General features: G+C 46.3%; 2 protein-coding genes across 12 annotated transcripts in view; both read right to left on the minus strand.

The window, feature by feature from the left end:
* Positions 1-1130, minus strand: part of NKRF (NFKB repressing factor) — a 13649-nt gene extending 12519 nt beyond the window's left edge. For both annotated transcript variants that reach the window (XM_036839921.1, XM_036839923.1), the window contains exon 1: positions 469-1130. In XM_036839921.1, coding sequence (XP_036695816.1) covers positions 469-734 — 266 coding nt within the window. In that variant the 5' untranslated portion in view covers positions 735-1130. The remainder of the gene's footprint in view (positions 1-468) is intronic.
* Positions 1131-8330: 7200 nt separating this feature from the next.
* Positions 8331-75810, minus strand: SEPTIN6 (septin 6). Of its 10 annotated transcripts, none has more exons than XM_036840006.1 (11): positions 69658-69803; positions 61683-61797; positions 54259-54454; positions 36998-37184; positions 34348-34509; positions 27382-27478; positions 24323-24491; positions 21330-21462; positions 18295-18485; positions 16060-16104; positions 9352-11394 (listed from the first exon to the last, which is right to left on the minus strand). In XM_036840006.1, exons 1-10 carry the CDS (start codon positions 69715-69717, stop codon positions 16101-16103), a joined length of 1314 nt encoding a protein of 437 aa, XP_036695901.1. In that variant the 5' UTR covers positions 69718-69803; the 3' UTR covers positions 9352-11394; positions 16060-16100. The 10 variants fall into 10 exon arrangements, with proteins under 10 accessions (XP_036695902.1, XP_036695899.1, XP_036695901.1 ...); XM_036840005.1 differs by lacking the exon at positions 9352-11394 and adding an exon at positions 11425-12641; XM_036840008.1 differs by lacking the exons at positions 9352-11394; positions 69658-69803 and adding exons at positions 11930-12641; positions 75530-75806.
* Positions 75811-132666: the final 56856 nt, after the last annotated feature.

Raw genomic sequence — 132666 nt, forward strand, 5'->3', positions numbered from 1 at the left:
AAGGGAGGCCAGTCAGGAGGAGACTAGAATTAGAACCAAAGAGTCACCCTCCCCTCCCCCCACAGACCCTCGAAGCCCCGACTGTCGAATATTCTCTGCGGATACCGCATCCCTGGAAGGTCCTACGCAGGTCCGAGGTTCTATTCGTCATTTCCCACGCCCTCCAAAAACACCATCACAATGACCACCTCTCAACAATCCTCTCCCAGGCGCTTCTTTATCTCCATCCCTGGTCCTGGAGGGGCCGCTCCCGCGATCCCCGCACCCTTCTAGCTGTTATGTCATCCCCTGCCACCTAGCTCGGCCAACCCCCCCAGGCCAACAGTGAGCCCTCTGGAGTCCTCCAGCACCTCCAAATCTCCAGTCTCTAAGCCCTCATCCATACCCGCCCCCCCGTCCCTATCCCGACCCTCATCGCCGATTCCCCCCCGACCCGGGTCCCTAACCCGACCCTCACACCTTCCTCACCTGCAGCCCAGGAAAACGTGGTTGGTCCAGGCAGCGGAGAGCGCGAGGAGCTGGTCTAGGGCAGCCCCGGGATAGCTGTGCAGGTGCCGACAGATGAAGCTGCGCCGCAGAGCCCACTGCCAGTCACTTTCGTGGCTATAGCGCCACTGCTCCAGCACTGGCTCGGGCGGGGGCGGCGGGAGGGGCGGCAGCGGCGGCGGCGGGAGGGGGGGCAGCGGCGGCGGCGACAGGAAGTCGCCCCCCAACAGCAGACGTCCGCCAGCCATCTTCTCCGCCCCCAAGCAGGGACCCCAGGGATGAAGCAAACTCGCTACCAGGAGCGAGCGGGAACGAGGGTCGGTGGGAGGGGCCAGGTGAGGAGGGGCGCGCCGAGGCGCGAAGACCAACTCTCAGGGGACTGGAGTGTGTGCGTGACGGGCGACCGCTGAAAAGGCGAGCACGAGCTCGCGTCCCGGCAACCCGGGAGCACGCCCGCTGCACTCCTCCAACTCGTGGAGGAGCGGGAGGAGGGCACCCGCCGCAGTCACACGCGCGCCGGAGAGGCCGAGCCAGGCCCCGCGCTCCGCACCTCCGGCTACCCGCAGACTCACGCACTGCACTGGGAAGGAAAAAAAAAAAAAGACACCAGCACGCTTTCCTCCCCTTCCTCTAGTCTACCTACCCGCGTGCAGCCCCGAGGTTGTGAGGCCAGTGCGCTTGCGCCGCGGCTGTTCCCTAACTTCGAAATCCCGTCACTGAGTCTCGCGCGACGTAAGTTTTTTTCCCTTTTCTGACGACTACGGGCCTTTGACGCACTATGGTAACAAGCGGGGGGCGGGGCTCCGGGAAGGGGATTTTTGGAAGGTTCTCTGAGGCTTGGGAACCTTGTTCTGTTAAGTCCCTGGAAGGCTCCCACAGGTGATTCTTGGCAGCAGTAGCTCGCCTGACGCTTTTCCCTGGGTTTCTGACAGTGGGACCGTGTACTTTGGGAGGGACTTGGGTTTGAAATGTATTTTACCCTTTTTATTTTTTTAAATGTCAGCTCTCCGAGGCGCCTTTTCTTCAGAGGATTAGCTTTGTATTTTACTGTGAAGTAGTACTAAAAACGAAACACTTAGAAAATCATCCACAGCGCCACTTCCCTAGTCAACCACTTTTATCATCCATACTGCATCCCAATTGCTGACAAGCATCGTGTTTACACAGTAGTGATCACGATTTCAAATAATTCTGTATTAACTGTATCAATTTAAAACGTGCAGAATATTACAAAATGCAAAAGGGGCCCCCAAAAGAGGGTTAAAAGCTGCACAGCAGCAAATGGCTCAATCACTCTGTAGGCAAACGTTATTACTAGACCCGTGGTTCTGCTCCAGCTCGATCCCTCAATCCCTGTCTGCCAATCTGTGCTATGAAAGTAGTTAATGAGTGTCTGTCAGCGGGAATTTGCACAGCACCTACTGTGTGCTCAGTATAGTCAATACAAAGGAAAAAGAAACTGGGTTTTCTCTGTTGTCCTGGAACTGATTACAGTGTTAGTGGGGAGAAATAGTCCTGCACAGAACTCAGTGTCCCACGGCAGCAGGACCGTTGGATAAGGTAGCTTTGACCCGCTGTCCCCTTTTGTTTAATGATGTATTTCTCATTATGTGACACATTTATGTGTAGGGGTGTGTTGGACTGAGAGGAGCAAATTACAGCATTGTTCACACTGTTTCATAATGATCTATTTCTATGCCTGTCTCTCCCATTACGCAGGGAGTGCTGTCTTTGACTCTGATAGGCATTCATGTTTATTGAAATAACGACAGTCTTTGAACCATCAAATCAAAGAACATGATACCAGAAAGGAAGCTTAGAGACCATAAACTCAAATCATCATTGCATGAGTGAGAAAAATAAGGCCAGAGAGGTGTAGTGATAGCTGAAGACTGTAGAGACCATTCCCGGCAAAGCTGAGATCAGAATCTAGGTCACCTGATTCATCATCCAGTGCTCCCCCAGTCATTTGCCATTGCATTGCTCTGTTTTTCTTTCTTCGCAGTGTGTACCACCTTTTGAACTCTAAAAAAATTTGACTCCTCTCCACCCCCCGTGACAGCCCCATGAGAACAAGGAACGCATCTGTCTTGCTTTTAGCACCTACACCTGGCTCCTGTAGGAACTCCACAGGTATTTGTTGAATTAAATGAATGATTGAATGAATGAAGGCTCTTTCTGTTGTCCCAAACTTGTGAAATTCATTTTCTTGGGGCCTACATTTTAAGCTGATTTGTAATTTTACAGTTAGATTAATTTCAGCCTAAAAGATGCCAACTTTCATCAAAATCAACATTGCAATCAATACACAGCTTTCGGGACTTCCCTGGTGGCGCAGTGGTTAAGAATCCGCCTGCCAATGCAGGGGACACGGGTTCGAGCCCTGGTCCGGGAAGATCCCACATGCCGCGGAGCAACTGAGTCACAACTACTGAGCCTGCGCTCTAGAGCCCACAAGCCACAACTACTGAGCCCGAGAGCCACAACTGCTGAAGCCTGCGTGCCTAGAGCCCGTGCTCTGCAACAAGAGAAGCCACCGCAATGAGAAGCCTGCGCACCACAACAGAATAGCCCCCACTCGCCACAACTAGAGAAAGCCCGCGCGCAGCAACAAAGACCCAACACAGCCAAAAATAAATAAATAATAAATTAATTAATTAATTAAAAAAAAAACTCAGTAAGATAAATAACCCAATTTAAAAATGGGGATAGGACTTGAATAGATATTTCTCCAAAGAACATATGCAAGTAGTCAATGAGTACATGAAAAGATACTCAACATCACTGGCTATGAGGTAAATGCAAATCAAAATCTCAGTGAGGTACCACCTCACACCCACTATGATGGCTACGATAAACAAAAAAGATAGACAATAACAAGGGTTGACAAGGATGTGGAGAAATTGGAACTCTCGCATATTGCTAGTAAAATGGTGAAGACACTTTGGCAAATAGTTTGGCAGTTCTTCAAAATGTTAAACATAGAGTTACCTATGACTGGATCATTCCACTCCTCCACTCCAAGTTTATACCCAATAGAAATAAAAGCATACATCCATCCAAAAAAAAAAAGAAGTATAGATAATTATACTAAAAGACCATAGTGTTAAAAAAAATACACAGCTTTCTTAGAAAAAGAGTTGAGAAAATAAAAATGCCTTCCTCTCAGCTTGGATGAAAATTCTTCCATCATACAGGAACAAATAATTCCAATCTGACTTGTGAATTTGGATTAGAGTGAAAGGCAATGAAATTGATGTTAGAGGCCATTTGCTCTGGAACAGCCATAGCTGGAGTCCATTTGTAAATCCCGCTATGGAATAAGCAGTTTCATCTCTAGGAAACAAAACAAAAATTCCCATGATTCTCCATGACCTTTCCCTGGTAATCCTTCTGATCAAAAAAAGCCTTCAGCCAACCTATCTCAGCCTATTCCCTTCTCACAAGCCACAGATGTTTTCTCAGTGAGCAGGAATTGAAACCCCTAAGCAGAAGATTATCGGAATAATGGTTGAAGAGAGGTGTAGGAGGGGGCTCTGATAACAGCAGCCATTGCCATCCTAAAACAATCCAGAAACCTCCTGTAATCACCTGTCCTCCTCCCCTCCATCATCCTTCCCTGTTCTAACACAGGCTCCTGCCACTGTTTTTACATGAAACACACACACAGAGTCTGACAGCTCTGAGCTTCCTTCCCTGCCCTTTCCTGTGGGGAAGCCAGTGCATGATGAGAGGAGGGAAACCTGGAACCTGGCTAAGCACCACCCTCATAAACTATCCCAGAAATTAGATCACCAAAAGTTCTTGACCAGAGTATTCTGCACTACAATAGCCTCTTGAGGAATGGCTACTAAATGGATTAAAAGCAGTAGCTAGGAGCTGGCCAAATTCTGGTAATTTGAGCACCAAAGTTATTAAGGACAGTTATGAGCCACTGAAAAAATAGGAAGCCATAAGTCCACAGTGATACCAAGTAGATAAAGAAATAATGAGAGAGAAGGGAGGGCCTTTGCTTACAATAGAACACCATGTGCTGACTGGTAAATATGAAGGGAATGCTGGAGTTGGAAAATCATCATTTTGTAGATTGGTTCAGGCAAGAATTACCAATAGATGCTAAATCTAGGGGGAAATGTTTGATGAGGAGTAGGATATTTGCATGGACTTATACTTTCTCCTCACAGATTGTTTACTAGTAGCAAAGAAGGGGAAAAAACAGTGATTATATAGTGCAGAGATTGGGCAACACCTTGACCCAAAATAAGAACAGTCTAGTTTTTAAATGGGACTTCAAAAATATCAATGTCATGGAAAGACAAAGAAAGGCTGTTTCAGATTAAAGGAGACTAAAGAAACAGGACACAATGGGTGATCCTAGAGCCAATCTTATATGGCAAGAAAAATTGCTGTAAAGTATACTATTCAATAGATTAAAGTAGTGTAACAATATTAAATTTACTGAAGTTGGTGACTGTGGCTATGTAAGAGAATATCCTTATTTTTAGGAAATACCCACTGGAATATTTAGGGGTAAAGGGCCATGATACATGTAAATTACCTTCAAATGGTTCAGAAAAAAATATTATGTATCTCTATCTATCTAGATACAGAGAGAGCCTGAGTATAAATGATAAAGCAAATGGGGCAAAATATTATCAGTTGGTGCATCTGGGTCAAGAGCATGTGGGTATACTTGGTATTATTCTTGTAACTTAATTTCAAAATTAAATGTTTCAGAAGTGCAATAGTTCCCTACATTGGTGAAGAATCTCAATCTAGCTATCTCTTAATCACTTTTTATTGTGTGTCCAGCACTTTCCTGGCCCTCTGGGGGGCTATAAAATGATGTTCCTACCCTTAGGAAGCTTAATGTCTCTTGAGGAACGAAGTCCCTCAAACGAGAAGCAGAGAAGATTATAAAATTTCAGCCAGGAGGTTAGAAAAGGAAGAAGAGATCAAGATAGGTGAATGCGGTCAAGAAGGGCTTCAAGGAGAAGGCAGGCCTGAGCCTCAAAGGCAGGATTTAAATCAGTAGAGGATATTTCAGATAATGTCAACAAATAGTTTGCATAACTCAGGGAGAGGCCTGTGCAGAGACTGAATGGACTGGAATGGAAACAGCTATTAGGAAGTATTGGAAAATATGGTTGAGTAGATAAGATAGGGCCAGTCTGTAAGTTCCTCAAGAGCAGTGTCTAACTGATCTCATGCAAAGTATCCCCCATAGCAGAGGGCACTGGACCAAATCCACGGGTGGTGTCCAATACACCCTCATCATTTGGTTAAGAAAAAATAATTTCATTGAACCGAAAACCAAGATAAGAAGTTTGTCCCCAATCCTATACATAACAAATATACATATAATTTTTATAGGTATTGAGCTGAGGGCAGGGACTTTCTAAAGTCCAAGCCAAACAAGCTAAGAGATAGTACAGGACCTGGCTGGACATTGATGGAAGGTAGTAGGTCCGGGTGGCAAAGCCAACGTGAGGTATTAACTGTTCTAATGCAGAAGTCTTTCAAGAGGTGCCCTCATTTTAAAAGAATGGCCTTGCAAGAAAACTGTCCTTTTAGCAAAGGGATGAATCTCCCCCAGCGGGGGCATTTTGAACACAAAAGGACACTGCTTAACCTCAGTGCTTACAACTGGAGCCCAGTTTGCTCAGCCTTTTTGAGGGTATTAGCGGCCTGGTTCTGTCCCTAGAAGAAGTTGGCCTTCTCACTGCTCAGCAGGGCCCCAGGAACTGGCTCTCAGAGCCCCAGCAGACCCTTGCCCCATCTATGCTCTAGCAAAACTATATGCAAATTTTAGTTAATCAAACCCATTTCCCCACTAACTTGCATTAAAACATCAGCCATTTGTCTTCATTTCTGATTTCTTTTGACCAGTCACTTTTTTAAAAAAATAAATTTATTATTTTTATTTTTGGCTGCGTTGGGTTTTCGTTGCTGTGCGCGGGCTTTCTCTACTTGCAGCGAGCGGGGGGCTACTCTTCATTGCGGTGAGCGGGCTTCTTATTGCGGTGACTTCTCTTGTCGCGGAGCATGGGCTCTAGGCACGTGGGCTTCAATAGTTGTGGCATGCAGGCTCAGTAGTTGTGGCTCACGGGCTCTAGAGCACAGGCTCAGTAGTTGTGGCGCACGGGCTTAGTTGCTCCGCGGCATGTGGGATCTTCCCGGACCAGGGCTCAATCCCGTGTCCCCTGCATTGGCAGGTGGAGTCTTAACCACTGCGCCACCAGGGAAGTCCCCAGCCAGTCACTTCTAACACCTTTAGGCTCGATGATGCATCAACAAGCACCAAAATGCATTAGAGGTGGGGTGAGCAAACCGTGGCCCACAGGCCAAATCCAGTCCATCTGCCTGTATTTCTATGACCCTCATGCTCAGAGTGGTCTTTACGTTTTAAGTGGTTGGAAAAAATCAAAATAATAATAATTCAGAACATGTGAGAATGAAACCCACGCGTGAAATTCAAATTTCAGTGTCTGCAAATGAACTTTTATTGGCACACAGTCACGTTCATCCTTTTACATATTATCAATGGCTGGTTTTGTTCTATAGTTAACAGTTGAATAGTTGCAGAGACCACGTGGCCTGCAAAGCCTAAGATAGTTACCAGCTGGCCCTTTACAGAAAAAGTTTGTTGGCCCCTGTCCTAGAGCAATGGTTCTCAGTTTGGGGCGATTTTGCCCTCCAGGGGAAATTTAGCATTATCTGGAGACAGTTTTGGTTGTCACACCTGGGGATGGGATGGTATAGTGTGCTACTGACATCTAGTGGGTAGGGATGCTACAGTGCACAGGACAGCCTCCACAGCAAAGAATTATCTGGCCTCAAAAGACTATAGTGCTGACGTTGAGAAACCGTGGATTGGAAGAACCTAAGATACTTCTAGTAAAGGGGAAACTCCATCCTTAACGGGGATTCCGTTTAGTGAACACCCAGATCTTTAATTTACATTAGCTCATGGAACCTTCGCAATCACCCTGCAAGGGAGTTACTGATATTCTTCTTTTACAGGGAAGTTTTGACCACAACTTGCCCCAGAGCACACACAGCTGGCAAGTCTGACTGGCTCCAGAGCCGGTATTTTTCCACACCTCAGTGCCTGCCGGGGCTCGGTGACGTCACAGGCAAGTGTTGTTCCCGTTCGGCTGCCCCCTAGTGTGCGAGCTGCGCAGACGCAGGCCAGTGTCGTTTCCCCTGGTACCCCCCTCAGAGGCCTCCAGGCCTCGGTTCGGAGAGAGGGTATCGACCACCCTCCGGTCTCCAGCATCTGGCCATTCGGGAAATGAAGCTGGGGAAAGGAAACCCCACCTCGACGGCGACCAGAATTATGAAAACTGACCACTCTCCCTCTTGCCCACTTTAATGCTGGCAGAGACAAGGAGGATTCCCTCCCTAGTAGACCCTATCTATAGAAGGCTTTTCAAGTCATATCCATGAATTTTAGGGATGCTCACATCACAGTATTAAATAAGAGAAGACACGCAGCGCAGAATTCTTTTCCTTCTGGAATTAAAACTCACCCGAATCTTATTCTGTAGGGTCTGGCACTCCACTTTCTCCATCTATTTACTATCCTGGAAGATAATGAGCTCAACGGATCAGTTAAGTCCATGCTAATGAAGGAAAAGTAAAGGACTTCCTGCTCACCCCCACCCCACCCCATGGAAATTTCAAGCCCAGGTGGGGGGAGTAGGCCCAGCAGCCTACACAGGAAGGTTGCAAACTGGCTGATGGTGCCTCCCTGAGCCCCTCAGTCACGCCCTTGAAAGGAAGCCACCCACTCCTCCTAAGGCAAACCACGGTGGGCCCATCACCTAATGATCACACAGCCGTTGAGCATTTCTTTGAATTTTATTGAAAATTGACATGGACATTAGAAAGGTATCAAGCTAAACAGTGCTGGTTTCGGGATGTTTCTCCTGGCGAATGAAAGCCCCAGAGGGCCAATGACTGGTCACATCTCTGAGCAAAAAGAACAAAGGAGAAGAAAGGAAAAACACAGACTCTGGAAAACATGCAAAGAGGCTCTCTCAAGAGACACAGGACAGTGGAATGGCAATGGTTGTAGGGATATATGGGAATGAGCACACTCACATGGTATTTTGATGCAAGTTAAACCAATGAATTCAAGGCAGATTTATCAACATCAAGACTCTCCCTCCAGATCCCAAGTTGAGCAGAAACTTCTCTCAAAACCCCAACTGGCCTTGGAAGGTTGGAGTCATTTTGCTCTCACTAAGCTTAAACTCCCCCGACTCTCCCTTCTCCACCTGAGAGTTAGTAGATCCACTTCCCCCACTTGCTGGGGGGTCTGCAGAAGGTCTGTGAATGCTGAAGAAGATATGAATGTTGCTTGACTTTCTCGTCCATATTCAGAAATGTTTAATAGTGGCTGTAGACAGTCAACCCATTGAACTGGAGAATTGGTGTTTAAAAACAGAAAACTCAAACGAAAACTTGTGAACAGTACTTCCACACCCACAGCTGAGGTCTCCTGCCTCAGTCACTTACACTTGGGTGAGTCGTCCTGCAGTTGTCTCTCTGAGGTTACATTTGGTCCATTCTCCAGCTCGGATGGTTCTTTTCCTGCCTTGTTAGGTTAGGACAAGACACTTCCATTTAAAATACCATGTAAGTCGGGAGAGAGCGTCTTGCCTGGACACAGGGACACAGTGAACACTTGTGGTGTGTGTGTGTGTGTGTGTGTGTGTGTATGCGCACGCACTTTGGAGGGAGAGGGAATTGGTTGGTTTCTGATTTGAGACAATATGGAACCCTAACTCTTCTATAATGGCAGTCTTCTCCTTTAGACTTAGTGCAGCTGCTGAAGACAAGATTAAAAAAAGCTGGAGAGGGAGAGAGAAAGAGAAAGAAAACATGAAATTAGCTAAAGAAAAAGGACATTCAAAGTAAGACAGGGTGAGGGAAGTGGGCAGTGTGAGGTAGCACAGAGTATACTTGGAGAAGACAGGTGAGAAATGGGGTCACTGATGGACCATCACCACCGGGAAATCTGCTGAGAAGGTTTTAAGAACACCACACACCAGTTAAAAGCTTCTTGTTTTAATTAAAAAAAAAAAAGAGAGAGAGAGAGAGAGCACATATTAACAGCCACATGTGAATGCCAAATAATTAAAACAAAAAACATAAACAAAAAAAAGTGATCTGGACTGCAGCTAGGAAAAGCAAACTTCTTGGCTTAAGAGACATGAGGGGTGTGTGTGTGTACACGTGGGGATTTTTCAAGAAAACCATTCTATTCCAGTCTCGGTTGGGGTGGGCGTGGAGCCGGACACAGACTATTTCTAACGACTAGTTTTGTTTCACCAGAAGTAAACAGAGTACTTAGGGTATTTTTTAAAATAGTAATAACTGTACCACTTAAAAAGTCTTTTCACTGAAGAAGGAAGAAACCCTTTCTGTCTACAGTGAGACAAGCTACCCAATAAAATAAGCATTTTAATTCTTTTAATAGCCTTGGTTGACTTTCTAAAGGTCTCATGTTCACTCACAGGGTAGATTTTTGTTTACCAAACTTCCTTGATGACAGGGATCATCTAAGGCACCTGTTAAACATCCGCATCCGCACGCCCCATTCCAGACTCCCAGGAAAGCTGAGCAGCTAACAGGTGCCTTGTGACTCTTATCGTCCGCGGAAGTGCTCAGTTCAGGAGCTGGCCTAGAGTCCTCTGCTTTGCCTATCCCTACCCACCCCATCCTCGAATATTTTCCTACGGGATAAAAACCTCAAAGGCCCTCTAATACTAACTATTCATTTTCTCCAGAACATCAGAAGACTTGTCTCCAGGAACATACATGAACACATTGAGTCCATTTGTAAAACGGCTCGGGACTCAGGAGACACTGAATTTAGCCTGGCTTCTGCCATGAAACAGGACTGGGGTGTCTGGCAAGTCCCTTCATTTCTCGGGGCCTCAATTTCCTCTTACAAAAAAGTGGGTCCTGTCTTCTGGACCAAAATGTCTCCCTTCATACAAAATTCCTGCCTAGTCTCTGAAGGTCTCTCAAAGGCTGGGTGGCTCTAATACCTTTTGAAGTTTTCAGAGCTCCTCAAGCCTCAAGTAGTTAATCTGTAAACAAATGCAAATGAGGGGGCCTCCTATTTGTAATGCAAATAATTACTGCGGATGGAGACCGATTAGTTGTTTAAGTTTGGGATTCTTGGGAAGCAGCCGTGAAACTGGTCACAGAAACATCAAAGCTGCAAATAAGTAGCCTTTCCCAAGGAGACCTGACAACCCTAGCTTAGCATCTCCCTGAGCTACTGGCTGAGTACCCAAATTTTTTTGTTTTTTAAATCTCCGAGCACAGGGTCTCCTAAAATGCTCCACTGTGTGACTTGGATTTTCTCAAGAAACTAGCTTATGCTTTCGCAGCACCACCTTCATACTTGCTTCTGGCCACTCACCAATCAGTGACTCACCAAACAATACATATCAAAACTGCACTCTTGCTTTGCCAACAAGAAAAGATAAAGTGTGTGCATTTGTTTGCTTTTCGTTTTTTCTACTTTTTGCTTCCTGTCATTATCTATTATTGAAGCGAGAACCCCCCTCCCCATTCTCAATACTTCAGAAAGGCCTGAAAATTTCGCATAGCCTTGTTTGTGTGTTTTGAAAGAAAGTGACCCAAAAAAAAAAAAACCTCAAAAATAAAAAAGAAGAAGGTCATGGTCAGTGCCAGTGGGACTGTGAGGCAGAAATCAAAAGAAGAAGTGGGGCTTGAAGTGGAAGTACATGGCAGGGGCAGGGGACCCAGCTGCCTGGCGCTCCAAAGGAAAGCTGTCAGTTACAATAGGAACCTTGGCTTAAAAGGCTAAATGGAGTCCAGTCCAGCTGTAGCGGGGAATACTATTCAGTACACAGCCATGGATTACTGCAAAGGAAGGGCAGAGAAACGGCGTGTTAGCCACAGATCGTTGCCAGGTCACTCCAGCTCTCACTCTCTCACTGGCCAAACACCAAAGGCCACTGTGCCTCATGGCCCTGACAATGGAGGGCTCTCAACTTCAAAGGGGCTCCCAAAGCCACTATCGGATGGGCCCCATCATACAAATCAGGGCTGGAAGATTTTTAAAATACCAAATCCTTAGACTGGAGACAAAGTTAGGGACCTTCCAAGGCACAACACCTCTTTTCTCCTCTCCAACTGATAGTCTCACGTCTTCTTATTGTGGGGCATGCGCAAAATACAGATTGAAACTCATCATCATATTCACCAAACAGACTGGAAGATTCATCAGAGCAAAACTGAAAACACTGATTCTTTGACCACTCTGTTTGGCAGTTTGTGACAGGGGATGGTTATACCTGCTACTGGCCCTGCCTTATTGGGATGGTGTGGCGTCCTAAGGGAAATTACAGAGGAGATGCTGAGACACCTCATAACAATTCCATAAGACACTAGGTTGGTACTAATATTCAGGTTTATTCTGCCTTCTGCATCTGTGGGGTACTCAGAATTACAGAGAGGGGAAATTTATGCTACTTTCTTCAGCAGTCGTGTTGTCTGGGAAGGGCTGGCTGTAAGTAAACTCGTTCCAGATTTTTAACACAGCTTGAGTGCAATTATTTTGAGTGAATCAAAACTGGAAAGGGCTGGGCTGACAGGTCAGAAGGAAAAGGCACCAAAGGATTCTCCTTCTGGAACCCTCTGAGAAGAGGCTGCGGCTCTTCTGTTGGGGGGCTGAGGGACGGTTCGGGAAGCCAAGTGACTGCGGACTAATGGGGAAAGCCGTGCTGACTGGTGCTCACCCAGCCATGGCGGATGCAAATACCTCAGGGGAACAAGCAGCAGCCAGAGTTGGAACAGGGAAGCTGGTGGTACAGAAGAGCAGGTGGGACCCCTGAACATGTTACAGTCCGGCAAAGATGGAGCGGGGAGTGGCCGGCTGGGGGCGCTGGGAGGGGCACTGGGATGCAGGATGCATCTTTAAACCACGTGACTGATGGCTTCTTGACCAGAGGCCAGACGCCGTCCTCAGACTCTCGGGCTTCTATAAACCTTGGCAGGAAGAGAGGGGAGGGCACGGGTTCTGTGCCCCCAGATGTGTTAAGGGGGAATTAGAGACAGGGAAGCCCAGCTCTGTTGCGCAGGGAAAGGGCGTCTACAGGAAGCCCAAACTGAAAATGAAAACAGAAGTTGGGTTAATGAATGGATGGATTAATGTCAAAAAAAAAAAAAAAGGTTAGAAGAAAATGTCATGATGACTAATGGATAAATTAGAATATAGCTGTGTTAGATGGTCTTAAGGCCTTATTGCACTGGCTTCTGGGAACATGCTTTCTCTCATTCACCCACACACCTCTGAGTGGCGACCACAGTGGCATTAGCTAGCAAAACAATTATCAACAGCCACAAGAATACTTCTCTCTTCTTAATTACTAGGTCCTGACTAGTGCCCCCCACCCAGACACCTTGTAGAGGAATACCTTTAGCAAATCTCCAGGTGGCCTCAGGCCACGGCTCTCAGCCACTGAGTGCCTCGCCCCATAGGGAAAGCAGAGGAGGGAGAGGTTTCACCTTCGGAGATACCCAGTCCACTACCTAGTACCCCTTGGGCAAGATCTGTTCGAGAAGTGTCTGCGGGCAGTAACTGGGCTCTGCACTAGGGTCCGACCACAGTCACCTGAAAACCTGAACTATGGAAATCCATTATTGGTTTGTGTTCACACTGCACTTTGAACTTTCTCCCATTTAAACTTCATCCTCGTGATGCAAGTTTGACACATGAGGAGGCTGAGAAACACCGGTGAGGCCAACTGACTTGCCTGAGGTCACAGAGAAAGAGTCACAACCAAGAGGAGCAGAGCCCGAATCCCTTGGCTGCTTGATCAAGACTCTTTCCTTCACGCCACAGTGTCCCTGAGAACTCCTTGCCTGTGGATCTAAGCCCCTGGTTATTTTTTACCTGAACACATTTATCTCATTAAATAAAGATATTGGGGAGGGACAGTTAAAAGCATATGCTGGGTATGTTTGTACAGTCACTTCCTCAGTGAATACATCCACACACACACACTCACACACACACACACGCATGTGAATGGCAGTTTATACCAGGAACTAGGAGTTTTGCATTCTTGTTCCAGTTCTGCCACTAACTCACTATGTGAGCCTTGGTAAGTCTCTTAAATTCCCCACTCCTCCATTTGTTCATCTTGTCAACTGAAGATCAGCCCTTCCTCCTCTACCTCACGGGACTGTTGTAATGTGAAAATGAGGTACCATTCGGAAAAACACTTTGAATAGTATGAAAATGTAATACAAATGCTCAGCTCTATTCTTCTTCTTTGTCTACTTCCTAGGAGAAGAGAAACCTATAGAACACTGCAACGGCCTATGTCCTGGGCTGCATGGGAAGGCTGAAATATTTTGATATGTGTGTACCGTCCATGCACTGGGCACCCCCAACCAAGGGTCAAGGGGCCAGCAACCACTGAGACATAGCACCTGCAACTGTGTGAGGGTCACAGAGGAAGGATTTCTCTTGCAATTGCAGACAGCTGCCAGTAGTGCCTCAAGCCATTTCAAAACCAGCAAGGAACAGTAAACCTCACTCTGCCTGCACTCTAGTTAATGAGGGGTGGCCTTTGTGATCCACCCCTGAAATGAGGGCTGTGGGGAATGGACGGGTTGCCTTTGCTGCTTTCAGACCCCAGGGAGCCAAGGCCTCCTTCCCCTATTTGGTTTGGAACTGCTTTTGTGGTGTGCTGGCGAGAAGCATGCCAGAAAAAGCCAACCTACTCAGGGTCGGGGTTGGCTGTTCCCACTGTTTGCCAATTGCCTCTCACTTGTAAAGTATGGCTTTAATTATAGTTTTGCCAGGATTCATTTTAGTAATGGCCATTACCAATGATTTACTCAGGGAAAGCTGAACCAAATTGTGTCAAAGAGCGTTAATTTGGGTTTCATTAACTGAAATCTAACTGAACAGGATGCATCTTTCCTGTTGTCCTCATTGAAAATGGGGGGGCCAAAGAAAATACACGTGAACTGAGTGTCGGCCTCTGTGCTGGGCACTGGGACTGCAGCCATGGACAGACGCTGTCGGAACTGAGAGTCTTCCTAGGTGGAAACCTGCTGTTTCATTCAAGTCAGCTAACAGGGCTCCAAGGCTTGCCTTTAAGCCAGACAATAAGTCATTTCATTGTTCTTTTCGGGTTGTTTCCTTTGGCCCAATTTCACGGGCCTTATGTTTCAGACGCCTCTATGGACTTCCTCTTCGGGATTTGCTTGAAAGTAGGATGTTTTGCCAGCTGCCCAAAGTCCCCAGTGCAGTAGCTGCAGCAATTAGTTTGGTGACTAACAGCAGGCTCTCCATTTAAATCATAAACTCCACGGGTGAGTGGGGAGAAGTCTTCTCAATATTTTATAGTCCCTGATCCAAACAAACCAAATGTAAAAGGCATTTATGAGACAACCGGGGTATTCTGAACACTGACTAGAAATTTTATGTGAACGAATTGTTAATTTTGGGGGTGTGATAAGGGTGGCGTTGTTGTTATTTATTTATTTTTTTTAAGAGACATGCTGAAGTATTTACAGATGAAATGATATGGGTTTTGCTTTGCAGTAATCCAGCCGGTTTGGGGCAGCAGGTAAGACAGGATTGGCATATGTTGACAGTTGTTTGGGGGCTGTGTTGTGGGTACGTGGGGCTGCATTGTACTGTCCTCTCTCTTCTTTCGTTCCTGTTTGAAAGTTTCTATGGTAAAGTTTAACAATGATAAAAAGCCTAATTATGTTAGATTTAAAATATTTATGTTCCTCCCCACTCACTACCTGAGTCTAGTTAAAAAGATAGAAGCAGCTTAATCACTGCTATAACCAGCCTATAAACTATGTGATGCCAGGGGTTGCTTTATTCACTCCTGCAGACACAAAACCTAGCCCTGAGGAATCCATCTTACCAACGGTTACCTGCTTACCTACTTATCAAAGGTGTTCATGAAGCCGGTACTTGTAGAATTAAATATTCTATAATATCTGAGAACCTTCATTTTCTTCCACTTTTATTATGGTTTGGGGGCCAAACGAAATTAGAGAACTTGAACCCCTCAGGTAAGAACAGCCACCAGAGGGAAACAGAGAAGCAAGTTTCCGTTGGCTCAAAACATTCCCAAACCTGGGCGCCAAGGCTGACCGTGACGTTGCAGGACAGGGTTTGTGAACTCAACAGTTCCCCTCGTCACAGCAGTTTAGTTAATTTTGAAAGTAATGGTGAAGGCGCCTTTAGAAAAAAAATGGCCAAAATTGAAACTTCAAATATTGATCACAGGATCCACCTATGCTACCTAGCTGTTCTAGCAGCAAAAGTCTGAAAACACCCCACTTTTAATCAGGAAGGCAAACATTCCCACATGTATACTTGAAATCACACCAGCCTATTTCTTCATATTATAAGTCACAAGAGAATACCAGCTAGAACAATGAAGCAGCTTCTTTGATATTAGATATGTGTGTTGGGCAGGGGGTGGGACTTGGGGAGATGTGTTCTAGAAGCCACTGCCAGTTCTATTTAGAGTTAATAAAGCTTACCGGGACCCTGGGTCTCATGCAGCATGCAGCAAACAGCAGAGTTAACTGTAAAACAGTAAAAGCTGATGATGAAGATGGAGTGAGCTTGGGGAGAAATCAAACATTATGAGTTGACACAAACAATGAAGAGTTAGAGGTCAAAGGAGATTAGGAGTGGGGAGGGGAAGAAGGGAGGGTGTGCTGGTAGGGACCCCCGAAACACCGGTACTCTTTCTTAACCTCTTTAAGGGCAGCCAAAGGAAGTTCTCAGTATGTGACTCTATTAGATCCAATCACCATCTCTCAAGAAGAAATGCTTCTACCCCTACTTCCACCCTCAACCCCCGCCCCCCATCATCACCACGGGACAAGAGTGACACAGGTCTAATGATGGGTCTTCCGGAGGTTAGCCAACTGTTCAGGGAATTACATAAAAAGCCCACGCCTGGGGCCACTTATATATCTGGAAATATGGAAGAGGACAGGCTGTTTTGTCAGGCTCTCTTGTTAATAGGAGATGCCTCGTGCCCGTGAGGTTTTCACTCATCTCAAAATTGGAAAAGGGTGCCATCACCAACTCCAAATATTCCTGGAGACTGGAGAGACATGTCTCCCTATATGGGGTCCTCTGCCTGGGCGTGGGGTGGCAGTCAGTTAATTGAGGGCAACGAGGAGAAAGCCTGGTCTGGGAGGAACTTCCGCTGAACAGCTCAATTGGGACTATTTATAGTTGAGTGTCAGTGGGGTCCCAACAAATGAATCTCCTAATTCCTGCCAGCAGGCTGTGAAACTGCCCCAGGGACTGAGTTAACAAACACCACAGGATTATGAAGGCAGCAGGTTAGAGCCGGAAGACAAATTTAGACTTTTCTGATCTTAAAAATAGGAATCCAGTCCTGCTGGTGCAACTAACACAAGTCAGTTAATATACAGTGCGTCCAAAGAGGCTTTTTTCGGGCTAGTTGAACTTTATCTATCAGGTAATACCACAGAAAGTTAGTCTGTGACTTTGACATATAGTGTGATTCAGTAACAAAAAAATCTCTGGACTAATTGGTGAAAATACCCAAATTACACTTTTGAAAAAAGAATATTCAGATGGCAAAACGGAGTGCCTTTAAATATATTTTACTGTTGTATTTTATCGTTGGTGAAATGTTATACTGTTTTATCCTTAAGTGATAAGCCAGGCACAGAGGAAAGGATGTTTCCGCTTTCTGGCAAGTATCTAATAGTTGAGTCCAGCAACAAGTGGCTAAGAACAGAAGGCAATGACCAGGGACATGTTTCAGATCCTCGGGCCGCTTTAGTAAGGACACTGCTTGACACTGCAAATGAGGACTCCTCCAGTCACACTGCACAAACAACTAGAGCGCAAGGGACCACCGGATGTTTTCCTGGTGTTGTACAGGTCCCGTCGGAAACGCTTTTCTCTTCTCTGGTTCTGGGATAAGGGATGGATAACTTCAGCAAGCAAGGCCTGGGCTTGGGTCAGGGATATTAACCCACATGGTAACCAAGAGCTCATGTTATCCTGCCTCACCAAACGCCAGGGGAGACAGATGGATTGTACAGTCATCCCCAGGGTTGAGGGTGGTGCCTGCGGAGGATACTAGCATCTGAGGGTTCCCCACCAAGTCCCCGGTACCCCAGGCTGGGAACAACCAAGCAGCCAAGAGGGAGGGACGGGAAGGGGTAAGAAATCAGGACCAGGTTGCAGCCTTCAGCGGTTGGCCGCAGCCGTGAGAACTGAGGGGGGGGCGAGGGGGGCTCCAGGCATGGAGAGGTGAACCACCTCAGACCTAGGACAAGCGAACAGGCCTGTGAGCTGGATCAGCTCCAACCTCCCGGGGGAAAGAGGGTGCCCAGAGGCTCCTGCTACCCTCTCTCTGCCCTTCTTTCTGTTCAGCTCTTTCTTGTAACTTTGCAGCTTCTCGTTGTTTCCTCCCTTCTTCTTTCTCCTGTCTCACATTCCTTTTGCTTTTCCTCCCCCTTTCCCTCCCTCTCCTCCTACCTTGAGTTTGCAGGGTTTTCCCAAGCGGGCCGAGCAGAGGGGCTGGGCCTCTGGGGCCACACACCGCCCTCCCCTACTCTCAGCTCCCCAAACTCAGGGAATCTGAAGGTCCAGTGGGGACACCGAGACCAGTTACAGGGGCCCAAAGGAGCCTATCAGCCCACAGCTGGCCTCTGTCACCGCCCTGAGGGGACGAGCAGGAGGGGAGAGAGGCCCTCGCCCCAGAGCAGCCCACTACTTACTTCTTCTTCTCTTTGTCTCTTTTCAGAGTCTGTGCGCCTCCAGCCTGGGAGCCCTGGGACTGGAGCAGCTCGGCTGCCGTCTTTCTCTGCTTGAAAGCGTTCATTTCATCGTCCAGGGATTTCTTCTTATCCTCCAGCTTCTTCTTCTCATCCTGGTGTAGCTTCTTCAGACGGTCAAACTTCTCGTGCAGCTGGCGGGGAAGCACAGGGAGTTTGGGGAGACCCCCCCGTGAGGAGATCCCAGCTGAGCCCGGGGGTGGGGTGGGGACGGGCAGGCTTGCGACCCTCAGGACCCTGAGACCTGACGAGACATTTCTGCCAGGGACGGCTATGATGGCACCAAAGGGCACCATGTTCTGGAGAGTTCTCTTCTGCCATTTTACCTCTGTGTTTCTGCTCCGGAATATGGTCAGGGAACCGTGCATTCTGCTTAATCAAGCATTTGATTTAAGAGAGTCCCCATAGGGGCTTCCCTGGTGGCGCAGTGGTTGAGAATCTGCCTGCCAATGCAGAGGACACGGGTTCGAGCCCTGGTCTGGGAAGATCCCACATGCCACGGAGCAACTAGGCCCACGAGCCACAATTACTGAGCCTGCGCGTCTGGAGCCTGTGCTCCGCAACAAGAGAGGCCGCGATAGTGAGAGGCCCGCGCACCGCGATGAAGAGCGGCCCCCGCTTGCCACAACTAGAGAAAGCCCTCGAACATGAAACGAAGACCCAACACAGCCAAAAATAAATAAATAAACAAAGTAAACAATGCGTTAAAAAAAAAAAAATTAAAAAAAAAAAAAAAAAAAAAGAGAGTCCCCATAGTTACTACATATGGATAAAACTAGCATCAGTGATAATATAGAACATTTACTGAGTGCTTATTATAGGCCAGGCACTGACTTTTATAAGCACTTTATATGTATTAACTCATTTAATCATCACAACAACCCTATGAGGCAGATTCTGTTATTGTCTGCATTTTATAAGGAAACAGAAGGTATGAGAAGTTAAGGAATTTGCCCGAGGTCAACTCATTCTTTTTATTTATTTATTTGTTTGTTTGTTTATTTATTTATTTATTTATTTATTTTTGGCCGCGTTGGGTCTTCCTTGCTGCGCGCAGGCTTTCTCTAGCTGTGGCGAGCGGGGGCTATTCTTTGCTGCGGTATGCGGGCTTCTCATTGCGGTGGCTTCTCTTGCTGCGGAGCATGGGCTCTAGGTGCATGGGCTCAGTAGTTGTGGCTCGCGGGCTATAGAGCGCAGGTTCAGTAGTTGTGGCGCACGGGCTTAGTTACTCTGTGGCATGTGGGATCTTCCCGGACCAGGGATTGAACCTGTGTCCCCTGTCCTGCATCGGCAGGCAGATTCTCAACCACTGCGCCACCAGGGAAGTCCTTCAACTCATTCTTTAGATGATTATATAATGACATCTCTCTCAATATGAAAGGGGCCCCTGCCTTTTCTTATTCCCTCCAATCAGGGAGGATCATGGGGAGTTGCAGAGAAAACTTCAGCAATGCCGAAGCTGGTCAAAGAAAATACTTGTCCTTGGACACGGAAGGAGATAAAAGAATTTTAGAAAATGGGATGAGTGCGGAAACCTCAGCTTTGATCAAGGGGAGGTTTAACTAACCCTGAATAGAGCCAGAGACCCAAAGGAGAAGAGCAAGAATATTCTGGTAACAGACTATTGGTGGTAACAAACTAGAATGTGATAAACTACCCTGAATAGTAAGAGCAGCCCAAGCATCACTGCACTTTCTTTTGAGGATTCAGGAGGAAATGGAGGGTTCTGCAGCACTCACAGTACACCGTGAAGGAGGTCAGGTGTCCTACAGGTATCTGGGACTGTCACTGAGTAAGGGGTGGTGGATGACAGACCCACTGTGCAAACCAGCTTTTGCTAGTCACTTGGGGTAGGCTGGTGGTGGAAGCTCTGCTGATCAGTTGCTTTCACCTGGCTTTTGTTCACTGGCCTTTCATTCATTTTCTTTATCGTTGAGATCCCCTCACCTGTCTTCCTAAAAGTACTGGGTGATATTTTTCTTTTGAAAAGTGAAACTGAAATGAAGTCAAGTCTCTTGCCATGGGCTTTGGCAATAACACCGGACAGCAGATTAAAAGAGGAAGAGACTTGGGAAGTAATTAAGTGCTTCCTTTCTTTATGGGTTTCGAGGCCCAGAGAGCTGAAGCATTTGCTGACAGGACCAAAACTGTGGCTGAGGCCAATTAATCTGGCAGCAGCAGGGGAATCGGTAGTGGGACCTTGGAGGCAAGGAAATGGTTAGAGGGCTAAATGCACTCTATTAGTCACGGCTTAAGTAATGAAAACTCCAGATAGACCAACAAGCCTTAGTTTAAAAACTCGCTAGAGCCGCACAAATGTTTCTTTAACGCTAGCATGAAATGGAACAGAATATTCAAGTGGATGGGGAAACGCACCACCTATCACTGGTTTAGGATTCAGCAAGGTACCCAGGACCCCCTGGGACCATCTTTCCTCAAGGCCCTCAGTGCAGGCAGGACAGAGCAGGACTGCGAAGAAAGTGATCGACTGTCCCTACTGGGCTCCGAACTCCCAGAAAGCAGGGGAAAATATCAGCCCGCCCCTGACCTCGAGGGGCTAGGTCAGGTCTTGACTCTTGAGTGGCGCTGCCCAATAGAACTTTCTGTGGCATGAGGGTTGAGCATTTGAAATGTGGCTAATGCAACTGCTAAACTGAGTTTTAAACTGTACTTAATTTCAATTCATTTAAATTTAAATAGCTACATGGGCTAGCAGCTACCATATGGGACAGTGCGGCTCTAGTGAACTAAATGACAGAGAATGAGAAAACATCCCGGCCTTGGGGAATGAGGGGTGGAGAAGACACAGATCTCACAGCCTCCTCTGTGCCAGCCAAGGCACGGCTGCGGATGCTGTGCCCCATTCCTGCCCGGAGGCTGCAAGACTCCCCCCAGCTGCTCTCTTGGGGCAGAAACCCCTGTCTTGCCCAAGTTCAGCCTCCTTTTCCTTCCCACCTGGCACGCAGGCTCACATTTACCTCTTTTTCTGCCTCTTTAAGTTCAGCTTCTTTCTCTTTGACTCTCTGGACGAACATCTGTCTCATCTCCTCTTCTTTTTTCTGGAGCTCCCCTAGGAACTCATTCCTTTTGGCCTCATACGTCTCCTGTAAACTGCGAACATGGTCAGGTTAATTCCCCTGCCTTTGGAATGGCTCCTGTTCACTGAAAACTGGCCCCAGGGATCCTCCCTGGGTTCTCCCACCCTCTCTTCCTCAGTTCTGTGGGACGTGCAAAAGCAGAAGCACAAAGCTGTGGGCACCTGGATTGGCACGTGACAGCAGGGTCACAGGGTGCTGCGGGGTTATGGGGCCACCCTGGTGAACCCGAGAGATATCTGGAACTGGGAATGACTTAGAACATCTGCTTCTATACCCTGATTTACAGATAAAGAAAGAGGCCCAGAGAAGTAAGGTGACTCGCTCAAGATCACACAGCTAGTTAGAGGCAGAGCTGAGACCGGAAGCTGGGTTTTGTCTCCTAATCTAGGTCCTTCCACCTGCACTATGCTGCCAGGTCCTGGCTCTGAAACTGATCACATTGATGAACGATTTCAACAAACACTTGATGAGACTCCACCATGTGCTGGACACAGAAATAAGTGATACTATGCTAGTCACTCAATATCTAGAGCCAACAGCCACTGTGCCTGCCAAGGAACTCACAGTCTAGTGGGAGATGCCTGGGTTAAGTCTCCCTGCCCCCGGCCTGGACTTAGTTTTAAAGAAATAGGAGTTAGCCTGGTGAAGAGGAAGAGGATGTGTGCTCCGAAGAGGGCAGCCTGTGGAAGGGCACATGTGGAGAAGGAATGGCACACCTGGCTGGAGTAGTGGGAGATGAGATTCCTGAGTGTGGCAGGAGAGAGCAGGCATTGGATGCCATGTTAAGACTTAGATGTTTTAAGCAGGGCTGACTTGATCCATTTTGAAAATGGGAAAGACCACTCTGGGCACTGCATGAAGGACAGACTTTCCAACAAGCCAAGTAAGAAATGACAGGATCTTAACGTCAAGGGCTGGGAAGGAATGTGGGAATGGGAGACATGTGAGGGAAGCAGAACTCCCAGGACTTGGGAGGAGTCAAAGATGATTCTGGTTTTTCGACTTGGGCAACCAGGTGGATGGTGGTGCCATGTACTACGACAGGGAACACTGGAGAAGGAGTACGTTTAAGAGGGAAGGAGATGAATTAAATTTGAGACAGCTTGAGTTTCAGGTACATCCTCTATGGGACAGCCAAGTGAAAATATCCAGTAAGCAGTGGGATCACTGGATTTGGAGCTCAAAAGTAAGATGTTAGCTTGCGAGTAATCTATTTCTAGGTGGTAATTAGGGCTGTGAGAGTAGCAAGAAACAGCTGCAAAGAACATAGAGAGTGAAAGGAGCAGAGGCCATCAGAAAGAACAGGGAAAGGAAGAAGCTGAACAAAATGAACCTGCCGATGAGGCTTCGAAGGAGTAGTAGCGCGCGCGAGAGGGCTGAAACCAGCCGGACCAGTGCTAGAAAAGCCAACGGCAGAGAGAATTTCGGGAAGCAGGCAGAGGGGACAAGTATCAAATGCTATGTTGAGATTAAAAAAAGATGGGACTCAGAGGCTACAGTGGAATTGGCCGTGAGTATGTGACTGCTGACCTTGGAGAGAGGCATCTGCATTCAGTGGTGCAGTGGAGGCAGAAGTCAGTAAATACAGAACAATTCTTTCCCTTTCCCATCAGAGCCGAACTCCTTGACAGGGCGGAGGCTGGTGACGAGGAGCAGGGTGAGGGAGAGTTTCTTTAGGATGAGAATGTCTGCCTGCAACGTGGAAAGGAGCCAGCAGAGAAAATGTGCAGAGGGCAAAGATGCGGGAAACAGAGGTAGTCAGGATGGAGCCGACCTAGGAGGGGAGGGGACTAGATGACACCTCTTCCCCGGCAGGTGCAGATTAAAGCTGTCGGAAGGGAAGGAGGGAGAAAGCAAAGGCAACGCCCACCAGAGAGACCAGCATGTTTTCCTCCAACTCCAGGGGCTCCGGCAGCCCCTGCCCATGAAAGGGGTGTTCACTCGCCCCTCCAGAACCAGGCATCCCCAAAGGAATGGCTATGCTTTGCCCCCAGGTTGGCTTTCTGCTGTGAACAGGTACTGTGGGATCTCAGAGGCCATTTGAAGGCCACCTTATCCCACAAGCATCCCCCTTACTTGCTTATCGAGGCCTGACAGTTCCTGAAAGGGGACCTGAGCTCCAGTAAAGGACACCACACCGTAATTTACAATGTGGGGCTTACATCACACATCACGCGTCCAGATCAAACACTTAAACATATAGCTCCCATCAGCATAGTTATTTGAAAGCATTTGAAGCAATGTTTTCAAAAACATTCCTCTTCTCTGAAAGCATCTTAGATTCTGATTTGAAATGTCAATGATTATTAACATCTTGTGGTCAAAACAAAACTTGCCCTTGAACACAAACACTAAGGACGAAAGCGAATGAAGAGCCGGAAGTTCATCAACACTTGTGCGATGACTGCTGCCTGGTCCCATCTGGTTTTGATACCGGGGAGGGGGCTAAAGAACAGACTGGAAACCCGACAGAGCAGAAGGAGCCTGATGTAGAAAGTAGGGCAGTGGCCGGACACAAACTGCCACGTGGAGGAACAAGGCCCGGGCTCAGGGCTCGCAGCTGCCGCGTGAGTGCTTGTGGCAGCAAGACAATCGGCCTTGCCATCGCCTGGCCTCCTCCCTGCTCCCACACTTATAAGCAGAACAGCAATGCTTACCAAGCCCGTCCTGCCACAGCTCCCCTGGCAGGTGTGCCGAGGCAGAGAAGAGACGGGCAAGTGGAAGTGGCGAGCGACTTAGCCCTGTGGCTCCAGGTCTGGGCACCCGTGTCTCACCTCCCCTGTGAATTCTCCAGGGCGAGGCTTCCCCACCGCCGCCCCCCCCCCCCATCGTGTGCCCTGAGCTGAGCTGGGCCAGGCTGGTGGGAGAGGTACCTGAAGGGTTTGCTGTCGGGGTCGGTGTCCTTAAAGCCCATCTCCTCCAGCTTACAGCGGCGGTACAGCTCATAGTGCCGGCTGTGGGTCTGCTCCCGGAGGTCCTCCATGTTGATCCGGATCAGCATCTCCCGCAGCTTCACAAAGTCGCAGTGGGCTTCATTTTCAACTGCATAGCAGCGGTTGCGGTATTGGAAAGGAAGGTCACAAGAAGCAGAAATGGACAAAACGAGACGGGAAATGTCTAACAGTGACATTGCCTTTCAATCTGTGTATATAGAGCTCGCAATTTTGCCTCCTAATTGGCTTTTCTACTAAAAAGGCAAATGAAAAGTTACAAGAATGACAGTAATGGAAAACTGCAATACCATAAAAATATCTAAGAAGACATTCATTAGCACCTCAACCCAAATTCACCCATCAGACATTCACAGGAATGTTTGCTCCGCACCACTTTTAGGACGATGGCAAATGCACATTCAACCATCCATCTGATAAATACTTGCAGAATCTCTGTTCCCAGGATTGTGTGAGGCACTGGATATTCAGAAACATGGAGTCTTGCCCGTAGGAGCTTCCAGTTTAGTGGAAGAACATAATACAATGCAAAAATTACCAACATGGAGGTATATAGCCAAGGTACAACAAAAGCCCAGAAAAGCCCAGGGGCCTGAGAACTCCAGGGAGAGTGAAGGCTTCAACAGAGAGCTGACAGACCCCTAAGATGACTCTTGAAGGAAGGCCAGGAATTAATCAGGCAGATAAGGGACTCATCCTTGCAAGATCTCAATGAGGTTAGGCAAGGTTACACAGCTAGAAGTCGCAGGGTTAGGACTGCAATCCAGGTCCTCTAAAGGAGAGACAAAGGCTATGACCAGGTGCCAAAGTCCAAAGAATAAGGGGGAAGAACTAGGACATCAAGAGATGACAGTGACAAGGAGGGATGTGGACCACAGGTGTGGCCCATCTGGATGGTAGAAGCTTCAAAGGAGGTGTTTTTAGAGGGTGGATAATGGCCTGATGGCAGCAATGATGGCCAGGACAGAGTGGGCCCCACTTTCCAGCCTGAGTGAACAAGCCCCCTCCTCAAAAGAGTGTGGCAAAGGTCTGCGTTTGGGGCAGTGGCCAAGAAGGACAGAGGTGTGGACCCGATCCCAGCAAAGGGATTTCGGGTCATGAGCAGTGCTCTGGCACGTGTCTCCGGGCATGGCTCCACCTTGCTGGAATGGGGAGATGTGGCCTGACCACGTTGGGACAGTAGCATCTGAGATGAGGAACAAGCACAGTCACCCCGGATTCTGTCTCACGGGTCTGGGAGAAGGTCATGGGGACAGGGAGGGAGACGGGGATGACAGGGTGGGGCAGGGTTGCAGCAGATTGCATTGCGGTCATCAGAGCAATCTTTCCAAAGCCCAAATCGGCTCACATAACCCCTTCCCTTAAGACACACTGCCTCTGGGAGAAAGCCCCTCACTGTCATAGAACATATCAGCGTTAAGTCAGGCAACTCCTCAGGACAATCTCCTCCTCCATCCCTGGAGAGTGGTCCCTGATGGCCAGTCACAAGGAGTGACTCCAAGGCCCCCGCAAGGCCCAGACAATGCATGGCTTCTCTCACTCAAACAGAACCACGAACTCCGACTTGCAAGAAACACTTGGAAAACCCCCTTTGTTGGTTGGGTGTGGGGTGGTCTGAATCGGAGTATGTCATTGGGACCACGTCTGCTAGCTTCTCCTCATTTCACCTCAGGTTCCTGTCTCTCAGACTCCAAAATTCACTCCCAGGGTGGGACTGTTGGTCCAGAAAGCATTTGCAAATGTTCTGGGAGGAGCATCCCCAGCCCCAGATGGTAGAGAAGACCAAAACCTAGCATGGTTCTGATGACCAGAATTGTCCTTACCCGCGGAAAAGCCAGCTATCGCCGGAGGGTGTCTGGCGTGCCCCAGAGCCTGCCAGCCTTTGATGTGATGTGTGGACAACTTCCCACCAGCTTCTGGTTGTTTGCTCAGTGGCCGGAATGAGTTTACAGTAAACCAGCCACCCTCTCACACACGGTGCCCCTGCCGTCTGCCGCTCAGCATATGGCTGGAGACTCGGAGGACCAGACACCTCTTACAACCATGGCAATGTCCTGGGCCTTATCCACTGAACTGACTAGTACCAAAGGTAACTTACTTAATATGTGTCAGGCAGACCACAAAAGGAAATTTCCTGAGCCCGTAGGCAATACATCTGTTTTTAATTTGCAAAATAATCATACATACAAAAGAGTGCTTGAAATGTACAATTTAAAGGTTTAAAAAAAAAAAAAAAGAACACCGATGTATCCACGGCCGAGGTGAAATATTACCAGTGCCCTAGAAGTCCCTTTGTGTCCCTGATCTCATGCCTCTCCTTCCCTGCAACAAGACTTAACCACTAGCCTGAGCTGGGGATTTATCCTTCCTTTGTTTTTCTTTATAGTTTTACCACTTATGCATGAATTCCTAAAGTTTAGTTTTATCTACTTTTGGAATCCATATAAATGGAATCATACAGCCTGTCTTCTTCTATGATTTACTTAGCTCAACATTATGTTTCTGAGATGCATTGCTGTAGATGTTAACTATAGTCCATCCATTTTCGTTGCTGAATAATATTGCAGCATTGCATTCCACAATTCACCCAATCTATTTTTAATGGCTATCTGGCTTGTTTCTAATTATTTGCTATTATGAACAATGCTGCTGTGGACATTGTTGTCTGTCTCCTGGTACACTCAGGCGAGTACACATGCTTTCTCACACACTCCTTCCTACCTTACTCCAAGTACATTTATTTTTGTTTTAAGAATGCCTGCTCCATTACAGACAAAGAGAGCCTGGCTCACCGCAGAGAATCCAGGTATGGAGCCAGAGTTTGCCTGCTGGCAACGCCTACTGATGTTTGAGGCCCAAGCTGAATGAGTAGAGACTGGGGACAAGTTAGGGACTGGTCACACAGGGGCTGGGGACAAGCAAAGAGACAGACAGAAGGGGAGGATCCCTGAGCGCAGCCCCTCTCCTGGAAATTCACTCACCCTGCACCGTGCCCCAGGGGTACTGCCGTGCCTTCATCATCTTGTTCCCTATCTTCAGTTCTTCTGTGCTGCCAATGACAGCAAACGGCAGGTGGGCCTGGAACAGGAGGCAAACAAAAGCTCTGAACTCCGGGGAAAGGCACTGAGCGACCCCCAGTTCAGCTGCTGGTCATCGCCGGGGCCTCGGCGCTCCAGCTGCAGTGTCCCTCACTGTCACCATCATCAAGACGCCTTTCTTAAGCTCCCGAGCTGTGTAGGGAGAATAGGCCTAGTCCAAGCTTCTGCTGTTCAGAAATTCACAATCGAAGGTAACAAGGACATGGCCGAGTGCGTAGGGAACAAAGACAGTAAATAAGCAGAATAATAAGCAGATACACAGATTAGCCAGCTAGTCAGTCTTCACAGTTGCCGAGGGGAAGAGCCTTTGGAGCGCAGGTGAGTGGGATGAGGAGGGCTATGTGTGGAGAGAGACTGAAGGAGAACCAAGGGGCTGGGATCACTGCCCCCCCTTCCCGGAGTGTGACAGCGCCGAGAATAGGCACATACGGAGACCACACTGCTGACTGAGATGGACGCTCCTGGTTCTCATCCTTCCCTAGAGCAAGAGCTCGCACTGAACTCCTGAGCCTAGAAGTCAAGTCCCCAAGTATTTACCCACGTGCCCATCCCTGTGCGGGGTTCTGTGTCAGGGGCTGTAAGGGAAACAAAAGGAGTAGAAGACACACTCTCTCGCCCTCTGGGAGCTTACACTCTGGGGAAGACTGAATTACATACCCAAAATCACGTAAGACAGAATATGCCCAAGGGCTCAAGTGTATGGTCTGGTGCCCTGCACACAGTAGGTGCTTAATAAATACTCCTTGAATGGCAGTGGCACGACCACAGGAATAGCAGAGGAAAGAAAAGTACAAATGCTTGCAGGGGAGGGGGGTAATGAGGAGTGAGGCCCGGAGAACAGGCAGCCGCCCCCAGCTGGTAGCGTGGGACCTGGGACACCGGCACTGCGCCCCATTCCACAGGGAGCCGGCCAGGTTATAAGTCTGAGTCACCACTGGCCAAATGGAAGCACTGAATAAATACTGTTTACAAACCAGATGATCCTGGGTGGAGTTTTAGCCAAAAGGGCTTTACACAGAGAAGGAAAAAGTCCACTGGAACAAGCTTTCTTAGCCTGCTTGGAGAGACAGGCTTCGATCTCAGATATTCTGACCCACTTGTTCACTCATCCAGTCTACAAATATTTACTGAGCTCCTACTATGTGCCAGGCATTAAGAAGAATACAACGGGGCTTCCCTCGTGGCGCAGTGGTTGAGAATCTGCCTGCTAATGCAGGGGACACGGGTTCGAGCCCTGGTCTGGGAAGATCCCACATGCCGCGGAGCAGCTGGGCCCATGAGCCACAACTACTGAGCCTGGGCATCTGGAGCCTGTGCTCTGCAACAAGAGAGGCCGCGATAGTGAAGAGGCCCGCGCACCGCGATGAAGAGCGGCCCCCGCTTGCCGCAACTAGAGGAAGCCCTCGCACGGAAATGAAGACCCAACACAGCCAAAAATAAATATAAAAATAAATAAATAAATAAAAGATTACTATTTAAAAAAAAAAAAGAAGAAGAATGCAACACCGAAAAAGCTCAGAGCCTGCCCCTGGCGAGTGCACAGTGTGGTAGGGGAAAGACGCACCAACAATGATAATACAGTAAAGGTCCAGACTATGAACAGAGGCTTGAGGGCTGGAGGAACTCAGAGGAAGGAGAAGCTAATTCCGTGGGAAGTCAAAGCAGGCTTCACGGAGTAGGTAGTAGCAATCGTACTAACAGGATTGGGAGCTATGGACCTGATACTAGCTGCAGCTCTGTTTCCCACGTACCAGGTGCTCTACGTTGCATTATCTCATTGAATCTTTACAACACTAGGAGGTAGGTATTCTTATTATCCCCATTTTATAGACGAGGAAACTGAAGTCCAGAAGGGCTAAATGACTTGCCAGCAGCCACACCGTAGTAAGAGGCAGAGCTAGGGGTGGAATCCAGGTCTCTCTGACTTCAAAGCCCACCCCTGCTGGTCTACCACTCCCTTTGGGGGGCGGTTCGAGCAGCAGATGAGGGGAGCACTCTAAACCCTGGGGGTGAACTGGCCATGCAAGGCCAGATTGTAAGAGGCAGTTGAAATCTGATCTCACAGCCAATCCTTCCTTTCCATTCTCCTCTAACTCTGCACCCCAAGAATGTTCTTCAGAGTGGAAGAACACAGGCGTTAGTCAGGAGCTCAGACCCAGGACATCTGCTAACCCCCCGAGGTGCTTGGCCATCCAGCTGAAGCAGCTCCCCCTTCACCCCCTCTCAGCTGCTCTCCAATGATCATCTCAGGTGTTCCCACACCCCTTCCCACTTCAATGACTGTCCCTGAAATGGGGACAGAGGACAGAGGGAAAGATGAGGTTATGGATATGGAAGGTGGGTGAGGGGTGGAGGTGGGAAATGTTTCATCAGTCCTAGCAGGGGACCGATCACGAGGGTCATTGGGCGTGCGACATATGGAGCATGGGGTGGGGGGCAATGAAATCCTGAAAACTCTGCCTAAGTGCCAGAGCGTCTGTGACCTCTGCCAGCTGGCTTTGCAGGGGGGTCATCTGGACACAATTCATTCCCCCTCAGAGACCCAAGACACGTCGGGAGCCTCAAATCCACCCCCAAACACTTTCAAGGAAAAGGCTGCCCCTCCTGCAGAGAGCCCGAAGCTTCAGTCACACGAAGGCACAGCCAGGGCAGAGGGCTAGACCGAGGGAGGAAAGGTTGCATCATTCTCACGCATCCTGGGCTCTCGGCTGAAAGTGATGGAGGAGGAGGGCATGTGAAGTGGGAAGTACTTCTCTGGGCTTAAGAGCAAAAAAAGAAAAAAAAAATCCAAGAAGAGAATAAAGGCATTAAAAAATGTCCGTATTCCCTTGGGTCTGTTATTTTTATCTCCAAAAGACACTGTTAGTTAGAATGCCAGGGTCACTTGCTTTCCCTCCTCCTTAAACTGCTGTCATTTTATCCTTCCCCGCTCTAAAACACACAACCCCTGCCATGGCAGCTTCAGAGGGCTCCCGAGGCCTCCCACACACACTCCTTTGCAACTGGCATCAAAGTCTGTTCTGATAAGTATATGCGAGGATATCATTTCCGAGTGCTCCCAGGCAGATTTCATTTGATTCTACAACAGGCTTACAGGGCGGTTAGTGTAAACCCCATTCGTGATTTGGAAAACTGGTGCACAGAAGAGTTAACCGAGTTGCCCAGGTCCCTAAGTCCCGTGCCCAGATCTTCCCAGGGAGCAGTGAGGACACCACGCTGTAGCTGCCAGCCTCTCCCAACCACCCAGGGCTGGAAGTCAGCTCAGCTTTAACCATGAAGGACAGGAAATCATGGGGCCAGCTCTGGCCCTCTTTCTGCTGCTCTTGAGAGACTGATGGCTCTGAAAACCAGAATAGAGTCGAGCAGAGCATGGAGAAGGTAAACCCTCCAACCAACCCCACCTCCAGGGCTGATACTTTGTATGTGTGGGCCCAGGGAGGAGAGGGTAGATGCAAGACGGCGCAGCTGCTGAAACCTGGACAGGTTCCTAAGGGGACTCCGTGTTACCCTCTCTCGCCCAAGAGACCTCGGATGCCCCAGTCTCAGAAAACTCCACCAGGAGATGGTCCCAAGCCTCCTCCTGGGAGTCTGTTCCCAGACTCACTACCTTTGTAGCCTCATATGTACCTTAAATTCCTCTCGGGACATTTTAAAGTGTTTGATGATCCAACTGGCATGATTATTCTATTCTGGTTCCACGACACCCATTCTACTAGGGAGGTTAGATGACCATCCCCCTAAGCCTCGCGAAATAGAGTGTCAGGACCACCGTTTATCTCTCATCTGATAATATCCCGAGTGGGTGTGGCTTCCTCCCAGGGGGACAGTATTTCCCAGTCGTGCTGCCGGCTATGCTGGCCTCCATTCTAGGCTCCTACCAGTGACCGAGAATTGTCTGATTCTCTCAAGTCAACCCTTGGTGGTGATTCCCACAAAAGTATGTGCCAACAATGGAAACGGCACTGCTGCCTCAGGAGGAGAGACAGGCTTGTGCCTATGGGTCTCCCTGTGACCCTCCCGGTCACCAATGTGCTCTCACTGGGCCCAAATGCCTTTGCGGGGGCCAAACCCAAGACCTCACAGGCAGCCAACCGACTGAGCCGAGTCGAGTAACTGGGCCTAGTCCCTGGTCCCTGGCCATGGTTTGAACCATTCAAAGAACAACATTCGATTTGAACCACATAGCAATTTTAAGCATTAAAGTCTACAACCTTGAGAGCTCTCAGAGCACAGGTGGAAAGGAGCACGCAACAAGACCTCTCCCTCCCTTCTCTTTCCCCTCAAGCTGAAATAAGGGTTTTCAGAGCCACCCAGAAGCCCAGGGGGAGGCTAGACCTCACGACTCTCATTTCCTGCCATGAAAATCCCTAGCGGGGAGCTGCAGGATGACGGGCAGCTCTTCTGCACTTGGGCAAGAGGCTTCTTCCACTCTTCCAATCCAGTTCCCATGACAATTGGCTGAGGTGGCCGGGGCTGTGAGGCTGGAGTCAAATTCAGAACTGAAAGGCCAGCACCCATTCCTCCTACCAGCCAAGCCCGGCTCTCTGATGATGCAGCTTCATATGCACGGCTTGTCCGAAGACCCAGTTTGACGCAGTTGCTCCAGTGGCAGGCAGGCTCAGCAATCCTGTGTATATATTTTATAGCAGCAACTCCCCACCCTTTCCCCATCACAACACATGCAACACACAGCGTTCCCATGCACGCCCCCTCCCGTGCACATGCCCAGTTCAGGCACGCTAGCTGTGAGCCACCCGTCTTTCTCACTCACAAAAGCCTGGGGGAACGCAAGGGAATGAGTGCTGAGTGATGCTGTTACAGGGATAACCCGGAATCCACTCAAATTTAGTTTTTCAAAGTAAAACACTGGACTAATGTAAGAAAGGACTCAGAACTCCTTCACAGCCAAAACAGCATGGTTGAGGACTGCTGCTTCGTAGCACGGGAAGTTTCTGACCTTGAGGCCAAGGCTGCCCGAGCTTCAAGCAAGGGCCCAGAGCTAAGTCGAGAGCAGAGCCCAACGTGATTGCCACTCCTGACCCACAATGCAGCCAGAGGTCATTTTGTGTGATGCCCTGAGATTGCTGAGGACTCTTCGCCCCTTTCTGTCCTTAGCAAAGCAAACCACAAGACCGAAAGCTGCCTAGTGACTTATGGAATCCACGTTCAGAAGGTATCTATGGGGCTTGATGTTCTGAGGTGACTAGGCGCTTCCAGACATCAGTGCCTGATGACGCTTCTCTCTAGGCTCCAATTTTCTTGCAGACTAGGCACCCTTTCAGGTTTTCTCATCATGACAGAAGCTGGTTTCCATCAGAACGCCCTGACTGCTGGAGAGGATAAGCACTAATCTTTTTTTTTTAGTTTTTTAATGCTCATGACCGGTCAGAGAGGCTACAACTCCACCTCCCACAATCCACACAGCTCTACCCTCGGGCCAGATTTGTGTCAAAGATGATGAGGGACCTCTCATCACAAACATATCTCGGGTGTATTGATGGGCAGGAAGTCAGGCGAGACAGTGACTTGCTGCCCCGCTATGCTAATTTGTTGGCCGATTCACAGGAGGCAGCAGCTGATGCTCTAATGATAACTTAGGGGGTGGCGGCAGCAGGAAAGTTTTCTAAAAATGGCTTTTATTACAAGGCTTTCCTGAGTTTGGCCATACCCAGGCATTATGTCATTAGGAAAAACTGATGCCTCTCAACAGAGAAAAAGAAATCTGTTCCCAAAGCAGAGGCTTTCTGCAAGCTATTATCTGTCTCCTTGAAATCACAACATTGAAGATTTCGCAGCAACAGCATCAACACATTGTAAAGAAGCACGAGGAGCCATCTGACTCCCTGCCTTCTTCATTACTCATTCCTCTAGTAGGGGGAGTGGGGGAGTGAGAGGAAAGATGGCAAGCGGTTGGTTGTGGGTTTTTTTTTTCAATTCATTCACACTTAATAAAGCAAAGCATAACCCTGAAATTTAAAAATAACATTTCTCTAGTCACCAGAAAAATTGGAGGCTACATGTCATTTTTCCTCCCAGGGGCAAAGGGCTTGATTATCTGAGTACAGATTAGCCTCGAGTCTCCGAAGCCAGCCAACTTTTTCAGCCTTGCCTTCTTTCGCCGCATCCATTGGTCAGAGACAAAGACCGTTTGCGTTTCCGGCAGTCCCATGGGGGCTGCCTGGCCTAGGCCAGTGTGGCATCAGAGAGGAGGGTAGAAGGAGAGGTCTGAATCCCCTGGAGTCAGTCTTTCCCTCCCTCAGTCTCTGGCTATTAATCTCTGCATCTCTGAGGAGAGAGGAGCTATTTGCTTCTGGATTCTTTCTCACAAATACCTGAGACTCGGATAATGAAAGTTGACTACACTAAGATGGATGGTCATGTTTGACTGCTATTTGGTAAAATAATAATAATTAAGAGCAAATGGCCAGGGCTTCCCTGGTGGCGCAGTGGTTAAGAATCCGCCTATCAATGCAGAGGACATGGGTTCGAGCCCTTGTCCGGGAAGATCCCACACGCTGCAGAGCAACTAAGCCCGTGTGCCACAACCACTGAGCCGGTGCTCTAGAGCTTGCGAGCCACAACTACTGAGCCCGCGTGCCACAACTACTGAAGCCTGCGCACGTAGAGCCCGTGCACCACAACAAAGAGAAGCCACCGCAATGAGAAGCCCGCGCACCGCAATGAAGAGTAGCCCCCGCTCGCCGCACCTAGAGAAAGCCCGCGTGCAGCAACAAAGACCCAACACAGCTAAAAATAAATAAATAAAATAAATTTTTAAAAAAAGAGCAATGTACTTAGAAAAAAAAAGAGCAAATGGCCAGAAAGTTGAAGCCCTGTGCTCCCACTCACGTTCATGGTTCCGTTGATCTCTGCCACCAACTCATCATCTGTAGGGAACTGGTAGATCTGGACTCCATTGCTGACAAGCTCGCTGGTGATTTTGATTTTGAACTTTGTTAGCTCACTCTTAGAAATGGCATCTGATTTGGCAATGATGGGGATGATGTTTACCTAGGGAAGGGAGGAGCAAAGTGGCATCATTGTTGGTAATCTGCAGCTGATAGCAGCATGACCTAGGACTTCTACCAGCTGCCAGAGGGAGCAGCTCAACGCAATAGTCCAGGACTGGCCACCTCCATGGCCAAACAGCAGTATAATATATGACAATGAGTGCTTACTGTTTGCTGGGCACTGAACTAAGTGCTTTACAAGGATTAACACAATTAACCCTGACAAAAAACCCTCCCAGGAGGTATTAGTACCACAATGAGAAACTGAGGCACAGAGAGGCTAAGTAGCTTGTCCAAGGCCACAGAGCAGGTAAGTAACAGAACTGGGATCCAGATCCAAGTTTAGCCTTATTCCTAAGTCCACAGTCTTAACCTGCCAGCTCAGATCCAAATTGATGAGCTATGTGATATCTTAATATCAAGGTCACTGCTTGGGTGATTTGAAGCAGAAAGAGGACAGTTGGGAATCGACAGTGGACAAGGGGAGAGGTGGCAACTCCTTGCTAACAGTAAATTGTCCCAACCCATCGGTGCAGGCTAGCCCCAGCCAGTATGAAAGGAACCCACGTGCGAAGGGAAGAAAGGCAGGGCTCTGTGAAGATGCACACCTGGCCCTCTTTCTGGCAGCAAACACTGATGAACCAACCCACTTACGTGAAGACGACCCTGTGTTACCAATTTGATCTGAGACTTAGCCAAAAAGAGTTACATTGCCGGAGTCTCATGATTAATTTCTGCATAAAGAAAGCAGGTACAAATGCCCAATTTTGGACAGCAGGAGAAAGGACTAATGCTACCCCAAAGTTCAATCCACCTGAACCTCAATCCTTGAAATACCTCCAAGAAGTGACAAGGCTTTTACTGTCGGAGGGTAAAGAAACTTACATGCCTGAGTGAGACAGAGCACAGCTAAGCTCAAGTTCACACACAAAGCACAGTTGGTCCTGCCAGCAGACTCCAATGGGCTGGCATGGATGGTACTTGGGCCCTGAAAAGAGCTCTAGACTTAAGACAAATCCCACCTCCTTTGCTCTTTGCCTTAGGAGCGCCTCTCAAGGCTGACACTGCAGCTTCAGGTGCTGGTCAAAGAAAGACTGGACGTTGGAGGCACCTCCCTTAAAGTCTTGGGGCGTGGGGACTGAAGCCCTTGGCAAGGTGGCAACACTTTTCGCCACGTCCCCCATTGGCACGCTGTAAACACAGGCCTACCTAACTCAGCTCCTCCACCAGGCCGCCAGCCGCATCACTCTGCTACCCTCTTCAAGACATGCAGGATGTGGCGACATTTCCCAAGCGGCCCGTTACTCGTGGGCAGTGAACTCACTGCTGTGAAAAACGAAAAACTGCTCCTATTCTGATGCTAGCTGAAACTCCGTTTTTATAGTGAATGTGCTACTAAACAACTGCATATAAAGTAGATTTGTTTTGTAAAATAAATTCCCTGGAGTCAGAGAGAGCTCGGTCTGAATCCCAGACCCATTACAAGTTGTCTGACCTGGAGCAAGCTACTTGACTGTGCCTCAGTTTCCTCCTGTGTAAAATGGGGATAATAATAGTACCCACCACACTGGATTATTGGAAGGATGAAATAAAAACAATGCATATAAAGTACTCATCACAGTGCCAGACACATATGAAATGTTAGGGGAGGAAACGTACTAGTAATTAGGCTTTTTAAAGATTCCTGTGGTCGACTCTTTTGCACAGCCAATAATCCTTTAACATGAAGAATCACTGTCTAATTTATATCCGATGTGGGACTTGCATTTTTCAGTTTATCTTAAAGCCGGATGTGCCTGATTCCCACAGTCATCTTCCTTGGGTATGGAGGCAATATAACCTGGTGCCACAGATCTGAGTTCAAATCTAGGCTCTGCCAGGAGTTGGCTATATGACAATGGGTATGTCACTTAACCTCTTAGAGCCTCAGTTTTCTCTTCTATAAAATGGGAGGTAATGATAGTGTTTGCCTTACCGAGTTGTTGTGAGGATTCAATGAGATACTCCATGAGGTACTTTTACAGTGGTGACATATAATAAGGGTTTAACAAATGTTAGCTGCTATGATAAAATTATTATTGATAATAAGAATAGTAACTTTTGAAGTCGTTTGCATGTTTGATTCTAGTAAAGGTCAGTTAACATCAGGACAAAGGAAAAACACCTTTGCATCGCCAAAGCCTAAGGCCCTAGACCCAGACAGCCGTCTGGCTTGCATCCACCTTTATTCCCAAGAGGGATCAGGGCAGAAAGACAGCTCAGGGAAGACTCAATGCCCAGTGCTGGGAAAACATCACAAAGCATACAACTCAGGTGCTGGATCAATTAACACCATCTTTATGGAGGGACAGGGAATGAAGGGGAGGATGAGGACGCCACACAACCTCTCCTGAGCTCTGGCATCTGCACTGCACAAGAGACCAGAAGGAGGGAGCCCAGCTTGCCCTGCCTCCCGCCCGCCCTCGTCCCTGCCTCCCAGGCCTCGGTACCTTACTGTCCAGCTTCTTCATCGTCACTAGGTCCAGAGACTTCAAGGAATGACCCGTGGGGGCGATGAAGTACAAGCAGGCGTGGATGCGGGAATCATGGTAGATGTGCAGTACCCTGCGGATCTTCAGCTCCTCCTGCAGGTAGGCCTCAAACTGGGCGTCGATGAATTCCACAATGGGCTTGTAGCTAAAGGAGAGAGTAGGGAAATGGCCAGACCACGTCAAAAACCTGGATTTTGATAGGCTTCGAAACTCTTTCAGGAGTTGAAAATGTCCTTGGTAATCTGACTCTCCCCATCCAGCTGGATTTCCCCATCTCCTCTCAGTGGGCCTCCAACTCCGTCAGACTGTCCACCTCTTTGGTCCCCACATGAGCCAACCATATGCCCATCAGTGCGCTTTCTCTCTAGAATGTGCATTTCTCTCTTCTCATCCCAATCCTGCCCTCCCAGGCCTCAGGGCTCGGATGAATGCCGATCTCCTCCACAATTCCCCAGTTATGCCAGAAATCCCTTCTGTGACCCAGGAGTGTAAAAAAGAATTATGCTATTGGATCGCTTACTGTTGCTTCACAAGGATTAGTGTTCCGTCAAATAGACTGTGTCCTTGTGAAGGGCAGGGACAGTGAAGGGCCCTTCTCTGCCCCCACGGGGCCCCGATGCAGTGTGGAGCCCACTGGCAGTATCTGTGGATGGGCCGATTGCGCGCCAGGCTGGGCTCATGTCTCCGCTTCCTGTGTCTCCCCCGCAGTGCCTAATACTCAAGCTGGTACCCAGTGGCGGTCAGGACCTCTCCTTGACCCACTGCTGGGGAATCTTCCAGAACACACTGGGTTCTGCTCAATCTTCCTGGGTTCGAGGCGCTCCCCTAAGGTCCAGATATTTTTCCAGTTCTCATTTCCTCTAAGGTTGTGACTTGAAAATCTACGTATTCGGACAAAATTTGGTAAAGATAGTCCTGTCTGCACAAGCTGAACACACGTGCGCGCGCGCACACACACACACACACTGCACGCCCCGCCCCCCAGCTCACTGAGTATCCAGGCACGGCGCTCCCGTGTGGCTCCAAGTCTTGCCAGGGGTCTTAGCCGAGAGTCAGTCCTCTGCTTCTCTCTGTCCTGGGAAGCGTCTCTGTTCTCTCCCAGGCCATTCCTGCCGCCCCTGCAGCCTCTTCCTGCTCTAGCTAGGTCACTTAGCCTCCGCCCTGCCTCTGTTCTCATCTCCCTGTCTGTCCGCTGCCCCCCCTCCAGGGCTTCTCCCTTCAAGCTGGAAGGGGTTTATCATCCAGCCCGGGAGAGGGAGTCTGCAGCGACCACTGCGGGAAGGGAACGCAATTGAAGGAGGAGCAGCAGCTCCCACCCTGAGCCTTTTTGAAAGATACTCCTAGTAGAGAAGGCAAAAGAGCCTTTTTAAAAAGAAATCACAGAATTCTAGATTCTGAGAGCTACATACAGAGAGAGCCAGATGCTGGGTACCTCTGGAGCTGCAGAGAAAAATCTAAATATATAGTCCTTTCTTTCTTCCTTTGACCCCTATGAGCCAAACATTGTTCTGAAGGGTAAGAGCATCAAAGAATCTGTTGGCTGCAGAGATCCTTAGAAGGTTCCTGAAGAATTAGGAGTGGGGGCGGGGGGATACATCCCTTAGGTTTATCCAATTAATTTTCAGGTGACAGGCTCATTTGAGTGATCTAATTATGGCACTGCTACATTTTTTCCCTCCATTACATAACTTTTTTACTTCATTTTTTTTTTGCTCTACAAAAGGAATCAAAGGAGGAAAGAAAACAATGCATTTTTAGCTTTTTTTCCCCTGAATCTCTAGTGATACCCTGAGCCTATCTTTCTGCTAATGCCTCTGGCTCTTAGGGTCTCTGAAGAGATGCTTCGTCAGACCAGCCAAAGCAGCCAGTCAACTAACAGTATTTGGTTTAAACTAATCCTAAATGGATGACTCATCTTTGTCTTATTCATTTTTCCCCTTCTTCCTGCATTTTCTTTTGTTTCTGCTCCCAGTTTTATTGAGATATAAGTGACATAGAGCACTGTATAAGTTTTAAGGTGCACAGCATAGTGATTTACATCATGAAGCGATTATCACAATAACTTTAGTGAACATCCATTATCTCATACAGGTACAAAATTAAAGAAATACAAAAAACTTTTCCCTTTTGATGAGAATTCAGGATTAAGTCTCTTAACTTTCATATATAACATACAGCCCTGTTAATTGTATTTATTATGTTGTACATTACATCCCTCGTATTTATCTTATAACTAGAGTCTTTTTTTTAATTTATTTTTTGGCTGCATTGGGTCTTCATTGCTGTGTGCGGGTTTTTCTCTAGTTGCGGTGAGTGGGGGCTACTCTTCGTTGCAGTACGTGGGCTTCTCATTGCAGTGGCTTCTCTTGTTGCGGGACACGGGCTCTAGGCGCGTGGGCTTCAGTAGTTGTGGCTCGCAGGCTCTAGAGCGCAGGCTCAGTAGCTGTGGCGCAGGGGCTCAGTTGCTCTGCAGCGTGTGGGATCTTCCCGGACCAGGGATCAAACCTGTGTCCCCTGCACTGGCAGGCAGATTCTTAACCACTGCACCACCAGGGAAGTCCCATAACTAGAGTATTATTCATCTTTATATTCTCAGTGTCCGGCATGGTATCTGGAATATAGTAAGGGTCCCAGCCCTGCTCCCAACGGCTCATCTTCCCTCAGTGGCTGTCTCCCCCATCCCACTCTGTCATGCTCACTGGACTCCAGCCCATGGTAAACAAAAATCCCTTACTCCTATAGGCAACCTCCTCACAAAATGCTCCCTTCCTCTAAATGACCCCTGACTCCCCTTCAGAGATGCTGCTTCCCTCATATCCTTCTCAACTGGAAATTTCTACACCCCTCACACCCAAAGGCAGCTTTTTTCCAGCCCATTTTCCCTGGCTTACTATGATCTCTTCCATCTCCTACAAAACCCAGCTCCAATATACTCTACCCCTCCTCCTCACTACTGTTTATCTTTTACTTTTCAGGGTAGGAATTCTTAACCGGGGTCCACAGACCTCCAAGGGGTCTATGCATAGAATTCATAGGATCCATGAACTTGGATAGGAAAAAACCGCATCTTTTTCACTAAGCTCTAACTGAAGTTTAGAGTTTCTTCAGGTACAAAAGTACGTAACAATCTGCAGTCACTTCAGCAGTGCCTGTGATTTCATAACCAATAGAAATCACCAATATTTTTTGTTTCCTATTACAGTTGTTGCAAATATCTCAAAATAGCATTTATAATCATCACAACTTCTGAAGTATAATAGTTATTAGACCTGCATATAGATATTGTTATTTCAGGGATTAAAAGAGAAGCGCACAGATTACTATATCACAATTTTAAAGTATTTTGGTAACTATTTTTTGGTATAATTGATGTATTTTAGGCATTTAAAAATGATATTCTGAGCCCATATGCCTCACTGTTTGGTTAAGGGGCCAAAGGCACAAAACAAGCCCTGGTCTAGACACTATTTCTTATTCATTTCAGACAATGATATGTACTATGAAGACAATAAAGTAGGATAATGGGATAAAAAGTGGCTGAGGGTTCAGCTACTTTAAATACAGTGATCAGGGAAGGCTTCTCTGAGGATGTGGCATTTGAGCTGCAAGGATGAGAATGACAGTCATGGAGAGTCTGGGAGAAGAGCATTCCAGGCAGAGGGAATAACAAATGTAATTGTCCTAAGGCAGAAACAAGCTTGACAAGTTTGAGCAGCAGAAGTAGTGAACAAAGGAAGAACAATAAACTATTCACAACTGCCCAAAGGTGGAAACAACTCAAACGTCCATCAACTGATAAAGTGTGGAATATCATACCATGGAATATTACTCAGCCATGAAAAGGAAGAAAATTCAGATACATGCTGCCACATGGATGAACCTTGAAAACATCATGCTAAGTGAAAGAAGCCAGACACAAAAGGACAAATAGTATATGGTTCCACTTCTGTGAGGTACCTAGAATACTCAAATTCACAGAAACAGAAAACAGAATAATGGTTACTTACTGGGGGCTGAGGGGAGAGGGGAATGGGAAGTTATTGTTTAATGTGTTTCCTTTTGGGGTGATGAGAATGTCTGGGGACTAAACAGAGGTGGTGGTTGCACAACATTGTGAATTTATTAAATGCCACTGAATTGCTTACTTTAAAAGACTTAATTTTATGTTATGTGAATTTCACCTGAAGAAATACAAGAATAATAAGAGATGAAGCAAGCAAGGTAGCAGGGGACAGATCACATAGGGTCTTGTGGGTAGGATATAGTAAGGTTTTTTTTTTTTTTAACCATGAAAAGGGTCTTCTGTTCCATAATGTTTTCTATTTGGTTACTGTCAGGTGATAAGAAGTCTATGGCTTTATGCATGTTTATTTTGAAATTGGCTACCTTCCAGAACTACTATCCATTAGAATTGTCTTTCAGTTGATTATTTTGGGTTTCCTAGACAGAGATATTATGGAAAAATAGTAATTTTACCTTTCAATGAATAATTTTCAATTGTCATCTTTCTTGATAATGTTGACGAGTCCTTTCTTGAAACACCCCCTGGCTTCACTGCCACCATTAGCTCCTACCTCTATAATAACTCTTCTTTCTCACTTGCCTTAGCTTAAATTGTTGGCTCATCTCTGAAGTTCCATCCTGGACCATCTTTTGTTGTCATTCTACACATCACATGCCCGTTAGCCCTGCGTGGTCCTGGTCACTCCCATGGCCTCAGTTATCACTGTCTCCTATCCATTTCCTAGACACCCGCAAGTCATCCCAGTCTCCTTCTCCCACGTGCCATTCCTCAGTGCAAACGCAGCTGTCAGAAGCTCCCCTGCTGGAAACCCAGAAGGCCTGGTCACAGACATTATACTTGAACAGCACCCTCTCAGGCAAAGCCGAGATACCATAAGGTCAGGTCTACTGGAACAGTGTCCAGAGTGACAACAGCTAATCTACTCCATCCTTCCAGTCACTTCTTCTCTCTATGCTCATTGCTATTCCACTCTCTCCTCATGGACTCATCATCCCTCAAAAACGTCCACTGTGCCCTCTGAAATCCCTGAACCATGGTAAACAAAATTGCCTACATCTTTGCCACTCAGAGTGTGGTCCTTGAACCGGCAGCACTGTGGTCACCTGAAAGCTTGTTAGAAATCCAGACTCTCCAGTCCCCAACCCAGACCTACAGGATCAGAATCTACATCTTATTAAGAGCCTCAGTGGCTTGTATGCAACTTTAAAGTTTGAGAAGTGCTGGCCTATATCATCTTCCTCTTCACAGAACTTGCCTTGCCTCTTCACGCTACTGGTAACCTAATTCTCCCCTGAGGGCCCTGCAACCCTGAGGACCCCGCAACCCTGAGGACCGCATTGCCTGGCAGCCCCCTCCTATGTAGGCTTCTTTTTTTTTTTTTTGGCTGCGTTGGGTCTTCGTTGCTGCGTGCAGGCTTTCTCTAGTTGTGACAAGCGGGGGCTACTCTTCGTTGCAGTGCGCGGGCTTCTCATTGCAGTGGTTTCTCTTGTTGTGGAGCACGGGCTCTAGGCGCGTGGGCTTCAGTAGTTGTGGCGTGCGGGCTCAGTAGTTGTGGCACACAGGCTCAGTAGTTGTGGCTCGGCGGGCTCAGTAGTTGTGGCACACAGGCTCAGTAGTTGTGGCTCGCGGGCTCTAGAGCACAGGCTCAGTAGTTGTGGCGCATGGGCTTAGTTGCTCCGCAGCATGTGGGATCTTCCCGGACCAGGGCTGAAACATGTGTCCCCTGCACTGGCAGGCGGATTCTTAACCACTGCGCCACCAGGGAAGTCCCCTGTGTAGGCTTCTTATTCTCCCACAACCTGTGTACGTTGGGCTCAGTGTGTGGGCATTCAGGTAGCCACTCAGCCCCACTTCTAGGGCGTTACTCCTCTACCTCAGTGTAAAACAACTTTCTCCATTTGAGGCCTGTTCCATCCTCTTCTGGTGGTGCCTGACCCCGTCTTTCTCCCTGTTCTGGGTGACTGCAACGTGCTTGCGGACAGGCCATCAACCTTCAGCCTCTTTATTCCTTGATCGCCTCAACTTCACCAACCTCCAGCTCCCTCTACTTCAGCCACCTACACATCATACCGTTTGCCAGGCCAGCTTCACCCAAGACAGCTTCTAACACCCCACTATCTGACCACCACCGCACAACTTCCCAGCTCTTCTATGCCTTCAGTCTGCCTAAACCTGATCTTTCACCTCATAGAATCCTCTGGTACCTTGACCTCTCCATTATCTCACAGGATATCAACCCCCTCTTGGCCTCATCTCCTTCTCAGCCCAGGCTGACCCCCATAACTGATTGTCCAAAACACTCTTTTATCAACTCATCTCCCACCACACCCCTGCTTTCTACCCTCCTTGCCTAGCAAAACTGCTGGGCTGAGTAAATTTCAGGATCTGCTCTCTGCTCCTACACCACTGCTGCTGAAGTTGACTCGAAGAAATCACAAAACTTTGGGTCTTGGGGACTTCCCTGGTGGTCCAGTGGGTAAGACTCCACGCTCCCAATGCAGGGGGCCCGGGTTCGATCCCTGGTCGGGGAACTAGATCCCACGTGCATGCCACAACTAAAGATCCTGCATGCCACAAACTAAAACCCGACGCTGCCAAAATAAATAAATAAATAAATATTAAACAAACAAACAAACAAACAAAAACTTTGGGTCTTGGCACCCAAATTCCTGGCCTCCAACCTCACAAAGGCCTTTAAAACAACATGACAATCCTTTTGCTCAGCCTTGATTGGCTCCCTTCCTACTGCTTTCATTGACCATGCCAAACTTTCAACACTTTCCTCAATCTCCAGAACTTATTCATGACCCCTTCCCTCTCACAAGACGGTATTATCTTCTATTTTATCAACAAAATCAAGGTCACCAGGTTCACACTACCCCAACCCACCTCACTCCCTCCCCTTCCCTGTTCCCCTCTGGTCTCTGAGGATGAAGGGTCCCTCATCCTGTTCAAGGTCCACCGCCCCTTGTGTACCTGATCTTATTCCTTTCAGGCTCTTTGAGAACCTGGCTTCATCTATCAGCTCCTCACCTACTACTGACTACTCCCTCCCGCAACCTATAAACAGGCTTAAGTCTTCCCTCATCTCAAAAAAAAAAAGACTTTTCCACAGCCCAATCCTCCTCAACCACACATTTCTCCCCAACTACTGCCCTGTGTCTTTTCTTCCCTTAGCAGTCAAGTTTCTTTTCTGCACCTACCACAGGGTCTGGCGTATAATAGGTGCCCAATAAATATTTAATGCATGGATGGAGATTTTTTTTGAAAGAATAATCTACTCATTTATTTATTTTTACTTCTTGTTCATTCCTCAACACACTGTAGACTGTTTTCCACCCTCACCAGCATCCTAGCTGAAACCTTCAATGGATACTTTGGGGTTTTTTTTGTTGTTGTTGTTTGAAGTATAGTTGATCTACAATGTTGTGTTAGTTTCAGGTGTATAGCAAAGTGATTCAGTTATACTGTATATCTTCTTTTTCAGATTCTTTTCCATTATAGGTTATTACAAGATATTGAACATAGTTCCCTGTGCTATACAGTAGGTCCTTGTTGTTTATTTTGTCTATAGTAGTGTGTATCTGTTAATCCCAACCTCCTGATTTATCCCTCCCCCGCTTCCCCCTTTGGTAACCATAAGTTTGTTTTCTATGTCTGTGAGTTGGATACTTTTGGTTTTAAATGATGAAAAGTTAGAGGTGTTTCTTTTCTTTTTCCCATCAATGTATATATCATTCATTCATTCAACAAATGTGTACTGAATACCCACTCTAAGCCAGGTCACTACCTTGTACTCATCCTGCACGACTTCAAGACTTAGCCCAATCATTCCTGATCACCTCCTCTCCCCTTTCAGCAACCTGCACCCTATACTCCCACCACCAGGCTTGATTGCTGCTCTTCCTGTTCCCACAGGCCCCCTCCACATACCTCTGTTACTGTACTTACCACATTATGTAGAGTTTGTATACATATTTGCCCCCTCTACTAAACTACAAGCTCCTTAACTACAGACTGTGTCTTATTCCTCAGTAGCCCTGGCACCTCACACTGTACCTGGCACACAGTAGGCATTTAGTATTTTATAAACTGAACTAGATCCCCCGCATCAATTGGTTACTATTGTCTATTTCTCTCACATCTGCCCCCTCCTCTCCATCCTGGAAGCTTCTGCTCCTGTTCAATCCCTTGTCATCTCTCCCATCCTCATAAAACTCACCTGTGGCCTTCTTGCTTCCCTCTAGACACTGCTTTATCTTTTTCCCAGCTCAGAAAAGCTTTTTAAAGGAGCAGTGTATATCCACTTTATCCGTTTCTTTTTAAATTTTTTCAACTCTTTTTATTTTTTATTTTTTAAAATTAATTAATTAATTAAAAATTTTTTGGCTGTGTTGGGTCTTCATTGCTGAACACGGGCTTTCTCTAGTTGCAGCGAGCGGGGGCTACTCTTCGTTGCGGTGAGCGGGCTTCTCATTGTGCTGGCTTCTCTTGTTGCAGAGCACGGGCTCTAGAGCGCAGGCTCAGTAGTTGTGGCACACGGGCTTAGTCGCTCTGCGGCATGTGGGATCTTCCCGGACCAGGGCTTGAACCCCTGTCCCCTACATTGGCAGGCGGATTCTTAACCACTGCGCCACCAGGGAAGTCCCAAAAATTTATTTTTAATTATGCAAGCAATACATGTACTTAATCTACCCTCCTCGGAGGTAACTACTAATAGTAGTTACTATTTTTAGTTTGTTGATTATTCGTGCAAACTTTTTTCTCTGCTTCTATAAACAGAGAGAGAGGGAGAGAGAGAAATGTTTGTTTTACTGGGAAGGGGCAGATTTATACAAATGGCATCATGATCTGTGTATCATTCTTCAACTTCTTTTTTTCACTTAACAACATGCTTATGTAAGTATATATAGATCTAACTCATTCTTTTACACTGCCAAATACAGTTCCATGGTATGGTTGTACTATAGCTCATTTAGTTGCCCTATTGGTGGAAATTTAGACTGTTTAAAAATTTTTTTTCGTTCCATAACCAATGCTGCACTGAACATTCTTTTTGTATGCTTTTTATGAACATGTACAGTTGTTTCTCTAGGCTATATTCCTAAAGGTGGACCTGCTGGATCATAAGATATTCACATTTAAAATTTTAATAGATACCATCAAATCTGCCCTTTACAAAATCTGTAACAATTTACACTCCCAGCAACATGAATAAAATTACCTGGTATTAATGGATATTATATTTTTATGTTTTATTTTTGCAAATCTGATAGATGAAAAAAATACTTCATTGTTTCATTTTGCATTTCCCTACTCACTGATGAAGTTGAATGACAATCATTTCATATGTTGATGGGCCATTTACATTTCCTCTTCTGTCAATTACTTGTTTATTTCTCATTGAATTGTAGAAGCTCTTTTTACATTTCAGAAAAATCCTTTGCTATACAGGTTGCAAATATTTTCTCCTCATCTGTAGTTTGTTTTTACTTTTATTTATAGTATCTTTCAGTAGACTATTGACTGAAAAAATGCACAACCTAAAAGTTGAGAATTATGTTCTATTTGGTGGACAAAACTGAGGACTTAGCCCAGAAGACAGCTTCTCAGAGAGCTCTGAGGGACTGCTCCAAAGAGGTAAAGGAGGAGCCACGATATACAGGGGTTTTTGCAACAAAAACCAGGCAGTCAGAACATCAAAAGATTACTGTTAATTAAAGAAGACCAGACATCTCAAGTTAATGATTGTAGCACTTTTCTATGTATGGGAAGAGGCAAGAGTCTGGCTGGGCTCAGTGAAATCATGCCTTTGACAGGCATCTTAACTATCGAGGGCCAATATCCTGCTTTTCTCCATCCATTCTGAGTCCCCTCAGGGTGCACCGTTGCAGGTGGCCATGCTGGCTTGATGGCCTCAACGTCCTTTGTTTACTGAAAAAGCAGGCGACATTTTTCATCCACAAGAAAAAGGTTTTTGTTTTTGTTTTTGTTTTTAAAATTTAAATCTGTCAGTATTCTATGACTTTTGGATTTTGTGTCATGATTAGAAAAGCCTTCTCTAAGGGATCAATACCAGAATAACTGAGGCAGAAGAACGGATAAGTGACCTGGAAGATAAAATAGTGGAAATAACTACTGCAGAGCAGAATAAAGAAAAAAGAATGAAAAGAACTGAGGACAGTCTCAGAGACCTCTGGGACAAGATTAAACACACCAACATTTGAATTATAGGGGTCCCAGAAGAAGAAGGGAAAAAGAAAGGGACTGAGAAAATATTTGAAGAGATTATAGTTGAAAACTTCCCTAATATGGGAAAGGAAATAGTTAATCAAGTCCAGGAAGCACAGAGAGTCCCATACAGGATAAATCCAAGGAGAAACACGACAAGACACATATTAATCAAACTATAAAAAATTAAATACAAAGAAAAAATATTAAAAGCAGCAAGGGAAAAACAACAAATAACACACAAGGGAATCCCCATAAGGTTAACAGCTGATCTTTCAGCAGAAACTCTGCAAGCCAGAAGGGAGTGGCAGGACATATTTAAAGTGATGAAGGAGAAAACCCTACAACCAAGATTACTCTACCCAGCAAGGATCTCATTCAGATTTGATGGAGAAATTAAAACCCTTACAGACAAGCAAAAGCGAAGAGAATTCAGCACCACCACACCAGCTTTACAACAAATGCTAAAGGAACTTCTCTAGGCAGGAAACACAAGAGAAGGAAAAGACCTACAATAACAAACCCAAAACAATTAAGAAAATGGTGGACTTCCCTGGTGGCGCAGTGGTTGAGAATCTGCCTGCCATTGCAGGGGACACGGGTTCGAGCCCTGGTCCGGGAAGATCCCACATGCCGTGGAGCAACAAGGCCCATGTGCCACAACTACTGAGCCTGCGCCCTGGAGCCTGCGAGCCACAACTACTGAAGCCCATGCACCGCAACGAAGAGTAGCCCCCATGCACCACAATGAAGAGCAGCCCCCGCTCACTGCAACTAGAGAAAGCCTGCGCGCAGCAATGAAGACCCAACGCAGCCAAAAATAAATGATAAATTTAAAAAAAAATCTTCCAACAAACAAAAGCCCAGGACCAGATGGCTTCACAGGCGAATTCTATCAAACATTTAGAGAAGAGGTAACACCTACCCTTCTCAAACTCTTCCAAAATACAGCAGAGGGAGGAACACTCCAACTGATTCTACGCATCTACAAATAGATGGAGAGATATACCATGTTCTTGGATTGGAAGAATCAACATTGTGAAAATGACTCTACAACCCAAAGCAATCTACAGATTCAATGCAATCCCTATCAAACTACCACTGGCATTTTTCACAGAACTAGAACAAAAAATTTCACAATTTGTATGGAAACGCAAAAGACCCCGAATAGCCAAAGCAATATTGAGAAAGAAAAACGGAGCTGGAGGAATCAGGCTCCCTGACTTCAGACTATACTACAAAGCTACAGTCATCAAGACAGTATGGTACTGGCACAAAAACAGAAATATAGATCAATGGAACAGGATAGAAAGCCTAGAGATAAACCCATGCACATCTGGTCATCTTATCTTTGATAAAGGAGGCAAGAATATACAGTGGAGAAAAGACAGCCTCTTCAATAAGTGGTGCTGGGAAAACTGGACAGCTACATGTAAAGTATGAAATTAGAACAATCCCTAACACCATATACAAAAATAAACTCAAAATGGATTAAAGACCTAAATGTAAGGCCAGACACTATCAAACTCTTAGAGGAAAACATAGGCAGAACACTCTATGACATAAATCACAGCAAGATCCTTTTTGACCCACCTCGTAGAGAAATGGAAATAAAAACAAAAATAAACAAATGGGACCTAATGAAACTTGAAAGCTTTTGCACAGCAAAGGAAACCATAAACAAGACCAAAAGACAACCCTCAGAATAGGAGAAAATATTTGCAAATGAAGCAACTGACAAAGGATTAATCTCCAAAATTTACAAGCAGCTCATGCAGCTCAATATCAAAAAAACAAACAACCCAATCCAAAAATGGGCAGAAGACTTAAATAGACATTTCTCCAAAGAAGATATACAGATTGCCAACAAACACATGAAAGAATGCTCAACATCATTAGTCATTAGAGAAATGCAAATCAAAACTACAATGAGGTATCATCTCACACCGGTCAGAATGGCCATCATCAAAAAATCTACAAACAATAAATGCTGGAGAGGGTGTGGAGAAAAGGGAACCCTCTTGCACTGTTGGTGGGAATGTAAATTGATACAGCCACTATGGAGAACAGTATGGAGGTTCCTTAAAAAACTAAAAATAGAACTACCACACGACCCAGCAATCCCACTAATGGGCATATACCCCGAGAAAACCATAATTCAAAAAGAGTCATGTACCAAAATGTTCATTGCAGCTCTATTTACAATAGCCAGGACATGGAAGCAACCTGTGTCCATCATCGGATGAATGGATAAAGAAGATGTGGCACATATATACAATGGAATATTACTCAGCCATAAAAAGAAACGAAACTGAGTTACTTGTAGTGAGGTGGATGGACCCAGAGTCTGTCATACAGAGTGAAGTAAGTCAGAAAGAGAAAAAGAAATACCGTATGCTAACACGTATATATGGAATCTAAGAAAAAAAAAAAAGGTCATGAAGAACCTAGGGGCAAGATGGGAATAAAGTCACAGACCTACTAGAGAATGGACTTGAGGATAGGGGGAGGGGGAAGGGTAAGATGTGACAGGGTGAGAGAGTGGCATGGACATATATACACTACCAAACGTAAAATAGATAGCTAGTGGGAAGCAGCCGTATAGCACAGGGAGATCAGCTCGGTGCTTTGTGACCACCTAGAGGGATGGGATAGGGAGGGTGGGAGGGAAACAGCAAAAGGAAGGAGATATGGGGATGTATGTATATGTATAGCTGATTCACTTTGTTATAAAGCAGAAACTAACACACCATTGTAAAGCAATCATACTCCAATAAAGATGTTAAAAAAAAAAGAGAAGAAAAGCCTTCTCTACCCCCAAAGTTATAAGAATATTCTCCTATATGTTTTCCTCATATTTTTAGAAGTTGTTTTTAATCCAACTGGAATCTATTTTTGTAAATGGTGTTTGTGTGGGACGGTCTCATCTTATTTTTTCCTAACGGATGGCCTATTTTCCCAGCACGTTTTCTTGAATAGTCCATTCTTTCCTTGCTAACTTACAAATGCTACATTCCCATATAAACATGGATTTGATCTTGGACTCATTTTTCTGTTCAATTGCTCCTTTTGCTATTCTTTTTTTTAAAATAAATTTATTTATTTATTTATTTTTGGCTGCATTGGGTCTTGGTTGCTGTGCACAGGCTTTCTCTAGTTGCGGCGAGCGGGGGCTACTCTTCGTTGTGGTGCACAGGCTTCTTATTGTGGTGGCTTCTCTTGTTGTGGAGCACAGGCTCTAGGTGCACGGGCTCAGTAGTTGTGGCTCACGGGCTCTAGAGCACAGGCCCAGTAGTTGTCGCACACAGGCTTAGTTGCTCCATGCCATGTGGGATCTTCCCGGACCAGGGCTCGAATCCCTGTCCCCCGCACTGGCAGGTGGATTCTTAACCACTGCGCCACCAGGGAAGTCCCTCCTTTTGCTATTCTGATGCCTTTACTTCCTTACCTCCCATTCACTCATGGCAATCTAGTTTCTACCCACGATTTCCCTGGAATTATTATTCCTAAGTGTATTAATGTCCTTCATGTTGCCAAACCCAATGGATATTTTTCAGTTTTTATCTTCCTGGACACTATTTATCATTCCCTCCCATATGCTACATAATACAACTCTCCCTTGATTCTTCTACCAATAAAAGTCACGATCATAACAATATCTTCTGTTCGTTAGTTACCCCGTGCCAGGCACTGTTTAAGCGTTTCCTGTGCCATACACGTGGAGTATGCCTCACCCATAACCCTCTGGTTAGATATCAGTATTATCATCATCCCTACTTTACAGAAAACTGAGGCATAGAGAATTTAAGTGCCTAGTTGTAGTGTAAGCCCTGACAGTTGTAACTTGCATTTTTGTAACGCGAGTGTCTGATTTAAGCTTTGATTTCGGAGGCATCCACTTCAAAAAGGCACCTACTTCAAGGACAGCTATCTCGAATACACACACTGCCAGCCACAGAAAGATAAGGAACCAGCCCCGTCCATCTCCCCCCCACCCCAAGCTTCCTGTTTTAAAGATATTGGTGGATTTCTATAACTGACCATTTAGGCCATCTGTTTTTTTCTCTCCCCACGTGTTAAATTCCCGCTCTTATGTTTTACATTCACCAATAAAGATTAAGTCCGCAAAACCACAGGCCGCCTACCCTCGATCCCTATGAAAGCAGAACCCCAGGCCCAGGTGCTCTCTCTCTCTTTCTCTACCCTCTACCTCGCTGTGTAGCCCCAGGTGTGACTTGTCCTTTCCAGAACCTGTGAGTAATAAACCCTTTTCTCCCCTTCAAGTTTCCTGATGGTTATTACTGAGGGCGTCTTACAATCATAATAAGAACCACAAGGGCCGGTCCAGCCGCAACATTGGTTATGGATAGGCTGAGACCAGTACAAAACGCTTGTCCAAGATCCCTGAGCTAATAAGTAGCAAGGTGGGATTTGAACTTAGGTCTGTCTGAGACCAAAGCCTAAGTTCCTAAGCACATCCCTTTCCAGCCTGTCCTCTGTCTCCCTCTCGAGTTCCTTTTGCTTCAGCAGCTTTCAAATGGTGCCCTTCTCCAGGATATGGCCTTCGTCACTGCTCTTCTCAGTTTGCCCCTGCACCCTGGGTAAAGCAGGGCCTTCTGATGCTCTCTTTCAGTGCAGCTGCACTGACCTATCTATGTCCTCATGGCCCTGTCAGAATGGAGAAAACACGGCTTTTTATTACAAATCCCTGGAGCTTACTCCACTCCTGTTCCCCAGCCCATTTCCCGGAGGCTTCTCATTTTTACTTATGCGAGTTTGTATTATTTGATATAAGCATGTATCACATTTATAATCAGGAAAAACAGTAAGGATATTAAAAATATAAGAGAAGTAGATTAGCCTCTATGGGCCTCTATCAGTTTGGCCCTCCCAAACCATCATTATGCAGGCGTTTTCCAATGTTAGATATGTCGACTATATGTTACTGAGAACTGTGAAAAATTTAATGCAGGAGATGCCGAGCAATCTGCAGCTGAGATTAATCACTCATATTGTGACCCAAATATCCCCTTTCCCCAGGGTTTAATTTTATTCTCCACCAAACAAGATTAGCACAATAAGCAGGCCTATACAAAGCAGAGGTGTCCTTCGTCTAGAATTTCAAATGGAAAACAGAATTCAGTTCGATTATTAAGGAGCTAAATATATTTATTCATTATAAGGAAATGAGTATGGCTGTTGTTATTTTAAGGGAGAAATAGAAGAATTTGGGATACAGTTCATCTGAGAAGCAAGGGAATCCTCAAAGGATGAGCAGACACTTTGCTCAAAATGATGAATGACCTTTTCTGCGAAGAGCACCTGTGATAACCATGTGACTTTTAGTTAAACGCAGATGGTGCCTGACGCCCTCCCCCTCCCTCAACCCAGCCCTCATCTCGTCCTCATCTGAGCCTCTCACTCCAGCCCTCACTGGCACACCGTTCTCAACCACCCACAGTCTCTCCTCCTACCTCTCTGCTTATTCCAGATCGGTCTCTTTCCAGGATGTCTTTCCCTCCATCTGCTGACTTAACATCCTCAGGTTTTTATCTTTAGCCCAGCGTTCATCTCACTCGGCTCCAATCCCTGGATGATCTTACGTGTGTCTGTGGCTGGAACATATCACCTGTACCTTGATAACCCAAGTCTGTTTCCAGCTCTAACCCTGCATATGCAGTTGCCTACCGATAAAGGTCATCTCCTCTCTCGATGGTCCACAGGCAGCTCAAACTCAACACGTCCTAAACAGAGCTGATTCTTCTTAAACCTGGTTCTCTTATAGTAACTCTTACTGAATGCCGCCACCATCTGTCCACTCTCCAAAGCCAGAAATCCAAGCCTCATTCTAGGTTCTTCTTTTGCCTTCCCAACCCCCAAGTCCTGTTGAGTCTACCTACTCAGTAGTTATCAAATCTGTCTCCTCTTCCCTGTCTCAGCACCTGTTTCACTGCTGGCCTCAATCAAATTGGTCCAACAGTCTCCTAATTGGTCTTCCTGCTCTCCAGCCCATCTCCACACTATCCCAAAGCCCCCTCTTCAAAGGCCAATTCGACTACATCATTCTACTTCATAAAGCTTTTCAGTGGCTCCTTATCTACACATTCTACAACCCCTCCATGATCTGGTCCCTGCTTACCTCTTCAGGCTCATCTCCCCTCACTTTTCCCCCAGCTCACGCCAAGCACCGGCCCAGGAGCACAACAGGTATCGCGGGGCCCTAGGTTTACATGATTTGAAGGGCCCTCCAAGAAAGATCAAACAACACAATGACTAGAAATTAGTTCCAGGGCTCTGGAGGCACATGTGCAACTGAGGGCCCTGAAACAAGCTTCACTAGCTTCACAGTAACTCTACCCCTGGTCTAGCCAAACAGAGCAAGCTCAGTCCCCTAGAACATGCCACAGTCTTCCACATCCCTTTGCCTTTGTACAAGCAGCTGTCCCTGCCCGGGATGCTGTTCCCAACCTTCCCCTGTCTGTCCAGCAAAATCGTTCACCCTTCAAAGGCCAGCTCAGGGGCACCTCCTCTGTGCAGGCCTCCCTGACCTCCCTGCATGGAGCTGATTGTTCTCTCCTTCACGTTCTCATTGTAGCTTGTCCTTTACCTCTGTGTACCCTGTCTTTTACAGAGCAGGTCACACTCAAAGGAACTTGTTTGTTTAAGACCAGGTTTCCCCGTGAGTCTTTGCCTCAAGGGCAGAGACAAGGTCATTCCTTTTTAGATTATCAGAGCACAGCAGTACCTGGCTCAATAAATGTCTGCCGAATGGAATAGAAAGACATCCTGCCTTGGGCAAAGCGTGTGGAGTAGAACACTGAAATAGACAGAGACCCTGGGCGGAGGCGGCGCTAGTGAGCTCTCTGCTGCCTGCCTGCATCATCTGAGAGGTCCAGCGGGACCCCAGTGGTGAACTCCTCCCCGTGGCCTCCCACTAGCCTCCCCACCCCACCGCCTCCCTTACCTGTCCTCCTTGTTGATCTGGTCCCCGAAGCCCACTGTGCTAACAATGGTGAGCTTTAGCCCCACGTTGCTTTCTTGAAGGTCATATGTATTGGACCGGAGCTGGACACCCGGCTGTGTGTGGGTGGCTGGCTCCCCCTCGAACTTGGTGTTGAACAGGGTGTCCATGAGGGTGGACTTGCCCAAACCTGTCTCTCCTGAAAAACAAAAGAATGAATTATGATGCATTCACACAATGACCACGCAGCCATTACACATCATGTTTCAGATGCATATTCACTGACATGGGAAAATGTACACGGTAAGACACTAAGTGAAGCGCACATAGAACTACATGGACTATTTGATCTCAGTTAAGTGAAAAACAGTATAAGGAACTGCACCAACATATTAGCAGTGGTCATCTCGGGACAGTGGAACTGGGGTAATTTTTCTCTTAGTCTTCATATTTTTGTGTTATTTGAAAATTGAGTATGCATTGTTTTTATAGTCAGAAAAAGAAACCATGTTAAAGGCAGTGATGGCGAGGTAGAGTTATGCCTAGAAAAAGACTGGAAGAGCATACAATGTACTCTTACCAACAGTCATGTCTGGGTGGTGGGGTTATGTGCGCTTTTCACTTCTTTCTTTATGCTTTTCTCTATTTTCCAAGTTTTCTACAAGGAACGTGTATAGCTTTCATAATAAAAATTTAAGGGCTATTTTCAAGTTTAAAAGAAAGGGACAGCAGTCCCTCATCAAATAAATATCCTCTCCTCTCAGTCCCCACCTCTCCCTGCCAGACCCAGACAGCACCCGGATATGTATCCCAGTGGGGAGACCATTTTTAGCTAATGGAGAGGGAATTTAGCAGGCCACAAATTACTCTTCCCTTTAAATTTCAAACAAGCCAGTCAATTGTTTGTTTAACTAACAGGCTGCGGGATACTAATAAATAAAACCCCTGGAATTTCAAAACCACTGGCTTTCGCACCAGGGCAATGAGTGGGGGAAGGGCTGCGGGAACTGGTGAACGTTTGTGGAGGTTATTCCTGAGAGACGCAGAGGATGTCAAGTCACGGCCAGGAACCAAGGACCGCGCTTTGAAGACCCGGGCTACCCTGCTGTTCTGCTATCATCACCCCTCTTCTCCCTTTCCCTGCTCCCAACCCTTGAGATGTGAGAACTGACACATCTTCCCAGTTGGGAATGGGGGGAGTGGGTTTGCCCTGGGCAAATCCTGGCCTGGCAAGTCCCCTCTTGTGACCAACAGCACATATCTGCACGGCAGTCCAGGGCTAGGGTTAGAGCTGCACAACCAATAACCGTAAATGGTCCATCTCCCCTCCCACCTCTGGGTGTGTCTAGCTTTGCATCTTGCAAACCTCTGTTATCCCCAATAATGAGCTATGAAGGCAGGAGGTGCTTTTAAAAATATCTGTCTATGCTGAGAGCTTTCTGTATGTGGAGAGATCAGTGAGAGAGAGAGAGAAAACAAGGAGAACATTCAACTCAGCCTGGCTACCCGGCCCCCCAGCCCAATTTCATAGCCAGGTCTGACTAATGTGGTTGATTGCCAAGGTGCAGGGAAATGGTTCCTCACACAGATCGTGCTTCCAGCCAGGGTCTGCTATACCTATTAGCAGCAAAGACTCTCCCAGAAGAGGCCCTTTTTTCCCTCCCTAAAGGAACAGGAAGTATTTGGGTCCCCAGAAAAATTTGGTGAGGTGGGGGGGGCCTTTGCCATGGGAGGTGGCAGACTTGGCTAAGCAACGGAATAAATCGCCCCCCTCCCCGCCCAAGGTGCGGTGCTGCTCCACTGCAAAGGGGCCAGCACCTCTGAGACGGGAACACAGGGCGGCTGCCTCTCCCTAACTCGCCTTCCCTCTGGGCGTTGAAGCTTAAGCTACATTTTCGCCGGTCTTTGTATGTGCCTAATAAATTGTCCGTGTCCATCCCCACTTTCAGACCCTCTCTCCTGTTCTGTGAGCTCTCTGCTGAATGCCCCGCAGCTCCTAGATCGTGGCGGGCCCTGACTCCCCAGCACCCAGAGCTGGCTCCCTGACTCCCTGATCCTAAGACTTCTCAGAGAGCAGGGGATGGGCAACTTCTGGTACTCCCCGGGAGCGCCTAGCAAGAGGCTCACACAGAAGCCTCAGGAGCAGTACCACAGAGGGAAGGGCCCGCCCTGTTTGCGCAGCTGTAGAAAGGGAGGCCGGGTGGGCCGGGCGGGGCAGGGCAACGGGGAAAATGACCACCCGGATGCCTGCCAGTGCAAAAGGGCTGTGGAAATTAGATGCTCAATGATGAGTGCCTGGAAGAAAAGACCCGGCGGGTGTCTAGGGAATTGTGATAAATGCAACATGAGAAGAGGGCAGAAAATCAAGTGTGCTTGTCCCATTGCTATCGAGTGCTCCCGTTCCAGTTTTCCATCAATGTGGAGCCTGGGGGAGGGGAGGGGTGGGAGCTCTCTCTCGATGGCTGGCACAGACCCAGCCTGAGCCTGGGATGTTGTCCTGGGCCCAGGACTGAGGGGGGGAGTGGAGCCACTCTCGGCTCAACTCAGATCAGGTCAGCAGATTCCACACCCCTGCAAGAAGGTGGGGACTTGGCAATTAGATTCCAGCAGGAAACCTGAGGAGTCCCGAGGGGTCAATTTCTCTCTCCTCCTCCCTCCTCAGAGTGTACAGCGGGGTTTCTTAACCCTTTTTAAATCATCTCCACCAGCCCAGAGGATTTCCTCTCACTTGACTTAATGTAGATAGGATCCTGGAAACACCAGGTTTTTAAAAAAGAATTCAACTTAAAACATGGAATATGAAATCTGCTTTTTCAAACTATACTCCCTGGGCTAGTCTGATGTTGACCTCTCCACCCTGAGTTCAAAACCACTGTGACAAAGAAAAGCTTAGCCCTTTTCCTCATCTGCTGTTAACATTTGCATCCTCTGGTACCTTGTGCAATTAAGTCCTTGCAAGTGATGAAATGCAGAGTCCCAGGCAGGTTATCACTAAATGACTGTGACCTAAGCCTAGCCCTTCCCCTTCTCTGGACTCCAGTCTCTTTTTTCCATAAAATGAGCAGGTTTGAGTAGTAATAATAACAGCTATTGCTTCTGGAGCACTTACTACGTGGGCACCACTGTAAATACCTTACATATATTTCCTCATTTATTCCCTAAAATAAGGCTGTGTATTAGATAATACTACTATTTGTCCTTAATTTACAGATGGATTAACCAAGCCACTTCCTAGCTATGTGAATGTGCCCCTGCTCTTCCGTCTCTCTGCACGTCACATTCCTCATCTATAAAACGTGGAGGAAGAAACTGGCCCAGGGTCACGAAAGTAGTATGTGGCAATGCCAGCATTTGACTGCAGGCAGTCTGACACTGGAGCCCATGAATGTTCTAGTGCGTCCCATAGGTGTGATATGTTGTTTCATTCAGTCATTCAACAAATATTTAGAACCTTTAATAGGAGCCAGGCACAGGTTTAGGAGCCGAGGATGCAGCAATGATCAGGAGCTAGTCTCTTCCGGCTCCGAATGTTGGAATAAACCAAGAGAAACGTCTTTGAGTTCAACCGGAAGGTGTCCAAAAGGGAACTCTCCAGGAACTCCTGTTGGCCAAGGGAGCCTATGGATGGGGACGAGGTCCTGCCTGGCTCTGTGACCTTGCCCTCTACTTCCTCCTGCACACCACCGCTGGCAGCCTGTCTTAGACAGGTGGACGGCTGCCTCTCCCAGAGACAGAGAGATGAAACCATCGCTCCCTGACCCTGAGAGAATGCTAGCTGCCCTTCCCCTCCTCCTGCACTGAGCCTCAATCCTGCTTCTCTTGTATGTTTTTTTTTTCCAAGTTCAACAGAGCCCAGTTGAGCCTGGAATCCTGAGCAGTTTCAAAGTAAATATTATCATTATGACCCTTTGTGCTCGTCACAGGCATTCTCTGTTGCTGGCACATTCGGAGGGCTGAGTCTCTTTGGGGCTCTTTCCCAGCAGAACGTTTGCACTGCTGACTCTAGTGGTTCCTCCAACGCCTCCTGTACTATATCTAGAATCCTGGGATCCTAGTGATTTCCAAAGCTAAGCTAGTAGACTGGGAGTGGGCTAGTAGATTTTTTAGAACGGGAGGGGGACCTCAGCCCACTCGGTAATTACTGTCAACCACAGCGTCTGTTGGAGAGGAGCCATAATATGCTCACACCCATGTGCCTGGCCCTCTAAAAATAATGATCGTAGGTGTCATCATCAGTGCCCTTATGTATAAATTATGCTCTTGATTCATAAAAATTCCCCCTCTCAATCCCAGCATGCACATGCACACTTATGCACGGAGGGTACTCACTCCACTAGGCTGGGGCCTCTGATCAGCAGCCCAGCACAATAAACAACACTGTGATAAAAATATTCTAGATCTCTGTTAATAACCAAAGCCAGTGTTACCATAATTTTACACTTAAAATGCCCTATCAGAAAACAAAAGAAAATCCTTTGGGGAAACATATTCTACGCCCAAACAGAACCGTTTTATAATCATCATTAAGGGAGTAAAGCTGACCGTTATGCACAGGCAGTAGGCATGAAAGTATGGTCACTGAAGGTCCTGCGAGAGAAACGATCACCTTCAGCAGCCAAGCTATGGATCCTTCGCCACGTCGGTGACGCTACCCAGACCCACGGCTGGGCTGAGATTGCAGCCTTAGAGCCACCGTAAGCCGTCTGTGACTTTGGCCCAAATTGTGGGTTCTCAGAGCAATGACAGGCTTGTGAGCCCAGCCAGAGAGGGGGATGCATGAGTTGCAGGCTTTTTTGGATCAGGGATGGGGAATGCAGTTAACCCAGTCTGGGTGGGTGCATCCAAGGGGTGCACCTGCACGGCTAAGAGGGGAGCTATTAGGGCAGCCGTTTCCTGAAACTTCATAAGTAGAGACAGAGAGAGAGGAGGTGACTCCTTGGGTGTGAGGGTCTCCTTTCTACCCTTCCCCTCTTGGAGGGTCTGTCCTGGGCAGTTGAGTGATTCCATGCCCGCAGGTGCACAGTGAAGCAGTTGCATATGTACGATGCCTGGGTGGGTAGGGGTTACTGTTTCTCCCACTTGGGACTTCCCTGGTGGTGCAGTGGTTAAGAATCCGCCTGCCAGTGCAGGGGACACGGGTTCCACCCTTGGTCCGGGAAGATTCCACATGCCGCGGAGCAACTAAGCCCGTGCGCCACAGCTACAGAGCCTGTGAGCCACAGCTACTGAGCCTGCGAGCCGCCAACTACTGAAGCCTGCACGCCTAGAGCCCGTGCTCCGCACAACAAGAGAAGCCATCGCAATGAGAAGCCTGCGCACCGTGATGAAGAGTAGCTCCCACTCACTGCAACTAGAGAAAGCCCGCGCGCAGCAGCGAAGACCCAACGCAGCCAAAAATAAAAATAATAAATAAATAAATAAATAAATATTTCTCCTGCTCACTTTGCCTTGAGCTTGGCTGCCTCTTCCTCCGGGCCCTAGGGGAGCCTGTGGTCCACATGTCCAATTACCCTACGCTGCCGCCCTCAGAGAGCCATTCTGACCTATGCGGCCTCCCTCCTAAAGCTTTACTAGCCCACCCAATTGTACTTGGTGTGAGAGGCTGATGAGGGTGGGCCTGTCACTTCACTTCTCATCCCCTCAACTTCAGTGCAGGTCACCCGGAGCTCTGGGAGGAATGCCAAGGGACTCCAATATGTTTGTGTGGAAGTTTTTCAGTAATCAAATGTTATGTGAAATAAGCTGGCCATCAGCCAAAGATGGGAGAGATCTGGCAGTGCTAATATTGGATGTGATGGCATTTGATCTTGATGTCGATCACCATGACTGCTGTTTATTTTGTATCCCTCTCCTAATAGCACCTCATCGTAACCATGGGTAGACTTTTGGCATTTGAAGAATTAACAGCCTAGATCTGGACTCTCAGGCCCATGATATGTAAATCTGTGAAGCACATATTTTCATCTCATAGGTTCCAAAGCTGGTGCATGAGAGTGAGTCATTTCACTAGTGAGTGAGCCTAGCTGACTGCCTGTCAACCACACTTAGAAGTGGCTTTGTTTTCTCTACTTGTCCTTGAGCGTGTAGCTAATTCTCCGACAGAAAATGATCTGAGGAGTGCCAGGGAGGGAGAAGAAAAAACAAAGAGTCCAAGAAAATGAATGACCTTAGTTACAAAACAGAACTTTAGACTACATTAGAGAGTAGAAGACCCAATTCAGTAGTGGTTCACACCCTCAGTATGAATGAATTCCCCGTATGCTCTATACAAAAATAGGAAAAGGCAATTAGCAAAAGTGTTTTGAGTGTTCCGACCAGCATGAAAACTGCCATTATTATGGTATTTATAGAATCATTAAGGTTTGGAGGTACGTCACTAAAAACATGCAGGTATGCCTTACCGCACTGTATAGTGAAAATTATATACTGCGATCATGTTTGCAAATTTGGGATTATTTAAGGTCTAAGGACAGATTCTCAAAGAATGTCAAGGAACTGCTTGCTGTTCCTGAGATTTGTTTGGTTGGTGCTTGACAGTTTCCAAAGTGCTTCTGCATTCTCAAGAGATGTCTCTGGCAGCGGTTACTGAAGCAGTGGGAGGGACAAAGAGTCAGGCAGACCTGGGTCCTTGTCATGGCTCTGCCACTTATTCTGTGTTGCCTCAGCTAAGTCCCTTATCCCCCCGAGTTTCTTGGTCTCCGTCTGTTCCATGAGGATATGAATGCCACTTGGTCTGTTCACTTCCCAGAGTCCTAGTAAGGACCCAAATTGTTAACACGGGAAAGGGTTTGAGAAATGTAGTGAGTGGTTCCTGCGGGGATAATTCATGCATTCATTTCACATACATTATTGAACTCTCTTTGTGCTGTAATTAGCACAGTAGAGGTGACTAAGACATGGTTCCCACACTTGAGACTAAAGGTCCAGGCACAGATACACTTAAAGGGAATAAAAAGAACTTGGCACACAGCTGTGTGGTCCCTGCACAGAGCTCAAACTGTACCAAGCACAGCAGGGCTGCAGAGGAAACAGACAGACCCAACCCACTGCCCACAGCTGGTAAGCAGGCATCTTTTCACAGCCATTACCTCCCTCCCAATTCTGCCCTGGCTCCTATTTTCTGCAGTCAGAACAAACCTGATAAGAGTAGTTGAGCCAGACAGCTCCCTTACAGAGTTTCCACTGGGTGTCACACAGCTCAGCTCCCCCCAAGGTATGGCCCCGCATTCTGGTCTGGGCAGGGAAAAATGTAACTACAGCCAGCAGCTCACCAAAACAAGCAGAGGGATAAAAGAAGAAGAGGGGCAGAAACACTCCTGCAAGTAGATCAGAATGACACACTATTGAACCTAATGACCTGCAGAGCCACACCCAGCCATTAAGGATCCATATTCTGTAATAGAATTTCCTGCTATGGAAATACTCACCCACGCACAGGATGTTGAAGCAGAAGCCCTGGCTGACTGACTTATTCACCAGCTGGTCGGGCAAGCTGTCAAACCCCACATGTCCAGCCAGGGGGACAGTTCGGCAACCTTCACCCTAATTTGGAAGGGGAGGGAGGGGAGAAAATGAAAATGTGCTTAAAAGCAACCTGGGTCTCACTTCCCCATCCAAATGCTCTCTGTGCTAGGAATTAACACCCACTGGGGCCCATCTCCCCTTAGCTAGTCTCTGATCCAAAGCAAAATGACCCATTCGCTTAGAAATCATGGATTCTTGGGTACAGTCACCCTTGAGGCTCCATAATGAACGTCACATAGTTCCAGACAGAGCAAACTACAGAGGGGGCTTGTAAGGGGTGGGAGGGCAGGGGGTCAGGGGGTGAGAAGGTTCCCAGTCTTGGGTTAATTCTCCTCACAGAGACTCAGTTTCCTTTCACGTCTGTCAAATGAGATAATATTACCTTACAGATGATTGGGAGACTCAAATATGCCAACACATGTAACGAGCTTAGTACAATGCCTGGAATACGTATAAGTATTCAGTAAATATGACAAAGGGACTTCAAAAAGCAATTTCTCTTCTCGGGACTTCCCTGGTGGTCCAGTGGGTAAGACTCCTCGCTCCCAGTGCAGGGGGCCCAGGTTCGATCCCTGGTCAGGGAACTAGATCCCGCACGCATGCTGCAACTAAAGATCCCTCATGCCCGTGACTGTCATCTGGCAAGATTGTTACCCTCACACATCTCACCCCACACCCTCCAGTGGAGTATTCTCAACAGACAACCATATGCCATCATTCAGTCCTGGTTTGTATATTCTGGGCCCCAGAGGGGTTCCTGAAGACAGCTGGGTTTCATGAGTGGCCTGCATCACTCAGGGCTATATTCACCCCCTTTTGCTTTTCCTCACCCTTTTCTCCACCTTTTTATCAAAGCAATCAAAAAAAGATCTAAGGGGCTTCCCTGGTGGCGCGGTGGTTAAGAATCTGCCTGCCAATGCAGGGAACACGGGTTCGATCCCTGGTCCGGGAAAGATCCCACATGCCGCGGAGCAACTAAGCCCGTGCGCCACAACTACTGAGCCTGAGCTCTAGAGCCCGCGAGCCACAACTACTGAGCCCACGTGCCACAACTACTGAAGCTCGCGCGCCTAGAGCCCTTGCTCCGCAACAAGAGAAGCCACTGCAACGAGAAGCCCGCGCACCGCAACGAAGAGTAGCCCCCGCTCGCCACAACTAGAGAAAGCCCACGCGCAGCAACAAAGACCCAACACAGCCAAAAATTAATTAATTAATTAATTTTTTTAAAAAAAGATGTAAGTTTCCCACTGTTCATTCTTGGTCCTCAAGGCCGCAGGGGAGACAGAAACCTAAGGGCCAGTATTGGTCCTCAAGGCTGCAGGGGAGACAGAAACCTAAGGGCCAGTATGCTTTCTTGATGGGGCCTCCTACTTAGCAGGCATCGGAAATTGGGAGGGACTCAGAGTCGAGGTTTCCTGAGCCATATATTATCACCCCCGGCTGCCTCTTCCTGTGTCCAAATTCAGCACCATGAAACTTCAAGTGCTCCAGGGCGTCTGGTCCAAGTGCCAAAAGATGAGGAAAGGGAATTTTCAAACTGAAGACAGTGAAGGGCAGTGGGGAGAACTCCACATCTTATTCTTAAAGATTTATTTCATTGTCAAGCCTCACCCAAGCACCTCCCACGTGCCCACAGTTATCTCCCACCTAGCCCAGTGCTGTGAGAGCCCTAAATAGCAGAAGAAAGAGTATGGCCTTTATTCCCTAGGCAATGGGGTTTGAAAGGGGCATTTTGAGTGTTTTGAGCAGGGAGGGCCATGACACAAGTAGTCTTTTCAAAAGATCATTCCAGCTGCAGGGCTGCAGGGCGCTTGATCGATGGGAGGAGAGAGGGAGCAGGGGCAGGAAGACATATTAGGAGAGGACTCCAATAACGCTGAACTGGCAGAGTGACAGCCAGGCACTGTGACGATAAATGCTGCTTGAAGTGAACTGATCTGACTTGGGACTCAGGAGGGAGGAACAAATTTGAGAGCCGTCCTAAAGAAAGGATGAGACTCGGTGAATGATGGGGCAGAGAGAGTGCGGGAGCAATCAAAGCTATAAGGCTGCAAGGTCCTACGCCTGGGAGATTGCATTGATGGCACCAAGGGCAGAAAGAGGGAAGCCAGGAAAGGGTGCTTTAGTGGAAAAGTCGAAGATTCTAGTTTTAAATAGCCATTATTTTAAAATTACATTTATCAGGTTTTTTATAAGAGTAATCCATGTTCGCTGTAGAAATTTTAAAACATATGGAAAATTATAAAGAAGAAAATAAAAATCACCCATAATATCACTCTCCAGAGATAATCACTATTAGTATTTACATGTATTTCCCTACAGTCTATATATAATACTTTTTTTTCTTTTTTCTTTCTTTTTTTTTTTTTTTTACAAAATAGGGATAATCCTGTATATTCCTTTTCATCACCTGGCTTAATAACCTGACACTTAACATAATACAGATGTTCTCTTGAGTAATTAAGTATACTTCTAAAACATTACTTTTTTGGCCACATAGCATTCCATTGTAGGAATTTACCACATTTTCTCAACCAGTGAAATGTCTTCCACTACTAGACATTTAGCGCGTTTCCAAGTTTTCAACATTATAAGTAATAATTCTTGTTCTTACAGGTTTGCATAGTCTCTGATTATTTCCTTAAGCTAAATTCCTAGAATTAAAGCCTGCTGGGTCCAAGGCCACACACATTGGAAAGACTTTGGTACACACTGAGAAATCATTCAACAGAGAATATTACAAATGTCTATTTCTAAGGCCAGTATGCGAGACTGTCTGTTTACACATACTTAGACCAGCACTGAGTTTGAGGCTTTTTAACCATTGTGAATTGAATCATTGCAAAATGGCATCACGTAACTTCATTTGCATTTTATTAGTGAGAGTGAACTTTTTTTATTGTTCAACTATATATGTGTATTGTGTCTATGTATATGTGAGTTGCCTATTCACGTCTTTGTCCATTTTCTTAAAATGGGTGCTTGTCTTTCTCTTCTGGATTTGTAAAAGCATTTTCTATATTAAAGAAAACAAGATAGTTTTGATTTTATGGTGACACATCTACCCACTAAGTACTTAGCAATATGGGATTGTAGGCTCAGGGAGAATTCAGGACTGAGATATAAATTTAGCAGTGAGAGGTATGAAACTGGATGTGTTCTTCAAGAGACAGTACAGGGAGAAAAGAACTAAGGACTGAATATAAGCAATACCCACAAGTAAGGAATGGGAAGATGAAGAGAATTCTTCCAAGGGGAGGGAGGATGATCAGAAAAGTAAGAGATGACCCAATAGTTTTCTATCACCAGAGGCCAAGATTGAAGTCAGGAAGGATTACAGAGAAACGACCATTGGTCTGGATTTGGTAAAGTCCACTGGTAACTTTTAGAATCCTTTTTTCTTCTGTATCTTTTTACCCGGTGTCCAATACACCTAAGTTAACTGGAAGGTTTGGGGACTATGGAACATGGAATCTGGGTAATGTGTCTTTCTTGCCAATCAAGATTTAAGCAGCACACTGTATGTCTCAATCCTTGTAGTTGAGAAAGCTTCGAAAATGAATTTGTATATGCAGTTCCTGCTTTAGGAAATCCTGCCTAGCGAGCACCATTCACTCCTGCTTTGATGAATCTTAGATGTCAAGGTCACCGTTATGAATATCAGTCCTCATTGTTCAGAGGTAAATACGTAACGGTGAAAAGGACAGGACATTGGGCTGAATGGACACTGACCCCAGGACAGCCCCTGGAAGTTTCTTCCCTCTTCCCTCTCTAAACCTCTGATAGCTTAGCTCTTTCCTCTTTCTCCTAACGTGGCCTGATTAATTGAGGACCTGACTGCTTTGATTGCAGTTAATTGAATGTTCCCTGGATTACAAAGTGCACAAAAGGAGATGGAACTGTCAACTTGGCCCAGGACGTCTGACACTAAAATCTTAAGTTACCATCTTGAGTAGCAGGTGATGCCACGTTTGACGCTTTGAACTGAGAGGCTAGAAAGGCCACAGCCACCAAAATGTTAAATGGCCCATCTCCCGTGACCTGCAACCTCCCCTCGGGATCTACTCTAGAGAGACTCACATGCCTGTACAAAGGTCCATGTACAGTACAAGGAAACTCATTACAGAATTATTTATAATACTGAAAACCTAGAAAAAAAAAACTAAATGTCCGACAATGGGAAAAATATTGGGTTGGCCAAAAAGTTCGTTTGGGTGTTTCATAGGTTGTGACAGAAAAACCAAACAGTTAACTAAATTATGGTACGTGCATATGCTGGAATATTCCACAGCCATTAAGAAGAATGCAGTAGGTCTAGAAACAGAGTCACAGATGTAGAAAACAAACTCATGGTTACCAGGGGGTAAGGGCGGGGAGGGATATATTGGGAGACTGGGATGGACATATACACACTACTATATATAAAACAGTTAACTAGTAAGGCCCTACTGTATAGCACAGGGAACTCTACTCAATACTCTGTAATGGCCTATATAGGAAAAGAATCTAAAAGAGAGTGGATATATGTGTATGTATAACTGATTCACTTTGCTGTACACCTGAAACTAACGCAACATTGTAAATCAACTATACTCCAATAATTAAAAAAAAAGAATGCAGTAGGTCTATAGGTACTGATCGGAATATCTCCAAGACATATTATAATATAGAAAAAAAGAAGCTGTAGAACAATAAGCACAGTATGAGGCCATATATGCAAAAAAACCCTCCGTGTGTATGTGCACTTAAATGTATGTGAGAGAAAGGGGACTAAAAAGCCACCCACCACACCTAGAACTCAGGGTACCTCAGGGAAGGGGACTGGAACTAGGGGCTTACTCAGGGGGGTAGTCAGTGTGCTTCTGCATTGTTTGATTCTTTTACAGCATGAATGTATTCACACATTACCTGTGTAATTTAAAAAACATTTTTAATACACGAAAAGAGAGTTCTGGCTCAGCTTTGCAGCAGGGGTAATTAGGCTGCAGAGTCTGAGAGGAGCTAAAAGGAAGGCAAAAATGAAAGCGTGCTCCTGAGAACTGGGAGAGGCCCCACTCCCCTCCCCAATTACATTTCCTGTTTTCTCCTCATCTGCAGTCACCTGCGGTCTTGAAATACGTTATACCACATTTCATATCACAGGCAGAAACAACGCTCTCTTTCTCTTCCGCCTCCTCCCCCGAGGACACACCAATTGCGCGTTTTAATTGAATAGTCGGAGGTTCGTGTTATGAAGAACGAGTGAGGGCAGTTCCAGCTGTGCATCGTTCTCCCCTTGCTGTGATTCTGAAAATAAAGGGTCCCATAAGCACCCAAGTGGGTAACCCCCGCCCCCCTCCCCACTTTCCAACCTTTATGGCATAGGACGCAAGCCATGTAAGAAGCCTCCGGAAACTGAGGGCGCATCTGTGTCGATGGAGAATTTCTGGCCTCCGTTTAAAACTGGGGTGGAAAAAAAAACTGGGGTGGTCAAGTTAGTAGCTGTCATTCTGAAGGACAAGACCAAAACAAAAAGTTTGGAACCCATGGCCAAAGACCGGGCTTGTCCCCAACTTTCTCCTCTGGCCTTGGCACAAAGATGCTAGGAAAGGACAGAAACACTGAAATAGGATTCTCTCCGGCAGCCCCATGTGTCACTTACTGGTGGGCCTGATCTCTCACACCTTCCCTTCCTCTATCTCCCTCCCCAGCTCTGAATATCAATCTCTGAGAGACCCTGCAAATCTTCAGGACGCTCAAACTCAATGAATAGTTCAATGATGCATGGTGGAATATTAAACGGCTGATAAAAATATATTCTAAGAATACCTAATGGCATAGGAAAATGATTACCAAATACTGTTAGGTAAAAAACAAAAACAAAAACAATACCCTGTGTATACAGGATCATCCCAATCATGAGGGAAAAAAGTATGTATGCATTTTTAAAAGCTTGGAAGAATATATACCAAAATGGTGAGAATGGTTGCTTTTGGCTTGGAGGGGCTGTAGGAGCTGCTGCTTTTCTGTTTTCCAAATTTTCTACAGTAGGCATATTTTACTTTTATAATCAGAATTAAAATATTATTTTTTTAAGATTCTATGATGATACTTTCCTAGGCAGGAAAGTGGCCTCAGATATTTTAGCAAAATCTTTAGTTACAGCCAAAAAGTTGCTTTATGTACAGATAACCAGAAAATTTGGTGAAGTATTCAGCTTTCCGGCAGTTTTATTGTATATAAAACATTTATTTTACCAATAATACCATAAAACCTTATTATTCTTCTTATTATAACATATTTATATACAATATAACATTATTATACAGTATGCCTTATTCTTATAAAGATTCATGCGAACCAGGAGTCAAACTCAAATCACATACCCTGAAACATATAGCAAAAAGTCTTGCTGAAACAATCAGGTGGATGATAGCCCTATCTGCTACCTCCAGTGTTACCAAGGGAGTGAGTGCCACTTATTATCCCGTATTATCAGCTATAAGAACCACAAAAGCACTGCTAAGTTCCCAGAGGTTAAAACAACAACAACTCCAATATGCCTAACACATCAAACGTCAGGATTTCCCTGGCTCCGATTAAGCTGAGCTGAGAGGAAACTGACAGTAGTAGCGATGCCCTGAACTGGGAGAGAGAAATCTGGGGGCCTTTCCGAGGAGAAATAAAACCTGCCAAAGCTAGCAGCACCCCTTAGGGGCCCCAGTGCCTTTCAGTGGGGGAGCAGCTTAGGGGATCCTGATGAAGCACAAAGGAAACCATCCTCACCATACAGGGAGAAGGCCCAGTTTTGGCAAATCCAATAGATGGAACTCTGGATTTTAATACACCAGATCAATTCCAGAGTGGCTTTTCATTCTATAAAAGGATTCACAGCAGGATTCTATTAAATAGCCAGCTCTCCTAGTGCATGTAAAAGGGGATTCAATAGACAAAAATTCAGCTGTCATGTACCTTTATAGGAAGTCAATAGCTATATACACCTACACGGACGGACAGACAATATGTGAAGGGTTGTTTGTTTCTATTCCAGTTCCAGAGACCCTGCTGAGCTAAAAGCACAGACTTGCTTTCTCTACAGCTGTCTCCCCACCCAGCTCAAGGAGTCAAAGCAGGGAAGGGGTGGAGTTAAATTCCGCCACCTCGATCGGAAGCAGAAGCAGAAGCAGAAGCAGGCAAGGACCTGAAAGAAATTAGGCTGGAGGAAACACAAGAAGCGTACAATGTCAGAGCTGGAAACACCCTTAAAGATCACTTAATCCAACCCGTGCATTTGACAAAAAGGGAAACAGAGACTCAGAGGCGGGAAGTGACTTGTCCCGAGTCACAGAGTGATTTAGTGGCAGAGAGTGGTGCTGGGACCCAGGGCCCTGTCAAGCAGACCGCCGCTCTCAAATGGAAAAGCTGACTCAAGTGGCACATAGATTTCTTTCTGCTGCTAGAATTCTGGGACATTGGGCTTGTGGCTAATGCCAGTCGGGAGGAGAAGGGTCATGGAAAATGATCCAGAAGCCCGTGGGCTCGCCAAGGTGCCTCTGGCCCACAGAAGGCAACTGAGGCGGTGGAGGCCAGGAGACGCTGGTGCCCCTCTTCTGCATCTTCTCTCCCACCTCTCGCTCCCATTTCCCTCACTGCTGACTCAAGCCTGAGCCTCAGCCTGGCCTCTGCTCAAGAGCCCAGGGCTACCGAACCCAACCAGCCAGATTCTAGGTAAAATATCTCCACCTCAGCCAGGGGTGACCCTTGCCCAGGGTGGGTCAACTTTCCCACAAAAGCCTGACAGATCCCCTTCAAATCAGGCCATTTAGAGTTTCCTAGGTGTTCTGGCCATTGTTATCTCCAATCTGTTAAAAAGAGGAAAAAAAAAAAAGGTTTACTCACAGGCCTCTGGATGAATGCCCAGCTGTCCTCTGGGGAGCCTGAATTTGCCTCTGCCTCCATCTGGTCTCATTTAAAGGGGATCTGAAAAAACCCAGTTCCTGCCTCAGCGCCAGTGCTCAGAGCTGGGGGCCTCTGCTGCGAAAGGAAACTGAACACGACCTCACACCTCATCAGAGCCGTGAAGGCAGAGCTCTGCTCCCGCGACCCAGAGAGGGCCCTGGCGGGAGAAACCTGAGCCCTGGGTCCTGTCCCCAAGAAGGCCCGCGAATCTTTTGGCCAGTCACCTTTAAGTGAGTGGAAGAGATGACCCCACTGCAGGGCCAGCGGAGGGCGTGCTGCATAATTCAGCAGATGGCTGCCTCTAATGAGAAGACACTGCAGAAGCGGGAACGTTATCTCCCCCTCCCGAGCATGTGGTCCTTCCTCTGTGCAGGCAGCAGAAGCCTCCTCCTGCCAAACCGAGGAGGAAGGGTCTGTGTTTCAAATTTATTCTGCGCGCCTCCTCCAGTTGTTACTTAAAATAATCCATCATTACGTGGCTGGTGGCTCCAAGATTTTTATTTAAAGCAGTATGGGAAAGAAAGAAAGGAAGGAAGGAAGGAAGGAAGAAAGGAAAGGAGGGAGGGAAGGGAGGGGAGGGGAGAGGAGGGGAGGGAGGGAAGGAAGGAAGGAAAGAAGGAAGGAAGGGAGGGAGGGAGGGGGAGGGGAGGGAGGGGAGGGGAGGGAGGGAAGGAAGGAAGGAAAGAAGGAAGGGAGGGAGGGAGGGGGAGGGGAGGGAGGGGAGGGAGGGAAGGAAGGAAGGGAGGGAGGGAGGGAAGGAGGGAGGGAGGGGAGGGGAGGGGAGGAAGGGAAGGAAGGAAGGAAGAAAGCCCACACATAGCCATGACTGTGCTATCTGGGGTTTAAGCTGAGAATCTTTTTTAACATCAGAGAGTCTTCAAAGCACCCAAGTATACTCTTCTTGACCTCCATGAGTATACTGAGGTGGGGGTGGGGGGGGTGGCAGTGAAAAGAGGGGGAAGAGGGGACATGGCAGGATTTTTATTTCTTGGAAACATGATGAAAAGGCCAGAGTTTTTTTTATAAAAACGAATCTGTGTCATCTGGAAGGTGTTTCATTGCTTCATCCACTGACCAGCAATAACACTTTGGACTAAGTCATTTGGTCTCCCTGAACCCATAAAATGAAAAGAACAGTAATACTCATCCAGGAAGCTGCTGGGGAAAATGAAATCATACAGATGGAAGCGTTTTGAGATCATTGAAAGAGACATGTTACACTTATCTACGGTATTCTTTTTCTTTCTTTTCTTTTCTCTGTCTCTTTCTTTCTGGAATGTGGTTTTAACGTAAACGCAACTGAAAGCGCTCCTCAGTTGTTCATGCTAATATGAAACCAAGGCTCCGATAATCCAGAAACCCAGGCAAGTCCAGAAATCAGTCCTATTTAGTTCTAGAATACCTTTATCCAGGGGACTTATCTTTCTAATTAGTTTTGCTCAGGCTAATGCAACGGGTTCGCTCCCTTACAGCACAAAAAGGGAGGGGCCGTGCTGGGTAACAAAGCCAGCAATTAATAGAAAATTTACAGCAGAGACTCTACAAAGTAAATGCTGTGCACATGACTGCAGATCAAAATCTCATTATACTATACAGACAAATCGCTCGGCTGTAATGCAGTTTTGTAATAAGAATGCTGTGAACACTCACATTTCCAGGTTTTAGGATATGAAGAGGAAACGGGGATTATACCGGCCTCTCACGTGGAAGCTCTGAGAGGGCTGTCATGTGTGCCGTGGCCACCACTATATCCCCAACACCTGGCACAGGGCCTGGCAGAGTCGGTGCCCAATAAACACATGTTGAAGGAATGAATGAAAATAAAAGTGCGTGGGGCTTTCCTGGTGGCGCAGTGGTTGAGAATCTGCCTGCCAATGCAGGGGACACAGGTTCGAGCCCTGGTCTGGGAAGATCCCACATGCCACGGAGCAACTAGGCCCGTGAGCCACAATTACTGAGCCTGCGCGTCTGGAGCCTGTGCTCCACAACAAGAGAGGCCGCGATAGTGAGAGGCCCGCGCACCGCGATGAAGAGTGGCCCCCGCTTGCCGCAACTAGAGAAAGCCCTCGCACAGAAACGAAGACCCAACACAGCCATAAATACATAAATAAATAAATAAATAAATTAAAAAAAAAAAAAAGTGCGTGAATTAACAAATGAAATGTTCCCAGCCTGGGAGCAGAAGTGAGATCTCACCCATCTTCACATCTACCCTTTTCCTAGTTAAAGCCCTCAGCAAGCCTTTCCTGTCACCCACCGCCCCCGCCCACTGCTGGATCAGGTCCCCTTGTATTGAATTATCCTAGTGGGCAGTAGCTCTCCTCTGCAGCACATCACAAAGATAATTATAGTTATTTGTGTCTGCCTCCACTACTAGACTGTAAACTCCCTGAGGGCAGGGGCCATGTGCATTTGTGGGGAGGAGGGCGGACACTGTAATTTCCCTCCAACTTTTAATTTTGAAAAGTCTCAAACACACAGAAAAGTTGGAAAATAGTACAATGATCATTCATATACCCTCGACCTAGATTCAAGAATTTTTAATATTTGGGGCCATGCAAATTTTCTCCAGTGCTGTATTCGCAGTAGAGGTATGGGTGAATATTGGGGTTTTCCTCTCCCTGCTTGGGGTATAATATGACTTTTAGTGCGAGGTGGTGGAGATGGCTGAGGCAGGGCACTTCGATGGGAATCAAGGTTAAGTGTCATTTGATAGCAAGACCAGAGTACAGCCACCTGTAGGCGGTTGCCCTGGGACAGTTGCCCCAGGCCCACCACAGCTAGGGCAGTGTTAGGCCCTGCAAGCTCTTTCTTTAGGGAGAAAGACCATTACCTGGCTGCACCGTGCCTTGCCAGGTTACCTTGGACAAGTCATGGAACCTCTCAGAGTATATATTAATAGCAGCCCAAGCCACCTCACAGGCAGGGGTTGGGGATGGAAACATCCCAAGAATCTTCTATAGTTCTCTAATTATTTCACCGTGTCCACAATTTGTCTCTCCAACTAGACTGCAATAAGCGTAAAGGCCAGGAACTATGTCTACTACTTTTTTCTGGTATGGTTGACCAGAGCCAGCCATAGTGCTGGGCACTTAGCAGTCAATCAAATAAACACTCGTGGACACGATTAAGAAACAGTTTTGTCATACAGAATCTTTGTGGTGTTCATTCAGATGGGATGGGATTGTATTATGTACACAAAAGCTGAACTTCCAAGTTGCATGCATGCCCAAATAAGGATCCTATCCAGCAACTCTAAGGTCTGTTTTTGTCACTAATGATGTTACCTTACAAGCCAGAGTGACCCTCAACTGACTCTGGAAAGGACAGCCCATCCCTCACACACACCAGAGCACTACTTGCAGGGCACCATGTCCCAGAGCTCATTAAAAAGAACTCCTAAGCCAGGCACACTTAGGTTTAGTCTCCAGTCTTCTTTACCCAAACCCTGGATACTCATTCCCAGGAAGAAACAATCAGCAGCCAGACGTCCAAAGGCCTCCGGAGTTAATTCCATCTTCCCCTGGTGAATTACAACTTCTTGCAGACACAAAGGCAGGCAGAGAGACAAATGACACATAAACAAGAGCTTCACTGGCTGGGGGAGGGGGGCATGGAGAGTGACGTCAGTTTTCCCAGAAACCCATTTATCACGATAACAAGGTCTCAAGTGCTCGGGCTGCTCTTTCAGCTTCAGAATCTGGCATATAATTATGTTCTTCATCATACAGTAGGGCAAGGCCAGCCAGAGCAAACTGGAAACAAGCAAAGCAAGCCAAGTGGCCCTAAATCACCCCCACCTCCATTTGCAGAACAAAGGGGATTTCTGGGTTGCCGGAGGTGAAACACAACCTTCTGGAATGTTCCCCTTTGCTACATCGGCCCTTCAATCTTAATTCAGGTTAGGGGGACTGGTGAGAGAGTATGGGCAGGTCGATGCAAATTAATTAGCTGACAAGAAAAATCACTAGTGTCCTTCTTGGTCACTAAGGATGGAGCAAGTGTAATCCAGGAGACTAATTTCTCTACTTAAGGCATGCCATCTCTAAAATGCAGGTAATGGAGGAGCAGAAAGGCACTCTGGGAACCCTCAAAACACTAAAGCAATACATATTACAGTGCCAATCTTGGAGAGAAGAGAATTCTCTCAAATTCCATTGTCACAGAGCACTGTCTCCCATCTTCTGCTGGTTCTTCCACATCATGACTGCATAAGGAGCTCCATGCTGGGGTCTTTCAGGGGGTGGGGGAGGTCCCAAAGAAATCACCTTGCCCTTCCAAACAAGAACAAGAGGATGGAATAAATGTATCCATTTCCTGTAGAGGAAATGCTACCAGACTCTGGATTCAGATTTTGAAAACAAATCAGTTTCAATTACACCAAATACCTAGAGGCTATGTATATTTTTTGCACTGAAATTGCATTGCATGGAGTATTTCCTTAAATAAGTAAGCCACAAGGTTTAAAAACCGTGTGTGTGTGTGTGTGTGTGTGTGTGTGTGTGTGTGTTTCAGAGATTTGCATCAAGTAGTATTTAGTGTCATGGGATCTGACCTACCTCTACTTCACTCTCCTTCCTCACCTCAGGGTGCTGGTAATTGTGAGCTTCTTAAAATCCCAGATACCCATGGATGAATAGAAAGGCTAGGTTGTTCCCTCAAATGGAATCATCCCCTCCCTTGGCAACGAAACTTATGGTCTAAAAAAACAAACATGGAGCCTCGGGTCACTTCAGTATAATTTCTCTGCACATCCCAGGCTGGAAAACTTCAGTTCGTTAAATGAAGATTTTTTTTTTTCCAGAGTCGGCTGCCAACAAAAAGAGAGAGACGGCACCGCTTTTGCAAGCGTCCCGCTGATTTTCCTTAGTCCCCATAACAAGAAGCCAGCTCCACAGGTTTTGGCACACAAGCCCAGTTACACTGAACACGCACCGGAGACAGATCCCTCCGCCCAGAGGCCCGCAAGGCCCGCAAAACCCTGGTCAGGTGCTCAGAAACACGCCAAAGTACGCAGCCAGCCACCTACAGGCCAGCGGACTGCACCCCACACAAACGCACAAATGGGACCCAGAGGCACACAGCACAAGCAGACGCCGAGAGAAGCGTCCGGACACAGACACAAGCACCAGGGAGGCGAGCACACTCCAAGAAACTGGCGGACTCATCTAGGGTCACAGACAAGCCGGGCACCGCCGCCCGCCCGGGGAGGCACGAGCGAGCGCGCGCGCGTGCACTCATACGCACACAGTGATACACACACAGACGCAGTCACATATGTAATGCATATGGAGAAATCCTACCCCAGCCAGTCACCTCCCCGCCCCCCTCACCACTCGCCGCCTCCTGCCCCAGGCTCACCCCAGCCCCGAGCCCCTCTGGCTGAGGAGGCCCGGGTCCCGGCGGGCTGCGGGGCGCAGGGGCGCGGCCCGGCAGCCGGAGGGAGCGAGGCCAGGGTGCCGGGGACCCGGAGGGCTCGGCGGCCAGTGCGGCCATTCATTCGGCAACGCCCCAGCGGCGGGGCCGCAGCTGCAGCGAGGGAGGCGGCGGCGCCGACTGCAGCTCTTGGGCAATGCAAGTTCAGTCGCCGGCCCGCAACCCGGACCAGGTCCCCCACCCGCACGCCACCACGGTTCTCGGGGACGGGAGGCTAGGGGACTGAGTCGCTGACCCCAGGAGCAGAAGTCCCGCCGCGCCTTGGCTCCTGGATGCTGCCCACTGCCTTCCTCGCGGTGGAGGTGGCGGCGGCCAGGTCCCCGAGGCCCTTCCGAGGCCCCCGGCCCAGGCGCTGGCACCCAAGCCCCGCACTCACCACCTGGCGAGCTATATCGGTCGCTGCCATCGCTCCTGCCTCCGCCAGGGCTGCCTCCGCCAGGGCTGCCACCGGCGCCGCCGCAACGGGAGCTACAGCACAGGAAACAGCGGAGCTCCTCCGACAAAGAGAAAGTGTTACACTTCGGGCGCGACCAAGTCCGGTGGGGGGAGGTGCAAGGGAGGGGCCCCCTCGCCTCGGCTCCAACCTCTCCTCTATCGCCCACCCCCTCGGAAGTGGGGTGCGGGGAGGGGGCGGATTTAACGCGCCGCTTCCCTCTCCCGCGAGCCTAGTTCCGGCTCTCCCTGCAACCTCAGTTGTAGGCCTTTGCGAAGGGGGGCGGGGGCTCCCCTCGGTGACCACGTCCTCTGCCCCCCCCTCGCCACTGGGCTCCGTGGTACGTCCCGACCTCTGCTGAATTGTCACACACCCCCCTGCTCTCGCCTTACATCCCTGAGTCCCCAGACCCCGGAGGCTGGAAGGGAGCCCCCGCCCTTCCCCCCCGCCGCGCACAACTCGGCGACTGAGCCCTGCGGTCCTCCTCTCCCTGCTCCCCGCCCCCTGTACCCCCTCTTCCTCCTCACCGAGATCTCTGGGTGCTCGGAGGGGAGCGGCCGCCACTGGAGTCTCGCTGCTCCACCACACCTCCCCCCACCTCCCCCATCCCGGCCCGGGAGTGCTGCTGGGGCGGGTAGGGGGCGGGGGGGGGGCGAGTAGCGGCACCTGCCGCCCCACGGTGGAGCTTAGAAAGGAGGCGGTTGGGGGGAGCCGCACTGCGGGCCCAGCAGCTGAGCTGTGACCTGCGGAGTCCGAGGCCAGCGGTCCTGAGACGAGACGCCCCTTCTGCCCTGGGGTTTCCACGCGGCGGGTGCTGTGGGCTGTCATTTCCGAGCTCGCCACCTTTGGGTACTTAATACAAACGGACCCCCAGCCTCCTCTCCCCACCGAGCCCTAGACGCTCAGCGTGTGAGCGGAGGCTCAGACGACTCACTCCCTCGTAGTGCCTGGACCGCCGGGGAGTCTCAGAGGAGGGGCTTGGGGCTGAAGGCTCCCAGCTCAACTGAAGGGGATATTGGGGAGGGGCGCGGAGCTGCCTCCGGTGGCTCTGTCCCGCCCTCTGATTTCCCCTTAACCTTGGGTCAGCCCGAGACTAGGCGGCCGCGGCGTGCAAAAGGAGACCCTCCGAAGGCAGAGGCTCTGCCCGCCTGCTTTTCTTTTCCTCCCGGCCCACCGCCACCGCGGGTCCCCTCCCTTGCCCTCGGCACCTCTCCCCCTCTCCGGCCTGTCGCTCCGCACCCCCTCTCCCGGGAGTGGCCCCTTGTTAGCTTCTAGTGACTGGCGAACCCCGGCAGGTTTGGCGTGCCCGAGGCCCGAGCGGGCGGGACAATCCACTCCACTCCACTCCTTAAAAGGGCAGGTGCCCTGGTCTCGGAGAAGGACTCAGACCCTCGCGTGGAACCCGGGACCGCGGGGGGAGACAGATCCATGGGCGAAAGCTGGGCCCGCGAGGGGGCCGGGATGCAGCGTGGGAAATGGCCCAAGGGGGGAGCGGCTGAGGGGGAGGCAGGAGGGAGGAAAGAAGAAAAACGGGAACCAACGAGAGAGAAGGAGAAGGGACCCAACCCAGAGGCCCGTGCGCGCGGGGAGGAGGGAAGGCAGAGAAACTGGGGTGGCCATATGAAGCGCTCCCCTGGCAGTTGATTCCACCTGCCGGGACAGTGCTTCTCACACTGTCTCAGGGAGCTCTTTACGTGCGTGTGAACCTTGAGAGCAAGGACTCCGCAAAATGCGTCCCCCAGTGCCTAGTTCGGGGCCTGGCATCCACCAAGCGCCCAATTAAGCATTTCCTGAACAAGCGGGCAGAGGATTTGGATTGGGGGGAGGGGTACAGAAGAAAGAAGAGACACAAGACAGAAGAGCCAAGTACTGGAGGTGCCAACTGTGCTGGAGACCTAGGAGGGGCCGAAAGAGAAGAGCCTGGCACAATCTGGGACAGTACAGGGGAGTTCTGTAGACAGACAGCGCAGGCCCGCAGGGCAGATGGTGGTGGCAGAGAAGAGGGGCGGCTGTTGTCTCCGAGGCCCGCCCGGGTGCTGGGGCAGGGCCTGGGCGAGGCGCCAGGCCCTGGATTGGGGTGGCAGCCACGTGCGGGAGCAGGGCTGTATATGAGGAACCGCTGTAAGGCTGGGCCGGGACCGGATGGGGGCGGGGAGTCAGAGGGGACTGGCCGCTTCCAGACTGGGTGTCTGGCAGGGAGACAGGTCTTCCCTGCAGACTTGGGCGTGGAGGACGGGGAGGGGCTGGAGGTCATTAGCTCTGACCCGGACATGGGATCTGGGTGATGGCCGCACATTTGGCAAGCAGAGCTGAGAGCTGATACCCGGAGCCTCGGCGAGCCGGCGGAGGGCCCAGCGGAGCTGGGCTGGCTGACTGCGGGGCTTCCAGGGAATCCTGCTTGCCCCCAGTAGCACTGCCCTCCCGCCTTAGCGCTCGCCAAAGCTCTGTGCATTTCGGCCCAGCGCTGGGGCTACCTTAGCGGGGAACACTTGGTGCCCCGCCAGTGTGCCCCCCCTCTGCCCGCCTGTCCCTAGGGACCCTCATAACCTCGCGGAGGCCTCCGCCTCCAAAACGCTGGACCTCGTAGACTGGAACCAAGTGTGTAACTCAAGTCTCCCTCAACCCCTTGGTCCCTCCAAGACCTGTCACCTGCGTCTGCAAGCGCCTCCTGGGGCTTGGGCTTCCCGGTTTCCGTGGGGTGCGGCTTGGTGTTGACGTGTGAGTAGGTGTGTATTTGTCTGTGTCAGTGTGCGTCAGCTGTGTCTGTGTGTTTCAGTGCGTGTCAATGTGTGTGTATACTGGCATGTGCTTACTCCTATGTTTGTATTTGTTTTTGTGTACCTGCCAGTGTGTGTGTTTCAGTGAGTGTGTCTGTGTCGATGTGTGTGTGTCAGTGTGCATTTTTGGTGTGTGTTGGTATGTATGAAAAGGTGTGCATGCCGGTATTGTGTGTGTGTCAGTATGTACATGTCAATGTGTGTGTCAGTGGCGGTGTGCGTATGTGTAGAGAGGTTTTAGCTCACTACGTTCTCAGCTTTACATACCTTACCTGACTCAATGCAGGGGGCCAGTAACTGAATGCTGTGGATTATAATACTTATTTCAACAAAGAAGCTTGGAGGGAGGGAGGGGAAAAAATAAAATGAAAACAAAGAAATTTGGAAATTCGCTGGGTTTGTCTTTGGTGCTGGGTCACTTGCCCAGGCACGGGGCAGATACGGGAGGGCCGAGGCAAGAGTCAATTGCTTCGACCAACTGACAAGTGGTCAGTTGCTTCCTTGAATGTCTGTCCCCGTTGATGAGTGGGACCAAAAGATCCCCTTCCTGAAGAGGCATTGTGGACCCTCAGGCCCTGCCATGAACATGTCTTCATGTTCGATGTGTCCTGGTGGGGTCCCTTGGGCCCAGCGCAGTTATCTGGCAGGTGCTCCATGTTTGTTGAGTGAATGAATAAACGGAAGCCTGTAAATGTGGTGTTTTCAGTGTTTCCACTGTCCTTAAGGAAGCTGGAGCAAGCAGCGACTTCCCCAGGCCAGCAGGTGACTGTCATTAATTTGCTAATGTTGTTTGTGGAACCAGACTCCCTGGAGAGGGGAAATGGCCCTCCCTGCTAGATAGGAGGGGGCCCTAATTATAGTCAAGCTTTAGAAAAGTCACCCTGATGGCTGGGGCAGGGGGTGCTCAGACTGGATGGGGGAAGGGGACAGGGAAGGGGAAGAGGGCAGTGAAGTGGAGCTAAGAGCTCAGCAAAGGGATTTGTCCTGAAACTGTGGCTTTATGAAAGGAGAAAGAGGATACTAGAGTTGGTCTAAAGTGGAGACGCTCTGAGAACCATCTGAAAAGTAAGATCAGAAAGCTGGAGGAAGAGGACAAGGTGAAGCAGAGGGAAAATGATCTGAGATTAACCAAATCCAGTGCTGATAGAACCAGAAACTCAGTGAAGGGGCTGAGTCAAGATGAAGTAAGGATTCCTTTGTGCATTATTACCTGTTGCCCCTGGCTTTACATTATTTTATTCCAGTGGTTCTCAAAATGTGGTCTTTGTCTAGCAGTCTCAGCATCACCTGGGAAGTTAGAAATGCAAATTCTCAGGCCCCAGGCCAGACAGACCTACTGAATCAGAACCTTGAGGACTGGGACCCAGCAACCTTTGAATAAGTCCTCCAGGGGATTCTAATTTATGCTAAGGTTTGAGAGCCACTGGTTTATCTGAAACCTAGCCATGGAGGGATGGGACACAGGACCGGGTAAAGTTTGGCAGGATATTGAGGGAAAATTCTGAAGCCTGGGCTGTAGCAATAATGGCAGATCCTGGTGGATTTCTACCAGTGGGCAGCATGAGAGTACAGAGTGCCTAGGGTTGGAGAAGAGGTGCCAAAAAAGATGGAGAGGGGACCCCTGTAGGGAGCTGGAAGTTTCTAAAGATAAACTTTGCTTCCTTTGAAATTTTACTCTTCATTCCACAAATATGAACTGCATATCAGCCACTGTGCTCAGTGCCAGAGGACTCGAGAAAAATGGGTGACAAGAACCTTTGCCATGACCTGAGGGAGCACCCAGGCCAGGTGCCAGATAGTTCCACAAACAACCAGAAACGTGATAAGTGATATAATCAGTCAGGAGCAAGACCTTGCGGAGGTAGAGACCCAGAGAGGTGAGGGAAGGCACCTCAAGACCCATTTGGGGACTTCCCTGGTGGTCCAGTGGTTAGGGCTCCACGCTTCCACTGCAGGGGGCGTGGGTTCAATCCCTGGTCGGAGAACTAAGCGCCCACATGCCGTGCAGCGTGGCCAAAAAAAAAAAAAGACCCATTTGGATTGAATCTTGAAGAAAGAGTAGTAGCTTATCAAGGGGTGGGGGGAACAGTAGAAGAACACTATATGTAAAATCACAGAAAAAAAGGACAGAACATTTAGGGAATTCCAACTCTTGGCCAGAGGGAATGGTGGAGGAGAGGAGAGTGGTTGTAAATGTGGCTGGAAGAGAAGCTGGGGTCAGAGCTGGAAGGGGCACATTGGTCATGCCAAAGAGCTTAGCCTTTATGCTCCAGAGTAGGGATTCTCGAGCTATGCTCTCCAGGGACAACGCCTGCTCATTCTGGAACCACGCCCAGTGCAAATGAGATGGATGCTCACAGTGAAAAACAAATCAGTTAATGGGTAGAAACTTCTCTATTTTAACTTTTTTTAACCATAAAGTTTTGTTCAATCTTTGATAGATGCTCCTTCTTATCTGCTAGCGAGCAACAAAATGAATGAACATATAGCAAAAGAATGTTAAAGACAATCCCAGGACTGATTATGCTTAATTCAACAGTTCATTTTTTTTTTCGTGGACATCTGTGCTTGTGGCTATGAGTTTGTATTGCACACACATAATGTAGACGTATTTTCTGCTCGCAGAAGTGTTCTTTTGAAAAGTGTTTTATTTCCTATGATGTGATATCCTATATCAATTATTTCCTGGCATTCTAGAAAGAACATCATGACTTCCAGCTGCCGTGCCACCTGAACCAGTTGGAGAAACTGTCCATTAGCTGGTGAGGAGCCACCGAAGGGTTTTGAGCAGGGGGGCGATATGAATACATTTGCGATTTTGAAAGGTCACTGTGGCTCCAGGTTGGGGAGAAGATTGGAGCAGAGAGCGATTGAAGCAGTTAGGACTCAGGAACCAGAACACTGTTGTAGCAGTTCAGGCAAGAAATGATGGTGACAGTGACATGGGACTGGAGTGGCATGGAGGGAACAGAGTCCGCTTTAAAAGGGGCCACCCATTAAGGGCCTTGTGTGCCATGCTAAGGATGCTGAGGTTTCACCCTGTAGGGAATAAAGAGCCTTTGAAGCAGTGTTTCTTGGTGGATGGTACCTGAGCCGGCTGCATCAGAATCACCCTTTCTGCTTCTTATAGAGGCAGAGGCCTAGACCCCACCACAGCCCTGCCGAAACAGAATCTTTGTTTGGTAGACGTATGGGTGTGTAAGGAGATTTCCAGGAGGTTGTGAGGTGCATCGCAGCTGGAGAACCACCATGTAAAGGTTATTGAGCAGTGACATGGCAGTGAGATCTATGTTTACACAGCACACTTGAGTCACCACAAGAAGAACTGATTGAATGAGGGCAAGACCAGAGACAGGGAGACCAGTTAGGAGGCTACTGCCATAGCCCTAGGCTGGCTTTCTGCGGTGGGCAAGAGCCAGAACTCAAGAGAAGGCTGGGCACACTGCCCATATCAGGGATACTAATTGTCCTTAGACCCTGATTTGTACACATAGATTTAGACAAATGATACCATCTTGTGTTTCCTCAAACAATTCTTCTTTTTTCTTTTTGGCTGTGCCAGGTCTTAGCCACTGGGCCACCAGGGAAGTCCCCCTCAAACAATTCTTGTTCGCCACAATTAGTCCTCAGTAGTCTTCCCAGAATCACAGAGTTAGTCTAAGATGTGTAATCATGTCAAATGCATTGTGTACCTACCAGGGCACTGCACTAGGCACTGGGAGAGGTAGAAAGAAATATGAGGTATAGCTTCTGTTCTGAAGGAAGTTCCTGTCTAACTGGGGAGACGAGATATATGTGCACTAAAAGTCAAATAGTAAATACCAAATGTGTCATAAGGCAGTATCCAATATGAAGCATAGACAATAGATATCAATGCTCTATTTCTGTTTTCTTTTTCTTTTCTTTTTTTTTTTTTGCTGCACCGCGCAGCTTGCAGGATCTCAGTTCCCCGACCAGGGATCAAACCCGGGCCACGACAGTGAAAGCACCAAGTCCTAACCATTGGACTTCCAGGGAATTCCCCCAATGCTCTATCTCTTAACCTAGTGGTGATCACATGGGTGTTTGCTTTATAAATATTGATTTTTGCTTTATCTTTCTGCTTTAGGAACTCTTTGGGATATGTGTTACATTTCACGAGATAAAAGAAAGTTTAAAAAGACAATAAGTTCTGTGAGTTGAATGACATTCACCCACAGCCCCTAGACATGGTACAGAATCTAGAGAAAGAAGGTCTCTACCCAGTGACCTTGCAGTCTTCCACAGATGAGCCACCAGCACTGTGAAAGGATTGAAATAAGCCACATAGATGGAATCAAGATGGTAATGACACCTCAGTGAGATACTGGCTTCACCATCACCACCATTAGTCATCGGTTAAGGTGAAGTCTTTTTTTATCAATCTGTCAATGCTTTGCGTTTAGGTACTGATTTAGCTTTGTATTCATACACATGTGCACATGTAGGCGTGTGCTCGCGTACATGTGCACACACACACACAGCGTCTTATTCCGAAACAGATTTTATGGGTCAATAAACTGGGAATAGGACATCAGTATCACAAAGGAGAATTCAGATATGCTGAATCTAGTGGGTTGATATAATTGCCACGATTAAGCTTTAAATAGGATTCTTAGCTTCTTGGAAGATATAACAAAAGGAGAAATACTAGCTGGCTTAGTTTTATGTATTTTCTGTACACAGGGATCACTGATTCATTAATGTCACAAATATGAATAGATAAACTACTATGTGCCAAGTCTTAGACTAGGTACTGGAGATCATTGGTGAGTAAAAACAAACTTGGTCCTGGCCTTCATGGAGCTTACGGTCTAGTGGGGAGGACAGACAATAATCAAATAATCACACACATAAAATGAAGAAATAAAACTGCAATAAGAACAATTAAGGAGATATTTATTGGGGGGGGGTGCAGATTTGACTTAGTCTAGCCTGTCAGTGTAGGAGGCTTCGTGGAGGAAGTGATGTTTGAATTGAGATCTGCAGGTTAAATAAGAGTCAGCTAAGTGAAGGGAGGACGGGAGTGGGAAGAGCTTTCCAGGCAAAGGAAAGAGCATGTTTGAAGGCTCTGTTCAAGAAGCGGAAAGGAAGCTGGTGTTCCTGGTGTACAGACGGACCGGAGGGGAATGAAATGAGGCTGCAGACATAGGCACAGAGCCAGATAATTCAGGGCCCTCGGCCATTGTACAGAGCTGTTTGGACTTTTTAACCCTAAGCAATGGGGAGCCACTGAGGAGTTTGAGACAGGAGTGTGGCATGATCAGACTCGTGTTTTGAAAAGTTCCTTGGCTCCAGTGTGGAGAACATATTGAAGAGAAGGAAATGGAGGCAGAAAACCAGTTAGGGGAATTCCCTGGCGGTCCTGGTTAGGACTTGGCGCTTCCACTGCAGGGGCACGGGTTCGATCCCTGGTCCGGGAATTAAGATCCCGCATGCTGCACGGCACGGCCAAAAAAAGAAAGAAAAAAAAAAGAAAAAACCGTTAGGAGGCTCTTTTAGTCTTCCAGCTGAAAGATCATGGAGGCTTGTACTAGGGCAGTAGAAGTAGAGATGGAGAGAAGAGAACTTATTGGGGAGCTATTTAGAAGGTAAAGACAACCCAGACTTGGTGATGTGGGAGATGAGGAAGACAGGGATGCCAAAGTTGACTCTTAAGTTTCTGGCTTATATGGTCCTGCAATTTACTGAAATGGGGAACACTGGAGAACCTCAGGTTTGAGGAAGAGAGAGTAAGTCTTTGGCTCCAGTTTGGGATTAGCTTGAGTTTGAGATGCTTTTGAGACATTGAAGGGGAAGATGTCAAGTAGGCAACTGGAGCTCCCAGAAGAGGCCAGGACCGGAGCTATAAATCTAGAAGTCATTGGTGTATAGGTAGCGTGTAAAGCCATGGGAATAAATGAAATGACCTAGGGAGAAAGTAAAGAAGAGGACCCAAGACTGATCCCTGGAAAACACCAGCATTTCGAGAAGAAGAACCTGAGAAGGGAACTGCAAAGGAGAAGCTAGAGAGGTTGGAGGAAAACCAGGATCATGGGCCACCGAAGTCCAAGGACAAGAGGATTTCAAGAAGGTAAAGGTCAACAGAATTGAATACTGCCAAGAGGTCAAAGGAAGTAAGGGAAAACTGTTCATAGACTTTAGGGTCCATGGAGGTCATTGAGCTCAACAAGAGCTGTTTCAGGGGAGACGTGGTGGCAAAAAATGGCTTGAGCATGTGGAATAACGATTGGGAAATGACTAAATGGATTCAGGAAATAGTCAGTTCTTTGGGGAAGTTTGGCTGTGAAGGAAAACAGAGATGGCAGCTGGAGAAGGATGTGGGGGTGTTGGGGTTTCTTTAAAGATGGCAGAAAAGACCTGCGAAGGTTTGAATGTTGTTGGAAAGGATCCAGGTAAGAGAGAGTGATAGAAGATGTGCAGTAATGTGCTGCTAAGTGTTTAACAGCTGGTTCTCTGAGAAGAAAAAAAAAAAACAAAAAAAGCAACCCTGATATGCAGCATTTGCTTATTTCCGTGGTGTAAATATTCTCACCACAACTGATTTCAAGCTCTCAATGTGAGTGAGTTCTCAAGCCCTGCAAGTAGGCTCCAGCATACCACCGACAGCAGAAAGGATTGAAATGTTCAGTTATCAGTTATCTTTTTCTTTTGTGAATTTCTCGTACATGTCCTTTGCCTGCTTTTATACTGAAACACTTTTTTTCCTTGTTAATTCATATGAGCTCTTTATATATATGGATATTAACACTTTATCATTAAGTTTATTTATAGCGGACTTTTGTGTAAAGAAGTTTAAAATATTTGTACAGTCAAAATCTATCAATATTTCCCTTTATGATTTTTTCCCTTGGTGTTCTGCATTTCTTTGTGAATTAGTAAATTGGCCCTCTGCTTTGATTTATGTGAAATTGGCTATTGTGAATTAGCTTTCCTGAGGCTGAGGTGTTTTAAATCTCAAAGGTGATGAGCAGACTGTGGCTCTTAGTGAACTCACCAAGGTACTAACCATCCTGTGAGTTCTCCTGGTGGCCAGGTAACACCTCTAACCTCATCTTTTCAGTTAATTATTTCAGATATCATACTAAGACAGAAGGCACTTGCCAAGAGCCTGCCCTCTATTTTAAAATTTCTACTCCAATAATTTGAATCTGCGTTTCAATCACCTCCACAGATATTCTCCCTACCACGGCAAATAAGACATTCAGGGACTTTTAGTAAGCTAGTGACATGATTCTATCATCACCTGCCAAGAAGGACCTCAAAAGATAATCAGACCTAGTATTTTGCTCCTAATAGAAGTAAGTAAAGTAAAATTGTAACCATTGACTTTAGCACATATTTTCCATACTCAACTGGTCAATATTAAATAACTTTATAAAGTAGATTCATTCACCTCAGGCCATATTGACTTGCAGCTAATTCAACCAAGCCTGCTCATGGGTAATTCATGTTACTTAAAATCAGACATCCCATAGTGTCAATCACCAGCTGCAGGATCAAGTCAAGGATACGGCCAGGGTTTCAAGGGGTGGGTAAGCCAGTGGAATGAATTCACTTATTCGTTTATTCAATAAAGGCTTACAGAGCACTGCTGAGCACTGTACATAACACTGGGGATACAGCAGTGAACCAGTGCTATTATGGAACTTACAGTCTAGGTGGGCGTGGAGGGGAAGACGTACAGGCTATTATAATACAACGTGATAAAGAGAACCACTGGATGCTCTGGGGCCCTCAGGAGATGGGTACCTAATTCTTGTAAAGTAAGGCTTTCCAGAAGTAGTGATAACTAAGTTGAGGCCTGAATGGCAGTAGGAGTTGGGCGAACAAGACAAAGGCAATGATCATCTCATCAGGCTGACGTCTAAGAAGAAAACACTAGTAACCAGAAACGGGTGGAGAAATGCCAGAGGGTCAGCAAAGGTCCAGAGGTGGGTTCCAGTGGTGTGAGTCCATTATCTTGCGCTAGAGTCAAAAACCAAGGGTGGGGCTTCCCTGGTGGTACAGTGGTTAAGAATCTGCCTGCCTGTTGGGGCTTCCCTGGTGGCGCAGTGGTTGAGAATCTGCTTGCCAATGCAGGGGACACAGGTTCGAGCCCTGGTCCGGGAAGATCCCACATGCCGCGGAGGAACTAAGCCCGTGCGCCACAACTACTGAGCCTGAGCGTCTGGAGCCTGTGCTCCGCAACAAGAGAGGCCGCGATAGTGAGAGGCCCGCGCACCGCGATGAAGAGTGGCCCCCACTTGCCGCAACAAGAAAAAGCCCTCGCACAGAAACGAAGACCCAACACAGCCATAGATAAATAAATAAATAAATAAATAAATAAACCCAAAGTTTAAAAAAAAAAAATGAAGGGGTGGATTTAAAAAAAAAAAAAAAAAGAATCTGCCTGCCAATGCAGGGGACACGGGTTTGAGCCCTGGTCCAGGAAGATCCCACATGCCACAGAGCAACTAAGCCCATGCACCACAACTACGGAGCCTGCGCTCTAGAGCCCGCGAGCCACAACTACTGAAGCCCGCGTGCCTAGAGCCCGTGCTCTGCAACAAGGGAAGACACCGCAATGAGAAGCCCGTGCACCACAACGAAGAGTAGCCCCTGCTCACCACAAGTAGAGAAAGCCAGTGCGCAGCAACAAGGACCCAATGCAGCCAAAAATAAATAAATAAAATAAATCAATTAAAAAAAAAAACCAAGGGTGAGCATGGATGTGTATATTGCAGGTGGTGGAGTAAGTTCCAGAATTAAGAACCTTTCATTCTCCTGCAGAGACATGGGGCGTGGGGACTTTGAAGAGCAAGTACTTTTTTTTTTTATATTTAGTTATTTGGTTGCACTGGGTCTTAGTTGCGGCACGCGGGCTCTTTAGCTGTGGCATGCGAACTCTTAGCTGCGGCATGCATGTGGGATCTAGTTCCCTGACCAGGGATTGAACCCAGGCCCCCTGCATTGAGAGCGCAGAGTCTTATCCACTGCACCACCAGGGAAGTCCCAGCAAGTACTTTTTAAAGTAAGCAAACAACAAGGTCCTACTGTATAGCACAGGGAACTATATTCAGTATCCTGTGACAAACCATAATGGAAAAGAATATGAAAAAGAATATATATATGTATAACTGAGTCACTTTGCTGTACAGAAGAAATTAACACAACATTGTAAATCAGCTATACTTCAATAAAATTTTTTTAAAAAAGTAAGGAAGGCAAAAATAAGCATGCCTCAAGTGCAGATAAGATCTTAGCAGAAAGGACAAACACCCTTTCTGGAAGCTTGCTTTTATATGGAATGCCCCATTCCCACTCCTTGGAGGGGACATATGTGACCTTTGCGGAGCTGGAATAGTACTGAGGTTCTGCTAGGATTATGGCAGGTTATTGGTTAATGTCATGCTCCATATTGTAGAACTCAGGGACAGAACAGAGTGTTTTTTGACCTGTTGGCAAATAGTCAAAGCAGCTTCCTGAGGAAGATCTGGGCTTCACTATAAGTAGCTTCATGGCCCACCTCCAGAAGACATATGACCTTCCATTTAGGTGAGACCAGAGGTCAAGCTTCTCAATTTTCATAGCAGAATATCTACCAATCACCTCCTCTATTGGTTTCCAAAATAAATGGATCAGCCCTCCATAAACAACAGAGAGAAAATTCTAGCTAAGCCATTATCAGAGATGACAGGTTTAAGTGGCCTACCATGTGGTTCTTTTTTTTTTTTTTTTTTTTTAAACATCTTTATTGAAGTATAATTGCCTTACAATGGTGTGTTAGCTTCTGCTTTATAACAAAGTTAATCAGTTATACATATACAATATGTTCCCATATCTCTTCCCTCTTGCATCTCCCTCCCTCCCACCCTCCCCATCCCACCCCTCTAGGTGGTCACAAAGCACCGAGCTGATCTCCCTGTGCTATGCGGCTGCTTCCCACTAACTATCTATTTTACATTTGGTAGTGTATATATGTCCATGACACTCTCTCACCCTGTCACATCTCACCCCACCCCCTCCCCATATCCTCAAGTCCATTCTCTAGTAGGTCTGTGTCTTTATTCCCGTCTTGCCACTAGGTTCTTCATGGCTTTTTTTTTTTCCCTTAGATTCCGTATATATGTGTTAGCATACTGTATTTGTTTTTCTCTTTCTGACTTACTTCACTCTGTATGACAGACTCTAACTCCATCCACCTCATTACAAATACCTCCATTTCATTTCTTTTTATGGCTGAGTAATATTCCATTGTATATATGTGCCACATCTTCTTTATCCATTCATCTGTCGATGGACATTTAGGTTGCTTCCATGTCCTGGCTATTGTAAATAGAGCTGCAATGAACATTTTGGTACATGACTCTTTTTGAACTCTGGTTTTCTCAGGGTATATGCCCAGTAGTGGGATTGCTGGATCGTATGGTAGTTCTATTTGTAGTTTTTTAAGGAACCTCCATACTGTTCTCCATAGTGGCTGTATCAATTTACATTCCCACCAACAGTGCAAGAGAGTTCCCTTTCCTCCACACCCTCTCCAGCATTTATTGTTTCTAGATTTTTTGATGATGGCCATTCTGACCGGTGTGAGATGATATCTCATCGTAGTTTTGATTTGCATTTCTCTAATGATTAATGATGTTGAGCATTCTTTCATGTGTCTGTAGCCCATCTGTATATCTTCTTTGGAGAAATGTCTATTTAGGTCTTCTGCCCATTTTTGGATTGGGTTGTTTGTTTTTTTGTTATTGAGCTGCATGAGCTGCTTGTAAATAAAAAAAAAAAAAAAAAGGTCATGAAGAACCTAGGGGTAAGATGGGAATAAAGACACAGACCTACTAGAGAATGGACTTGAGGATATGGGGAGGGGGAGGGGTAAGATGTGACAGCGTGAGAGAGTGGCATGGACATATATACACTACCAAATGTAAAATAGATAGCTAGTGGGAAGCAGCCGCATAGCACAGGGAGATCACGTGGGTACTTTGTGACCACCTAGAGGGGTGGGATAGGGAGGGTGGGAGGGAGGGAGATGCAAGAGGGAGGAGATATGGGAACATATGTATATATGTATAGCTGATTCACTTTGTTGTAAAGCAGAAACCAACACACCATTGTAAAGCAATTATACTCCAATAAAGATGTTTAAAAAAAAAGCGCACATTTGTAAGTCTGTTGTTGGTCATTGGTCAGTTTTGATTGATTCAGTGATAAGAGTAGAACACTGACACTTAACAAAATGACCTGGAACAGTGAGACCTAATTCAGTCTGGGGCTGTCTTATGCTGACTTCAGAGACAGACTCCCGATGGGGGCTTCAATTTTGGCAGTTTTAAGAAAGAGACCACACCCTCAGCTGCATCAGGAGGACCTTACTTAACCTTGTCTAGAGCTTGGCCATCCAACCTAAGGGGTTGGGATAATGTTCACCTGCAAAATTCTGGATGAATCCAGTTCACTGAGCTGAACATTGACACACACTAGTAGTGGGTTTGATAATTTAGTTGTAAGCAAAGCATAAATGAATAAATGACAACCTAATACTGCCTGTACTCCCAAGACAGTCATAAAAATGTCTTTTAAAGTATATTTTGGGGCTTCCAGGGTGGCACAGTGGTTAAGAATCCACCTGCCAATGCAGGGGTCACAGGTTTGAGCCCTGGTCAAGGAAGATCCCACATGCTGCGGAGCAACTAAGCCTGTGCGCCACAACTACTAGGTCTGCACTCTAGAGCCCGTGCGCCACAACTACTGAAGCTCGTGCGCCTAGACCCCGTGCTCCTCAACAAGAGAAGCCACTGCAATGAGAAGCCTGCGCACCACAACAAAGAGTAGCCCCTGCTTGCTGCAACTAGAGAAAGCCCGCGCGCAGCAACGAAGACCCAATGCAGCCATAAATAAATAAATAAATAAATTTATTTATTTTAAAAAAATAAAGTATATTTTGTTTGTTTATGAAAATAAAGGACTGTGTGTGATCACCAAAACCTATGAACCTGATGGATTGTGTGGTGTGTGAATTATATCTCATTAAAACTATTATACTAGAGGGACTTCCCTGGTGGTCCAGTGGTTAAGACTCCGTGCTTCCACTGCAGGGGGCGCGGGTTTGATCCCTGATCAGGGAACTGGGATCCCTCATGCTGCGTGGCATGGCCAGGAAAAAAACTATTATACTAGAGAAAAATAAAACCTATCAACCTCTTCTGACCACCCCACCACTGTGCCTTAAACTCCCCTGGGCCCTCTGCACCCTACCGGGCTACACGAAATACAGGACAATCAACAATTCCTGGCACCGGCCAAGCATGGCCCAGGCCTGGAAGCTGGCTCTGACCCTGCTGTTATTGCTCTGGTTGTTTTGGCTCACAGATTCCTGACTCTGTGAATCTGGCCTAAGGTAAGAGACTCCTTCCTCCAGTCCTGGGCTCTCAGGATCCTGTGGTCTAAACTCTCCTCTGCACCCCTCCCCTTGCACCCAAGGAAGGGATCTTCTCACAATTGTGACTTATTTTCCACCAATATAGTGCAGAACTCTTCAAAATCTATGAATGCATTGAACTCAAGACAGCACAGCAATGGAAAATAAGGGATTTCCAGTCACCATCTGTCCAATCCACATGTTCAGTTGGAGTCTGCATTTCCTTGAACAGATCAACAGAGCTTTTGTTTGTCCCCTGCAGTTTCAAGTTCAATGTGCTCAGATGTCTTGTCACATCCATAAGAAAATATAATCTTGTGAGTCACTGGAGGTCTAACAAATTGGATTTGGGGACTCTTATTCCAAAAAGTCCTTGATTGGAGATGGCAGCTCAGTAAATCTCCATACTTGGGATCAATCTCTTCTAAATAGCTCATAAACTGCTCATGATTAGAGGCGTGAGCCCAGAGGAAATTCATAATCTTCATTGCTTTCTCCATCCCATCATGTGGTAAACTGGACTTGCAAAATTCATGGCATGAGGTATGAGGCAATGACAGCTGGGCCCACCAAATTTCTCTTGGCTTGAATACATTGTTTAAATCTTATTTGCCTTTCAAAGCAGGTGCTCCATGTATAACAAGTGAACTTTTCCATGTTTAGAACTTTTTAAAGTCCTTTAAAAAAGCTGGTTGGGACATCCTAATTCATGTGCGTTGGCCTTAAAAAAAAAGCATGGGAACTTCTCTGGCAGTCCAGTGGTTAAGACGCTGTGCTTCCAATGCAGGGGGCGTGGGTTCGACTCCTGGTCGGGGAATTAAATACCACATGCCGCAACTAAGAAGTCCGCATGCTGCAACGAAGACCCGGCACAGCCAAAATAAATAAATTAAAAAAAAAAAAAGCATGGACCTTGGGGCCAGACCCTTTAGGTTTAAATCTCAGTATGTCTCTTGCTAGCTATGTGTCTTAGGCAAAATGCTTAACCTCTTTGTGCCCCAATTTCTTCTTTCCCTGTAAAATTCAGGTAATGATAATAAGATTACCTATGTTAGGGGGTTATTATGAGGATGAAATATGTTAAAATTTGTAAAATGCTTAGAACAGGACTGATATATAATAAAAGCTAAGTATTAGTTATTAAGTAAATTAGATTAGTTAATTTAGCTAAAAGTCTCAGGCAGGCACAAACAACAACTCCCCCTTTCCCAGGCCATGTTTGGGTCTGAAAGCTTCATGTCAGACACCTTGGATGTCCATTCACTCTCCTGGGTACTCTAAGTTCTCTTCTTCAGTCAAATTAGAGCACTTGAAACCTGTGTATTTGGTCACCTTTGCAGGATCACCTTCCCTGAGTTTTACTTCTAATGCTCTACCTTCCACTTTTGATCATTACAATAAAGAGTCATGTAAAATGCTTTTCTGCTGACTATTAAAAAATACTGTTGAGGACAATGTGCAATATAGTACATATTTGCACCTCCAGCCCAAACTATCCAGCTCCAGCCTCACATATGCAGCTGCCCGTCTGGCATTGCCACTTAGATATTTCAAAAGAAACAGACTCAACAAATTCAAGAACAAATACATCATCTCCACCCTGCTCTTGACCCTCAACCTGATTTTCATCAGTGTTCCACCTCTCAGAGAATGGCACCACCATGTAGCCTGTCACACAGATCAGAATCATAGGAGTCATCCTTTTTTTTTTTTTAGTACAAAACAATAAATTTTTATTTGTTCACAATTAAACACAAGCAACTGCCTTGACATTTTAGAACATTCTAAGAAGGACAGCAAATCCTTTTGATTCCAATTCCCATTCACTAAGATTGTACCATTTCCTCCTGCAGTTCACACTTATGGCATTTGATGTGGATTGTTTGACATGCTTTTAAGATCAAGACGGGAAGGTGTAAACATTTTGACAAGATATGACTTTCTTAAATTTAGCTAAAAGCAGTCAGCCAAAAAAAATCTGTTTTTCACTGATGGGACCCCTTTAAACTGCAAGTTAGCCACATATGGTTGATCCATGATTGAGTTACAAAACTAGATTACTTCTTAGCAAAATCTGTTCCTCTGTAATATATTTATGGTCCACAGAAGTCTTCTGAAAAGTGATCACTGATTCTTCCTAGTGCAAAACGCCTGGCTGCCTCTTCAATAAGCCGAAGTATCTGCTGCCGAGAGCAGCGCGGTACCCTCCTGTCCAAACACGGTATGGAGGTGGGGAAAAGGAGGAGGGGGTTGGTCTGTGGGGGAGGGGTCTCCCCTAAAAGATCTACTCCAGTGGTTCAACTAGTCTACTTATCCCCGAAGATGGACAATTTTGTGGCACTGGGACAGGAAAGGGGAGAGAAAGCTCCTCTGCCTTTGTTAACTCATTTCAAGGCCAGAAGCCATCGTGGGCACAGGTGCTTGACTATCCCAGGCAGGTTCCCCTTGTAGTTACAGCCACTCTTCTCTCAGGTCGGCACATACAGACTGCAGGACAGCGCGGAGAAGACGGAAACACCGCTCCCCCGGGCACATCAGAGTCATGGACAGGGAAATGAGCCACGTGGGGACAAGGGTCACAGCAGCAGCCCAGGGGCCAGGCCCCAACCTCAATGTGTTCGTTCATATATAGAGAAAAGCTTAATCAAGTGCAATCAGTTCCTCTGCCACAGTCTGGGGGAGGGGGAGGGCAGGGGCACGTGTCAGAGAACTGTGGATATAAACAGATACACAAACATCTTCCCATACTCATGGCTGGTCAATTTTAATGCACGTACCTCGAAGAGTGAAAATGCCCAGAGTAAGACATGCTGATTTGGGTCATTCCACGAAAGACAGCTTTCTTCCCCACAGGAGACACACACTTCTGGGTGGGCTCAGGCTGCTCCTGGGGCCACTCTGAGGAGACGGCTGGCCTCTATGAGAGCATCCACAGAACGTGGGTGGCACTCCACCTCAACGGCAGCTCTGGACTGAGTCTTCACTCTGCCCAAACCTTCCTTAGACCTGTCCCCACTTTCTACCACCTCTTACTGCTTTGGGTTAGAAAAACTGTATCTTCGTGTAGTACTGTCTTTCACTTGTTCTTCAGTTATTTCTTTCTGGCTTCAAGTGGTATGTTCTAGTATTTGGTGAAAATTCACATTGGCTAGTCATAACACTTTTGTTATATTCTCTACACTTCTCTTAATTTTGCTTGTCTGTAAAGATTTAAATTTCTCCGTGGAATCTGAATGAGATCCTTGCTGGGTAGAGTAATCTTAGTTGTAGGTTTTTCCCTTTCATCACTTTAAATATGTCCTGCCACTCCCTTCTGGCTTGCAGAGTTTCTGCTGAAAGATCAGCTGTTAACCTTATGGGGATCCCCTTGTGTGTTATTTGTTGTTTTTCCCTTGCTGTTTTTAGTATGTTTTCTTTGTATTTAATTTTTGATAGTTTGATTAATATGTGCCTTGGAGTGTTTCTCCTTGGATTTATCCTGTATGGGACTCTCTGTGCTTCCTGGACTTGATTAACTATTTCCTTTCCCATATTAGGGAAGTTTTCAACTATAATCTCTTCAAATATTTTCTCAGTCCTTTCTTTTTCTCTTCTTCTTCTGGGACCCCTATAATTCAAATGTTGATGCGTTTAATGTTGTCCCAGTGGTCTCTGAGACTGTCCTCAATTCTTTTCATTCTTTTTCCTTTATTCTGCTCTGCAGTAGTTATTTCCGCTATTTTGTCTTCCAGGTCACTTATCCGTTCTTCTGCCTCAGTTATTTGCTATTGATTGATTCCTTCTAGAGAATTTTAAATTACATTTATTGTGTTGTTCATCATTGTTTGTTTGCTCTTTAGTTCTTCTAGGTCCTTGTTAAACGTTTCTTGTATTTTCTCCATTCTATTTCCAAGATTTTGGATCATCTTTACTATCATTACTCTGAATTCTTTTTCAGGTAGACTGCCTCTTTCCTCTTCATTTGTTTGGTCTGGTGGGTTTTTACCTTGCTCCTTCATCTACTGCATATTTCTCTGTCTTCTCATTTTGCTTAACTTACTGTGTTTGGGGTCTCCTTTTCACAGGCTGCAGGTTCATAGTTCCCATTGTTTTTGGTGTCTGTCCCCAGTGGGTGAGGTTGGTTCAGTGGCTTGTGCAGGTTTCCTGGTGGAGGGGACTAGTGCCTGTGTTCTGGTGGGTGAGGATGGATCTTGTCTTTCTGGTGGGCAGGGCTGCATCCGGTGGTGTGTTTTGGGGTGTCTGTGAACTTATTATGATTTTAGGCAGCCTCTCTTCTAATGGGTGGGGTTGTGTTTCTATCTTGCTAGTTGTTTGGCATGGGGTGTCCAGCACTGGAGCTTGCTGGCCATTGGGTGGAGCTGGGTCTTAGCACTGAGACGGAGATCTCCGGGAGAGCTCTCGCCGACTGATATTACATGGGGCTAGGAGGTCTCTGGTGGTCCAATGTCCTGGACTCAGCTCTCCTACCTCAGAGGCTCAGGCCTGACACCAGACCAGAACACCAAGACCCTGTCAGCCACATGGCTTGTGATAACAAAAAGGACAACATACCTCCACCAATGCCTTTTTGAAGTGAGGCGGTAGCTCAGGACTTGAGTCAGAAGACTGCTTTATCAAGTGCAAGCATGGTAGGCTGAAAAATGGCCTCAGTAGCCTCACGCTGCAGCCCAGGAGACATCCTTGATATGTCCTTGTTCCTCAACCCCCATATCAATCTGTTACCAAAACCAATCTATTTCATCTCCTAAATATCTCTTAAATGTTCAAAGCCCGCATCTGTTTTTATAGAGCTATGACCAGTATATACAAACTCTTCTCTTGCCTCTTCATTTAATAGTGTCATAAACCCACTGGCTTGTGCAAGAGTGCAGACTGGACACTTTTTTGTTTATTCAATAAAACTTGACACTCCCCTCTTTGCTCAGCCCAATCTTTGATGGGTGCTGGAGAAATAGAGATGACCTACCAGACTGGAAGCTCCCTGAAGCTTCCTGCCCTCAGGGAGCTTCCAGTCTGATGAGGGAGACAGACAAATTTCAATTGTTTTTTAGAAGAGATGTGCTGTGCAGTAAGCAGAGGTCAGTAAGCACAGGGTACTGAGAGACGACAGAAGAGCAACAAGTTAATCAGATGGAGGTTTGGAAAGATTTCCTAGGCCTTGAACCATGAGTAAGAGTTAGCTGGGAAAGGGACAGTTGAGATTGGAGATAGTCTAGGCAAAAATAATAGTGCATGCAAAGAACAGAAAGAAGAAATATCACTGTGGGTTCAAGGAACTCTAAGGTATTCATTGTGTCTGGAAGTCAGAATTTGAGAGGACTGGGAATTACCAGTGGCCAGATCATTGCTTTGAGTGCCCTGTTGAGGAGTTTCCTCTATCCTGTAGTAGCTGAGAAGCCAAAGTATCCAAACAGAGGAGGGACAAAATCAGATCTGGATATTAAAAAGATCTCTGTGTGTATCCAATAACAAACCCCCCAAATGGAATAAAGAAATGGGGAAAAGATTTTTCAAAGGAAATATAAAGCTTGAACAACATTGTAAATTAACTAGACCTAACAGATATCTATAGAACACTCACCCAACAATAGCAGAATGCACCTCCTTCTCAAGTGACCATGGAACATTTTACAAGATAAAGCCATATACTAGGCCATAAAACAAGCCTCAGTAAATTTTAAAAGATTGAAATCTTACAAAGTATGTTCTCTGACCACAATAGAGTAACATTAGAAATAAATAACAGAAAAAAATTAGGGAAATTCACAAATATGTAGAAATTGAACCACTCATATATAACCATGGGTCAAAGAAGAAATAACAAGGGAAATTAGAAAATGCTTTGTGATGAATAAAAATGATGGCACAATATACTAAAATTTGTGGGATGAAGTTAAAGCAGTGCTTAGAGGGAAACATGAATAAAGTGGTATTCGATACCAAAGCCAGACAAAGATATCACAAGAAAAAAAACCAATATCTCTTATGAATATAGATGTAAAAATCATCAACAAAACACTAGCGAGCCAAATGCATCGACATTTAAAAAAGATTATACTCCATGACAAAGTGGAATTTATCCCAGGGATGCAAGGTTGGTTTAACAACTGAAAATTAATAATGTAATACACCATATCAATAGAATAAAAACCAAAAAAGATCACTTCAATAGATGCAGGAAAAGCATTTGAAAAATTCAATACTCCTTTATGATAAAATAAACTAGAAATAGAAGGGAACTTCCTCATGCTGATAAAGGGCATCTATGAAAAATGCACAGCTAACATCATGGTTAATGGTGAAAGAATGCCTGCTTTCCCCACAAGATCAAGAACAAGACAAAACTGTCTACTCTCACCACTTCTATCCAACATTGTACTGGAAGTTCTAGCCAGGGCAATTAAGCAAGAAAATAAAATAAAAGATGCACAGATTAGAAAGGAAAAAGTAAAACTATCTCTATTTGCAGATGACATGATCTTATATACAGAAAACCCTAAGGAATCCACTATAAACTATTAGAACTAATAAATGACTTAAGCAAAGTTGCAGAATACAAGATGAACACACAAGAATCAGTTGTGTTTCTATCTACTTGAAGTGAACATTCAAAAATGAAATTAAGAAAACAATTCCATTTCACAATATATATTAGTCAAACCATTATGCTGTACACTTTAAACTTACACGGTGACGTATGTCAATTATATCTCAATAAAACTGGGAAAATAAATAAATAAACAAATGATGCTGGGACAACAGGATATCACATGCAAAAGAATGAAGTTGGACCCCTACCACATACCATATATAAAAGTCAACTGAAAATGAATCAAAGACCTAAATGTAAGAGCTAAAACTATAAAAGTCTTAGAAGAAAACATAAGAGTAAATCTTTGTGACCATGTATGAGGTAATGGATTCTTTCGGTATGACATCAAAACTACAGGCAAGAAAAGAAAAAACGGATAAAGTGGACTTCATCAAAATTAAAAACTTTTGTGCCTTAAAGGACACCAACAAGAAAGGGAAAAGACATCCCACAGAATGGGAGAAAATATTTGCAAATCATGTATCCGATAAGAGACAAAACTAAAATATGTAAAGAACTCTTACAACTCAAAAATAAAAAGAAAAATAACCCAGTTTAAAAATGGGCAAAGAATTTGTAACTATGTGTGGTGATGGACTTATAATGGTGATCATTTCACAATACATACAAACATCAAATCATTATGTTGTATACCTAAACTAATATAATGTTATATGTCACTTATACTTCAATAAAAATTATACCTCAAAAAAAGGTAAAAAAAAATAGGCAAAGGATCTGAATAGACATTTCTCCAAAGAAGATAGACAAGTGGCCAATAATTTTATGAAAAGATGCTCAACATCATTAGCCTTCAGTGAAATGCACTTCAAACCCCGAGATACACCTACTTCACACCTGCTAGGATGGCTACAATCAAAAAGACATATAATAACAAGTGTTGGCAAGAAAGTGGAGAAATTGAAACCCTTATTCACAGCTGGTGGTGATATATAAGGGTGCAGCCGCTTTGGAAAGCAGTCTGGCAGTTGCCCAAATGTTAAGCACAGAATTACCATATGACCCAGCAATTCCATTCCTAGATATAAACCCAAGAGAAATGAAAACATATGTCCACTCAAAAGCTAGTACATGAATGTTCATAGCAGCATGAATCATAATAGCCAAAAAGTTGAAACAACCCAAATGTCCATCAATTGATGAATAGATAACTAAAATGTGGTATATCTAGGCAATGGAATATTATTCTGCAATAAAAAGGAATAAAGTACTGGGACTTCCCTGGCAGTCCAGTAGTTAAGACTCCGTGCTTCCACTGCAGGGGGCACGGGTTCAATCCCTGGTCAGGGAAAGAAGATCCCGCATGCCGTGCAAAAAAAAAAAAAAAGGAATAAAGTACTGATACGTGCTACAACATGAATTAACTTTGAAAACATGATGCTAAGTGAGAGAAGCCAGTCACCAAAGAACATGTATTGTATGATTCTAATGTTATGAAGTGTCCAGAATAGGGAAATCTATGGAGACAGAGAGTATATTAGTATTTGCCAAGAGCTGGGAAGGTTGGAAGAGAATGGGGAGTGACTGCTAATGGCTACTGGGGTTTCTTTTTGAGGTGGTGAAAATGTTCTAAAATTAGATAAGTGGTGATGGTTGCACATATCTGTGAAATACTAAAAGCCATTGAACTGTACCTTTTAAAAAGGTGAATTGTATGGTATGTGAATTATATCTCAGTAAAGCTGTTATAAAGAAAAATCTCTGTGATGACAGGTGCAGAAAAGAAACTGGAGGTGAGAGGCCACGGAAGTGACTGGTGCATGGTCTGGGCAGGAGAGGAATGGGCCTGAGCTGGAACAGGGTTTATGGAATAGAAGCAAGAGAGATTCCAGGCGGAGATAGGCCAGGACTTGGTGACGATTCGTTTTCGGCTTGATTCTTAGCTCCCTACATAGTATCTGTCCTGATACTACCAGTTTGTATCCGTGAGTTGCTCTGCATCTACAAAACCCGCTGCTCCAAGCCACTCTCATCAGCACTCATCTCAACTACTGCCCTCTTGGATGGTCTATCTGTATGCACTCAGGTTCCCTGCCAATCTATTCCCTACACTGGAGCCACAGTGATCTTTTCATACTGCAAATCTATCATGTCATCCTCCTGCTTTAAACTCTTCAATGAGTTCCCTCTGCACTTAGGATAAAGACCAAAATCCTGAACCCACTTGACCAGCCCAAATATCCTAGCCTCTGTCTATCTCTCTGACCTCTCCTTTTGTGCTCCAAGTCCACTGGACTGCTTTCAAGTGCCTCACCATGCTCCCTCCTACCACAGGATCTTTGCACGTGCTATTCCCTCTATGGATGCTTCCTTCCCTGCTTCACCTGGTGACCCCAACTCTCCCTTCAGTTACCAACTTTATCGTCATTTCCTCAGGGAAGCCTTCCCTGATGGCCCGAGTGCCCTATTTTATGCTCTTAGAGCTCTTTGTACTTTTCCATGACCCTTATCACAGTTGCAGTTTTTTTCTATTTATGGAATCATTTGATTAATGTCTGTCTCTTTCATTAGCTTGTAAGCTCCATAAGATCAACATCTGTGGCTATTTTTGTTCACCATTGTATCTCTGGTGCCAAATACAGTGTTGGGCACATAGTAGGTGCTGAATTATATTTGTTAAATAAATGAATAAACCTCAGGAACAATTTTAAATGCTAATTAAAGCAACAATGACCTACCCTACTGTGTTCATAGATTGGCAAAGGTTAAAATACCCAGTGTGGGCAAGGGTTGAGGAAAGTGAGCACTCTCATATCCTGGTGCTGGGTGTGTAGATTGCTGTGTCCTTTGTGGATGGCAATTGGGGCTTCAAATGTTTACACTGTTGGACTCCACAATTCTGTTCATGAAAAGTTATTCCAAGAAAATGATCACTCGTGTGCATAATGGTGTACACAGGAGGATAGCTATTGAAACACTGTTTATAACAGGAGAAGGATGAAGAACAACCGAAATGTTCAAACACAGAATATTAGTTAAATAAATCACGGTGCATTCATACCATGGAATACTGTGTGGTGATTAAAAATGATCATGTAAATTGGGAATTCCCTAGTGGTCCAGTGGTTAAGACTCGGTGCTTTCACTGCTGTGGGACCCGGTTCGATCCCTGGTCAGGGAGCTAGTATCCCACCAGCCAAGTGGCGTGGCCAAAAAAAAAAAAAAAAAAGATCATGTAAATTGTGTTTATCAACATGATAAGTTCATGGTAGAATCTTTAGTAAAAATAACCAGTTAAAAAAAAAAAGCACTTACTAAAAAGCATCATGGGGACTTCCCTGGCGGTCCAGTGGTTAAGACTTCACCTTCCAATGCAGGGGGTGCAGGTTCGATCCCTGGTTGGGGAGGTAAGATCCCACATGCCTCACAGCCAAAAAACCAAAACCTAGAACAGAAGCAATATTGTAACAAATTCAATAAAGACTTTAAAAATGGTCCACATCAAAAAAAACTTTAAAAAAATATAATTAAAAAAAAAAGCATCATGGAAGGATCCTGGGTTTTCTATTTTAATAGTAGGGAGTATAGATATCTAAATTCATAGAAAAAGAACTGCAATGATAAATATGAAGCTATTTATTCTGAGTTGCTTTCTCGGGTCTTTCCCATCTTACCCTATGTAGTTCTATATTGTGTTAAAATCTTTTATAAAAATGTACTCATGTTATCACTTGCCTAATCGAAGAAATTTCAAACCAAAAAAAGAAAACTGAAGATAGAATACCAAAGGTAAATATGCATATATGACCATATGCATATGTACTGTAGATAAATATACATAATAAAGAGGATCTGAACTAATAATCACAAAAGTATTAACCATAGTTGTTCCAGATTGTGGGACTATGGGTGACCTTTATGCTCTCTTTTTGCTTGTCTATATCTTCTGCAGTTAGTATCTATTACTTTTGTAATAAGAGAACATCATAAAGTATATTTTAGTTAGAAAAAAACATTACAACGAGAAATAGAGACCAAGAGAGAAGGCCCATTCATGTTGGCTAGCCAGCCCATTATCTCCCAGGAGGCAGATCTACGTGAGGGCTCACATTTTAATCAGAAGGTTGCTTAGTGACCATAGAGCCAGAGCAAAGGGCTTAGCTGGATGACTTTAATGTCCAAAGACAGCAAGCACCGAGGCTTTCATCTCCACTGCAGTGATATACTGCCTGCCCAGAATACGCTGCCTTAAAATGGCCTGACACACCTAGTGCCCCAAGCATCCACTCCAAGACTGTTGATCCCATTGTGCTGGACCTTCCCTGCTTGTGTATGACTTAGCCTCACCTGACCGTGATCCCGGCTGACAGTAAACTCTCAGCTCCACGACCCAGCTTTACATCCATCTGAAGTCTGGGGTCTGACCCTCTGTTTCAGCATTTGCCCATGGAGGCTTAGTCTACAGCCCCTTTCTCATGGATTTCAGTTTGGACTTGCTCCTTCACTCTTCCTGCTAAGCTTCTCTAGCTGCAGAACCCCAGTCGGGGCCCTGCCTCTCCCTGTCCCACTCCTGGGCTGCGGGCAGCGTGTGGGGATTCAGACCTACACCTGACAAGGGGCCCAGACATTTCAAGAAGCTGAGTGGGGACCTCAGACTGGATAGCACAGGGTGGGCCCTGCCAAATGTTTTTCTCTCCAATTCCTGTTTCTCTGTGTCTAATGTTGACCGCTCTCCTTCCGGTGGACACAGACTTTCTTTAGCTTATAACTCTCTGTTAAGTTATAATCAATTTCTCACTCTTCCTGCTTTGGGCCTGGGAAATATTTTGCCCCTAACTTATTTTTTTAATGTCTGATCTTATCCATCAGATGCTGGTTTTATTTCTTTGAGGGAGGGATTGCCCTGCAATTCTCCTACACAGATTTAAAGCTGTCAATCTAGAGAAACCAAATCATATTTTAAATTTCTCATATACTCTCAGTGTCTAACGCACTGCCATGCATGCAGTAGTTGCTCAATGATAACTGAGTGAAAGAATGAATTGAATGAAAGCAGATGCAAAAGATATATGGACAACAGAGTGGAAACATTGAAGAAATCAGTCTTTTTGAGTTCAAGTCTTAAAATGTAAATTTATTATTAATGGCACAAGTAATACATGAATCCATTCTTTTTTTTCTTTTAAATTAATTTTTATTGGAGTATAGTTGATTTACACTGTTGTGTTAGTTTCTGCTGTACAGCAAAGTGAATCAGTTATACATATACATATACCCACTCTCTTTTAGATTCTTTTCCCATATAGGTCATTACAGAGTATTGAGTAGATTTCCCTGTGCTATACAGTAGGTCCTTATTAGTGATCTATTTTATATATAGTAGTGTGTATATGTCAATCCCAATCTCCCAATTTATCCCTCCTCCCCCTTCCCCCTTGGTAACCATAAGTGTGTTTTCTACATCTGTGACTCTGTTTCTGTTTTGTAGATAGGTTCATTAGTAGCCTTTTTTAAAGATTCCACATATAAGCGATATCATATGATATTTGTCTTTGTCTGATTTACTTCACTCAGTATGATAATCTCTAGGTCCATCCTACATGAATCCATTCTTTTTTTTTTTAAATGTCTTCTATTTATTTTTATTTTTATTTCCTTGGCTGCTCTGGGTCTTCGCTGCGGTGCACAGGCTTCTCATCGCGGTGGCTTCTCTTGTTGCGGAGCACAGGCTCTAGGCATGCAGGCTTCAGTAGTTGTGGCTCACAGGCTCTAGAGTGCAGGCTCAGTAGTTGTGGCGCACGGGCTTAGTTGCTCCGCGGCATGTGGGATCTTCCTGGACCAGGGCTCAAACCCATGTTCCCTGCATTGGCAGGCAGATTCTTAACCACTGCGCCACCAGGGAAGTCCCCGCATGAATCCATTCTTATTTTAAAAAGAAAACAAAAACAAAAGAATGAAGTAAAAGTTCCCTTTCATCAGTCATCTCCAAACCTAGTCTCATCCCTAGAGGTAACCAGTGTTTGACATACATCCTTCTAAAGCACTGACTCTGTATGTGTATCTATATGTGCACTGAAAGGGAGTGAACTCAGAGATATAATGTTAAATGAAAAAATATTGCAAAACAGTATTTACAGTCTGGCACAACATTTTTTTAAACCCTCATTAGCTATTATTTCAGTTCTGGACACAAATCCAATGTGTGTGTGGGGTGGTGCTTCCCCACACCAACAAGCTATTCTTGGACACCAGCAGGGTGACTGAGAATTCAAATCAATTCTTTTTTTTTTTTTGGCCGTGCCAGGTGGCTTGTGGGATCTCAGTTCCCCGACCAGGCCATGGCAGTGAAAGCCCAGAGAATTCTGACCACTAGGCCACCAGGGAACTCCCTCACATCAGTTCTGATACAATTTGATCGTGTCAGATCCCACAGGTTAAGGGTTCAGTATCACAAGATTCCCCCCCACCCCGACTTCAGATGCTAATTGCAAGTTCAGGTTACCTATGCTTCTGACCAATCGGCTATAGATCAGAGGTTCCCATGACCCCTCCTCAGGTTCAATTAATCTGCTAGAACAGGTCATCATACAACTCAGAGAGACGCTTCCTTACATTTGCCAGTTTTATTAAAGGATATGATAAGGATACAGATGAACATCCAGATGCAAGAGATGCACAGGGCGAGTTATGTGGGAAGGGGGTGGAGCTTCCATGCCCTCTTCAGCTGCACTACTCTCCTGGCACCTCCAACTCTTCACCAATCTGGATGCTCTCTGAAGCCCATACTATTGGGATTTCGTGGAGGCTCCATCACATAGTCATGATTGAACATTAATTCCATTTTCAGCCTTTCTCCCTCTTCAAGAGAATGGGGGACAAGGGCTGAAAATTCCAAGCTTCTAATCATGGCTTGGTCTTTCTGGTGACCAGCCCCCATCTAGGAGCCATCCAGGAGCCCACCCAGAGTCGCCTCATGAAAACGACACTCCTACCACCCAGGTAATTACAAGGGTTTCAGGAGCTCTGTGTCAGAAACCAGGGTTAAAAACCAAATATTGGAACAAAAGATGCTCCTAGTGCTCTCATCACTTAGGAAATTACAGGGTTTCGGAAGCTCTGTGCCAGCAACCGGGCCAGAGCCCAATACTTATATTTTTTATTATCTCACAACTATGAATTCTGTATGCCAGAACTGACATCTTTATGATATTGAGTCTTTCCATTCCTGAACATGGTGCATCCCTCCAAACATTCAGGTCTTCCTTTATGTCCCTCAGTAACAGTGCAAGTCTTCACTGTGCTCAACACGATGTCTTGTAAATAGTTGGCATACAATAAATATCCGTTGATGATTATTTGATAAGGGTTTACTTGGGAATTGGAGGTCAAGAAGACAGAGCCAACCTTAGGGAAAAGCAGTGACATTGGGTCAGTTACTTGTTGTGCCTCAGTTTCCCTTTCTGACAAATGGGCATAATCATAGTACCCACTCCAGAAGACTTCTGTAAGAAGTGAGATAATTCATGCAACTTGGAACAGTGAGTGCCTGGCCCATAATTAGTGCCTGCTTCGCATTAGCTGCTATTGCTGTGGCTAGCTACTTGGCCTTGGCCATGTTCTTTAACCTCTAATCTGGCATTCAATCTCTCATTTAATTTGTCATCATTCCTCACTTGACTGCTCTAAGGATTCAAAGTGCTTGACACACAATAGGTATTCAAATAACTATTCCCTTGGTTCTTTATATGGTAATAATATTTAACATATGAACACTTGCTTTATGCCAAGCATTTTACCTATTACCTTAGTTAATGCACTTAATTATCAAGAAAACTATATGAAGAAGGTGTGATATTGGGAAGCAGGTATCCCTAGTTTAAGAATGAGTAACTTGGGACATCCCTGGTGGCGCAGTGGCTAAGAATCTGCCTGCCAGTGAAGGGGACACGGGTTCGAGCCCTGGTCCGGGAAGATCCCACATGCCGCCGAGCAACTAAGCCCGTGCACCACAACTACTGAACCTGTGCTCTAGAGCCCATGTGCCACAACTACTGAAGCCCGCGCGCCTAGAGCCCGTGCTCTGCAACAAGAGAAGCCACCGCAATGAGAAGCCCGTGCACCACAACGAAGAGTAGCCCCTGCTCACTGCAACTAGAGAAAGACCGCGCAGCAACGAAGACCCAAAGCAGCCAAAAATAAATAAATAAATAAATAAAAGAATGAGTAACTTGAAATAGATTGCGACTGGCCCAAGGGCATATTCTAAGTGGCTCAGCTGAGATTTAAACTCTTATTTCTTTTCCAAATATTGACGCTGGAGTGGGTGATGGCCAGTCATTTGTAAATTCAGTGCCTGAGCCTTTATTGCTATATGGCTAAAGATTGATTCCCCTTACCGCTGGATGTGAAAGGCTTTCTTGTCTTCCTCTAAGAATAGGAGCACTTTGCTGCCCCCTAGTGGCCAACCAAGTTCTTACCCCCAGGTTCCACTTTATTAAAAAAAACAACTAACCATCTTTTTTTATTATTATTAATTTTTATTGGAGTATAGTTGCTAACAACGTTGTGTTAGTTTCTACTGTGCAGCAAAATAAATCAGCTATACATATACATATATCCCCTCTTCTTTTGGATTTCCTTCCCATTTAGGTCACCACAGTGTCTTAAGTAGAGTTCCCTGTGCTCTACAGTATGTTGTTATTAGTTGTCTATTTTATGCATAGTATCAATAGTGTATATTAGTTGTCTATTTTATGCATAGTATCAATAGTGTATATGTGTCAATCCCAATCTCCCAATTCCTCCTATCCCCCCTTCCCCCCTTGGTATCCATACATTTGTTCTCTACGTCTGTGTCCCTATTTCTGCTTTGCAAATAAGATCATCCGTACCTTTTTTCTAGATTCCACATATATGTGTTAATATACGATATTTGTTTTTCTCTTTCTGACTTACTTCACTCTGTATGACACTCTCTAGGTCCATCCACGCCTCTACAAATGACCCAATTTCATTCCTTTTCATGGCTGAGTAATATTCAATTGTATATATATACAACATCTTTTTATTTATTTGTTTGTTTATTTATTTTTGGCTGCTTTGAGTCTTCGTTGCTGTGTGCAGGCTTTCTCTAGCTGCGAAGAGCGGGGGCTACCCTTCGTTGCAGTGCCCAGGCTTCTCATTGTGGTGGCTTCACAGGCTTAGTTGCTCCGTGGCATCTGGGATCTTCCCAGACCAGGGCTCGAACCCGTGTCCCCTGCATTGGCAGGCGGATTCTCAACCACTGCACCACCAGGGAAGTCCCTGTACCACATCTTCTTTAACCATCTTTTTTATTCCCATAATTTCCCTCTAGGAAAGGTGTTACCTCGGGAGAGGCAAGGAAAAAAAGTGATTCAGGGAGACTTTTGTTATTGGTTTTTTGCCTGTTTTTTAATACAGAGGAGAAAATCTGAGTGTCTCTTACACCATCCAGCATGATGTGCCAGAAATGTCTGGAAAAAAACAACACAGCAACACAGCGTTCTGACAGTTCAGGGTGCAGAGCCCCCCACTGCTGGATTTCTCCAAGCAGGGTCCCAGTTTCCATCTCTGTGGAAATGTCTTCTCCCTCCATCCCCTGCCTCAGCTCCCGGGAAAGCTGGTGCTGGTCCCCCATCTGCTCCTGGACCTCACAGGAAGGATCTGGGGAATAGGTGGGAGGGTCACCCCAGCTCCTGGTTCTGCCCCCCGCTGCTCTATTTACCCACAGCTGGCCCTGGCCCTCCGGGCACATTGGCACATCTAGAGGTCCTGCTTGTAGGTGGGGGCAGCATGGGGAGTCTAGGCAGAGCCAGGACTCCTGGGGTGTCTGGTGTGGGCACCCAACTGTCAGCTACTCATGGAATGAAGACAGTGGGCAGGCATCTGCTACAATATGATCCATTGGTATGAAATGGAAGGTGCAGGGAGATTCCATTCATGTATTTTACATATGCACTTACAGGTATATATTATGTTTCATATACACACATGCACATATGTTGATGCCTACATACATACCAGAGGAAGTTATGTCAAAATAGTAACAATGTTTAGCATCTAGGATGTAGGATTGTGGATGGGTTTTCTCTGCACTTACTTGTATTTTCAAATAATCTCTAGCAAATATATATTAGATCCACAAGCCCTGATTCTTGGTTACATTCACCAGAAAATAAACCTGAATAGCCACAGGTCCTGCATGTGACAGATTTCAAGAATTCAGTCTTGCTGTCTCTAAAATCCATGCTTAAACTTGTCAGATCGTGGGTCCTAATTTGGGGGTGGTGGAAACTAAGTCACTGTGGCAGAGAGGTTAGCACCTGTTTCTAGAAAGTTTGGATGAGGGGCAGGGTATCAGGATTAGTCTGGAGAACAGGGCTCCCAGGAACCCTGAGGGCACCTACTGAGAAAGAAATAGTTCCCTCTTTCCCTCCTTTCTATTCCCTTCTTCCCTCATCTGTTGGTTCATTTATTCATTCAGACAGCAAACCTTTACCAAATACTTACTGATAGCTGTGCAGGCACCGGACTAGACTCTGGGGATACAGGGATGAGAAGACCCAGCGCCTGCCCTCAGGAAGCTCACCGCTTACTGGAGAAGACAGACAGACAAATCGCATGAGACTCAGACATTAACTGAGGCCTGTACAGGATGCTGTGGGGTCACCGAGGAACGACTGGCTAACTGCCTGGAGACATGGGAGCTTCACAAAGCTGGTGACAGCTGGGTTGGGTCTTAAGGGATGAATAAGAGTTTTCCAGGCAGACTAGGAGCAGGAAGCACCTTCCGAGCAGAGAGTGCAACATGCGCAAAGGCACCTAGGTGTGAGGGAGCATTGTCGGATTTTAAGCTGGGAGGGCAACACGGTCAGATTGAGTCACTCTTTGACTCAATATATGTGTGCCACGGGAATAACTCTGGCGGTCCAGTGGTTAGGACTCTGCGCTTCCACTGCAGGGGACACTGGTTCGATCCCTGGTCGGGAAACTAAGATCCTGCGTGTCGTGCAGCGTGGCCAAATATATATGTGTGTGTGTGTGTGTGTGTGTATATATATATATATATGTCACACACTGCGCTAGTAGTGGGGGTGATGGCAGTGAAAAAACCAAGTCCCTAAACCTATGGAGCTCACATTCTAGTTGGAAAGATTGACACAGAGAAAAAGGGATAAAAATAAAGCAGGGAATGGGACAAGAGAGAGACCAGAGGGTGCCATTTTAGACAGGGTGGTCAGGGAGGCCTTCCCTGACCAAGGGACATTTGAACAGGACTGGATGAAGTGAGGGAGCAAAAGGATCCTGAATGAATGGAGAAAGATCACGCCAGGCAGAAGGAACTGCAGGTGCAAAGGCCCTGAGGTGGGAGTGTGCTTGGCATAATCAAGGAACAAGCCGGTGGGGTGGGGGAGGACTAGAACAGCATGAGAGAGTGAAGGTCGGGGTGAAGTTAGCAGGAGATGGAGTGGGTGAGGTAGAGGAGGACCCGATCACACAGGGCCTTGTGAGCCACGCACAGCAAGAAGTGGAGACCTCCCTCTGAGTGGGATGGGGAGCTTTTGCTGAGACTACTTCTTGTTGGGTTATGAGAGGAAAGTGCGGCATTACAGTGATGTGAAGGTCTTCACCCAAGCAACTGGAAGGCTGGAGATGCCATTAAGTGATGCAGAGGAGACCCGGGGCAAGCTGGGGAGGACTCCAGTTTAGACGTGCTGAGTTTGCGAGGCCTATTAGACCTCGAAGGGGAGCTGTCGAGCAGGCAACTGGATCTGTCTGTCTAGCACCCAGAGGAGGGTTCAGAGCAGCAGGGGGGACATTTAAAAACCTGACACCAGATGAGACCCTCAAAGGAGGGAATGCACAGAGAGAGGCAGACCAAAGCCAGAGCCCTGTGGCTCTCCAATCTCCAGACGCTAGAGGATGGTGGGAGAAGGAGCCAGCAGAAGGCATTGAGGATTGACTGACTGGCTAGTGAGATCAAAGGAAAAGCAGGAGAGCTTGCTGTCCCAGAAGCCAAGGGAAGCAAGGGTCGAAGGGAGGACAGAGTGATGGACTGCATCAGATGCCCTGAGAGCTCCAGTAAGATGAAGACTCAGAACTCACCATTGGACTTGACAGCAGGGATGGAGGCCATGAATGACCTTGGCACACTCCCGCCTCACGGGCACGCAACCTGTGCAGTTGGACAGTCCGCTCTCAGCAGGGTCTTGCGCTGGTCTAATGCTCTTCTGTCGCCATCTGGAAATTCTTTTTTTTTTTTTTTTTAATAATATTTTATTTATTTATTTATTTACTTATGGCTGTGTTGAGTCTTCGTTTCTGTGCGAGGGCTTTCTCTACTTGTGGCAAGTGGGGGCCACTCTTCATCGCGGTGCACGGGCCTCTCACTATCGTGGCCTCTCTTGTTGCAGAGCACAGGCTCCAGACGCGCAGGCTCAGTAACTGTGGCTCACGGGCCCAGTCGCTCCGCGGCATGTGGGATCTTCCCAGACCAGGGCTCGAACCCGTGTCCCCTGCATTGGCAGGCAGATTCTCAACCACTGCGCCACCAGGGAAGCCCTGGAAATTCTTAAGCAACTTTTTCCAGTGGGTTGTATGATGACCCCTCTCCCAAAAGATATGTCCACCCGAATATGACTTTATTAGGAGAAAGGGTTTTTGCAGATGTACTTAAGGTAAAGATCTTGAGGTGAGATCAGATTGGATTAGGGTGGCCCCTAAACCTAGCAACAGATGTCTTAATGGGAGAAGAGCGGGGAAAGACACACAGAGAAGGTGAAGATAGAGGCAGAGATTGGAGTGATGCATCTATAAGCCAAGGAACGCCAAACACTGTCTGTAGCCATTGGGAGCTAGAAGAGACACAAGGAATGGATTCTCTTTCAGAATCTCCAGAAGGAACCTACCCTGCTGACACCTTGACTTTGGACTCCCGGCTTCCAGAACTGTGAGAGAATCAATTTCTGTTCTTTTAAGCCACCCGGTGTGCGGTAATTTGTTGCGATAACTGTAGGAAAAAAATACACTTTTGAACAGAGAGCCCCACATATTCACTTTGCCTTGGGCCCTGCAAATGATGTAGCCGGTCCTGCCTCGGCAAGTGTGGATTCTGAGGCTTGGTGGGGTATGAACGTTATTGGAATGTGTTCAAGAGACAATGGGAGGTGAGGACATAGAGACTGCCAGAGAAGACAATTTGAATTCCAGGCAGTCCTGCTGCAAAAGAGGGCACAGAAATGGGGTGGTGGGCTCATGGACATATATCCAGACAAAACTCTAATTCGAAAAGATACATGCACCCCTATGTTCATAACAGCACTATTTACAATAGCCAAGAAATGGAAACATATATATACACACACACAGTGGAATGTTAGCCATAAAAAAGAATGAAATAATGTCATTTGCAGCAGCATGGATGGACCTAGAGATGATCATACTAAGTGAAGTAAGTCGGACAGAGAAAGATAAATATCATATGATATCACTTATATGTCGAATCTAAAATATGATACAAATGGGAATTCCCTGGCAGTCCAGTGGTTAGGACTTGGCGCTTTCACTGCCGGGGCCTGGGTTCAATCCCTGGTCAGGGAACTGGGATCCCACAAGCCTCGAGGCTTGGCCGAAACAAACAAACAAACAAACTAAAACTAAAATATGATACAAATGAACATATCTATAAAACAGAAAGAGACTCACAGACATAGAGAACAGACTTGTGGTTGCCAAGGGGGAGGGGGGTGGGGGAGGGATGGAGTGGGAGTTTGGGGTTAGCAGATGCAAACTATTATATAGAGAATGGATAAACAATGAGGTCCTACTGTATAGCACAGGCAACTATATTCAATATCCTGTGATAAACCATAATGGAAGAGAATACGGAAAAGTATATATATAAACTGAATCACTTTGCTGTACAGCAGAAACTAACACTACATTGTAAATCAACTGTACTTCAATAAAAAAAAAAAAGAAAGAAATGGAGTGGTGGGTAGATGGGGATATTGGATCAAGAAGGTTGTGGTTTTCTTAAAGAGAGGGAACAGCACGGTATGCTTGAATATGGATGGCAATGCTCCATTGGGGGGAGTTAATGATGCAAGAACAGGAGGGGACACTTGCTTGAGCAAAGTCTTTGAGTACTTCAGAGGAGAATCAATGGCAAATTTTACTTGTTCTCACATACACACACACACACACACACAATCAGCATTTTGCGTCATAGTTGAAATGCTGCACCCATACCACACACACAGCAGCAGCCCTCGTCACCTGTAAGCTGGCCAAGAGCATTCACATCCACGATCTCGTTCGATTCTCACAAAAGGCCTGGGAGGTAATAAAGTCATTCCTTTCATGCCCATTTTTCAGATGGAAAAAATAGAGGCTCGTAGAGGATAAGTGATGGCCCAAGATCACACAGCCGGTCACTGGCAGACCTAGGGCTCCAATCACAGTAAGGTCTTTCCCTCTCTCCTCGGCTGCCCATTTTAACCAGTTTTCAAAACTCGAGGAGTGGAGGAAGCAAATTCCTGAGGCATATCCACTTCCGTGAGTATGAAAGCCAATGTGTCTACGGGGGACAAGCTGCTTCTCTCACAACAACGATCGGGGCAGCCCTTGGCAGGACTCCTTCCCTGGAGTGGGCTTCAGAGTGGGCCAGTTGGCAGCCAGCGAGGCTCATGAAGAGGACCCACTTGGAGCCGAGAGCCCTGTGAAGGACCCTGCAGGGGCGGGCAAAGGGGCACGTGAAACAGAGCCCGGGGCAGTGGCTGTCGTGTTGGGGCTGTGTCGGGATGGCAGTGTGAGGCGCTGCTTGACGGATGGAAGTGACAAGCTGAGCTGAGTGGCAGGAGTGGGTGGGAGGGCAGTCTAGGCTCTGGAGAAAACCGCACATGAACCCTCCTGTGTGACAGTGAACTGAGCAGAGAAATGTCACTTGTAGGCCTGGGGATGGCGGGGGGCAGAACAATGACTCCTGCTGCAGCCTCCTCCTCAGCTAGGAGCTGGGGCTGCAGGGCAAGGTGGCCACACTTGTGCCATCTCGACATCTCGGTGACAAATAGACTTAGCACTCAACGTCTAGTCACCAAAGTCAAGACCAGCAGCGCTGAAGTCCCCTCCCTGGAGGAGCTGAGTGGCCCAGATGCTGGAAAGGGGGCCAGAGGGTGGGCGGAGCCAGCAGCTCTCCTGCAGGGCCCCGTCACAGCCCATCAGGCTGAGCAGCCCGGTTTGCAGGAGGGGAGGGCCAGACACTACTCTCTGAATGACAGCTGAAGCAGACAAGCTCTGGGGAGAGGACGGAGGAGCCCAAGGCCAGACAGGAAGCTCACAGCCAAATCAAGATCATAAACCAAAACCAAACCCAGCTCCCATTAACTAAGGCTTGCCACACGCCAGCATCATTTGCTGTCTTTGGAAGAGCAACTTCAATTTTTAGGACACTGCTAGAAGGCAGACGTAATTATTATGACCTATCTAGCGGAGGCTGAGGCACAGAACCGTGCAGTGCCTTACAAAGGTCACCTAGTTAAGTCCCCAAGCTGGGATTCAAACCAGGTCTGTCTGACTTCAGAGCCCACTCCATTCATTCTTTCCTGCAGGGCTGTTATAACCAGTAAATTTTTTTGGGGGGGGCTGTTTGCAGGATCTTAGTTCCTCGACCAGGGATCGAACACATGCCCCCTGCAGTGCAAGTGCGGAGGGAGTCCTAACCACTGGACCGCCAGGGAAATCCCTATAACCAGTAAATTAAATCAAAGGTGATTTCAATAAAAGTAAAAATAACTGCCTCCTTGTACTGAGCACCTACTATATGCCAGACGTTGTTCTAAGAGCTTTTACAGGCAGTAAAAAACTCATTTAATTGCCACCACAACCTCAGAAGTAGGTATTATCATCGTTACCACCTTCCTTCTACAAACCGGAAACTCCTTTGTGTAGAGTGAGGCAGAGGGCCCAGGTTTTGCAAATTGCCCAAGGGCTCCTGGATGGGGGCCCGGTCACCAGAAAGACCAAGTCACGATGAGAAGCTTGGCATTTTTAACCTCACCCCCCATCCTCCAGGGAGTGGAGAGGACCTGGAAATGGAGTTAATCATGGATCATGCCCATAAAATTTATGAAAGCCTCCATGAAATCCCAGTAGTAGGGGGTTCGGGGAGCTTCCAGGCCGGTGAACACATCCACACCGGGAGGATGACACATCCCAGCTCCACAGGGACAGAAGCTCCTGCACTCAGGGCCCTCCCAGACCTCAGCCTATCTCTTCATCTGGCTGTTCATCTGTATCCTTTATCGTATCCTTTGATAAACCGGTAAACGTAGGTAGGTAAGTGTTTCCCTGAGTTTTGTGAGCCACTCTGGCAAATTAATTGAACCAAAGGAGGGGGTCATTGGAACCTCCCAGACCTATAGCCCTTTAGCCTGTTGGCTAGCAGCAGAGGTGATACCCTGGGCTTGCCACTGTCAGCTGAAGTGCTGGGGGGCAGTCCTGTGAGACTGAGCCCTTAACCTGTGGGGTCTGAGGCTATCACTGGTACACAATATCAGAACTGAATTAAATTGTAGAACACCCAGCTGGTGTCACAGAGAATTGTTTGATGTGGGGAAAAAACCACACATTTGGGACTCCCCTGGTGGCGCAGTGGTTAAGAATCCACCTGCCAATGCAGGGGACACGGGTTCGAGCCCTGGTCCAGGAAGATCCCACATGCCACGGAGCAACTAAGCCCATGAGCACAACTACTGAGCCCTCATGCCACAACTACTGAAGCCCGTGCGCCTAGAGCCCGTGCTCCGCAACAAGAGAAGCCACCGCAACGAGAAGCCTGTGCACCGCAATAAAGAGTAGCCCCCACTCGCCACAACTGAAGAAAGCCCATGCGCAGCAACGAAGACCCAACGCAGCCAAAAATAAATAAAATAAATAAATTTATAAAAAAGAAAAAAAAATCCACACATTTTGTGACCAGAAGTGAAGTGCTTGGCGTGAGTAGTAAAGAAGACTCACAGGGAAGAAACATACAGTGGGGAAGAACTGGGTTTTTCCCTACAGAGTGTAGGGGAAGAAAAATTATTTTCCCTTTATCCTTCTAGGTTCTTGGCTGAGACACCCTGCAATAAAAGACAGATTATCAGGAGAAAACCAAACAGAAGTTTAATAATATGTATGCCTCCTGTACACGTGAGAGATAACCAGGAAAACTGAGTAACTCCCTGAAATGGCCCAAGCTGCCATCTTAAATACCATCTCCAGCTAAAGACAAAAGATGTTGGGGGGTTGGGAGTGTGGGAAACAGTTTGGGGAGGTTACCAGGAAAAGCACAGTAAAGGGTAAACCAGATTAAGGGTGTTATGCAGATTCAAGTCATTGCCTTCTGCATTGATAAGAGTTTCTATAAATTTAGAGTCACGCTTCTCTTCCTAGTACAGAGGGGGAGACACCCTTACACGTGGAGATGTCCCCTACAAATGTAAACGCCTGTTACAAAAGGGTAACTTCCATTCAGTTTTCAGAGCTTCACCTGTGTCTGCTGTTTCTTAAAAATAACCAGGTAAAGATAATCAATATGCCAAAGAGGCGTATTCTGGGGTGGTATATATATATATATTTTTTTAAATATAAATTTATTTATTTATTTTTGGCTGTGTTGGGTCTTCGTTGCTGCACACGGGCTTTCTCTAGTTGTGGCGAGCGGGGGCTACTCTTCTTTGCAGTGCACAGGCTTCTCATTGTGGTGGCTTCTCTTGCTGCGGAACACGGGCTCTAGGCGCACGGGCTTCAGTAGTTGCAGCAAGAGGGCTCAGTAGTTGTGGTGCATGGGCTTAGTTGCTCCGTGGCATGTGGGATCTTCCCGGACCAGGGATCGAACCCGTGTCCCCTGCATTGGCAGGTTTGGGAAGATCCCACATGCCATGGAGCAACTAAGCCCATGCACCACAACTACTGAGCCTGCGCTCTAGAGCCCGCAAGCCTCAACCACTGAGCCTGCATGCCACAACTACTGAAGCCCGCGCGCCTAGAGCCCGTGTTCCGCAACAAGAGGAGCCACCGCAATGAGAAGCCCGTGCACCGCAACGAAGACTAGCCCCCCCTCTCCACAACTAGAGAAAGCCCGCGCGCAGCAAAGAAGACCCAACGCAGCCAAAATAAAATAAATAAAATATAAATAAATTGTTTAAAAAAAGGAATTCCCTGGCGGTCCAGTGGTTAGGACTCTGTGAAGGCCCGGGTTCAATCCCTGGTAGGGGAACTAAGATCCCACAAGCTGCACGGTGTGGCCAGAACAAACAAACAAACAAACAAACAAAAATCATGTGTCTTATGGGGTGGGGGGGGGTAGGAAGGGAGTGGGGGAGGGGTGCCTCCTAGATGCCCCAGCCCTGAGAATGGCTTTTAGTACTACTGAGTCCTTTAAACTCTTCTGTTCACTTTCCAGAAACTATTGCAAAATATAACTTTTAATTGATTCATTTTTATTTCTTTTGAATCCCACAAAAGTAATACAGGGATACATTTTCCTTGGGAAAAAAGAGAAAACATTACAGGTATGACTAAAATCTCCTTGGACACCCCTCTCCCATTCCCGGGCCCATTGAGAAGAGCCCTAGTTATAAGCACTGTTAGGGCTTTGGTGTGATCCTTCCAGAGCCTATTCCATGCATTGACATCCATATGCATGAATATATACAGGTACAGAGTGGTGCTTTGTGGGTATTCTTTTACATAAATTAGATCACACTGATTCTTGTTGTTCTGCAACTTGCATTTGTCACTTACCAGTCCGTCTGGGAGATTAACAAACATCTATTGAGCACTTACCCTGTGCCAGGCACTGTTCTAAGAGCTGGAGAGACTTCAGTGTACAACACAAAAATCCCTGCCCTCATGGAGCTTACATTCTAAGGGGGCGAATAAAATAAGTGAGTAAAACATATAGTACGCTAGGTGATAAAGAGTCCTGAGGAGAAAAGTAAAGCAGGGAAGCAGAGAAGGGAAAGTAAAAGAGAGGGGATGGCAGGAGGGGCTGCAATTTTAAACAGAATGGTCAGGGAAGGCCTCACCAAGAAGATCTGCAGGAGATGAGTGAGCAGGCCAACCAGACATCTGGGGAAAGAGCATTCCAGGCCAGGAGCTTGGCTGGCATGTTAAATGAATAACAGAAAGGTCAAGTGATTCCCAGAGCAGGGTGAGTGATGGGGAGAACAGTTGGAGATGAGGACTTTGGCTTTGGCTTTGGAGTAAGATGTAGCCATTGGGCAGTTCTGAGCAGAGAAGTTATGTGATCTGATTTATGTCTTACCGAGAAGTGAGAAGTGGCTGGGTTCTGGGTACCCGTTGCAGATAGAGCTGACGGGATTTGCTGAGGAATTGGCTGTGGGATGCGTAATGACTGTTGGGGAGGAAAAAACTTTCCTCTATCCTTCTAGGTTCTTCTGGCTGGTCTAGTCATTAAATTGAAGTGAGACAGATTAACAGGAGAAAATCAAATTTTAATTTGGTACTTACAGAAATTCATAGAAATATGAGGCTCAAAGAAATGACCAAAGCAGGCAGATTTTATACCTTTTAGACAAAGAAACAATAAATGTGTGAAGAACTAACAAGACAAAGAAACTTAGGCTTGGGTACTAATCGGTGAAGAAACTAAGCAGAGTTTGCTTACATAACACTTACCCTGTGCCAGGCACTGTTCTAAGAGCTGAAGAAACCTCCTTATCTCTGGCAATAAGGATGTCTCTCTACCTCCTGGTGCAGGGAGAGGACCTTTCCCGTGGGAGATGTATTTCCTGTTTTCCGGAGGACAGAGAGGAGGGTCATAGTGTCCTTTCTGCACTGGCTGTTTCTCAGATAACTTTAGTTCAAAATAATTAATATACCAAAGTGGTATATTTCGGGGTGGCCTGCCCTGAACCCCGTCATGACCCCAAGGTTTTTGGTCTGAGTGATTGAAAGCATGGAGTCTCCATTTTGGAAATGAAGAAGATTGTGGGAGGGGCAGGTCTGGGGGGAGGCATCGAGGATGTGGTGCTAAGCCTGCTAAATGTGATGTGGCAACAAGACATGCAGGCGGCGATGCCAAGGAGGCCTTTGGTTACACAGGTGTGGAGTTCAAGGTAGAGGCCCCTCACAAATGAACTTACCTACGAAACAGAAACAGACTCGCAGACATAAAGATCAGACTTGTAGTTGCCAAGGGAGAGGGGTGTGGGGCAGGAATGGACTGGGAGCTTGGGATTAGCAAACTATTACATACGGAATGGATAAACAACAAGGTCCTACTGTAGGGCTTCCCTGGTGGCGCAGTGGTTGAGAATCCGCCTGCCAATGCAGGGGACACGGATTTGATCCCTGGTCTGGGAAGATCCCACATCGCGGAGCAACTAAGCCCGTGCGCCACAACTACTGAAGCCTGGGCACCTAGAGCCCGTGCTCTGCAACAAGAGAAGCCACCTCAGTGAGAAGCCCGCGCGCAGCAACGAAGAGTAGCCCCCGCTCGCCACAACTAGAGAAAGCCCACGCGCAGTAACGATGACCCAACACAGCCAAAAATAAATAAAAATAAAATAAATTTTTTAAAAAAGGCCCTACTGTATAGCACAGGGAACTATATTCAATATCCTGTGATAAACCATAATGGAAAAGAATATGAAAAACAATGTACATATATGTATGACTGAATCTCTTTGAAGTACAGCGGAAATTAACACAACATTGTAAATCAACTATACTCCAATACAATAATTTAAAAAAAAAGATAGAGGTCCCTGCTGGAACTATGACTGTGGGAGTTGTCCAGTATACAGAGGCAAGAACCATATCCAGTACATATTTAAAGCCATGGTCTAGATGAGGTCACTAGGAAACACTAGGAAAGAACAGAGATCTGAAGACACAGCCCTGGGGCACTCCACGATTTACAAGTCAGGGGATGAGGAGGAAACTGCCAAGGAGTCTGAGAACCAGGGAGGCAGGAGAAAAGCCAGAGAGTGTGGTGTCCTGGAGGAGGAGGAAGAAGAGGTCAACTTCGCCAGTTATGCAGATGGGACCAGTCACAGGAAGATGGAGAAAACTGATCCTTGGATTGGGTAGCATGTAAGTTGTTGATGATCATATAGGGAAAACCTCAGTCTTTTTCCTTCATATGTAGGGAAAAACCCAGTTCTTCCCCACTGTGTGTTTCTTCCCTGTATGTCTCCTTTACCTACAAAGAGAACATTTCACTTCTGACACTTCTGGTCACCAAATGTGTGTGTGTTGGGGGGTGTTCCCCCCACCAACAAGCAATTCTCGGACACCAGTGGGGTGTCCAATTCAACTCAATTCTGACACTATTTACCTGGAGATGGCATTAGATTCCACAGGTTAAGGGCTCAGTTCCACAAGACTGCCACACACACACCCAACTTCAGATGCCAGTCACAAGCCAAGGTTATCACCTGTGCTTCTGACCAACCAGCTATAGATCAGAGGTTCCAATGACCCCCTTCTCTGGTTTGATTAATTTTCTAGAGCAGCTCACAGAACTCAGGGAGACACATTTACCAGTCTATCAAGGGATATGATAAAGGCTACAGAACAGCCAGATGAAGAGATACATAGGCTGAGGTCTGGGAGGGTCCCAAGTGCAGGAGCTTCTGTCCCTGTGGAGCTGGGATGTGTCATCCTCCCTGTATGGATGTGTTCACCAACCTGGAAGCTCCCCGAACCCCCTACTACTGGGATTTCATGGAGGCTTTCATAAATTTTATGGGCATGATCCATGATTAACTCCATTTCCAGGTCCTCTCTCTTCTCTGGAGAATGTGGGGGGAGCTGAAAATCCCAAGATTTTAATCATGGCTTGGTCTTTCTGGTGACCAGCCCCCATCCAGGAGCCATCCAAGAGCCCACCCAGAATCACCTCAGTAGAACAAAAGACGTTCTTCATTGCTCTTATCACTTAGCAATTTATAACGGTTTTAAGAGCCCTGTGTCAGGGATGGGGTCAAAGACAGATGTTAGAACAAGAGATGCTCCTAGTATTCTTATCACTTAGGAAATTGTGAGGTTTTTAGGAGCTCTGTGCCAGGAACCAGGACAGAGAGCAATATATATTTTCTCTATTACCTCACAGTGATCTTAACAACTTTGGTGGAGTGGAGGGGACAAAAGCCAGTTTAGAGAGTATGTAAAAGAGAGAGTTGAAGGACAAAGACTGGGTGGGCAGAAGCAAATGCAGATCATGATTTTGAAAGCGTTAGAAAAGGGGAAGGAGAGAAATGGGGCAATAGCTAGAGGAAACCATTTTTCTTTTTCTTCGATTGGAGCTTAAACAGCATATTTGTGTGGTGATAGAAAAGATCCAGTAGAGAGGGAAAAAATGACACAGGAGAGAGAGGGCAACTGCTGGAGCAAGGTCCTGAGGTAAGTGAGAGGGAATGGCATCGAGTGCCAACAGGTCTTGGCAGAAACTCAGTAGAGAATCTTCAACCCTAAGGGTTGGAAAAGCCCTTAGAGGTGATTACTCCAACTTTCTTCCATATGCAGTAATTCCCCCACACAGCCTCCCAGAAAATGCTGGTCCAGCCTTTGCTTGAACATCTCCAGTGATGATGAACTGACTACTACCCAAAGCAGTTATTTTCATTTATGACCCTTACAGTGGTTAGGTACCTCTTCATAACTGTACTGCACCACAGTCTGCCTCTCTGTCTGTTTCACCCACTGGACCAGGCTCTGTGCTCCAGGACCACAGAGACTGACAGTAATATCAACTGCTAAGCATTTTGCAGATTTCAAGCACTCTTTTCTAGACCCCCTCTCACTGGATCCTTACAGCACAGGGAGGAAGGTATTATCTTCCAAGCCACTGCACCGATGAAAAAACTGAGGCTCAAGGCGATTAAGTGACCGAAGAGAGCAGGCCTAGTAAACTGCAGAGCAATGAATTCAGCTGAGGGTTCCTGAATCCATAGCCCACACTTTCCACTCCTCCACTCTGCCTTAAGTCCCCTCTCTCTCTCCCCCAGGCCAGCCCTCTGGTTTTTTAAAGGCAGCTGTCACGTTCCCTGTGAGCCTTCTCCTCCAACAGCTAAACATTCCCAACTTTCGATCACTTCTCACCTGAAGTCCCTTCACTCCTGGTCACCCCTGTAGATGGGTTCCAAAAACTGAGCACAATATTCTTCTTGTGTCCCCACCCGCTTTGCTCTGGGCGCTGTCCTGCCATTCCTGCAGCCTGGAATCCAATTCCTGCCGTGGAAAAGAAGCCTCATCAATCTGTTGTCTTACTCGTTTTTCACTCATAAATATGAATAACTTGTATACGTGTTTTTGGTCTGTTTTGTTCGTTTACAAAATCTTCTGTCCCCAGGATCCCTGAGAAACAAGTGTTCTATGAGCACAGAAGGAGGTGCATAAGGCAGCCCTGACATTTAATTATAATTTGAAATGTGTGGAGAAATGTGAACCCTACCCGACTTGCTAGATTAGGCATGTGGGCCCTAACTGTCTTCTGAAGGAGCATGTCCTCCCTCTGTATCTTGATGAATGAAACCATGTCGGGTTATTGCATCCGCCTGGATTTCCAGCAGCTCTGAGCGTCTGGTAGACAGGAAACAAATCAACTGACTATTCTTCCCAGCCCACTCTTGCCAAACTGGCTGCCAGGGGACCCTAGGAACAGAACTCCTGATGATGCCAGCTGGCCAACTGGAAAGGGTGGCCAAACTGGGGCGGGTTCTTCCTTGTGCCTTCAGGGAGCAGCTAAACTTCCAAAAGAATGGGAACCACCCCGGGATAGGTATTACTGAACTGGTGGCTCCAGGGTCTTAGTGCACCCAAAAGGCAGTTGACCTCGATCCCTCAACTGTCCTGGCAGGGCCAGGCAGGGTTGTTTTTCTTCCAGGGATTGGCAACCTGTGGCATGCATGCCAAAGATGGCACGCAAATCCATTAGCAGTGGCACTGCGACCAGCCATGATGCTCTCTCCTTCTCCCTTTCCCTGCTCTTCCCTAGCCACCCACTGGAAGAGCTGACCCAGGGACAGTGTCTTCTCTTGAAAGCCTGTGCCCAGCTTGAGGTCCTCCTTGCCCCTCTACCAACCTTGACCAGACCCCCAGCACATCGAACAAAGGGATCATGCTCTAAGTAGACCAGTCATGAGGGACTGCCCACACCTGCCCTAATGATAGGTGAAAGTAGCCAGAGAGGGTATCATGCTTAGTGAAATAAGTCAGAGAAAGACAGATACTGTATGGTCTCACTTATATGTGGAATCTAAAAAATACAACAGACTAGTGAATTTAACAAAAAGAAACAGACTCACAGATATAGAGAACAAACTAGTGGTTATCAGTGGGGAGACAGAGGGGAGAGGGACAAGATAGGGGTAGTGGATTAATAGGTACAAACTACTATGTATAAAATAAATAAGCTACAAGGATATATTGTACAGCACAGGGAATATAGCCAATATCTTTTATAGTAACTATCTTTGGAGTATAACCTTTAAAAACTGTGAATCACTAGGTTGTAAACCCGAAACATATAATATTATACATCAACTATACCTCAATTTAAAAAAAAAAGAAAGAAAACAGAGTATGGTTTCCCCAAAGCCACAGAATACACAGATGATGACAGACTCAGTGCCAGTAAAGGCACAGGCCCTATTTCTTGATCTCCAGAAACAGAATGAATGACAAAGAGGCACAATACAAAATACTACCAAAAATGCTTCAAGTTGAGATCTCACCAGGCTCTGCCCATCTGAGTGGAAACAACGTTCAGGTGAACTCAGCCTCAGCCCGTACAAGGGCCATTGAAACACTAAGGCCATGGCTTGGAGGCCTTGGGTCATTTAGAAAGATGCCACAGGGACTTCCCCGACAGTCCAGTGGTTAGGACTCTGCGTTTCCACTGCAGGGGGCATGGGTTTGATCCCTGGTTGGGGAACTACGATCCTGCATGCAGCGTGGCGTGGCCAAAAAAAAAAGAAAGAAAAGAAAGATACCACAAACCCAGGCAGGGGATTCTCTTCCCTCATTTATCTCATGTAAGAGACAGATACGGTCTCACAGAGGAGCCGTCATGAAACTTAGGGTTCAGATGGCAGAGGTGAGTGTGCCTCTAATTTAAAGTCTCCAAGATCAGAGTTTTCTCCCCTATCAGGCTCCTGCATGTCTGAGATCTCCACCATTAGAGCCAATCCTTCAGGTTAAGGCATTGAAGCCCCCTATCACGAGGCAAATATTTCAGAGCATAGGCTTTTGGCTGAACATCTGCCCCTTGAGCCAGACTGCCTGGGTTTGAATCCCAGCTCCACCACATGCTAGCTGTGCAAACTTGGGCAAGTCACTTAACCTCTTAACTTCTCTGTGCCTTAGTTTCCTCATCTGTAAAATGGGGGTGATAATGGAACCTGCTCACAAGGTTAGTTTGAGGATTCAATGAGCTAATACGTGTAAACTTGGAGCAGTGGCTGGCACATAGGAAGTGCTCACCAGATGTTAACTGTTATCATTATGATGGGGTCACATTGTAAAGGGCTTTGAATGGGAGGCCAAGGAACAATGCAGGCTCAGGTCCTGCCTGGTTCCCAGACTCTCCTCCTCCCCCTCCATGACTGGAGCCACTTTCTGAGGATCAACCAACCCTCTAGCTACAGACTCAGCCCAGCCCCAGGCTCTAGCTCAGAAGGATGTCAGCAGTTCCAGCCCAGCATTCTGGGATTCTGCCTGGGGTCATCCTTACTACTGGACCAGCTCTGACTTCAGACCTCAGTTCTGACAACTGGGCAGCCCCCTTACTCCTGAGGCCCAGCCCCACATCCCATCATGCCTCAGTTCTGGTTGCTAAATCCTTGTCTTTTCCCCTGTGATTGCTTTGGGGACCTTTAACCTAGATGAGAAATTGAGATGTAAGTCATATGAGAACCACTCAGGATACTATATGATGAAATGTTGGGTGTGACAGGCAACAAGGATGCTGTGAAGAGGGAAGTGATTAGGATTAGAGCTGCCTGGAGGAAGCAGAGCTGTGATAGGTAGCATCTGTGCTGGCAGAAGGTGGAAGGGAAAAACGAGTCTGGTCACCTGCCTAGACCTTTAGCTTAGGCCCCTAAAGCTCACTTTACAATCTTGTTCTGGTTCCCAGTGCCTCACTGCCTGTCCTGTCCCACAGCAGTTAACTGGGTCATGTCCTATATCTGGAGAGATGGCAATGCCTATCGAAACTGAGGACAGCAGTGGCATCTCTGGATCGGAGGATGTCACAGCGATGCCCTTTGTTGATGGATAGTCATTGGAGAACTACTGAGGGATCCCTCGAAATAAAAATGAGTCTGGATCTTCCAAGCCAGCATCATTATCATTTGAAGCCGACAGCCTCAGGTTCAACTTGGGGTGAACCAAGTCTTTCCCACAATCCTTTGGGAACCATTTGCAGGCAACTCACCCCCTCCTCTGGCTCGGCACTGACCACTCTTGCTCTCACAGGGACAGATCATGGGCATGGATAGTGGACAGGATTTGTCTATACCAGTGCTTCTCAAACTATCTGTGGCGAAAGATAGGTTATTTGGTTTTTTAATTTCCAATCTGTCGTGAACAGATACTATTGTAAAAGTTTTAAAAAAATGAATCATGCACTTGGATGCTGCAGCAGTATCAAAGTTGCGTAAACGTTTCCAAGCTCTCAATGTCCTTTCTTATCTTGTTGGACTGGCATCTGTCCACAGACCACACCATTCTCGGCCTCTCTGGACGGCATCTGCTCAACGAGGAGATGCTGGCAGATGGACGTGGGCTCCCCGAGAAAGGCTGGCTCCGGGAGATTCTGACCAAAGCAATGACGGGAGGGAGGCCAGACGGGTAGAAGACCTGCCACTTGCTAGCAGCCCCTGGTGACCTTGGACAAGTTACCTAACCTCTCTGAGCCCTAGTTTCTGCATCTGTAAAATGAAGATAATGTCTAACAGTACCTTTCTCATGAGGCTGTTGTGAGAGTTAAATGAGATATAATACATGGAAAGCAGTTGGCACAGTGCCTGGCACGCTGCTCACTCTTACTGTGTACTTACTGAAACAGTACTGTCTATGAGGCTGTCGGACTAGAGGCTACACTGTGTATTGGTTAAGAGCCCAGGTTTGGGAGTCATTCCATTTTTGGCTTGGAGTGCCAGCACGGCCATCTACTCCATTTTGTCACCTGAAAAATGGACACACCACTTGGAGCTCCCTCACAGGGTCGGGAGGAGGATTCAATGCTCGGCTCTGGGTCTTGCACACAGTAAGTGCCCGATGACTGGTGGTTAGATTCCAGTTTTGCCAGTATCCTCCTTCTAAGCCTGACGCCTATTCTGCCATAGACCGCGCAGAGGGAAACGTGCCCCTAGCTGGGAGAATAAGGTCAGCAGTCTTCCCTCATTCTGGTGTCGGAAACCAGAAACTCTGTGTCACTGAACGAGCCAGAATCTTTTGGTTGTAATAGAGGGAGCGTGGGCACTGGAGCCAAACAGACCTGTTTGAATACTGGCTCCATCACGTATCAGCTGTGTATCCTTGAATTAGTTTCTTCACCTGTTGGGACCTCGGTTGTCTCATTTGTAAAATGGAACAAATGCAATAAACCAGTTGTCTCTACAGTGAGGAGTACAAGATGATTCATTGAGGTGTGGGAAGAAAATATTACAACTTTTATTTAAAGTTATTTTGTAACAAAAGGATAAAAGGGCTTCCCTGGTGGCGCAGTGGTTGAGAATCTGCCTGCCAATGCAGGGGACACGGGTTCGAGCCCTGGTCTGGGAAGATCCCACATGCCGCGGAGCAACTAGGCCCGTGAGCCACAACTACTGAGCCTGCGCGTCTGGAGCCTGTGCTCCTCAACAAGAGAGGCCGCGATAGTGAGAGGCCCGCGCACCGCGATGAAGAGTGGCCCCCACTCGCCGCAACTAGAGAAAGCCCTCGCACAGAAACGAAGACCCAACACAGCCATAAATAAATAAATTAATTAATTAACTAATTAAAAAAAAAGAATAAAAGAAATTAAACTGTAATGTACCCAAGACACGCGGTGACACTGGCACCCTCATTTGGTCTGTTTGTAACATGGCTGCTGATGGGTATCCTGAAGGAGGAATGGGAATTTCACAACACAGAAGTGTTTGATGGTGGCGTCCACACTCTTTCGTTTTATTTTTCAGCCTATTGAAAAGTTTTGCAATGTCTGTGTTGGGTTGTGAATTTGCAGATTATATCATCTGGTTTTAACTAAACCAGTCCTCCCCAAATGGAAAAGTGGCTTGAAAAGATTCCGACAAATAAACCACAGCCTGAATGAAGATACTATGAAGAATACAAGTACAAGTGGGCAACAGGAAAATGGCAGAACTGATTCATCTCCCATTCCTAGTATAAGTTTTCCATCAGCCCATTCCAAAATAAAAACAATGAACAAATTGGTTCTGATAAGAAATCAGCAAAAAAAAAAAAGAAAGAAAGAAAGAAAAAGAAAACATCAAGAAAGCTACTTAGGGAATTCCCTGACGGTCCAGTGGTTAGGACTCGGTGCTTTCACTGCCGGGGCCAGGTTCAATCCCTGGTCGGGGAACTGAGATCCTGCAAGCTGTGCGGCACAGCCAAAAAAAAAGAAAAAGAAAAAGAAAAAAAAAAGGAATGAAAAGAAAAAAAGAAGTTCAACTTGGAAAAAAAGAAAGCTAATTAAAGTGTGGTTCACGTCCACTTTGTTAATAAACTCACTTTAAGTGTGTACTTTGCCTTGATATATTAGCTAATAATGATATGAAGCTATAATGATTAGCAAGATCTTTAAAATCTAAGCATCTGGGCTTCCCTGGTGGCACAGTGGTTAAAAATCCGCCTGCCAGTGCAGGAGACACGGGTTCGAGCCCTGGTCCGGGAAGATCCCACATGCCGCGGAGCAACTAAGCCCGTGCGCCGCAACTACTGAACCTGTGTGCCACAACTACTGAGCCTGCGCTCTAGAGCCTGCGAGCCACAACTACTGAGCCCGTGTGCCACAACTACTGAAGCCCGCATGCCTAGAGCCCGCGCACCACAACGAAGAGTAGACCCGCTCACCGCAACTAGAGAAAGCTGTGCACAGCAACAAAGACCCAATGCAGCCAAAAATAAATAAATAAATAATAATTTTAAAAAAAATCTAAGCATCCATTTAACTGATCAATGGCGGTAGACATTAAGATGGTGATTACTTTTTGTGGAAGTTTTGAAACATGTCTGGAAATTCTCCTTTTGAGGGGAGGGGTCTGTGTTTCCTTCACTTGAATCTGAGTGACCAACATAGTATGGTGGAAGTGATGCTAGATCATAGACCACATAGAGAGGCCATCTATACGTGTTCTGGCCAGCAGCTCCAGCTGAAGTTCCGGCCAACAGCCATCATAAAATGATGGACATGAGGAAAGACGTCTCCAGAAGATTTCAGCCTCCAGGTGTCCAGACACCCCCAGCCATCATGTCTTCCCAGACAATCCCAGGTCATGGAGCAGAGACAAGCCATCCCCATGTGCCCTGTCTGAATTCTTGACCTACAGAATCCATGAGCATAAAAAATGGTCATTTTTCACTACCACCTACATTTTGGGGTGATTCATTACACAGCAATAAGAACTAAAGGGGTAATGAAAGGGAGGGGGCACAAAGGAGACTTCTGGGTGCTATGATATTCTTTTTTTTTTTTTGGCCGCGCCACCCGTCTTGCAGGATCTTAGTTCCCCGACCAGAGATTGAACCTGGGCCACAGCAGTGAAAAGGCCAAGTCTTAACCACTGAACCGCCCGGGAATTCCCGGTATTCTATCTCTTGACCTGGCTGCTGGTTATACAAGTGTGTTCAGTTTGTAAAAATTTGTCAAGCTGTACACTTGTGATTTGTGCACTTTTCTATATGTATGTCATAGTTTCTTTAAGTTTACATGAAAAAACTGGGCATCCAGGACATAAAAATAAATCTCTACTATTTTTTTATCAATGTTTAACATCAAGTGATTTTCAATATAGTACTTTATTAAATCTCACTAAACGTAAAGATACATGCTTAGAAGCTTTGTTTGAAGTTTCATACTAAATAAAGTAAAAAAGAAAGTTCACAGATCCCTTTAGGGAAACACTTGTTTTTCCCATCATGGTAAAAATGGGCAAAATAAATCCATGTGAAACAACATGATGACAAACTAAACTCCAGTCTTTTGTCAGCAAATACTGTTGGAAGGCATCTAGAAAACACTGCTGAATATTTGGACAAACAGTATTAGAATAAATGATAGAGTTTGGGAGGTTTGCTGTACAACTGGATAAAATCTTTCTAACATTTTCAGCTTTGTATTTGCTAGATTCTGTTTCAGTAATGAAATCCACAAAGAACTACTTTTTTGTGGGCTACTAAAGGAAAGATATAAAGAACAAGATATAGTATGAACAAAAAAAGATTGATTTAATTTTTAAAAATTTCTATTGGAGTATAGTTGATTTACAATGTTGTGTTAGTTTCTGCTGTACAACAAAGTGAATCAGTTATACATATACATGTACCCACTCTTTTTATAGATTCTATTTCCATATAGGTCATTACAGAGTATTGAGATGATTTAATCTTTTTTAAATGCCTTACAGAAAAACTGGAAATGCAGTTTTTTACTCTAATGAAGTGCTGTTTTGACAGGAATTTTTTTCAAAAGGTGGGGGTGAATTTCAAGGTTTGTTTACTGAAAAAGTTGCCAACCTTTCACAGCAAAGATATTGACGCCTGAAATGTACAAACTGGTATAGAATTCACCAATATCCTACAGAAACTAGACTTTGGAAATGTTCATAGTATTCTATTTTGTAACAAGGTAGGGAGTGACACTCCCTTTGTCACTTTCCTACCACACAGAGGTTAGCTGGTTATTTTCTGGCAAAGTCCTTAAAAGAGTTTTCAAAGTAAAAGATAGTTTCCTTTCACACAAAGGTACATGTTTCAAATATACTGACCTTTTCTGTGGTGTCCTTTAACAGTCAGTGGCTGTTTTTTTAAAACCATTATAATAAACACACTCAAAATAGCTCTTCAAGGTTAAGTTGATATTTTAACAATGAGTGAGAAAATAACTGCTTTGGATGGAAACTCAGTTCATGGAGAGAACATTTGGAGAACAGATATTTGTGTTTTCATTGTTATGTAATTTTATTGCCAAAAATGATGTAAGTTGCATACCTAGAAAACCTCCCATATCTACACACTTAAAACCTGGGACTGAAAATATCTACCCTGAAAATGTCTTTCAAATGTAGAGTTTTGATGGATTTTGAACACATTTGTTAAAAACACAAAAGTGCAACAAGTGCTGATTGGTTGGCAAGAACAAATGATTGGCATCAGGAAAGGTGATTGTTTACCAGCTGAATTTCATCAAAAGCCATTGCATAATTGGTGGGTGGAATAGGAAAAGGAGAATCATGAGGATGTGGTAAACTCAGCCCATGGAATCTGTCTTCCATTGAGAGCTGTGTATCTTTTTCAGACATGTTCCTCATCTATGACAGCCGCTGAAACCAAGTGCTGAAATAAACTAAACTTAGAACCACACCTTTACATAGCTGTATTATAGCATATAATTATAGCTGTATTACTGTATTACCGTATTACTATATTAACCCAAGATTTTTTTTTGATGAAGCATATGCGATCACATTCTCTGTGGGAAAAAATGTATTCATAACATTTTATTTATTTATTTTTGGCTGCATTGGGTCTTTGTTGCTGCGTGCGGGCCTAGTTGCGGCGAGCGGGAGCTGCTCTTCATTGCAGTGCACAGGCTTCTCATTGCGGCGGCTTCTCCTGTTGTGGAGTTCAGGCTGTAGGCACGCGGGCTTCAGCAGTTGTGACTCACGGGCTCCAGAGCGCAGGCTCAGCAGCTGTGGTTCAGGGGCTTAGCCGCTCCGCAGCCCGCGGGATCCTCCTGGACCAGGGCTCGAACCCGTGTCCCCTGCATTGGCAGGTGGACTCCTAACCACTGTGCCACCAGGGAAGCCCTCATAACATTTTAGTGAGAGTCAAAATAGTTTTTTGTACTACAAATATTATAAAAACTTTGAACTGTTTGAAAATACTGTTTATTTCATCCTTGTCTCATCCTTTTAAAATGTCCTTTTTGTGTATGCTTTAGAACATACATAATGTATTAGTAGAGTAACACATGTACATCATTTTATAAAACACTCAAGTATTGAGAATACGTCTCAAAATATTTTTAGTAGAGGGGTGTGCAATCGAAAAAGTTGGGAGGACTTCCCTGGTGGCGCAGTGGTTAAGAATCCACCTGCCAATGCAGGGGACACGGGTTTGATCCCTGGTCTGGGAAGATCCCACATGCCGCGGAGCAACTAAGCCCGTGCACCACAACTACTGAGCCTGCGCTCTAGAGCTCGCGAGCCACAACTACTGAGGCTGCGAGCCACAACTACTGAGCCCACATGCCACAACTACTGAAGCCCACACGCCTAGAGCCTGTGCTCCGCAACAAGAGAAGCCACTGCAATGAGAAGCCCAGGCACTGCAACGGTGAGTAGCCCCTGCTCGCTGCAACTAGAGAAAGCCTGCACGCAGCAACGAAGACCCAACGCAGCCAGAAATAATAAATTAAAAAAAAAAAGTTGGAAAAAAAAAAAAAAAAAAAAAGTTGGGAGACCACTGCTTGAATAGTGCCTACCTTGTTTTAGGGCATCAACCAGGTCATGAATGCAGTGTGCTCGGCACATAATAAGTCCTCAGTGAGTATTGGCTCTTTGGCTCTTATGATATCCTCTATATGAGCAATGCATTAGAAGCAGTGTGAAATGATGGTGAAAAGCAAGAGCCTTGCAGTCAGGTAAAGTTGGATGCGTTCCCCTGCCACTTACTAGCTGAGAGAATGTGACCAATGAACTTCGCAGGACTTCCCTGGTGGCGCAGTGGTTAAGAATCTGCCTGCCAATGCGGGGCACACGGGTTCGAGCCCTGGTCTGGGAAGATCCCACATACCATGGAGCAACTAAGCCCGTGCGCCACAACTACTAAGCCTGTGCTCTAGAGCCCGCGAGCCACAACTACTGAGCCCGCGTGCCACAACTACTGAAGCCCACGCACCTAGAGCCGGTGCTCCGCAACAAGAGAAGCCACCAAAATGAGACACACACGCACCGCAACCACAGAAAGCCTGTGTGCAGCAACAAAGACCCAATGCAGCCAAAAATAAATAAATAAATTAATTAATTAAAAAAACCTTTCTCCTTCCCACTTCCTTTAAAAAAAAAAAAAAAGAACTTTGCTGGGCCTCAATTTCTCATTAGTCCCCATCTCTTAGAGTTGTTATAAAGATTAAGAGAGATAATGCACTCTTTTGGTAACAGCTTCATTGAGCTATAATTCACATACCATAAACGTCACCATTTTAAAGTGTACCATTCAGTGGGTTTTAGTATGTTCACAAGGTTGTACAACCACTGCCAATATCTAATCCAGGACACTTTCATTACCCCCAAAAGACACCTGTGCCCATTAGCAGTCACTCTCCTTGCTCCTTTCCCCTCCCCTACGCCCCCCACCTAGCCTAGGCAACCACTAACCTACTTTCTGTCTCTGTGGACTTGCCTCTTCTGGACATTTCATATAAATGGAATCAGACTATATGTAGTCTTTTGTGTCTGGCTTCTTTCACTTAGCACAATGCTTTCAGGGTTCCTCCATGTTATATGTAGCAAGCATTGTGGGAAGCATGCAGTCTTAGCCGGAGGTAACTCCTGGAGGAGACAGTATGTCTCTCACAAAAAGCAAAGCCCTTGCCCTTGACTTGGAATGCACTCTTTGTCCCAGGCCTGAGGAATGTAAAAGAGATTAGCAAAGCTATCTCAAGCCAGGAGACCTCAGGGAACTGAGAGTCCTGGTTGTTCCTTATGGCTGGGGGCTGTGTGTGAGCCTGCTTAAGGGAAGATAATGTTCAAGGATAGTTGTTGTAAACTTGTTGACATCCGCGGTAGTGACTGAACTGAGAAGATAAGCAATTCTATGGGTTTATTGTCTAATAATGAGTTCCTCTTCTGTCTATATAAGATTCAGTAAATTCTAAATAAAGTACCTTGCAACCATCAGTTGTCTTGGTCCTTCTGACCCCATACTCACGGTGCTATTCAGTCCCTTACCCCTCTCCGTGGGGACCTGGAAGACCCCCTGAGGTGGCTGGACCGTCGCAAGTGGCGCCAGACCAGGGACTGATCCCCCTTTTTTCTTTTTTAAAACATGTTGTTGTAAACGCAAACCATGGAGCTCAGTACTGAGACGAACATATCTTTGCAGAACAAATTTTACAAAGCATGGGATAATTGCCAACATAAGAAAACACATAATGGCTAGAGACAAGCCACCCTGAATCCAGTTTTGGGGATTGAGCCAATGTAGTTGACTAAGCAACCCTTTTATAATTTCTGTTGGGTCATTTTCATCTAGGTGCGATTCTTGTATAGCTTGAATTTCTGCATTTAATTTACGTATATCTAAACTAATCTTGCTGTCAGACCATACACTAAGAATATGCATTTTGATTCTTTCCCAATCCCAGTCAGATTCATTGTACTTATGCGCCGTTACACAGATCCAAGAATATTTAGCATGACATTTCAATTTCATTTTAATCTTTAGAGCATTAATTTGATCTCCCAGACTTAAGACCACATCTTTTAATTCATCAAGTTCAGTTTTCAATTGGGAATCCATATGACTTTGAAGAGCCAAAGCCACACTGGTATTTTTAGATAACTGGTTGACAAAATGGGCTTCATTCACGCTTTTGGATAGAGCAATCCCGGCCGTGGCTGCAGTAGCAGATAAAGCAGCCAAAGCTAAAATACTACAAATAAGTAATCCCAAAAATCTCTTAGTACGCTTTAGGGCTTTAGACAATTCAAGCCAAGCTTGTATTCCAGTGTTTTGATACCAAGGCTCATGCAGTTTGACTGGAAGCATAATATACGTAGGTTGTTTCATAACCATAACAGAATAAGAGCCATGAGAGGGCAACATACAGCTACTAAAAATACAATTATGACAAGTAATATTATAACCTCCAGTAAGAAGGGGTACTATATATATGTTTCCCATTAACAAAGCATAGGGTGGACCTACACATGTAATAACTGGTTGATAAGAATAAGATAAAGCTAATTTCCATACTTCCCAGTTCTTATGAAACACCAAACCATTATTGAGGACAGATATAGAAGAAATAAGTATAGAGCCACCCTCAAAACTTAACGTACAC

The sequence above is a fragment of the Balaenoptera musculus genome, chromosome X (genome assembly GCF_009873245.2).
Source record: "Balaenoptera musculus isolate JJ_BM4_2016_0621 chromosome X, mBalMus1.pri.v3, whole genome shotgun sequence".
In the NCBI taxonomy this organism is placed as follows: domain Eukaryota; kingdom Metazoa; phylum Chordata; class Mammalia; order Artiodactyla; family Balaenopteridae; genus Balaenoptera; species Balaenoptera musculus.

What these genes read in the sequence shown, in the direction of transcription:
- SEPTIN6 (XM_036839999.1), bottom strand. Translation starts at nt 69,717, where the DNA reads ATGGAGGCAGAGGCAAATTCAGGCTCCCCAGAGGACAGCTGGGCATTC. An exon ending in GGGCATTCATCCAGAGGCCT is followed by an intron (nt 61,798 to 69,657) that starts GTGAGTAAACCT and finishes CTTCCAAATTAG; the next exon opens with GGTGAAGGTTGCCGAACTGT. An exon ending in CTTCAACATCCTGTGCGTGG is followed by an intron (nt 54,455 to 61,682) that starts GTGAGTATTTCC and finishes TTTGTTTTTCAG; the next exon opens with GAGAGACAGGTTTGGGCAAG.